This window comes from Eulemur rufifrons, chromosome 5 (assembly GCF_041146395.1).
Source record: "Eulemur rufifrons isolate Redbay chromosome 5, OSU_ERuf_1, whole genome shotgun sequence".
NCBI lineage: Eukaryota > Metazoa > Chordata > Mammalia > Primates > Lemuridae > Eulemur > Eulemur rufifrons.
The window spans coordinates 53,224,311-53,366,544 of NC_090987.1; the positions used below are offsets into that span (position 1 = coordinate 53,224,311).

Sequence of the window (142,234 nt, forward strand, 5' to 3'; positions counted from 1 at the left end):
GCACCGCGCCGTCAGCCCTGCTGCGGCCCCGGCTCTTTCCGGGGAACTGCTAGGATTCTGAACTTGGTCCTTACATCACTGGTGCTCAGAACTGCACCTGCCAAGTAGAACAGCTGTGAATATAAACTGGCCAAATACGTATGTGAATAGTTTAAAAAAAAAAAAAAAAAGGTTCAAGGAACTATAAATCTCCAGGAATCGATAGTAATCTACAGTGCTGTGTGCTAGTGTCGGTCAAGGGCAGTTTCATGGAAGATTTTAAGTTGGCTTTGGAGGTGTCACCTGATGGTCACCTGCATCGGTCATCTGTGCCATGCCTGGGCCTTGGTTTTGACTTTTTTCAGAACAGAATGAGAAACCTCTCTAGCTTCTAATCAGGGAAGTTACGACAGGGATATTTTGGGGTACTTGGACAAGTGGAACAGCACGCAGGGAGACCAGTGGGAAGGCGACAGTACCAGTCAGTATAAGGTGATGTATCAGTTATCTGTTGCTGTGTAACAAATCACTCCGAAACTCTGTGGCTTGAAATAACAGGCATTTATTATCTCACAAGTTTCTGTGGGTCAGGAATTCAGGAGCAGCCTCAGCTGGTGGTCGTGGCCGGGGCCTCTCCAAAGCTGCAGTCCAGGTGCCAGCTGCAGCTTCCGGAAGGCTGCCCTGGGGCTGGAGCCGCGTCTGAGACGGCCCCTCACACTCTGCCTGCGCGTGCACCTCTCCAGAGGGCTCCCAGTGTCCTCATGGCAGGGCAGAGCAAGCGAGGGGCAAGCAGCCACCTCCTACAGTGTGGCCCCTGGAGTCCCCAGATCACGCAGGCCAGGCCCCCATAGTGTGCAGGACACACACACGGGTGAGGGTATTGGGGACAGGCCTGCTGGGGGCAAAGCAGAGCGGGGCAGTAAAAATGAGAGGCCACAGAACTGATCTGAGACGTGTAAAAGGAATGTTTGGTTTCCAAATGGCTCCGGAGAGAACAGGCAAGAGGAAATCTTCAACAACTCAGGTTCTATATTTGGGAGACAGGATCAGTAGCACTAATCAGAAATGAGGAAAGGAAAGCAGCGTGAGGGAAGGGAACAAGTTCAGTTTTATTTACGCTGGCTGAGAGATGCAGTGGGATCTGCAAAAAAAGGGGTCCGAAAACCAGAGAGCGAGTACCTGAGCTCCAGGGGGCCTCGGGTCTCCCTCACGTACCCTTCTGCGTGGAGGGGGACTCGCAAGCCTTTGAAAGTCGGGAGGACACCCTGGCTCCCGGCCGCAGCCTGCCAGCCCGCCCTGAGTCAGCTCTCCTGCAGCCGCTGCAAACAGTGTGCGCACGACCCGGTGAGACGTCAAGGCTAGAAATCCAAATCAGCGCTGAATCCTAACTGCTCGCTAGTGAGAAACTGCGTGATAGTTTTATAGCTGATAGTTAATTCCTACTAGTGGACTAAAAAGTTCTAAAAGTTAAGAATACCCTCACTGAAATCATATGACTTCCCCAAATCATTCATATGGTCAGTGAATACATAAAGTGTGCACAGAGGACACAAAACTTCAGCACGGGCAGGCAGGGTCCCGTCGTCCCAGGGCGGGCACTTCTGGGCCACCCACGAGCTGGGCCAGCCCCACGGGGCAGTGTCTGGGTGAGACCTGAAGTCTGCAGGCCAACCGCACCGGGGACCTTGGGTAGAAACATCCCCCGCCCTCTGAAAGCAGCATCCTGTCTCTGAAAGCCAAGGGTAGCGTCCGAGGATCGGACCGCACAGGAAACGCGCTGGAGCGCAGGGGCCTTAGGATGTCTGAGAGCGCCACTCCCTCCAGCTCGGTATCTTGGACTCCGAGGAAAGGATTAACTCTGGGGAAGTTAACTTCCAAGTTAGGAAAAAAAAAAAAAAAAAAAAAACTTTCTTCCCATCAAAAAAGAAAAAGAGGCGACACCCAGGCAAACGCGCGGGTTTTCCCGCCCCTGTCCCCGGGCGCAGGCACGTGGGGACGGCGACGCGAGCGCCCCCTCCGAGAACAGCGCTGGGCACCGCTCGGGGTCACGCAAGACACAGGGGTCCTTTGGGCTTCGACCCTGGGACTTCGCCCCAGAGCGTCTCCGACACGAGGCTGCCCTTGGAGAGTTCTCCTTGGCGTGCAGGGACCCGTGGAACAAAGACTACGACACAGTGCTGTCATTAAAGTTGAACTTCACACTTTTCTTAAATTAGAAACCAAGGTTAAACTGCTTCCCTGATACTTTATCACACAACATTTGCTTCTGCGCCCACGGCGATTCCCAGCACAAAGGGCCGTGTAAATAAATACCGAATCCGTCCGCACCCAAACCAGAAGTCGCGACGCCGAACGACTTCACACTAAACAAATATTTAAAAAGTTGCTACTTTCTTAGTTTAATGATTGGCCACCTACAGAAAAAAAAAAATATTTAATTTATTTATAATAGAAAGCGTAGAAGAATAAAACCCGCCCTGCATGCAGGGGTTTTTTCCCTACTCAGTCACCAAAGGTTTGGAGCAGCTCGTGACCGCCGCGGGTACTGCCCTCGCCCTAACAAATGCGACGGGCCTCCGAAAGCAGGGGACCTCCGCGTGCCCTCGCCATCGCACAGGATTACAGGAAGCTGCCCTCCTGCCACCCTTCAAAACCCTGATTTCCAAAATCGCAAATATCCTGGTTGCCCTCTAGGAACTGCCTATGTGACAGGTGTCAGACCGTTACCTCTACCAAGTCACAGAGCTACCTTGAAAGGGGAGTAAGAGGCTGCCACTAGAGACAGCGCTGCACACAGCACCCAGGGAGATGGTGCCACTCCAAGAGGGGCAGCCCGTGGGTGTCACACCCGGGCCACCACCTCACAAGGCCCAGCAGAGGGGGCAGGGAGCCCTCGCAGCCTCCTGCTACCCGGCCGATCCTCGAGAGGGGCTTTTCCAGATAACGTTGCTTAAAGGTAGAAAAAAGGCACAACGCAGTATACACAGCATGATCCTATCCGTGTTTAATAAAAAAAGGAAAAGAAAAAAAACCACACATATACTTCCATGTGCACAGAAAATTTCAGGGAAACTTTGTTAAAAAAAAAAAAAAAGTGGGCTGGGAAAGGGAGGCCTTTATTCTTCAACAGACGCCTGTTCTTTTAACCATAAACACAGGTTGCTTTTATATTTTAAAAAAATTAATGTCGTTTTAAACAACTTTGATTTACAGATGGTGGGAAAAGACCTTTGCCCTCGTCCCTGAAATGCCCACAAAACCATTCGGAGAAAAACAGGAACAGTCCTCAGAGACGAGGCGGCGTCTGCAGCCCCAGCCCGGCAGGTGGCACAGTGCGGCGGCCGGCGGCGTAGGGACGGCGGGCGCTCCGACCCGGGCCCAGATGCCCCCGTGGCAGGTGTCCTCGGGAGAGGCTGCCCCACCTGCTCTAGGGAAAAGACATTTGGGGGCTGCCCCAGGACCCTCACAGTGAGCCCAGCGGGCGGGGCCCCCACGGGGACGCAGCTCCTTTTCAGGTCAGGGTGAGCGGCCGAGCGAGGGACGCGGAGGCCCCAAGGGGCAGAGGCCACTTCCCTTCCGGTTTCCTTCCGCAGAGAGGGGGAGGCGGCACAGGCACAAGCCGAGGCAGGGACACACCTGCCCAGGGGTCTGGGGGAAGGCAGCGCTGGCCGGGTGGGGAGGGCCATCTGAAAGGAGAGAAGGGACTGAGCAAGACCCCAAGAGCTGGCAGAAAGCAGCCGGGAGCCCCTGCCCAGGAGAACAGGCGGGGACGCGAGGACAATCCACCTAGCAACGGCCCCACGGCGGGACAGGGCAGGCTCTGCGGCCTCACCCGGGGCTGGGGCGCCCCCTCCTGGAGTCACCACGGGAGCCCCCAGGGAGGCTGTGGCCACTCCGGCGAGTCCAGCAGACTCCTCCTCTCCCGGACGGGCTGGCCACCACCGCAACGCTCGCTTCTCTCTTCTCTTTGCACACCCTTTCTTTTTTCTTTGCCTTTTATTTTCTTCCTTTTTCTTTCTCTCTTTCTCCTTTTTCTTTCTTTTCTTTCTTCTTTCGTCCTATTTTGAGTTTTTTGGTGAGGTATCTGATTAAAGATGGAGGCAGTTTAGCTCTGGTACATGAGGAAGCAGAACCTGAGGGGCCCATAACTGACTTCAGGTGACAGTGTCACACACCAGCAACACACACGTGCCACCCCCCCCCACACACACACACACGATGCCAGGCAGGCAAGCTCTACTTGTGCTCAACCCAGGGTGAGGCCAGGAGGGAGAGGCGCCGTGGTAGACCATGACCTTGGGGTCAAGGTGAAAGTCTCTAGCAAAGCTCAGCTTTAGTGACTTGGGCAAAATCAGCAAGAAGTTCTTAAAGACGCCTCGAGCCACACAGCGTGCTGCCCGAGGGGCCTGCGTGAGCACAGGTGCTGAGGACAGACGGACAGGCGGCCCCACCGTGGGGAGCTGATCCGGGCGGACAGCACAGCAGCTGGACAGGGACGAGGAGCTCCTGGCAGAGGTGGGGCCCTGAGCAAAGGGAAGCAGGACTCGCTCCCCCGTCCTACAGGTGAGGCATGAAGATGTGTCCCCGCCCACCAAGTGTCAGGTGCATGTGTGGTGGTCCAGCCACTGGTGGCTGAGGAAGCCACGGAATGTTTGGGAAGCTCAAGGAAATGCCAGAAGCGGCTTTTGCCACTAAAAGGAAGTGGCCAGTGGTGGCCACATGGCTGAGCACTGGCTTGTAGCAAGTGAAGAGATGGGCACAAAATGTTCTTCATAGGAACACGTGCACATTTTGCCCAAAATGAAAAACTGCCCCCATCAGTGCAGCCTTTGACACACTCTGGACCAGCTGGGGAACTAACCAAGGGCAGGTGACAAGGAATGTGTAAGCCACTGAGTCCTGAGGGCAGCTTGCCAGAGATGCTCACTGCCTCCATCAGCAGGTGACCACAGGTCAGGGTCCCCTGGAAATAGACCCTGCCAGGAAACAGGAAACGAGGTGGAAAGAGGATGGCCCCAGTGATTCGACCTCACCACGGAAAGCATGAGAAGCACAGGGCTGGAGACTGACGTGCAGCTGCGTCTCGCAAGCGTCCTCTCGCGCTGGCACGCCACGCACACCACGCACGCGGTTAACAAAAGCTGAAAGTCCTATACCAGGATAATGAGTGCTGTAGTTACCACTGCTCATCGCAAGGCGCTGGTGCGGCCCTCGTTAGCTTACAGCGCTTTCAGAATTCTCAATTATCCACTCAATAGCAGCCCAGCCCTGCAAGACACAGAGATGTCAGCGTAGGGTGGCATTCCGCCTCCCACCGCAGACAGCACACTGCGAGCCTGTGGCTGAAGCTGCACAGGGGAGGCAGCGCTGCGGCTGCGACCGAAACGCAGCGGGCCCTTTCTCAGCAACCTTTGCCCCAGCAGCAGGTCCTCAAGCTCAGAAGTGAAGGGGTGCGTGGACAGGCCTGCTCCAGTTCCTCCAGCACGGGCACCCCTCTTGGCATAACGCAGCACGTCCTCACCCAGGAGAGGCTGCAAGTGCCTCCCTAACCTCCCCAAACTCCAACGCCGAGGCCACCAGACGGAGGCCAGGAAGGCCTAAGATGACTCCCCCCATCCCCTGCACCTGCCTCGGGCTGCTGGCTGTGTCCAGTCACAACAAGAGAACATCTCCCCAGCTCGCTGGGGCGGGGGGGGGGGGGGGGGGGGGGGGGCGGGGCACTGATTCCTTCCTAAGCCCTCGACACAACAACCCCTAGTAAAGTGAATATGGGAAAGCCAATTTGGCCTCACTGAGTTTACCCTGATTTTCTTCTCAAAAAAGTAGTCTATGATGGTTTTGGCCTCACTGAATATTCCCTTCCTCCTATAATATATTCTTTCTTTCAGTAAACATTTAGGGCTCCTGCCCCAAGCCAAGTTCTGGAAACACAAGATGAGTACAATTCTGTCTCCACCCATGGGGGCTCCACTACACACAAGCTCTGCCTGTTAGGGCGCTGCCCTACCTCCCCTGAAGCCTAAGATGCTGCCTGTGTCTCTCAAATCTGCACCCTTCTACAAAATCGGGTAGAACGGCTCTTCTATTCGAGACTGGACTAAATGCAGCCACACGTGGTTTTCCACTCATTAGGGACTTAGGCATGGAAGGGCACTGGGAGGGGAAGTACAGCCTCAGGCATCACCCCACTGATCTCGAAAATGAAGACTCACTTCTAGACCCAAAAAGAAGTGGGGGAGAGTCAGGGAGGAGGATTGACAAGGGGAGGAGGACACATGCCCATGAAGTGAGCCAAGGTGAAAGCAAGGGCCGTGCTCTGGTGAGTGACATCACCTTGAATTTAAGGAACATCGTCCTTCTAAACATCCAAGCTCTTTTCATCAACTCTGCTGGAGGGGAGGGCAGCCTGGACTTCTTGAACAATCTGCCTCCACCCCAGTGACCCAGGCACAAAGGGAGAGCACTGGACAGCCTCCTGGGATCCACCCTTTCTCCTCTCACCTCCCCAAAGATTACTCTCAGATCCTGCCAGAGGCAAGAAGCACAGACGGCAGCCGACTCCAGGGAAGCCTTGCAGCTGGTGAGGTTCAGCCAAAGCCATTTAATGCCTATTAAATACGAAAGTACTAAAAGTCCCGAATAGCCTGCCTGACAGTGTTAACACATATTATCTTTCTGGTGTTGGGGGTCTGATGTTGGGCGTCTTATGTTTGCTTTGGTAAATGAGCCGATGATATTTGGGCTCTTTGAAGTGGTAGTTGCTTTGGCTGGGTTTACATTCCACGTTTACCTCACACTTCCCCTACTAAAAAGAGTAACCCCGTGGCTCCCTTGGCTTCCACAGACACGGTTCCCCTGAGATCAGGCCAGCCTTTCCTTACCACTGGTTTTGAATGTAACTGTGGGAACACTGTGGCATTATGAGCTCAGCACAGATGTAGAATCCCAACACTCAGCAGGACATGTGGGACTAAAAATATCACCCTCCTAATCTGGCACTTAACTAGAGCACATACAGGGCCCCTGGGACTGAGGTAAGTACCTTCTTTGCATTGGATGATATTGTGTTGGCCATTAAACTTTCCAAATAGCTGCCAAGGCTAATTCCTTTTACGGTGATGATAGCTTCTTGTGTGAGCACAGTCCTGCAGAAGAGCAAGAAGTAAAGGGGCTAACCAGTGCCAAGGGAGGGGGACTCTGCCCCACCCTCACCCGTGGCATGCAATGTGTCAATCCCAGGATGAGATGACTCACATTTCTGGGTTCTCCGGATGAGGTGTGTACACCAACCTCTCATTAACTGACACCAAATTTGTGAGTGTGATCTTTAAAAAAAGAAACAATGGTTCTTTTTAGGTTGTTTCTTCCCAAACCATCTGCCCATACTCTTCCATCCCCAAATTCATGCTTATTGGAGCCAGAACAGAAGAAACTTTCAGGCATGGGAGGTATTACCACATTAAGTCCTAGGGAAACCACGGCTTAGCTGCTCCTTCTAGCAATTGTCATCTGCCCTGTCTTTACACCCCACCCCATACCTGAGCAGAGCTCTGGCCTTCAAAGTACCTTCAAACTGTCCCATCAACAGTTGTAGAAAAGGACAAAACAGTCCTTGGTGTCCAGGTAGGTGAGCAGAAAGCTCTTCCCTGACCCTGGCAGACCCTGGAGCACTGTCTTCTGGGACTAGATGGGACAGAACCCTGAATCTACACAAAGTCTGTAAAGGTAGAGGTCTTGTCTCCTCCTGTACCACTTCCTGTAACCAGATGAACTTCCCATTTACATTTATATTTACTACTAAAACCTACTTAAAAACTGGAGCTCTAGAACAACACTGTCCAACAGAGTTTTCTGTGACAATAGCAATGTCCTGTATCTGTGCTGTCTGATGTGGTGGACACAAACACATACAGCTAATGAACACCTGAAACGTGGCTCCTGTGACTAAAGAATGGAATTTTTATTTTATTTAGTCCTAATTAATTTAAATTTAAATAGCCACATGTGGCTAGTGGCTGCCACACTGGACAATGGAGCTCTAAAATTATACCACTGTTAACCCAATCTACCCTCTTCTCAAAGAGCCAGTTCCAATAAAAGACCATTTTTAAAAAACTTTAAGTAGTCAAAAGCAAGCTAGCCTTTCAGCAGTGATAAACGCTTATGTCTTGCTCATGTAACAATCTCTCCCCAAAAGCCTCCCTGGCCTGACAGTCCCGATGAAAGTCATTAGTGGGGAATCTCCTTCCTCCTATTGAGCACAGAGTTAGCAAAGGAGTCTCGCAATGTACAGTTATTATGTTGTATACAAATAGTTAACAATATCTATTAACAAGTATACTCTGATTAGCTGTTGTAATCTTATGTGCAATATTTTTATGCTAATCACTGTTAATGAAGGGAAATGAGGTTTATAAAATAAAATCTTATGAGGTTTGTTCTTTCTTTTTTTATGCAAGAAATGTGATACCTGGAAAAGGTAAACAACATCCCCAAAGTCATCCAGTGACTGTTGCACACATCTGTCCTGCTCCAAATCCTGCTTCCTTTCCACTAGACCTCACTGCAGCACCAACTGTCCCTTTTTGCTGGCAACTGAGCTTTCTGAAAGGATCGGTAGAATTTCCCAAGTAAAGAAGGATTTTCCAGGCAGAGAGAACAGAATCCCTAAATTGTCAGGAATGGCAAAAGGGGACTGGCCAGCGGGGACCCTGACACGCTCCTATGACTTCATGCAGCAGGACTGCCTGGGACAAGGGGCCCAAGTGGAACAGGGGCCGTTGGCAAAGGTCCAGTTGGTATGCAAAGAGTTTGGCTTCACCCCACAAGTGGTTCGGAACCTCATCTCTCAGCACACATGGACTAGCTCCGATTCCTTCTCTGGAAGGTGTTCCCAGATGGGCAGAGGGTGGAGCCACAGCACAGAGGCAACATAGAGGCTGTTCCCACATCTCCTTGCAAGTTCCAATATGCTCCTGAGATGCCTTTTGGGTTGGGATGAGTAACCTCAAGGCCCAGGTGGCTCTGTCTTGTTTCCAACACTGGGCTGCACAGAAGATGCTGAGAGGATGTGGGACTTCCCTGGTGCTACTCAGCACTGTCCCTGGGCCCAGGTCACCCCCTCCCTCACCACAGCAACCCCCCGCCCCCACATCCTCAGCTTCAACCTAGACACTCCCCCGCCTACCTTGCAGGGTGCCCCATAGAGACTTCATACTCAGGATGTCCAAAACCAGACTCTCTCTCTTCTCAGACCTGAGCCCCATGACAGCCCCAAAGTCCCACCTGGTGCCCAAACCAGATGGCAGAGTCACACCTTAACCGACCCTCCCATTCCCTTTACTCCCCACATCCTGCCCTGGCAGCCTCCTGCCACCTCTCACCTGGACTACTGCCACCTGGACTGCTGGTCTCCCTGGCTTAGGTCCCAACATCCCCCTGCCCTTGCTCCACAGAGCTGCCAGGGTGACCTTCCCAGTACACAACCTGAAGACATCACCTTCCTGCAACAAACTCTCAATGGCTCCCTATTACTGCACAAAAGACTTCCAGCTCCTCTGCCTTCCGTGGTCTTGTCCCTGACCTTCTGGCCTCATCTCTCCCACACCATCTCCCCTCCCAGTCTCCAACGCCATCTGTGCACGGCTCTCTGCCTGGAGAACCTCCGCCAGCCTTTAGGTCCCCACCTCCCTGTTGGTGCATCTATGAAGCTCTCACGAGGCCGCTTCAGGGGCTCCTGTCCTCCAGGTTGTTTGTATGTCCACCCCTGGGACCAGAAGGCTGGCAAAGGCAGGACCATCTCTTAAAAGATCCTTGCACTCCCTCCCCCTAGTGCAATGCTGGGCACCTGGCAAGCACCTGATACCATCAGGGGACCAATAAATGAGCCATGATTCAAACCAGCACCGTGCGCACAGGATAGAGGTGCGCCGCATGAGGGCCCGTGAGGAAGGAGAGCTCTGAGATGGGCACTGTGGGACGAGTCTGCCCACCACAGCCCATTTCCACATTTGCTGAAAATAGGTAATATTTCATGGAGCAAACCATTGTCCTAACCCGTGCATTTTCCCCAGCACCTTCTCTGAATTTGCACAAGGGGTTCTTGGGGGGCTGGTCACCTTTTGTTGCTTGATCTGCCTGCTGGTTGGGAGGTGTGCTCACTTTGTGACAATTCATCATATGCATTTTTCTATACATTTATTGTACTTGAATAAAAAGACAAATAAAATACTGCTAAATAAATTCAGCCTTTCTATTAAAAATAAGCAATCATTTAGACCAACGGTGGGCTGGAAATAAAATTAAATGAAGGCATTATGCACCATAACCAAGAAATATTAAGCACCTTTCTCATTTTAGACCATTGCTTACATTGGTGGAACTAAGTTCCATTTTCTTTTCCACTGGATCCACAACAGAATGTTCTTGGATGTATGTCAAAGTCCTACTGGTTCCCAAAATCTAAAAAACAAAGCAAAATTAGCATATTTATGTGTTAAAAATTCCATTTCGTATCATGAAACACGGAACATCTCGTTTACTCATTAATTCACTTATTCTGCACATGCTATGGCAGGGGCCAGCCGGACAGAAGAGACAGAGCCCTGTCTTTGTGGCGCGTTCCAGCGGCCGGACAGGGGGCAAATAGGCCCGGCGACAAAAGCCCAGACCAAAAATAAGCCAGGGGAGGCTGGGGAGTCGGGAGCACTACTTTGGATGGGAGGGGCCGCCCATAGTTCGGAGTGAGCGTCCTGTCAGGCCTGCGCGGCTCTACCTGGAGGGGACGTCAGGGGTGGTCTGGGCAGGGACAGTCGTCCTCGGATCTGCGTCTTCCGCGCCCTCCCTGGTGGCCCCGAGGAAGCTGCTGCGAGCTGAGTCGCGTCCCCCCGCAGCTCATGCGCAGCCCCGACCCGCACCCCGACCCGCACCCCGGCGTGGGGCGGCTGGGACACGGGGCCTCTCGGGAGGTGACTGAGCGGAAGGGACCGTCTGGGCGGGCGCCGGGGCGAGGGCGCTCACCGCCGTCACGAGCGCGGGCAGCCCCCACTCGGTGCTGAGCAGGCGCAGGCTGTGCAGCCGGCCGCGGCCGTCCACGCGGCGCTCCAGCACGTCCACGCCCACCACGCTCGGGTTCATCGGGTTCGGGTACTTCCGCATGGCCGCCTGCGCCACCGCGTCCCACGGGTGGCTGGGGAGAGACAAGCGCCGCGCGCGGGGTGTTTCGGTGTCCACCTGCGCGCTGTCCCCGCGTCTCCACCTCCCGCTGGGCAAGGCGTCCTCCACTGCCACGCGGGCCTTTCCTCTCCCGGCCCTGCCTCCTCCGGCCCGGCCTCTCGCCCCGTCCAGAAGGAGGCAGAACCCTTTCGTGCGGGGCTTCGGGGCAGTGGCAGCTCTATCTCCGCAGCATGTCCCCACCGCCATGCTGTCCACGGGGAATGAACAGTGGGCAGCCTGCAGGGAACAAAGGCTGGACCGCCACTTCCAGCGGGGCTCCTTGTCCTACTTGGCCACCTCCACCTGGCGGCTCGACAATACCTTAACAGAACAACACACCTGCCTCAGAAGGCACGCATTCTCCCCCGCACCCCCTCCAGCCTGGAACACGGTGAGGCCCCAGAACAGTGATGGCCTGAGTGTGGCCAGCGCCAGGCCCACCTGTGATGCAGGCTCCCAACCCTGCAAGTCCCTTGAGGACGCCACCCTCCATTCTTGGCCCAGAGCTCTTGTGCTGAGGGGAACCAATATCTTTCCATGTTTGACTTCCTGCCATCAAAGGTCCCCAGCGGCCCACTGCTTTCCCGGGCTGCATGTGATGGGAGCTGAGTGAGGGGCCACCACAGGTGTCCAGCAGGGACCTGCCCCAGACTGCTGAGGAGTTGCTAACAAGTCAGCTTGTCATCCTAATTGTCCTAATCTGTGCGTCCTTCAGGATGTATTCTCCACCAGCAAGCCTCTGAGCCTCTTGCAAAGATAAATATATCTCGATAATACCATCATTTCTTCAGATGTGCCATCCAGGTTTGCAAAGCACGTGTAGACACAGCCCAGATGCAAGGCCCAGAGAGAGACACACACACACACACACACACACGTATACATGCACTTCTTACAAAATTAAACTGGGATATATGGGTTTATCATCCACTTTTTATAACTGATGAACATTCTCCTACATCATGAAGATCATTTTCAAAAATATGATTATAAATAGCTGTATAATAGGTCATCCTGTGAATATTTATAACCAGTCCCCCATGATAGGTTATTTAAATTGCTTCCAATTTTTTTTTTTTTTTTTTTTTTTTTGTTGTTGAGACAGAGTCTCACTTTGTTGCCCAGGCTAGAGTGAGTGCCGTGGCGTCAGCTTAGCTCACAGCAACCTCAGACTCCTCGGCTTAAGCGATCCTACTGCCTCAGCCTCCCGAGTAGCTGGGACTACAGGCATGCGCCACTATGCCCGGCTAATTTTTTCTATATAGATTTTTAGTTGTCCATATAATGTCTTTCTATTTTTAGTAGAGACGGGGTCTCGCTCAGGCTGGTCTCGAACTCCTGACCTTGAGCAATCCACCCGCCTCGGCCTCCCAGAGTGCTAGGATTACAGGCGTGAGCCACCGCGCCCGGCCTAAATTGCTTCCAATTTTGCAATCTAAATTAAGACAGTAGTGAACATTTGTGTACATTAGTCTTTCAACATACTTAATTTTTCCTTAAGATAAATTTCTAGGCTGGGCAGGGTGGCTCACACCTGTAATCCCAGTACTTTGGGAGGCTGAGGCGAGAGGATCCCTTGAGGCCAGGAGTTCTAGACCAGTCTGGGCAACATAGCCAGACCCCATGTCTCAAAAGAAAAATTAGCCCAGCATGGTGACATGTGCTTATAGTCCCAGGTACTTGGGAAGCTGAGGCAGGAGGATCACTTGGCCCCAGGATTCAAGGCCGCAGTGAGCTATGATCACACCACTGCACTCCAGCCTGGGCGACAGAGTAAGAGCCTGTCCCTTAAAAAAAAAAAAAAAAAAATTTAGAAATGAAATTACTAAATCAAATATCAAAGATTATGAACATACTGAAGTTTTTTGTTCCATATTTGATATCATTTTTTAGTATAATTGAGTGACCCTTAATTTACTTTTTCTTCATGAAACTCTTGTCCTGGGTGAAAAAGTTAGCTAAGGGCCCAGATGAGAACTGCGTCTCTCAGCCCCCTACCCCATGTTCTTTCCATGACGTTCGGCGGCCTCTAAACTGTCAGGGCCTGGTCTAGAATCCCCACCTCACAAAGAAATGCTTAGGTTCAGTTTTTCCAACCATGCAATCTCGCCACTAAGCCAGCTCGTCCGCTGGCTTTAACATAAGGGGTGAAGCAGCAGAGACGTGGTCCGGCAGGCCTGGCCCTCTCCTCTCTCTGGGGGTTGGGGGAGGAACCGTCAGGGACCTGTCCATCCCAGATCTAGGTAAGGAAGGGGAAGCTTGAGGAAAAGAAAAGCTGAAAGGGTCTGAAGCCTTTTCGGTTAAGTTTCTTAGACTTGTTCCCACAGAAACCATTACTTTAAGCAGAATAGGCAATACCTTCTAAAATTAAGCTTAAAAGCATCTAAATGTTGACAGACACTTAAGTTTATCTCAAATAATATTACCTTTATATAAAATCTTGCATCTTTCTGGTTGATGATTTAAACTAAATATAACCTGCTTAAAATATGCACATAATAAGTAATTCCACTAATTATAGCAGGATGACCACACAATATAGACATCAACAGAACAACAGAGGACAAGGACAAATGTCATAAGAACATCTTTAAAATGACAAGGTCTTAACTCATGGTAAAATTAAAAAAAGAAAAGAAGGTAAAATGACCAGGTCTGAGCACAGCAAATCAATGGCACACACCTGGGTTAAAGAAAATGGCCTGACACCCATCCCACTGGCAAAAATCGAAAAATCTGAGAATATTAAGTATTGGAAAGAGTCTGGGAAGTAGGAAGTCGCGAAGTGCTGGCGGACACGCAAACTGGCGCGGGCACTTGGGAGAGCAGTTTGCCTGCAGAAGTTGAAAATGGACATCCCCGACCAGCCAGGATTCTCAGCTGCCCGGTTTAGGTGCGCCAGGAATTCGTTGAAGTGAATTTTCAGAAGGAGCGGAGAATTGCCTACTCACGAGCAAGTGGCCCTCAGCCAGGCAGCTGAGAGCCTCTGGTGGAGTCTGAATCCTGTCCCCAGAGAGCAGGAGGGCTCTGCAGCCACCCACCTCGGGGGAGCGCCCCGCACACGCCTGCAGTGGGAGGGTGCATTCTGGTGCCCACGCTGCCAGGCTGTTGGGAAGATGAAGCAGGAGGAAACTGTGTGAGGTCTGCGATTTGCCTGAAGTAACCCAGCGGAGGGAGCAGCGGATGCGGGGGGAACAGAGGAAACCGACTGGGACTGGCAGCCGGGGAACTGCTGACCTGGGCAGTGGTGCCCACGTTTCTGTATTCTCCACGTTTGCATACTTCTGAAATGTCCGTAGTAAAAAGTCTTTTTAAAAAGATGTAGGCAGCTACAAACAAGATAAAGAGCAAGCTACTTACTCCCCACCACCTAGCGACTTTAGGCTTCTTGGTTCGTGGGCCACATAGCCTGGCGGCTCCAGGGTACTTTCAGGAGGTGTGTGAGGCCAAAACTGTCACGGTGCTTCTGAGACATGACTGGCCTTTTTCGCAGCATCGACATTTGCTCTGATGCTGCAAAAGCAGTGGTGTCCTCCCAGCACAAGGGCAGGCTCCAAACTGCACGCAGGGTCATCACCACTGGGCGCTGGGGAAGCAATGCCAGTTTCTCTTAAGAACTGATGAAATGGTAAAGTAATTAATTTTATTACAGCTGGACCCTTGAGTGCTCTTCTCTTTGATATTCTGTGCCAGGGAACAGGAAGTGCAAGAGAAGCGATTCTGCTGCTGAGGACCAAGTACCGGCGGCTGCCTTGGGGCACCATTGGCCTCTTGTACTTGAAAGAACAAGGAACAAACTTTGCTAATGAAGACTTGGGGATCTGGCAGACATTTTCTCAAAAATTAACAAAGTGAGTCTGTCGATTCAAGGAAAACAACTGATAGCATATGCTGCCAAAGAGAAAACTTTAGCTTTCAAATGAAAACTGTAATTTTAGAAAACTTGTACCCGCCACCAAGAGCTTGACGATTGCCCCAGACTGTAAACTCCGTGGAGGCACACATTCCAAAGGACACTACATCACACATGGGTGAAAGACACTGAAATGCAGGACAGGCCAGTGAGTTTTAATGGAAGAGCTTGTTACTGTGCTCACTATGGTTTCAGACTTTATATTGCAACTGACTTTTAAGAAGTTAACACTTGTTTTGTCATAGTAGCAAAAGAATGGTCTCAATTACTTTAAAAGACTATGAAAATACTAACTCTGACCTTTTCCAGCTACCTATCTGTGTGAGGCTGCGGTTTATCCATACACTATAGCCAGAACAATACATTGCAAAACACTGAATGCAGAAGCAGACAGGAATATCAAGCCATCCGCGCTCAAGCCAGACAGTACGGACATTAGCAAAAACAAAAAACAGTGTCAGTGTATTATTGTTAATTTCAATCAATTAATATTTTTAAATTTCTCAATTTTAATTTCTAATATGGCAAGTATTAATAGATATAACCCACATAAACAAAAACTGTTTGGGGGTCCCCAATATTTTCCAAGAGTGTAGGAAGGTCTTGAGGCTAAAGAGCTTGAGATCTGCAGCCTTAGTGGGCCCTCGAGTAAGTGGACCAGAAACATACACCAGGTGGGACTGCAGTAAGATCTGTAAGAAGGGGAAAACTTGATGCCCTTCATAAGAGAAAGGACAGGCCGGGCGTGGTGGCTCACGCCTGTAATCCTAGCACTCTGGGAGGCCGAGGCGGGTGGATCGCTCAAGGTCAGGAGTTCGAGACCAGCCTGAGCAAGAACGAGACCCCGTCTCTACTAAAAATAGAAAGAAATTATATGGACAACTAAAATATATATAGAAAAAATTAGCCGGGCATAGTGGCGCATGCCTGTAGTCCCAGCTACTCGGGAGGCTGAGGCAGTAGGATCGCTTAAGCCGAGGAGTTTGAGGTTGCTGTGAACTAAGCTGACGCCACGGCACTCACTCTAGCCTGGGCAACAAAGTGAGACTCTGTCTCAAAAAAAAAAAAAAAAAAAGAGAAAGGACAAATGGTGGCATATTCATACAGCTATTATAATCAGTCTGGATCTATGTCTATTTATGTAGATATCTACACTTATAAATCTCATCATGGACGGATCTCAAAAACATACTGTTGAGGAGAAAGAAAAACTGCCAAAGAATCTGTACAGCTGCCAATGATTTCTATTTCAGAAAAACAAATACTATTACATGAGATACGAACACACGCACATACATCAATGCAGCCTGTAACACAGACCTGCAGAAGAACACCCGAGAAACATCCCCTCGGCTGCCTGTGGGGAAAGTGCGCCCTTCGGCTCTTCCCGCCACGTTCCATTTCCCTTCCCTCCTCTTGGCTGGGACGCAAGCCTGCTTCCGACGTTGTCTCCCCCAAAGCCCTTACTGCCCTGCGATGGACACAGCCAGACCTTTCCTGGCAGCTGCGGGAATCAAAGGCGTGGACAGCCTCAAATCCTGCTGGAAATCTCCTTGGGACGGACTCTGTTATTGAAGATTTTGTCACAGGTCTGCCTGAAACTTCAGTCAATGCTGGGAGAAAAAATTTATAAGCCCTGTTCATTTTTAAATGCCCCTTTCTATATTTTGGCCCTATATTTTTAATTACTATTTAAATTATTTAAAACCCTGTCTAGGTTTCACGCACATTAGCTCAGCTGGGTTCCCTGGGGCTCCCTGCTTCTGCAGGAGTGTCTATACTGCACCTCGCTGTGCCGGATCTCGGGGCCTCTGGAGTTTCTTCTGGATATGGACACAGGAAGAAAACTGGATCAAAAGTAAGATCAAAAGTATTTGTGCCTAATTATTTCTTGCCTTTCTTTTTATTTATTTAATTTTATTTTTTAACAGGTCTTACTCTGTTGCCCAGGCTGAAGTACAGTGGCCAGATCAGAACTCACGGCAGCCTCAAACTCCTGGGCTGAAGTGATCCTCCTGCCTTGGCCTCCCAAGTAGCCGAGCCTACAGGCGTGCCACCACGCACCTGGATGATTTTTTGTTTTGTTTTGTAGCGACAGGGTCTCGCTGTGTTGCCCAAGTCTGGTCTAGAACTCCTGGCCTCAAGGGATCCTCTCTCTCAGCCTCCCAAAGTGCTGGGATTACAGGCATGAGCCACTGTGCCCGGCCGATTTCTTGCCTTTTAAGAGTAAATTTATTAATCTCCAATCAAATATTCACCTGACAGTACAACATTCAAAAGTAAAGAAAAAAAAAAAAAAAGAAAGTTCTATAATCCTCAAAGAAAAAAAAAAAAAAAAAAGAGGGATTTCAATGGACTAAACAAGGGAAAAAGGAAATAGGCCCCGCTGGAAAGCCAGGCTTCCAATTCCTCACTTTCTGTATTGTCAAACTAATACTATGCCATGGCCCAGCAGCATGTCCCTCACAACCTGTCCAGCCAGAGGCCGGGGACATTGTCCTCAGCCAGCCACATTCCACATTCGTCAAGCTTTGTTCAGGCCCTTTGTCTTTAAGTTCAAAAATCAATGACAGGAGATGAGCACCCAGGCCACAGCAGCTCAGGGGATGACGGAGATTCCTTTGGTGGAGAACTGCCCTCAATTTGAAAGGGCATCTGGTCTCCGTGTGAGATTCCTCACCCCCTACTGAGCACCTGCTAGATACAAAGTGAACGAGGTAAGGAAGTACTGATACATGCTACCACATGGGTGCACCTCAAGAAAATTATGCTAAGTGAATGAAGCCAGACACAAAACAGTACACGTTGTATGATTACGTTTCTATGAAATGTCCAGACAAGGCAAATCTATAGAAACAGAAAGCAGATTAGAGGTTGCCTGGGACTGGGGTGGGGACTGGGTGGGGACCCGGAGTGATGATGGCCAGGGCACATGACAGATCTCTACAGGATGATGGAAGTGTTCTAAGAATGGACTACAGTGATAGCTGCACAATTTACTAGAAATTTAAATTTTCTGTAAACTTACTAAAAATTACTAGATTGTACACTTAAAATGGGTGACTTTTACAGCGTATAAATTATGCTTCAATAAAGCTTAAAAAATAAATGGCAGTTGGCAGCTGCAAAAATTTTCCTAAGTATCAACTGCGACTTTTCACAACTGGCAATTCATTTATGCGTGCCCAGAGACATTTCACACACCCCTGGGGCAGACTTCAGCCTTCCAAGAGAAAACGGAGCCCCGCAGCGCAGGACGCTGCGGAACGTGCTGACTTAACTCCCCTTGGCACCTAGATGGCGCGGATGATGCCCCAGCCTGGTCTCCCAAGGAACCCCACTCGAGAAAAGCTGCAGGCTGCCCCCTAAATTTTGATCCCATCAAGTGTAAAGATTTCATGAAAAATAATTTCAGAGGTTTTGAAACCCACTTGATAAATTTTTATTACAATTTTACATTTCAAACAGGATGAAAATTCCGTTTCAGGCAGTATTTAATTTTTCCAAAAACAAAATGCTTTGCTAAGCGGGGTCAGGGGATTTAAAAATCTTTGTTTCTTTTTTTTTTTTTTTTTTTTTTTGAGACAGAGTCTCACTCTGTTGCCCAGGCTAGAGTGAGTGCCGTGGCGTCAGCCTAGCTCACAGCAACCTCAGACTCCTGAGCTCAAGGGATCCTCCTGTCTCAGCCTCCCGAGTAGCTGGGACTACAGGCATGTGCCACCATGCCCGGCTAGTTTTTTCTATATATATTTTTAGCTGTCTATATAATTTCTTTTTATTTTTAGTAGAGATGGGGTCTCGCTCTTGCTCAGGCTGGTCTCGAACTCCTGAGCTCAAACGATCCGCCCACCTTGGCCTCCCAGAGTGCTAGGATTACAGGCGTGAGCCACCGCGCCCGGCCCAAAATCTTTGTTTCTTTAAAAAATATTAAACAATGACCAGTGTTACAGATCACTGACCCAAGGGAAGACTGCATTTCGGTCAGGAGGGCACTTTTAAGCAGTTCGCGCTTTTCCAGGCTGCCGTGGAGGCCCTTCCACGCCTGCGGCGCACCCAGGCCCGAGACCCCGAGCGCCCTCTCCCCACGTAGCTTCCGCCGGACCCTCCATGAGACACCCGCACGTTACGACCACCCCAGGGGGGACCGAGCCGGCTCCGCAGGCCTCCCCGCCGCCCCGGCCCGCGCCCCCCGGTGGAGGGAGGCCCGCGCCCCGGCCCCGGCCCCGGCCCCGGCCCCGCCGCCCCGCACCCCACGCGGGGCCGCCCCGCAGCTCGGCCCCCGCCCCCGCCCGCGCGGCGCCACAGCGGAGGGCGCGGGGCCAGTCTCCGGATGCCGAGGCCGCGCCGGGGGTCCCGCCTTTCCCCGGCCGCCCCCGCCGGTGCAGACCCCACCGCAGTCCGCAGCCCGACCTCACCCGAACACGTGCTGGGAGCTCCAGATCCTCATCGCGGCCGCCCGGTCCGGTTCCGCGCCGGCCGCCGGCGCTGCGGGATGCTCGGCGGCGGGGGCGGGGCGCTCCTGGGCACCGCCCACGCGCACGTGACCCGGCCGGCTGCGGCGGCTAAAAATAGGGACGCGGGATGCTGGATGCTGGACGCGGCTCCCAGCGGACCTGGCCGCTGCGGGGCGGAGCGGGGGACCCGCTGCGGCTGCCCGGGCCGCGCTAATTCTCCCCAAGCCCTTTGCCACCACCCAGTTTCCACTGTTGGGGGCTGTGATGAAAAACAAGTCTGCCGCCCCCAAAGAAACCGCCCCGCTGGCAACAGCAGAGAAAGAGGATGGTTTGGGTATTAATCAGGTTAAAGCGGAATCCGGCGCGCCTCGCTGGCAGTGCGCCGCAGAGACTGCGGGGACCCGCGGGGACCGCAGCATTCGCAGCCAGCCGCGGGGACGCAGCCGGCGCGTGCAGGGGCCTGGACGGCGCCGCTGTCGGAGCTCAGCCAAATCCACCTGTCTGCGCAGGGCGCGGGGGATGCAGAGGCCGTTTGTGTTTGCAAACTGCCTTTATCCACAAGGAAAAATACGCTTCTCGTATCTCACGACGCGAGGTAGGTTTGCAGTTGACGCCAGGTGCTCCTGGGCGCTGGGCTCCTGCCGCCCCGGAGGCGGCACGTGGGTGCTGCCTTCCTGACGGGAGCGCTCCGGGGAGATGCTCCCAAGTCCTTGCGGAAAAAACACTGCGGAGTTGTAAAACCGGAAAAAAGCGTATTTAACTTTTAAAAACATTTAAGTATATGTCAAAAAGACAGAGAAACAATTTGCGATTACAAGTTTTGTAAAGCAAATTCGGTAAGAAAAGAAAAAGTGTCCCTCCCTTTTGCACCAGGGAAAAATCAATTTTTTTCTTTTTAGATTTGTATTTACCCTGCAAGTTCGAGTGCGAAGAAGCGAGTTGCTTGTGCCCAGAACAAGACGACCCATGCAGGACGAGAAAGCGGGAGGGCAGGACCCTTGCTAGCTCTGTGAGCCCCAGCCCCGGGAGCGGGAGCGCGGCGCCGGCACCGGCCAGAAGGCCCTCGAGGAGCCTGGCTGCACCAGCTACCACGCTGACCTTCGCCTCACCAGAACCTCCCACAGTGCGTGCTGCTCTCCCGTTTTATACAGGAGCAAGTGAGTCCGAGGAGGTTTCGAAGCTCTCTTCCCACGATCCCAGGCCGAGGCGAGAACCAGGAGTACAAGATCGCCCTTCCTGTTGTGCTCCAGTGATTCGCAGTGGTGACTGGCCCGTGGTTGGACGTTTCTTGTGTGCCCAGCACTGAGCTAGGTACTGTATTTATTGTAAAGACATAGAGCTGACACTTGTTCCAGGTCACACGATGTGGAGTTAGCTGGCCCTGAATCCACGGCCACCTCTGTCTGCCTCCAAAGCCTGGTCTTGCCATTTATTATGCCCTGAGAGCAGGAACAGCTCCAACAGTGGAATACTCCTGCATCCGGCCCCAGCTTCCTGCTGTACAAAGCGGATAATGCTCCCGATCCTACTGGTCTATGGTGAGGATTAAATGAGATCAACGTAGGGACATCACTGTTTACTGATATCTTTAGAACATCCATTCCTCTTATCACTAGCTCAGACAGGCCGGAGAACTATATTAAGAGGAGAAGACACTGCAACCACCCTCGTCCGTGGACTCTGGAATTACTCATGAGACAGATACTGACTTCCAAACCTGGAGGCTTAATGCCAGTGTGATCATAATCGTAGTATCTAGCCAGCACTGACTGAGCGCTTGCTGGGGACCAGGCACTGCTGTGCTTTGTGTGACGTTTAGCACGCACACAACCCTATAGGTGGACGCTGTGACCATCATCCCTGTTTACTGGCGAGGGGCTGGGCACAGAAGTCAAGGGGCTTGTCCAGGAGCACATGCCGGGAAGTGACGGAGCTGCAGCTGGACACCAGGCATTCGGCTGGAAGGCCGGAGCGCTCACAGCATCCCAGATTTGGCTCCGCCTACTCAACTGCTCAAATTTGAAGAGCTTTTTAATAGACCATGATAAACATTCCTCACTTTGCCTAAAGGCAGAAGGCTGTACATTGGCTTGCTAAAATATATCACAGAGTCACGATTTTAGCAGATCCCACATTTAAGACAGATATGATTTCTGACAGTTCTTTCACTGGTTTAAAATTATGTTATTCATACAGTTAGCCATTTCGTCATAGTTTTTTTTTATTTTTTTATGTACAATGTCAAATATACACAAATCCAGACTTAGATAAGGACAGAATTTATTCAATATTTATTTATGGCAATAGGGAGAATGCTCTAGTTGCAGGATCTGCAAGCATCTCAGAATCAAACAGGTAAGGCTTTTCTTTCCTGGACAGGAGTGAGCCAGGAGGGCAGAAACTTTGTTGGGAAGGAGAAACTGATGTCTGGGTGAGCAGGTGGCAAAATCAGGTGTTCCCACAGGAAATGCTTCTCCTGTGATTGGCCAGTTCTCGAAATGAGCTGTCAAGAGGGAATGTTCTGCAACTGGGTGCTTGCTCAGACTTCACCCAAGCCAAAGCTTTAGGCGAGTGTGGGGAGGACAGAAGCCTGATGACCTTTGGTCAGGTCAAGGCCGTCGCAAGGCAGTGGGTAAGTGATGGGCAGTTGTGAACACTTGCTCGGACACAAACCAGTTTGCTGTGGATCCACTGCAGGACAGACCCAGAGTGGAGACCGTCTCAGTCTACTGACACCCGGTCAACACAGCTCCATTGGGATTCAGTCAGTGTCCTGATGTCAGCAGTTGCTCCCCTGTCTCTCCAGAAGGGAGGAGATCCGCACACAGTGTGGTCAGAAATGGAAGGTCTGGTGACCTTATGACATGTCTATCACTTGATGCAGCAGAAACTGTGAGACACCTAGACTTCATTTGAATTTAGAATAGAATTGGATAGTGTCTGAAACTAATGGGATTCACTAGGGCATCTTTTGGTGCTTCCATGGTAATAGCTTTTTGGAAAGTAAATTATAGCATCCATGACCATGATCTGTTGAGGGCGTGGTAACCAGGGCCTCAGACCCCTCCAGCATAAAAATACCCTAGAGGGCAAACAAACTAAACAAACAGACATTCTGGCAAAGGGTGAAAGAAAATCTGGAATGGATGATGGTGGAATGGGATGATGACTATATATGTGGCCGTGGGACCAGTTGCAGCAACAGGGACTGTAGCTTGCTGCTTACTGCTATAGGTCAGTGTTTTGGATATTTGTTTTCTATTTCAAAAATATGGCTAACAGCTCCATTGAAGAATAAGAACCAGGACAGGGTGGACTTAAGGTGCTGGGCCAGTGAATCCGATTACTGTAACAGGTGGATTGAAGAACGCACTGCTGGTGCCCCACCCATATAGCCTCGGCATTCACCTTGACAGAAAACCTGCAGGTATTCACTGCAATGCCTGCGGACTCTTCCAGAGGATGATTTTCTGGCTGCAGGAGTACACTTACTCATGCACAAATAAAGTGAGAAGTTCTGGAGAATGAATGTTCCCAGAAGCAATCCTCAATCAATCATGGGTAGAGAATTGGCAAATTGGACCACAGTAAAATTAAAACTTTTCTCTGTGATATTCCTTTTATAAAGCCCATCTCAAAAGATTAAATATTGTATGATTCCATTTCCATAACAGTTTAGAAATGAAAACATTCTAAAATTGAAGGACAGAATAGAAATTTCATTGGGGGCAAATTTTGAGGCGGTGAAGTGGGTGCAACTATAAAAAGGACACAGGAGGGATCCTTGCAGTGTTAGAACTGTCCAGTATCCTGACCCTGGTGGTCGTACATGAGCCTAAACATGTGATAAAATCATAAACAGGTACAAACACAATTGCAGCCCCCCCCCCACCGCCACACACAAGAATACAAGTGAAACTGGGAAAAGAATTTGTGTACTGTTATTGTCAATATCTTGATTGTGATAGTAAACTATAGTTTTTCAAAATGCCATTAGAGGTGGAAATGGGCAAAATGTGTACGGATCTCTATTTCTTACAACTGCATGTGAATCCACATTTCATCAAAGATTTTAAATGCAATAAGTAGACAAAATAGAACACATAAGTAATTCCCATTATTTTACTATAAATTCTACTACTGAGATTACTACTTCAACCTTGTAACATTAAATTGCACTTTTTCCTAAATAGCAAACTCCACGTAAGCTGGAGGCTTATTTTTCAGCCTGTCTTATCATGTCCCTAAGATCATGTGGGCTCCCTGACTCTCAATGATAGGACGATGCCCTACATTTGATCCTTTCCAAACCCATAACATTCCCAAAACCAAAGGCACCAGTGTTTTTAAAGTTTTGTCATCCCTGGGATATGTGTGCCTGTGGCTGTGTGTGGATTTTACAGGATAATTCTTGGCCGTTTTTGTTTATGTCTCTACCTATAGATTGTAAGCCAGGAACTTAACCAAAGCACGTGCTCAATAAACGTGTATTGAATTGAATTGAATTTTGGTTTTTAAAAAGCACCGTCCTTTCCGATCTGCATTTCCAGTGAGTAGGTATTGAGCAGGAGGCTGAAGAGACTGTGCTGCGTGGTGAGAACTGGAAGACGTTGTGGGCGACGCGACTCTTTCCACTCCAGGTCTGGATGGGGCGGGGCTGCTGCGTCCGGTCTTTTGGCCATGCGGAAAACAGACCCAAACTAGGTAGCACCTTGGCACAGAGACACACTACGTAGTCGTGGAGCTGGGGCGGGGGTGCAGATGGGGATGAGATGGGGACCGACTTCAGTCTCATCACTCTCTGCCTTCCCCCTCCACTGTCACACCCTCAGATCTGCCGCTGGAGTCCAAGTGGCCGTCCCAGCCGGGCTCAGGCGTGGTCACTCTGTGCAGCTTCTCTGTGCCACTGCGCCCTCTCCTCGACGACCCCTCACAGACTCACCCAACGTACTGCCATCATCTCTGCCTCTCCTGCCAGGCTAAAAATACCTTTTGAGATCAAGACCTTCGTTGTTCTTCTTGGTATTTGCAGAGTCGGAAACAGTAGGCACACAGTGAGTAAATAAAGGAAAGTCACACCCTGCAGTCCTGTACCAACAGCCCCACCTTAGGCAGCAGGGGCAGTCCGCCCTTCCCGCCTGTCTCTCCTCACTCTGCACCACCGAGAGTGGTCCAGGAGCAGTTTGCTGGAAAGGTGGCAGGCCCCAGCTCAGACCCATGACACAGCATCTCGGGTGGGGCCAGGGGTCCGTGGTCTAACTGCGCTCCAGGGGATGCCGGTGCTGAAGGAGCCCCGCTGTCCCAGGCGCACCAGCCCTTCAGCGCATCTGGGCAGTGGTGCTTCCCCGACACACCTGGCCTTGTCGCCCTGTTCCCTCCAGCCGGAGCGCCCTCCTCTGTGCTGGCCCTGGAGGTGGCGGCGCAGGGCAGCAGGCACAGGGCCCAGGAGCAGCCGGGAGCTCAAAGTATCCCTAAGGCAGGACTTGGCAAGTGGTGGGAGCTGAGGCTGGGGGAGACGAGAGCCAAAGCATGAAGGGCTTCGCAGTTCACGACGGAGCCTCGATAGATCTCAGAGTTTGCGGTTCCCGTTCACAAGCCAGATCCAGGAGGCAGGCTCAGCCGGCCCTGGGAGGCCAAAGCCATGGCAATGAACATGACCCAAGCGAGGAAGGGGCTCCTTTCCGGGAGGCCTCCTGACCTCCTCTCCCCCAGCTCAGGATCAGACGTGGCCCCCGCATGCTGTGGCGCCTTCCTCTGCCATAGCACCTGCGTCCCCTTCCACAGTGGCAGCTACTTATTTTTAGTTAATGGGACCACGGTGTGGCCTGGGCATGGAGACTGTGCAAAGCTCCCAGGTGACTCCAGAGTGCAGCGAAGACTGGAGCAAGGAGCAGGCAGACAGGGGAGGTGCAGGCAGGGCGGGACACTGTCACCCCAGCACAGGGGAGACACTGGAGCCTCCCCCGGGGAAGCAGGGATGAGGCCTGCCCAAAACTACGGAGTCAGCATCCGCTGGGTTCAGAGGGAAGGAAAAGGACCCCTCTTCCCTCCTGTCACCGTCACCTGCACTTCTCCATCACCCTCCCTTTTGGGGGCCTGGCAGCTTGGATCCCTGCTTCCCTCCCTCCACGCTCCCCCGCCCCCTCGTCTCCGCCTTAACTCTGGGCAATCCAAGGCCTGTAATCCCCGGACCTTCCTAACTTTGGTTCCTCATCTCTGCCTCACTCACCCTCCCGCGCCCGGCCAGGTCTGCTGCCCGCATCGTGGTCATCTCAAACCCCATATTCCCACTGTGGGGACGTTGTTGAGGCACCCACCTCGCGCTCAGTCAGAGCCTCGGGGAGGCCCCTCCCCCTTGCTGCAGGGCCGGGCCTGAGGTCTGAGGGTCCAAGGAGCTCAGGAGCCCGCAGTTGACCCAGTGCTGGCTGACAGACACGAGGGGGTCTCCGAGACGCTGCTGGGGGCGGGGAGGGAGGGGGAGAAGTTCCTTGAGGCAAAGAGCAAGTCATAAGAGACCTTCTCTTCCATTGTTTCACCTGGGGGATGGGAGTGGCCACCTTGCTACCAGCAGGAGGACAAGGTCAACACCAAGAATGGAAGTATAACGGAATGGTCCTTAAAACTGAGCCACTTCTGTCTTCGTCAATTCGGGCTACCATAACAAAATGCCACAGACTGGGAAGCTTAAATAGCAGAAATTTATTTCTTGCTGTTCTGGAGGCTGAAAAGTCCAAGATCAAAGCTCGGGCAGATGTGGTGTCTGGTGCCGGCCGGCTTCCCGGCTCACTGCTGGCGCCTCCTCGCTGCGTCCTCACGTGGCAGAAGGGGGCAGGGAGCCCTGGGGAGCCTCTGCTATGAGGGCACCAATGCCATTGGCGAGGGCTCCCGCTCCTGACCCGATCACCTCCCAACTGCGTCCTCCTGATGCCATCACGCCGGGGGTTAGGCTTCAATATGAATGTGGGAGGCACACAAGCATTCAGTCTATATCGACTCAGCCCACCAGAACCTTAGCCAGGGCTTTGCAGTCCAGTCATAGTAAGTGTCCCTCCCCCCATGCCACCTCCGACAGGTGGCACCTGCTCTTCCACCTCGTGGCCATGTCTAATCCCCAACACTCTGTTCCCTCCTGTTCCCAGCCCCCCCCCATCCGCCTGCCCCTCCCGGACTCATCAGGTCACCTGAGCTGCTCCTGCCCAGCTCCCCCGCCCTCCCCACGCTGCAGCGGCCATCCCTGGCCCTAGCCCACACGGCTCTGTGCCACTGGAGAAGAACATGCTCCTACAGATGTTGCACGGCAGTTACAGGCGTCCCATTTCCCCCAGGTTCTGTATGGCTGACTTCACTGGTCCTTGGCCAGCTTCCTCCCAGCCGCCCACTGACGCCAGTCTCCACCACCGTCTTCCCACCTCCCCGTCCGCTCCTGGTCCTCTTGCTCTGGGTTCAGACTTTGCTGCTTGCTACATGGAGAAAACTAGGGCAAGTGGTGTGATCTCTGTTGACTTGGGGCCCTTTGGTTATGAACCATAGAGCCGTGTGTCGGTGGGTGCTGGGTAAGGGCCCAGGGTCAACGCTGGATCACCACGCAGGCACCGTCTGACCTTGAGCAAGTCGCTTAACTTCTCTAAGCCACTGTGGGCTCTCCACCTGCCAATGGTTGAATGGCCCGCAAACGGTTGTGAGCACTGGCCCGGGGGCCAGACACATAGTAAACGTCCCGTCTGTGGGAGCTGTTATCACATGTGGGTCCAGGCCATGCTCCCTCCCACCCTCCAGTCTCAGGTGACCCCCTGTGGTCCCCTCTCTCCCAGGAATTTGCTTCACTTGTCTTCTCTCCTGTCATTTTGGTTTCTCCCATCCACTGGTCATTCTGCCTCACTTCTCTCCCTTATTTATAAATATGGCCAAGTCTTTTGACTTAAAAAAAAGAACAAAAAGCTCCCCCTTGACCCTGCCCCTGTCTGTGGGTCATTGAAGGAGTCTCAGGATTTAGCTGCTTCACCCACTTGGCCCCTGCCCATCCCAAACAGACCTTGGGGTTTGTGGAAACCAGAGGAATGATCCCCAGTCACCCACTACTTAAATAGAAAAAGCTTTATCATTTTAAACTAAATGTTACATGGAACGATGCTCTTGCCGTATGCGCACCCTCTCGCAGAGTCAGATCTGGCCCAGGGTGTCTGGACAGGCTCCTGGGTAGCAGCACGGTGCACACGCCTGGACACCAGCCAAGAGAGAGCCTGGCGGGCAGGTGTGCGGGTGGCCGGGGGACCCACGCCCAGCCATCCCTTTGTTGTTGTTTCGGTGCTGTGGTTTCTGTAGAACTGGAAGATGCCATTCCCAAGGGCGACTGGCCACGTGTTGCTTGGTTAGACCACGCGCGGGATGCAGCTGTTTCTCCAGTGGCCGGGATGGTGGAGTCGGCCACTGACTCAGCCTCACGCAGCACGGAAATCTGGACCAGGTCTTGTCACTAGCAGGTGTGGGAGCTAGGAGCAAGACACCCAAGGAATGCACAGTTTGGGAGCAAAATGCCTCCTTAACCATCTCTTGTTGAAATGCCTCTTTATTTCTTTGGCTTGAGAACCACGGTCATTTGCCTGGTTGCAAAAACCCACTGTCACAAGGCGAAGGATGGACTAGACAGGCCACGCCAGCAGTGTGTGTGGTCAGCGCCAAGCCTGTGTGGAGAAGCGCCGGCAGCCTTCTTCCACTTCTCATCTAAACCTTTCTGAACGGTCCACACCTGCTTGTTCGTTTTATTTTGCTTTGTTCCGACTGCTTATTTGTCCCACAGTGAGCTCTAACGGGCTCCTGAAACTCCTCACATTAAATCAAGGCCACCGGTAACCATCAAAGTTTCCCATCCAATGTGCTGTGTAGCCCCTGTCTTTCTAGGCTGCTCTGCTGCACTTGAACTGTTGCGCACTCTCTCCCTGAAGCTTCGATGACCCTTCATTTCTCTGCCCGCTTTGCAGATTTCCCTCCCCCCATTCTCCTGTCCCCACTGCACACCCTTTCTCTGAGCAAAGTCCTTGAGTTTCATGGTCTCCATGAATTCCCAAGCCAACGTCTGTCTACCCCGAGCTCCAGACCCACACATCCAGCTACCACCAAGCTGTTCCCTGGGCACCAGCTCAACCTTGGCAGGTCCTGATCAACTTCCTTCTTAAGTGAACTCTGTTCCAGCTCTCACTGTCCACAGTAGGGGTATCACCCTGGCACCCCGAGCTGGAGAACTGGGAATAACCCCTCACCCCTCTCAGCCGGCCACTCAGCAAGTCCCCTGCAAGTTACCTCTTACACGTTGTTTTAATCCATTCCTTTGTATACATTCTTTTTTTTTCTTTTTTTTTTTTTTTTTTTTTTTTTTTTTTTTGTTGAGACACAGTCTCACTTTGTTGCCCAGGCTAGAGTGAGTGCCGTGGCGTCAGCTTAGCTCACAGCAACCTCAAACTCCTGGGCTTAAGCGATCCTACTGCCTCAGCCTCCCGAGTAGCTGGGACTACAGGCATGCGCCACTATGCCCGGCTAATTTTTTCTATATAGATTTTTAGTTGTCCATATAATGTCTTTCTATTTTTAGTAGAGACGGGGTCTCGCTCAGGCTGGTCTCGAACTCCTGACCTTGAGCGATCCACCCGCCTCGGCCTCCCAGAGTGCTAGGATTACAGGCGTGAGCCACCGCGCCCGGCCCTTTGTATACATTCTTTAAGAGGAAACAGGGGCCGGGCGCGGTGGCTCACGCCTGTAATCCTAGCACTCTGGGAGGCCGAGGTGGGCGGATCGTTTGAGCTCAGGAGTTCGAGACCAGCCTGAGCAAGAGTGAGACCCCCGTCTCTACTAAAAATAGAAAGAAATTATATGGACAACTAAAAATATATATAGAAAAAATTAGCCGGGCATGGTGGCGCATGCCTGTAGTCCCAGCTACTCGGGAGGCTGAGGCAGGAGGATCGCTTAAGCCCAGGAGTTTGAGGTTGCTGTGAGCTAGGCTGACGCCATGGCACTCACTCTAGCCAGGGCAACAAAGCGACGCTCTGTCTCAAAAAAAAAAAAAAAAAAAAAAAGAGGAAACAGGGTTTAGTCGTTTGAAGGCACGCGTTTGAAAAAGAACAAAGCTGGGTCCCAGTCCTGGCTCCCCTTCTGCGAACGGCTTAATCATTTGACACTCCAGTATCATCATTTGTGAAATGGGAATGCTGGCAGTACCTGCCCTAGGGGACAGGTGAGAATTAAACGTGTAGAGCCCTTGGCACAGCGACGGGCAGGCAGTGAAGGACGCGTGTCAGTGTTCCTAGGCTGTCACTGTTACTGCCGTCCTCTGACCCCTGGCCTCGTCCAGCCTCCTCTGGACACTGCAAGGCCTGCACGGCCTCCACTGGTCTCCGCTGCAGCCCTCAGACGGGTGCCAGCCCCAAGCAGACGATACGCCTTGTCCTTCAGGACTCCCCCTACTGGCATGCCTGCCCGCTTTCCGGGTGGCTCTCTGGGTGCTCCTTGCTCCCCCTCCCCCCACCCCCACCATGGCGCTCAGCGCATTGCTTTGTAATTACTGCACTTGTTTATGTTTCTGTCACTCCCACTAGATTAATGCTCAGTAAGGAAGCACATTTCTAGCCTCCCCCGCTTACCTTCTAGGCTTTTCTGGGGTGAGACCCAGAAATAATACCTGTTAGTGCGCAGCGGGGGCGATGATAATGCTCCCCCGGTGCGGGAGGAGCACCGTAGGCTCCCTGAGCGCCTGGAGGAGCCGCCTGAGCCTCATCCGTCCTGTGCACCCAGGATCCAACCCGGCCCCGGGCAAACAGCAGGCGTTTGAAAATTGCTTGTTCAGTGAGTCAAGGATGACTCCAAAGAAGCCATAAACTGGGAGTGGCTGTCCACTGGGTGGCGGGGCTCCACCTCGTGTGATCCCTGGCACAGCCATCTAGGCTGGGTGTTTGGAGAAGCCTGTGACCCTAGTGACCGCCTGGGGGGTCAGCTGGGACGCTTTCCAACCACTCGTCCTGCTCTTTGTCTTTGTTCACATTCTATACATTGAGATTCCATGTCAAAATTTCATTTTTATAAAACACTTTGCTGCTGAAAACACATAAATGAGTTTGAAAACTGCTGTACCAGGTGGTTTTTTAAGTTGGAGAGAAAATCAATCTCCCAGCAGGTAAGAAGTTTTGAAGAATTTTTGGAGCTGCTGTGTTCCCGTTTGCCATGGTATTTGCTTTGTTCGTTCCCCTAGGACTGCAGTGAAAACCAGGCCCTGGTGTTTGGTGGGTCCTCAGACGCAGTGAGGGTACAGGTCTTATCTACAGAGACTCTGTCAGGGCAGGCGCCAGACGGCCGCGGATTCGGAGCCCCCCACGGCCAGCACTTAGGTGCCCTAAGAACCTATTTCTAGAATGTTACTGGAATCCAAGGACATGTTCTCTAACCAAATCCACAACTACCTGGAGCCTCAAAGGGTCACGATCTACTAGCATATTCTAAAACAGAGAACATCAGTACCACCTTTTACTTTCTATGGTATGTTTCCTCTTCCCAACCCCTACATGGAATTCCTGAAGTAAGTCTGTCCGATCACATCTTAAATTTTGCTCCTAATTTCTGCTTCCAGGCACTTTAATTCTGTCCAATGTAGCTTACATAGCTATTCACTAGAAACCAACAGGCCTTCTCCTTCCCAGCATGCGAACCCCTTTCCTATCATGCCATCTGGCAATTTTATTTTATTTTATTTTATTTTTGCAAGAAGACATAATTGGGAGAAATCTAGGAACTTTGTGAGTTGAGTACGCTACTATAGCCAACACTTTCAGAAACATATTTGATCACTATCAAGGAAACTGGTGATAAGGAATATTCTAAATGTTTTACAGTTGTCATTCATGAGACTTGCATTGTTAGTCCCCTGGTATCGATGTCATAATTTATTGTTTTATTCATTACCATCTAGAGATATTAAGTGGACTTTTTATCTTTTTAGATTCCTCTACCCGAGGCACATTACCAGGAACAGCAGCGTAAATCATTGCCACCACTGAAATATACCGAATCAGCTTTACTTTACAGAAAACACGGCATCAGGGTTGTCCAGATGCGCTGTGAACCTAAGGTTCCTTTGAACTAAGTGGTGCGCGGTTGTCCTAACGATTTGTAGGCCTCTCCTGACACCTAGTGGGGAAACATATGCAGTACAACTCTGCAAGAGCTGTCCCAAGGCCTAGTCCCCAAACACGTGTGAATTATTTTTAAAAAATAATGTTTACCAAGCAGCCTCTCTGCTAGTTACTCATCTCCTGAATGGACAATAGCACGTGCATGTGTATATATATTTATACGCATATACATCAATAAAAATGTCCATTGCAGAATCTAAATAAAAATAAACTGGCAGCAGTCTAAATGGTTAGAAAACTGTGAAACCTTTGCAAGAGAATATAATGAAGCCAATTAAAGAATGGGGTGGAATTATCTGTTATTAACATTCAAATATATATGTTAAGCAAAAAATCAAGATGCATAAAGTACAATTTAATTCATGTAAAAGTAAGTTTTACATGCTTGCAAATACATGTAAAATGTATGGACAGAGAGAAAAAACTACCTAGAGGGTTATCTTTAAGAGGTGAGAATAAGAAATTGAGAGACTTTTACTTTACATTTTGTAACTGTATAATATTCTATACTGGTAACATAAATTTTGTCGTGAATTGGTTTTTTTAGAGATGGGGGTCTAGCTATGTTGCCCAGGCTAAAGTGCAGTGGCTATTCACAGCTACAGTACCACTACTGATCAGTATGGAGTTTGACCTACTCTGTTTCCAACCTGGGCTGGTTCACCCCTCCTTAGACAACCTTGCAGTTTACCACTCCCAGGAAGTCACCATATTGATGCCAGACCACCCAATGGGCAAAGCACACTACAGCTCAGAACTCCTGGGCTCAAACCATCCTCTGGCAAGCTGGGATTACAGGTGTGCACCACCATGCTTGGCTACCCTGAACTTCTTACATTAAAAACTTTATTTTTTCTTGATTATAAAACTATCATGTATTTATTATGGGATATTTGTAAAATATACATAGGCATAAAATTATTTTAAAAAATTACTTGTAATCTCAGCACCAAGAGAAATAACATCCTTTAATAGTCTTAAACTTTATTTGAATAGGCAATATATTCACATGGTTCAAAAAAGGTAAACAATACGAAAAAGTGCAAACTAAGAAGCTCAGATGGTCCACATCATCCTGCCTTCTGTAGGTGGCCACCTTTATTAGTCTCCGGCACATTCTGCCAACTATCCCCCAAGCCCCTGGAAATCACTAATCACCTTCTGTCTCCATGGATTTGCCTGTTATGGACATTTCATATAAATGGAATCATATAATAAGTGGTTTTTTGTGTTTGGTTTATTTTCCTTAATGTAATGTTTTCAAGGTTCATCCATGTTGTCGCATGTGTCAGAACTTTATTTTTTGGCCGGGCGCGGTGGCTCACGCCTGTAATCCTAGCACTCTGGGAGGCCAAGGCGGGTGGATCGCTCAAGGTCAGGAGTTCGAGACCAGCCTGAGCAAGAGCGAGACCCCGTCTCTACCAAAAATAGAAAGAAATTATATGGACAACTAAAAAATATATATATAGAAAAATTAGCCGGGCATAGTGGTGCATGCCTGTAGTCCCAGCTACTCGGGAGGCTGAGGCAGGAGGATCGCTTGAGCCCAGGAGTCTGAGGTTGCTGTGAGCTAGGCTGACGCCACGGCACTCACTCTAGCCTGGGCAACAAAGTGAGACTCTGTCTCAAAAAAAAAAAAAAAAGAACTTTATTTTTTTATGACTGAGTAATATTCCATTGTCTGTACATATACCTCATTTTGTTCATCCACCCTTTGATGGACACTCGGGCTGTTTCCACTTCGTGGCTATTGTGAGGAATGCTGCTATAAACATTGGTATACAAATAGCTTGAGTCCCTGTTTTCAATTCTTTGGGGTACCTACCTAGGAGCGGAATTGCTGGGCCATGTGGTAATTCTATGTTCAGCTTTTTGAGAAACTCCCAAATGGTTTTCCACAGCAGCTGCACCATTTACATTCCCACCAGCAGTAAATGAGGTTTCCAGTTTTTCCACATCCTCACCACTATTTGTCATTACCTGTTTTAAAATTTTTTTATTATAACCATCCTAGTAGGTGTGAAGCTGTATCTCATTATGGGTTTTTCTGGGGTTTGTTTTGTTTTGTTTTGTTTTGAGACAAGGTCTCGCTCTGTCGCCCTGGGCTAGAGTGCAGTGGCATGATCATAGCTCAGTGCAACCTCAACTTCCTGACCTCAAGTGATCCTCCCTCCTCCGTCTCCCAAAGCACTGGGACTACAGGCGTGAGCCATGGCACCCAGCCCTCCTTATGGTTTTGATGTGCATTTCCCTAATGACTCATGATGTTGAATATCTTTTCATGTGTTTATGCCCATATGTACATCCTCTTCATGAACGTGTCTATTCAAGTCCTTTGCCCATTTTTAAAATTGGGTTGTTTGACTTTTTGTTATTGAGTTATAGGAGTTCCTTATGTATTTTGGGTATAAGCCCTTAGCAGAGACATGATTTGTAAACTTTTGCTTCCATTATTTTGTTTTCCTTGAGACAGGGTCTCACTCTGTTGCCCAGGCTAGCGTGCAGTGACATCATCATAGCTCACTGCAACCTCAAACTCCTGGGCTCAAGTGATCCTCCTGCCTTGACCTCCCAGCGTGCTAGGGTTACAGGTCTGAGCCACCACTCCTGGTGCATCTTCTTCCATTCTATAGGCTGTCTTTTTACTTTCCTCACAATGTCTTTTGATGTACAAAATTTTTAAATTTTGATAAAGTTATTTATCTATTTTGTTATTGCTTGTGCTTTTGGTTCATATCTAAGAATCCAAGGTCATGAAGATTTATCTCTATATTTTCTTCTCCAGGATTTATGGCTCTCCCTCTTATATCTTGGTTGTTGATCTGAGTTAATTTTTGTATATGGTGTGAGGTAGGGCTCCAACTCATTCTTTTGCACCCAGTTCTCCCAGAAACATTTGTTGGAAAGACTATTGTTTCCCCATTGAATGCAGTTGGCACCCTTGCCAAAAATCAATTGAGATGTATGAGTTTATTCCTGGATTCTCAACTCTATTCCATTGGCCTATATGTCTACCCTTGTGCCAGTACCACATAGTTTTGACTGTAGCAAGTTTTGTAATTGAGAATTATGAGTCTTCCAACTTTGTTCATTTTTAAGGTTGTATTTGGGGCCCCTTGCAATTCTATACTAACTTTAGGATTGGCCTTTTCATTCCTGAAAAAAAAAAAAAGACTTGGAATTTTGTTCTTTTTTTTTTTTTTTTTTTTTTTTTTTTGAGACAGAGTCTCACTTTGTTGCCCAGGCTAGAGTGAGTGCCGTGGCGTCAGCCTAGCTCACAGCAACCTCAAACTCCTGGGCTCAAGCGATCCTACTGCCTCAGCCTCCCGAGTAGCTGGGACTACAGGCATGCGCCACCATGCCCGGCTAATTTTTTCTATATATATTTTAGTTGTCCATATAATTTCTTTCTATTTTTAGTAGAGACGGGGTCTCGCTCTTGCTCAGGCTGGTCTCGAACTCCTGACCTTGAGCGATCCACCCGCCTCGGCCTCCCAGAGTGCTAGGATTACAGGCATGAGCCACCACGCCCGGCCAAGACTTGGAATTTTGGTAGGAATTGCATTGAATCTGTAGATCGCTTTGGGCAGTGTTGCCATCTTAACAATATTAAGTGTTCCAATCCTTTAACATGGGATGTCCTTTTATTTATTTAGGTCTTAATTACGTTCAGTAATGTTTTGTAGTGCGCAACGTGCAAGTCTTTCACATCCTTGGTTAAATTTATTCCTAGGTATTTTATTTCTTTACATGCTATAGTAAATGGAATTGCTTTCTTAATTTCCTTATTGGATTATTCATTGCAGATATATAGAAACACACTAATTTTTGCATTTGCTCTTGTATCCTGCAACTTCGCTGAATTTATTTATTACTTTAGTAGCTTTTTGTGGATTCTTTCGGATTTCCTACATATAGGATCATGTCATTTGTGAATAGAGAAAGTTTTAATTCTTCCTTTCCAGTTTGGATGCCTAATATTTCTTTATCTTGTCTAATTGATCTGGCTAGAACTTCCAGTACCATGCTGAGTAATAGTGGTAAAAGTGGACAGCCCTGTCTTGTTCTTGATCTTAGTGGGAAAGATTTCAGTTTTTCACCCTTGAGTATGATGTTAGCTGTAGGTTTTTCACAAGTTCCCTTTATTATGTTGAGGAATTTCCTTTTTAATGCTAGCATTCATAATGTTTTTTTTAAATCATGACGTGGTGTTGGATTTTACCAAATGCTTTTTCTTTCTCAATTGAGATGATCATGTGATATTTTTCATCATTCTATTAACATAATGTATCGCATTGATTAATTTTCTTGTGTTTAACCAACCTTACATTTCTGAGATAAATCTCACTTGGTCATGAGGTATAATCCTTTAGATATGTAAGATTACACATAACCCTATATTTGGTTTGCTGGTATTTTTTTGAGGATTTTGTGTGTATATTGGTAAAGGAGATTGGTCTGTATTTTTTCTTTTGATGTCTATCTGGCTTTGGTATAAGGGTGATCGTGGCCTCACAGAATGAGTTAGAAAGCGTTCTCTCACCTCCTATTTTTGGAAGAATTTGAGAAGGATAGGGGTTAATTCTTCTTTAGATATTTGGTAGAATTCACCAGTTGAAGCCATCTGGTCCTGGGCTTTTCTTTGTTGGGAAGGTTTTGATTTCTGATTCAGTATCTCAACTTGGATAGGTCTGTTGAAATGTACTGTTTCTTTTTGAATCAGTTTAGGTAATTCGTGTGTTTCCAGGAATTTGTCCTAGGTTATCTAATTTATTAGTATACAATGATTTGTATCATTATTTTATAATCCTTTTCTTTTTAGATACAAGATCGCACTGTGTGGCCCAGGCTGGAGTGCAGTGGCTCTTCGCAGGTGCAATCATCGCACACAGCAGCCTCAAACTCCTGGGCTCAAGCAAACATCCCACCTCAGTGTCCCCGGTAGCTGCTTTGACTGCAGGCATGCACCCCCATGCCCAGCTCTAATCCTTTTTTTCTGTAAGTTCAATAGTAATGGCCCCACTTTCATTTCTAATTTTAAATATTTGCAACTTCTCCCTTTTTTCTTTCTCAGTCTAGCTAAATGTGTGTCAATTTTATTATCTTTTAAAAGAACCAACTCTTGTTTTTGTTGATTTTCTCTATTGCTGTTCCTCTCTTCTCTTTTATTTATCTCCACGCTAACCTTTATTATTTTCTTCTTTCTGCTAGCTTTGGGTTGAGTTTGCTCTTCTTTTTCTAGTTCCTCAAGGTATAAGTTATGTTATTTTTGAGATCTTTTCTCTTTTTTAAATGTAGCCATTCACAGCTGTAAGTTTCCCCCGAGCACTGCATCCATAAGTTTTGGCACATTGTGTTTTCGTTTTCATCTATCTCAAAGTATTTTCTAATTTCCCTTGTGATTTCTTCTTTCATTCACTGGTTATTAAGAGTGTGTTGTTTGATTTCTACGTTTGCAAATTTTTCAGTTTTCTTGATGTCAATTTTTAGCTTTGTTTCATTGTGATCAGAGAAGATAATTTATAAGATTTCAGTCTTTTTTAATTTATTGAGACTTGTTTTGTGGCCTTTCATATGGTCTATCCTGGAGAATGTTCCACATGCATTTGAGAAAAATGTGTATTCTGTTGTTTTTGGGAGGAATTATCCATATATGTCTCTTAAGTCTAGTAGGTATATAGTATTGTTCAAGTCCTCTATTTCTTTATTGATTTTCTGTCTAGATTTTATATCCATTATTAAAAGTGGTGTATTGAAGTTTCCAACTATTGTTGTAGAATCATCTGTTTCTACCTTCAATTCTGTCAATGTTTGCTTCATGTATTTTGGGGCTCAGTTGAGTGGTATGTATATTTTTATAATTGTTATATCTTCTTGATGAATTGACACTTTTATCAGTATGTAATGCCCTTCCGTGTCTCTTGTAAGAGTTTTGTCTTTAAGCCTTTTGCTCAATATTAGGATTGCCACCTTAGCTATTCTTTTAGTTACTATAATATTTACAGGGAATGTATTTTTCCACCCTTTATTTTTAACCTACTTGTATCTCTGGATATAAACTGAGTCTTGGCCGGGCACGGTGGCTCACACCTATAATCCTAGCACCCTGGGAGGCCGAGGTGGGAGGGTCGCTTGAGATCAGGAGTTTGAGACCAGCCTGAACAAGAGCAAGACCCCATCTCTACTAAAAAAATAGAAACAATTAGCCAGTCAGCTAAAAAAATAGAAACAAAAAATTAGCTGGGCATGGTGGCTCTCGCCTATAGTCCCAGCTATTCGGGAGGCTGAGGCAGGAGGATTTCTTGAATCCAGGAGTTTGAGGTTGCTGTGAGCTAGGCTAATGCCACGGCACTCACTCTGGCCCCAGCAACAAAGCGAGGCTCTGTGTCAAAAAAAACAAAAAACAAAAAACTGAGTCTCTTATAGACAGCATATAGCTAAATCATGTTTTTGAAAACCATTTTGCCAGTCCCTGACTCTTGATTGGAGAGTTTAATCCATTTACATGTAAGGTAATTAGTGATAAGGAAGAACTTCTGACATTTTGCCATTTGTTTTCTGTGTGTCTTTGTATTAGTCATGGTTTTCTAGAGAACAGAACTAATATAATGTGTATATACAAAATATATTTATCAAATATTCAATAATATATTAAAATACAATAATACATAGAATATATAAATACAGAGATATATGCTTATATTTATAAATATGTTACATAAAATATATAACATTATGTTTATGTATTATTTTATATCTGTTTATATTTGTAAACATAAATACATATAAATTATACAAAATTATACATTTTTATAAGTATATACAAAGAAATAAAATATATAAATATATATGATACATATATCTATGTTGTATATAATATGTATCTATATATATGAATTATATAAATAGGCAGATAATACATAAGGATACTATATTAAATATATTTCTTTTTAGCATTCATTGTATGGATGTACCACAGTTTGTTTATACATTCACCTACTGAAGGGCATCTTGGTTGCTTCCAAGTTTTGGCAATCATGACTAAAGCTGCTATAAACATGTGTGTGCAGGTTTTTGTGTGGACATAAGTTTTCATATCCTTTAGGTAAATACCAAGGTGTGTGAATGCTGGATTGTGTGTCAAGAATATGTTAGTTTGTGAGAAACTGCCTAAGTGGCTTACCCTGTTGCATTCCCATCTGCAATGAATAAGAGTTCCTGTTGCTTTATATCCTTGCCAGCGTTCTGGGTTTTGGCCATTCTAATAGGTGTGTGCTGGTATCTCATTGTTGTTTTAATTTGCATTTCTCTGATTTCACACGATGTGGAGAATCTTTTCATATGCTTATTTGTCATGAGTATATCTTCTTTGGTGAGATGTTAAAGTCTTTGGTATGTTTCTTGGGTTGTTTGTTTTCTTGTTGTCACGTGTTAAGAGTTCTTTGCATATTATGGATAACAGTCCTTTAGCAGGTATGTCTTTTTCATATATTTCTCCCAGTCTGTGGCTTGTATTTTCATTCTCTTGATAGTGTCTTTTGCAGAGAAGAAAATTTTATTTTAATGAAGTCCAATTTATCAATTATTTCATTGATTTTACCTTTGGTGTTGTATCTAAAAAGTCATCACCAAACCCATGGTCATCTATATTCTCTTCTATGATCTCTTCTAAGAGTTTTTCTTTATTTTACATTTATATCTGTGATCCATTTTGAATTTTTTGTGTGTGGCGTAAGGTCTGTGTCTAGACTTTTTTTTTTTTTTTTTTTCCGCATGCGGATGTCCAGTTGTTGCAGTGGCATTTGCACTACCTTTTCTCCACTGTTGCCTTTTCTCCTTTGTTAAAGATCACTTGATTATATTTTTGTGAGTCCATTTCAGGGCTGTCTTTTCTATTCCATTGATCCATGGATCTACTCTTTCACCAATACCACACAGTCTTGATTATAGTAGCTTTATAGTAAGTCTTGAAGTCAGGTAGATCAGTCCTCTACCTTTGTTCTTCTCCTTCAATATCATGTTGGCTATTCTGGGTCTTTTGGCTCTCCATATAAACTTTAGAATTAGATTTTCAATATTCACAAAATAACTTTCTGGGATTTTGATTGAGATTTAATTGAATGTACAGATCAAGTGGGAAGAACAAACATCTTTACAATATTCAGTCTTTCCAGCCATCAACATGGACTATCTTTCCATTTATTTAATTCTTTGATTTTATTCATAAGAGTTTTAAAATTTTCTTCATATAGATCTCATCCATATTTTCATTTTTTGGAGGTGTTAATATAAATGGTATTGTGGGTTGTTGTTGTTGTTGTTTTCAAATTCCACTTATTCATTGCGGGTATACAGGAAAGCAACTGACTTTTGGGTATTAGTCTTGTATCCTGCAACCCTGCTATAATTGCTTATTAGTTGCAGGAGCTTTTTAATTTATTCTTTCACATTTTCTATACAGACAATTATGTCATCTGCAAACAAAGACAGTTTTATTTCTTCCTTCCCAATTTGTATACCTTTTATTTCCTTTTCTTGTCTTACTGCATTTAGTAGCATATCTAGTATGGTGCTAAAAAGCAATAGTGAGAGGGAACATTCTTGTCTTGTTTTTCTTAGTAGAAAAGCTTTTAGTTTCTTACCATTAAGTATGATGTTATCTGTAGGTTTTTTGTAGATATTCTTTATCAAGTTGAGGAAGTTCTTCTCTAGTCCTTCATTTACTGAGAGTTTTTATCATAAATAGATATTAGACGCTTTTTCTTTTTCTGTACCTATTTATACAATCATTGATTTTTTCTTCTTTAACCTGTTGATATGATGGATTACATTAATTGATTTTCTTTTTTTTTTTTTTTTTTTGAGACAGAGTCTCACTTTGTTGCCCGGGCTAGAGTGAGTGCCGTGGCGTCAGTCTAGCTCACAGCAACCTCAAACTCCTGGGCTTAAGCGATCCTACTGCCTCAGCCTCCCGAGTAGCTGGGACTACAGGCATGCGCCACCATGCCCGGCTAATTTTTTGTATATATATATTTTAGTTGTCCATATAATTTTTTTCTATTTTTAGTAGAGACGGGCTCTCACTCTTGCTCAGGCTGGTCTTGAACTCCTGACCTCGAGCGATCCACCCGCCTCGGCCTCCCAGAGTGCTAGGATTACAGGCGTGAGCCACCGCGCCCGGCCAATTGATTTTCTAATGTTAAACCAGCGTTGCCTATCTGGGATAAATCCCACTTGGTTGTGGTGTATAATTCTTTTGACACATTGTTGAATTTGATTTGCTAACATTTTGTTGAAGATTTTTATGTCTATATTCATGAGATGTATAAGTCTGTTTTTTCGTTTTGTTTTTTGTAATGTCTTTGTCTGGTTTTGATATCAGGGTAATGTGAGCCTCATAGAAGGAGTTAAGTATTTACTCACTTAAATTTTCTGAAAGAATTTCTATAGAACTGGTATTATTTCTTCCTTGAATGTTTGGTAGAATTCCCTAGTTAAGCCATCCATGCCTGACGTGTTTTTTGTGGGAGGGTTTTCAGCTATAAATTCAATTTCTTTCATAGATGTAGGCCTTTTCAGGTTATCTGAAAAGTGAGCTTTGGTACTTGTATCTTACAAGGAATTTGTCCAGTTCATTTAAGTTGTCAAATTTATTGGCATCAAGTTGTACATAATATTCTATTATTATCATTTTCATATATGTAGAATCTGAAGTGATGTCCACTTCTTTCATGGTAAAGGGAAGTGGCATCATCGTAGCTCACTGCAACATCAAACTCCTGGGCTCAAGCCATCCTCCTACTGCAGCCTCCCAAGTAGCTGGGACTACAGGCGTGCACCACCATGCCTGGCTACTTTTTCCATTTTTTGTAGAGACAGGATCTTGCTCTTGCTCAGACTGGTCACAAACTCCTGACCTCAAGCTACCCTCTCACTTCAGCCTCCCAAAGTGCTAGGATTACAGGTGTGAGCCACCATGCCTGGTCTTCTCTCAGTCTTGATATAGGCAATTTGTATCATTTCTTTTTTTCCTGATCATTCTGACTATTGATCTTCTCAAAGAGCCACATTTTGGTTTCATTCGTTTTCTCTCTTTTCTAGTTTTTAACATTGATTTTTCACTCTGATCTTGTTCGTTTTCTTCTTCTTTGGTTTTATTTCATTTTCTTTATCTATTAATAGTTTCTTAAGGTAGAAGCTGAGGTCATTGATCTGAGAACGTTCTTCTTTTCTAATATAAGCATTTCATGCAAAAAAACCCCCTCTATCTAACTACTGTTTTAACTTTATCTCACAAATTTTGATGTAGTTTAATTTTCATTTAATTTAAAATACTTTCTAGCTTCTCTTTTGATTTCTTCTTTGATACATAGGTTCTTTAAAAGTATGCTATTAAGTTTCCAAGTATTTGTATTTGTGGATTTTCTTGATATATTTCTGATATTGATTTCTAATTTAATTCCATTGTGGTTAGAAAACATACTTTGTATGACTTGATTTCTCTTAATCTGTTTGTGGTCCATAATATGGTTATCTTGATAAATGCCCCACGTGAACTTGAAAATAATGTGTATTTCTGCCATTGTTGTAAGTAGTTTTCTATAAATGCCAATTAGATTTAGGTGGTTGATTGTGTTTAAGTCTTCTATGTATTTACTGATTTTCTGTTTAGTTGTTCCGTCAATTATCAAAAGAAAGATTTGAAATCTACAAATATAATAGTAGTTGCAGTTCTGTCAGTCTTTACTCCATGTATTTTAAAGTTCTGCTAATAGGAACAAAGCTGTTTAGGACTCTTATGTCTTATTGATGAATTGACCCCTTTATCATACAAAATTATTTCTTCAGCCCTGGTAATATTCTTTTCTCTTAAATTGATTTTGTCTGAAACTTCTTTGCTCTGACATCTACTTTGTTTACTCAGTTTTCTTTTGGTTAGTAAGAGGCATGGTTATCTTTTTTCTTTTACTTTTAGACTATCTGTCTTTATATTTAAAGTGGATTTCTGTATGCAGCAAATAGTTGGGTTTTGCTTTTTTAGCTATTCTGAAAATCTATGCCTTTTTAAGTGTGATGTATAGACAATTTACATTTAATGTAATTACTGCTATGGTTTTAAATCTATCACCTTGTTATTTGTTTTCTATTTGTCTAAATCTGTTGTTTGCCTGAATCTCTTTTTACCTCCTTTTTTTCCTTCTTTTGGATTAATTGAGTATTCTTTCATTATTTCATTCTATCTCCTCTGTTGACTTTTTAGCAACAACTCTTTGCTGTGCCATTTTAGTGGTTACTTCAGGCTTTTGGTATACATCTTTATTTAACTCATCACAGTACAATATTGTGATATTATACCTCTCCACATATAGTATAAGAATCTTAGAACACCATACATTTTTCCCCCTCCTGACCTTTCTGCTTTTGTTGTCATACATTTTACTTTTATGTATGTTATACAACCCACAATGCATTATTGTTATTTTTTCTTTCACAGAGTATGTTTTTAAAGATTTAAATAATAAGGAAAAAATTCTCTTTATTTACACTTTGGTTACACTCCTCAGTAGTTTCCATTCTTTTGTGTAGATCCAGCTTTCCATCTGGCATCACGTTTCCCTCTGCTTGAAGGACTTCTTTTTTATGATTTCTTTAGGGGATCTGCTGGTGATAAATTCTTTCAGCTTTTGTATGTCTTCAAGAGCCCTGTTTTGCCTTTATTTCTTAAAGATATTTTCACTGGATAAAGAATTCTAAGTTGACAATTTTTTTTAATAATTCAAAGATATTGTTCCACTGTCTTCTGGTCTTTCTTGTTTCCCACAAGCTATCACACTCATCTTTGTTCCTCTGTCCCTATGTCATCCTTCTCTGGTTGCTTTTAATATTTTTTGAAAAACACTGGTATTAAGTATTAATAATTTGGTCATACTGTGCCTTTCTATAGCTATTTTTTTCTTTGAGACAGAGTCTTGTTCTGTTGCCTGAGATAGAGAGCAGTGGCATCATCACAGCTCACTGCAACCTCAAGCTCCTGGGCTCAAGCCATTCTCCTGCCTCAGCCTCCCGAGTGGCTGTGATTACAGACATGCACCACCATGCCTGGCTAATATTTTTGTATTTTTGGTAGAGATGGGGTCTTGTTGCTCAGGATGGTCTCAAACTCCTGACCTCAAGCAATCCTCCTGCCTCAGCCTCCCAGAGTGCTAGGATCACAGGCATGAGCCACCAGGCCTGGCCATTTCTATGGCTTTCTTTGTGTTTCTTGTGCTTGTGGTTCATTACGCTGCTTGGATCTGTAGGTTTATAGTTTTCATCAAATTTTGAAAACTTCCAGCCATTATTTCTTTAAATATTTTTTGTGTCCCTCTCTCTCTGTCCTCTCCTTTGGGAACTCCAATTACATGTATGTCAGAAATAACACAGCTTACTGATGCTCTGTTAATTTTCATTTTTCAGTCCTTTTTACTATGCTTTATATTGGATAGTGTCCATTGCTATGTCTTCAAGTTCAACAATCTTTTTACCTTCAATGTAATCTGCCTTTAATATCACTCAATGTCTTTTTCATTTTAGACATTGTAATTTTCATCTCTAGATGTTCAATTGAGTTCTTAAATATTTTTGTGTGTTCCATGTCTCTCCTTAATATATACAATATTTCCTCTTGTTTCTTGCACATACATAAAATAGTCATAATAACTCTTTAAAGTGTCCTTATCTGCTAATTCTGTCACCTGTGTCACTTTTGGGTCACTTTTGATTGCTTGATATTTCTTCTCAAAATGGGTCTATGCAGACTCCTGACTTCGTCTCTTCAACTCAAGGAGACTATTGGTTCCTTCCTGGGTTCCTTCTCTATGCACCATGGCTTGGAAACTGTCTCTTGCAGTGAGCTGGGTACTGACAGGGCTCATCTTATTTGCCTCCTGTCTCTCAGGGATTGCAGTCCTTTGTTGCCTAATGTTCAGTGTCTTCAGAATCGTATTTCATATATTTTGTCTTTTTTACCTAGTTGTTTCACATCCTATTATTCCATCTTGTCTGGGAGCAGAAATTTCTCTCATTTAAAAAATATTGCTGCATATTATTACATGGTGTGAATTCTTCACAGTTTTAACCAGGTCTTGTAGATGAACATTTGGGTAATTTCCAGTAATTGTTACCACAAATGATGCTGCAAAACAGGGAACATTTATTCTAATTTATGGAATAACATGCTGCCCTGTAATTTTTTTTAAACGCTTCAGTTGTTAACCTTGTACTCACAGCATTTTATAAACATGCAGGTTTTGTCATCAAGACACATTTCCACAAATGAGGTATCTGGGCTAAAGGGTACATGCCCTCCTGCAATCCCAGTGCTTTGGGAGGCTGAGGCAGGATTGCTTATGACCAGGAGTTTGAGACCAGCCTGGGCAAAATAGCAAGACCCTGTCTCTGCACAAAAACTTTTAAAACTAGTTGGGTATGGTGGCACATGCCTGTTGCTGTACTCCTAGCTACTCACAAGGCTGAGGTGGGAGGATCCCTTGAGCCCAGGAGTTCGTGGTTGCAGTGAGCTATGATGGATAGTGCCACTGCACTCCAGCTTGGGCAACAGAGTGAGACCCGTCTCTAAAACAAACACAAACACAAACACAAACAAACAGAGAGTACCTGCCTTTGTTATTTAGGTAGGCATTGCCAAATTCCCTTTCATGGGCTTGCACCATTTTGCATACTTGCCAGTTACTTCTGAGAATGCCTGGCCAGCAGAGTGAGTTGTCAAAATTTTGGATTTTTGCCATTTTGATAGGTGAGATATTCCACTAACATTTTAATGTGTGTTCTTACAGTTTTGTGTGTGTGTATATATATGCATGAGTAAATTTCTGATGTCATCTTTTCTCCCACCCTTCTGCCTCATCTCCTGCCTTCCCTATTCATCGGATACTATTTGTATCATACATATTACTGACAGAGCTGGTAGGATATAGGGATTAAAAACTTCGTCCCAAAGTCCTCTCTGTGTTTCTCCTCCGCAGTCATGACGCACGAAACAATCTGAAGTTTCCACTACCTGGAGGACTCAATGTATTCTCTGAGAATCATTTCTCCTTGAAACGGCTCCTGATGAGCCCAGGCTAGATGGCATATTCCCAACACTTTCTGTCACCGCGTTTAGCTCAGGGGCTCGTGATTCTTCGCATTGCCCTGCTAGGGGTTCGCGACGTGTGTTTTGGTACCTCCAGAGCCTAGCACGACGCCAGTTACTGAGCAGGCGTTGAATTAAATATTTGACGAAAGACTCAAACAGTTAATGCTAAAAATACCAAAGACAGCTTCCGGCCTGCGAGGGAAGGGTCTTTAGTCTGCGACCTCAGCAGCAACGCTGCTTCCTCCTCGCGCCTCCGACCCTTCCGGCCCCGCCCTTCAGGTGCCCCGCCCCGCCCCTCAGGTGCCCCGCCCCGCCCCTCAGGTGCCCCGCCCCGCCCCTCAAGCTTCGCCCCTAAGGCCCCGCCTCCAGCCCCGCCCCCACGAATCACCCGGGCCTCGCCCCCAGCCTCGCCCACCCCCGCGCTCCTCCCTCGGCCCCGCCTCCAGCCGCGCCCCACTCGTCCTCTGCGCTCCTCCCCCTGGGCCCCGCCTCCAGCCCGGGCTGAGATGGCGGCCGGCCTGCGGGAGGTGACGCCGACGTCAGCACGCCGAGGCGGGGCGCAGAGGACGCGCGCGTGGAGAGCGTGGGCTCGCCGGTGAGGCGGGCCCGCTGTGCTGTCCCGCGGCCGCTCTCCCCGGAACCGAACCTGCTTCCCGAAGCCGCCCTCGCCGCCCGGCCGCGGCACCAGCCGCGCCTGCGCAGCGCCCCGGGCCGAGCGGGCCGAGCCGGCGGCCATGGCGCACCGCTGCCTGCTGCTGTGGGGCCGGGGCGGCTGCTGGTCCCGCGGCCTCCCGCCTCTCCTCGCTCCTGGCGGCGGCGTGGGCCCCAGCGAGCGGCTCCGCCTCCGGACGGTGAGTCCCGGTGCCCGCGCCGTGCGCCCCGTTCCTCGGGCCCGCTTCCGGCCGGGGAGAGCGGGCGTCAAGGTCACCGGCCCCCGGGCGCCCCCGGCACTTGACTGCGGGCCGCGTGCGCCGCGGGCCGGGCCGGGTCGCCGGCCTTCCTGCGCCTTCGTCCGTGGGCGCCTGGGGCGCGCTTGTGCGTTCCTGGCCCTGCGTTTCCCATTCCATGTCTGAGAACACGCATCCCCAGGAGAGTCGGATCTTTGTGCTGCGTAGAGCGACAAGCCTACGAAGGTCACTTCGCGGCTTTGGTTGCCCTCACTTTGCCCGCTGTCGTGATGTTGGAAAAGGTGGTGTGCCAGTGTCTAAGAGTCCGTAGCACAAGCGCGATGTCGAAAGTTCGCATTTTGGAGTCAGGCTCCGTTTTCCCATCTGTTGAATGGGGCCATTGCTGGCTTTTTTTTTTTTTTTTTTGAGGCAAAGTCCCGCTCTGTCACCCGGGCTAGAGTGCCCTGGTGTCAGCCTAGCTCACAGCAACCTCCAACTCCTGGGCTCAAGCATTCCTCCTGCCTCAGCCTCCCAAGAAGGTGAGACTACAGGCATGCACCACCATGCCCAGCTAATTTTTTTTTTTTATATATATTTTTAGTTGTCCAGCTAATTTCTTTCTATTTTTTTAGTGGAGACGGAGTCTCGCTCTTGCTCAGGCTGGTTTCGAACTCCTGACCTTGAGCGATCCTCCTGCCTCCCACAGTGCTAGGATTACAGGCGTGAGCCACCGCGCCCGGTCAGATACCAATAAATTTTAACTGTTATTATAAAAATGTCACCTTTTCAGAGTAAGGACTGTGTTTCTGTTGCATAACAGAACCTGTCTTCAGTAGAAGGCTATTTCTCTGTTGGTAGTAACCAACTCCATTTAGGGATACACACGGGATCTAATACATGTTCTGAACTGATGATAGTGTGTTGACAAAACCATGGCAGTGATCCCTCTCAAGTAAAGGTTTGTGTATTGATTAGTGGATATCAGCTATTTCAGTGACACAGGTACTTACTGTCAGTTCTTTAGAGTTCAGCCTTGGACTACTTTACCTAGAAGATATAGCTTGGTGGTTGAGGCCCTGGGGTCAGTCACAGGCTTGGCCTCTTACTAGCGGGATGCCCTTGAGGAAGTTGGCTCTGTCTCTGACTTAAAAGGGGGAAATAATGGTACGTGTGTTCATGATATTTGCTCTCTGCAGCTCCCTTGCCAGTCTTGGATTAATTGCTTAGCTACTGTCATCTCTTTCCTACTCTGTACTTTTTTACTTTTTTGCGTTGCACTCTTTTCCTGTCTTAACCTAGCCATGATCCCTTTTGCCACTACTGAATATTGGACTCGGGCATATAATGAGCAGGTAGGGATCTGCCTTAATGAGATTGCAATTTTTATGTCAGGAGTGTCATGTATTAATAAAAGGCCTTCCTTTCCAGTGGCACTATTGTCCCTGTAAATCGCAGTTGCTAGCTGAGATATAAGGAGGTCCTCTGCACTGACAGCTATAGCTGAATGACTGGGGAGGGGGTGGTCTGTCACATACTCCCTGGTTCTGCTCTGAAGATCTAGCTGGAGACTCCTGGGCATTACTGTGCTGCTTGTGGGGGAGTCTGATGGAACAGATTTTCCTTTAGGTTCGTGCTACTATCAAAGATCAGAGACAGGCCGGGCACAGTGGTTCACACCTGTAATCCTAACACTCTGGGAGGCCGAGGCAGGTGGATTGTTTGAGCTCAGGAGTTCCAGACCAGCCTGAGCAAGAGTGAGACCCTGTCTCTACTAGAAATAGAAAGAAATTATGTAGACAACTAAAAATATATATAGAAAAAATTAGCTGGGCATGGTGGTGCATGCCTGTAGTCCCAGCTACTCGGGAGGCTGAGGCAGGAGGATCACTTGACCCCAGGAGTTTGAGGTTGCTGTGAGCGAGGCTGAGGCCACAGCACTCTAGCCTGGGCAACAAAGTGAGACTCTGTCTCAAAAAAAAAAAAAACAACAACAACAACAACAAAGACCAGAGACAGAAGTAGACAGAAGTATTGTTCTCACAGTGAGGTTCGTGGGGAAGAGATTTTGATGTGCTGAGATATCAGTTCTCAGGTCTTATGCCCAGGATAAGACTGGTGATAAAACATCTGAAAACATAAAAGCTGATTCTCTAAAATGAGGCGCTCTAAACTTAAATTTCATAAATTGGTATCTCTTATTTATTCTTTGAATGACAGACATCCAGGGCTTGGGTAATAAGGCCAAGAGAAAAAGTTTCATTGATGGTTTCTTTATAGAAAACAACCTCACTGTTAAATGCAGTCACAAAGATTGTTACTTGCGTATTCCATGTAAACACAGTTTGAAAATAGAGCCTAAAGAGAGCTTCTTAGCGAACATTTATGGAGTGCATACAGTGTGCCCAATTCTGTACTAAACTTTATGGTGATATAAAGACTTGCTTAGATTTTGCTATGATTTGGATGTGGTTTGGGTTTGATCCCACCAAAATGCACATTGACTTGGTGCAATGCTAGGGTAGTGAGTTCTTGCTCTGGATCAGTTCTGGCCGCAGTGGGTGATTATAGAGGGAGGTTCCTCCTCCCGTTTGGTCCTCTCTCTTCCCATGTGTCCAATCCTCCTTTGTCCTTCCTCACCATGTTTTGGCCTAGCACCAAGCCCGGTGCCATGTTTCTTGTCCTTCCCAGCCTACAGAACTGTGAGCTAAATAAACCTCTTTTCTTTATAAATTACCCAGCCTCAGGTATTCTATTATAGCAGTACAAAATGGACTAAGGCATGGTGATATAAAGAATCTTTTATATTACTTCTGTGCTACTCCTTTTTCCTATACTATATAGGTTTTATACTGTTGCAGTTGTTATACCATATTGTAACTAATTTGTTTCCATGACTTTCATCCTTGCGCTTCTGAGTTTGTTTCTTATGGGTGGAAACAGGTTCTGTTTCCCCTTTGGATGCCCCACTGCTTGGCAGCATCTGGCCTGGAATAGGTGCTCAATGCATGAATGTGATTTATTGACTTGTCTAGCTTGAAATAACATTTCATCTTAATCTATATACACCCTTAATGGATTTGGTATTGGAAAAAACTCCTCACTTATGATACATTTCTTATCCATTATCCAGTAGGTATTTTATAGGTCAAGTGTTCCAGTGGTGGGGGAGGTTGTAACAACATAAGCTCCAAATTCTCTCCAATCAGCATTGTGGTCGGCCAAAAACAGTGTGTGTCAGTGTTTCTGTCCTGTTTTGCTGTGCAGAATTGTGTATTTAAAATTAAATCAGCTCTTGTTTTTGACATTTTTATTCACATACTATAAGATTCATCATTTTAAAGTGTACAATTCAGTGGTTTTTAACATATTCACAAAGTTGTGCACCCATCACCACCATCCCTAATTCCAGAACATTTTCATCTCTAAAAAGGTGGCCTATAACCATTGCAGTCACACCCCATTTCTCCCTAACTGTCCCCCCCCCCCCCCCCCCCCCGGCCCCAGGCAATACTCATCTACTGTCTGCATGGATTTGCCTGTTTTGGACATTCCATGTACAGTTGACCCTTGAACAACATCAGTGTGAAATCCACAGGTTCACTTGTACATGGATTTTTCTACTAAATATGTTGGAACATTTTTTGGAAATTTGCAGTAATTTGAAAAAAACTTGCAGATAAACCTCATAGCCTAGAACCATTGAAAAAATTAAGAAAAAGGTATGTCCTGAATGCATAAAATATATGTAGATGCAAGTCTATTTTATCATTTACTATCAAAATATACATAAATCTATTATAAAAAGTTAACATTTCTCAAAACTTATGCACAGACCATACATGGTGCCATTTGCAGTTGAGAGAAATGTAAATAAAGATGTAGCATGAAATCATAACTGCATAAATTAACTGCAGTTCATGTTGTACTACTGTAATAATTTTGTAGCCACCTCCTGTTTCTGTTGCAGTGGCCAGTATCCACTTAAAAGACTATGTTACCAAGTCATCTCTGAGTGAGCGTTTTGTCCCTCCTGTAAATTGCATATCACAGTAAAAAGGGATCTCTAGTGGCTCTTGTGTATCTTTCATTTCATTTATTGCAATAATATAGACCTTGAATTTCACCATGGGACCCATATGAAGTGCCACTAGTGATGCTGGAAGTGCTACCAAGAAGCAAAGAAAAGTTATGATATTATAAGAAATGTTGAATTGCTTGGTATGTATTGTAGCTTAAGGTCTGCAGCTGTGGGTGTCCAACATTTCAGACAGACAATTCGTCTTGTAAACAGACAACGTAAACTTACAGTATCTAAAATGCAGTACAGTACTATAAATGTATTGTCTTTTCCTTATGATTTTCTTAGCATTTTCTTTTCTCTAACTTTATTATAAGAATACAGCATAATGCAGTATATTATACAGTATATGAGAATGTAGTATATAACATATAAGATACGTGTCAGTTGATGGTTTCTGGTCAACAGTAAACTATTAGTAGTTAAATTTTGGGGGAATCAAAGGTTATACTAGGATTTTCAATTTTGTTCCTAACCCTCGAGTTGTTCTAGGGTCAACTGTAAGTGGAATTATATGTGGCCTTTCGTGTCTGGCTTCTTTCACTTAGCATAATGTTTTCAAGTTTCATCCACGCATCAGCTTTTTATTTCCTTTTATGAGTGAATAGTATTCCATTATATGGATACACCACATTTTATTTATCCATTCATCAGTAGTTGGTGGACATTTGGGTTCCCACTTTTTGGCTGTTGTGAATAGTGTTGCTGTGAACACTTGTGTACAAATTTTTGTGTGGCCAACATTTTCAGTTTTCACAGGTAGAAGTGGACTTGCTGGATCATATGGTACCTCTACATTTAACATTTTGAGAATCTGCTAAACTGCCTTCCAAAGTGGCTGCACCATTTTACATTCTTACCAGCAGTGTGCAAGGGCTCTAATTTCTCTGCATCCTCACCAACATTTGTCTGTCTTTTTGATTATAGCCACCCTGGTGGGTGTGAAGTAGTTTTGTTTGGTTTCATGATGTTTGATTTTTCTCTTCAGCCATAAAGGAGGCAAATGATGATGGATGCTAATACAGATTAACTTCACTTTAAACATTCCTATCTGTATTTAAACCTCCCCAACAATGGTGGTGAATTTTCACTTTGCAAAAGGATAGAATTATCTGAACTTTTTCACTGCCAGGTTGGGATATATCCCCTCATGTCCCTTGACATTGATTGCTTTTAATTATGCAGCTAAAAATTTAATAGGGAGCTTCTTTGGTTTATTTATATTATATTTCAGTTTACCTAGGGTATGTTTACAAACAATTCTTAAGCAATATATGTTATATAAAGCAGAGAATTTGTAATGGAAGTTGTAGAACCATGATTCTCACCAGGGTGACAGTATATCAAATATCTTTAGCACATATTGGTAGTACAAGGATTATGGGATGGGTGATGGTGGGCCATAATAACTTTCTTATCTTTTTTTTTTTTTTTTTTTTTTTTTTTTGAGACAGAGTCTTGCACCGTTGCCTGGGCTAGAGTGCCATGGAGGCATCATAGCTCACAGCAACCTGAGACTCCTGGGCTCAGGCGATCCTCCTGCCTCAGCCTCCTGAGTAGCTGGGACTACAGGCGCTCGCCACCACACCAACTAATTTTTTTTTTCTATTTTTAGTTTCCTGGCTAATTTTTTCTATTTCTAGTAGAGACAGGGTCTTGCTCTTGCTCAGGCTGGTCTCAAACTCCTGACCTCAAGCAATCCTCCTGCCTCAGCCTCCCAGAGTGCTAGGATTACAGGCATGAGCCACCGCGCCCAGCCAACTTTCTTATCATTGAACTAAGATAAAGTTAGTATTAAGTTTATAAGCAGCACAGATCTGTAATTTCAGGTAAATATCTTGTAGTATGATAGACTTTGCAGATGAGTCAGCATGAAGCAGCACATTTTCTGTGTCAGAGTTTGTCTTTTGAATGCTGCAAATTAAGTAAACATTGCCAAAGTGATTGTGTTGTTAGGTAATTATAATTGGGTTGCAATTTAAACTTATGTCTGATTTTGAAGTAATCTTGTCTTCTAGATCATAATGTGTGTCTCCTGGTTTTGTTGCTGGGATAGAGTGACGTAGTGCCAGATAACCCCAGCACGCAGTGAAAGGGAGTTGTTCTGTGCTACTTTATAACCACCTGCGGAAGGGAGAAACAGTTCATCCACTTTATGATTAGGAAATGAAACTTTTAAATTTTTTATTCTTGATGCAAACTTCATGCTTTTATTTTTATGTCATTTTACAGCTTTATCGATATGCAACAACTCAAGCAACAGCCAGGAGAAATTCTCTTTTGACAGATGTAATTGCTGCTTATCAGAGATTGTGTTCTCGACCTCCAAAAGGTAAGTCCTTAGGTGTGACTGCAGTTCCGCATTGTTGAGGAGACATGTCATCAGCAGGTGTTTATGCAGCAGGTGCATAGGTTTAGTTTCAAGTTGACCCTTAACTTCTGTCTCCTCCTTTAGCCTAGTCCCCTCCCTCCGATGTGTGATTACAGTGATGAAAATATGTCACCTTCAAATATAATACTTTTTTTGTATATTTTGTATATTTTTCCTTTTCTAATAGGATTTGAAAAATACTTTCCCAATGGAAAAAATGGAAAAAAAGCTAGTGATTCTAAAGAAGTTATGGGAGACAAAAAAGGTACTTTTAAAAAATATTATGTTTGAATTTATTGTTTTCCCCTAATATATAAAGGTGACAGTTTCCACTGAAGAGTTATTATAAGTCAGTTCTGAAACTGTAGGTTATAAGTTTGTAGTAAAATTCTCAAACCTTGTGTTTCATTTCTTCTTAATTTTCTGTTCATATTTTCTTGTCATTTTTCAAACTGGAGTGATTTAAGTTCCCCTTAGAGATAATTAACTGATCAAACTAAGCATATTTGGTAGATACCTGACACATAGTTTAGACCAGTGAGAAAAATCCTAAAAACCTAACACATGTAATTTATTTGACACATACTGTGGTTAGTGCAGTGTTTTTTAAATGGTTCCTCAGATCCTTCCTCATCTTAGGGATTCAGAGAAGGTTTCTTAGAGCTGGGCAGCTAGGGGGCTGTGTAGGCTCTGAGCCACCTGTCCCCCGTTTCACGAGGGCAGTAACATTTAGTGCATTGCCTGGCATGTGTTGGCATTTAACCAGCATCCTTTCTTTTTAGGGAAATGTAAGGAAAAATACAATTCAGCCCTTGTTTTTAAATGAACTTGTCGTATTAATAGTTGGAGAGACAGATATGTGCTCAGAGAATGCAAAGGAGTGAAAGCCAGGCCAGGGGCACGGGGGGAAGAAGCACTGGGGTGGGCTGGTTACGGCCCTGAGCTTCTGGATGGGGGCGTGGATGACATGGGCTGCCTCTGCAGAGTTTTCCCAGGGCATGCTAGGTAACCTTCAAATCTTGGTTTGGGGCGGATTAGTAATAATAGGTCCACTTTGTATCTTCTGTGTATGAGTTACTTTGTCCCTGAGTGGTTTGGGAAATCTCCAGACACCTCAGCAGTGCGCTTACGGTGTGTTTCCCTGGCCTGGGCCTCAGTCGGGGGGACACCGAGGCTTGTGCACACCTTGTCCGTCTCACACTTTCTGCTTCACTTGACAGTGGTGCAGAAGCTCCTCGTATGCAGCGCGGTGTGGTGAGCATGTCATGAAGCCACAGTGTCTTGTAGCCACAGGGGATGACCGGGTGTCTGTAGCCTCACGTCCTGCTATGAAAGAGAGGTCGCTTCCTAGTAGCTGAAGAAGTTGGAATGGTAGTTGTGGGACTTAGATAGAGAAGTGGCAAAAGAAAGGAAGATGGTCATGACTGCTCAGTTCGCTAGGGCTGCCGTTACAAAGTATCACAGGCTGAGTGGCTTAACCAGCGGAGATGTAACGTTTATGGTTCTGAAGGCTAGAGAGCCAAAATCAGGGGGACATCAGGTTGGTTCCTTCTGAGGGCCCGGAGGGAAGAATCCGTTCCAGGCCTGTAGATGGTTGTCTTCTCCCCACATCTCTTCATGTCATCTTCCGTCTGTACATGCCTGTGCCCAGATTTCCCGTTTTTATAAGGCACCAGTTATGCTGAATTAGGGCCTTCACCTTGACTTGATACCGCCACAAAGACCCTGTTTCCAAATAAGGTCACATCTTGAGGTACTGAGAGTTAGGACTTCAGCATTTGAATTTTGGGTGGACACAGTTCAGTCTGTAACAATGACTAATTTCAGATTCTTGCAAACTAGTTTTATGTGGGTGTTTTTTGTTTTTTTGTTTTTTTTTTTGCCATGATCAAAATTTTCACTTTTCCTACAGACGAAAGTTAACAATGTCTGCTTGTTGGGATTGGGGAAGGGAGCACTTACTTTTTAACTCTGAGTGGTGACTGAGGAGTTCACATCCCAACCTGCTCTATCTCTTATTTACTGTCCCCTAATACTGCAACAAATTATTTAAGCTACACTTTCTGCCTCTGTAAGATGGGTGTAATAGCAATGTACTTCTCGGGTAATCAGGCTGTGTTGTGCATATTTCATGAGATGATGCTGGTGGAGCACTTGCAAGCCTCCTCAGATATTAACACTTTGTATTAGTATTCTTTCTCCTAGTGTTTTATTTAGTAACTGGTCAGTTGCCATAATGTATTTTGCGATAAATCTTTTAGTAAACTGTATCAATGAAAACACTGCTGAGAGATATAAAACCCTGCAATGCTGTTGTGTATGCTCTTTGTTTATGGACAGAATCGAAACCAGCTGCTACCCCACGCTCTTCAGGAGGAGGAGGTAGTGGAAAACGAGGTGGCAAGAAAGACGATGCTCACTGGTGGTCCAGGTTCCAGAAGGTTTGATTCCACACAGTGTTAATTCAATGTTACGACGGTGGTCCTGGGAAGAGCTGGGAGGCGTTGGTAGTTTGGGAAGATACTACCAATTGTGAGATTTCATTCTTCACAGAAATGTCTCCCTTTCTGCTCAGGGTGACATTCCATGGGACGACAAGGATTTCAGGATGTACTTTCTCTGGACTGCTCTGTTTTGGGGAGGAATCATGTTTTACTTCCTGGTCAAGAGCTCTGGGAGAGAAATTACTTGGAAGGACTTTGTCAATAACTATCTTTCTAAAGGAGTAGTAAGTATTTTATGGGATTGGTGGCTATTGTAGTTCAAAAGGTTAGATTTGGTACATTAGACCAAAAAAGTGATAGCAAGTTAGCCTGACTTGTCCATTGTAGTTATTTTTTACATCAGATTTTTCTAATGCTGGAAAATACTGCAGCCAGTAAACCTATTTTGACCCAGTATCACCAAATCTACCCCCAAATCATTTTATTTTACTTTGTTCCAGACCTGGTTTTGTGATCCCAGCTTTTCTCAGCTCTTTTTATGTCTTTACTGCTTTTAATCTCCTGTGGGCTTGGCAGCTAATCAGAGCTGTGTAAAATAAGAGTGGCCGGGCTCTAGGGGAAGGGCTGGTAGGCGGTGGGGCTCTGAGGCCAGGCTGCATGCTGAGCAGCCTTTGTCCCTGCCTGCTGGGCCTTGGCCCCGGTAAGACCATATCTCAGCGGATTTCAGATGCTGATTGTGAGACACATGTTTTATATATTGCTAAGCAAAATGTAATAAGTTGCCAGTGAAACTATGACGTGTCATCAGTTGTAAAATGGATCCCAATTTCTGAAATGTTAAAATATGAAAAATGTGCATCTTAGAGTTGCTGAAATATAGTGATAGTGAGAGAACCAGGATTTAGGCCTGCTGTGTAACCTTGGGGAAATTCCTTAACCTCTCAATACTTGGCTTTTCATCAATGAAATAGATAAAGTAAAGATAAAATATTAATATTTACTGAGGTAGTATAAAGAATCTAGAGTATTTCTAAAGGTTGTACAGGAGGATCAGGATATAAGAAATGGTTGTTATCTACTCAGATGGCTAGCTAGCTGCTCTTGTGCTCAGAGCTGAAATTGACCTAAGTTAACCACAATTTACCATCCAAGCCTTCCCCTGGAGGTTGCAAGCCTTTAGTAGACTCCAGGGTTCCAAAATAGTGACGTCAGACAGATTGTGCCTGTACAGTGGTCGTGTAGAGGGGGAGACACATTCCTGGTGCTTCCTTACGCCACCATGTTCCTTGAATCCTCTTATCTACGCAGATTTTTTGAGACAAACATTTATCTCATGAAAGCGAGGCTAATGTATGAGTACTTCTCCAGTGTGGGAAGGAACGTGCTCGCTCAGAAGTAACTCTCGTCCATGTGGGTTGACTACAGCAGTCCTTCCAAGTGTGGGGACGGGTGCTTGAGGAGGGCTCTCCAGGCCTCCATCTCCTGAGCCACTGGCTCCCCAGCAGGTTTATGGGGGGGTAGAGCACTTCTAGTCTTTCTTCCCAGAGACTGCCTTTAAGAACAGTTACTCCCTTTCTTATAGCAAGTAAGAACACTTACTTTTAGTTTGTCATTCATACCTCCCAGAGTTGTGACAAAGCAGGTGGCAGGAAATGAGCATATCTCAAAAGATGCTTCTGAATCAGTTACAGTCCTTGGGATCAGGTGTTTAAGAGTGCTGTTAAGAATCTTATATAATTAGTTTAAAGAAAAAAACAAATGTGAACCACTCAGAGTGACAAAAGTCTTATGGTACCAAGTGTTGCTGAGGATAGAGAGCAACAGGAATGTTTTGCTGCTGAGAGCGTGACTTGGGCAGCCATTTTGGAGAGCGATTTGGCAGGGTCTAGTGCAGCTGGAGATGCGCGCGCCCTGCAGCCCAGCTCAGCGTGACTGTCCGTAGGTACGTGTCCTGGGGAAATTTATGAAGATGTGCCCAAGACATATATATAGGAATGTTCGTAATAGCATTTTTGTGACAGTGAAAAATTTGTAACAGCCTAACTATCAACAGGAGAATGGATAAATAACACGGGTGTGTTCATGAAATGGAACAGGCTGCAGCCCTGACGTGTCAGCTTGGGTAAACCCCACAAATGTAATGTTGGGAGGAAAAAGAAAGTTGTAGAAGAATATATACAAAACAAGACCATTTTTAAAGTCTGAAAACTGGCGAAGGTGAATGTATATATCCTGCAGGGTTACGTATGTGTGTAGTACAAGTATTAATATAAGAGTATGTTTTAGGCGGTTCAGCTCCTAAATGAGAGGGCATGCTTATGGGAACATGGGGTGTCCTTTGTCTGATTTTTTATTTTTTTCGTGTGTCTGAAATACATGGATTTTAAATGAGTTTAAAATAATATCTAAAGTAATTTCTGTAAATTTTTGTTTAAATGTTTAACTTTTTAAAATTCTAGGTAGACAGACTGGAAGTTGTCAACAAGCGTTTTGTTCGAGTGACTTTTACACCAGGAAAAACTCCTGTTGATGGGGTAAATAATTTTATTAATTGATGTAAATTGGTTGTAAATTGATTTTTCAGATTTAAAGCTGAAAAGAAAACAGCCCTCACGTTGCCGTAGATATATACACTGGATACGTCAGGTTTGGGCAGTACAGCAGGTGTAACATTCACTAATAGAGAGGAAGGTGTGAGTGTTGTGTATGTATTAGTGATGTGGGGATTGGGTCAGTGTTTTCTGTCTATACATTTAGGAGACAGCATGTGAAATCCTAGTTGTCAGTATTCCAGAATAGTCTATGATTTTTCAAGACTGAGAAATAGGAAAAAAATGTTAAAATCTGAATTGCTTGTTTTTTTCAAATCAGTTCAGGAAGCATCCTATCATTTCTCCCCCAACCCTTTGATAGGATATTATTTTAATTTCCATTTGTTTTCCTATTTTAAAAATAATTTGTATTTCCTGTCCAACCAATTTGTACTTCCAGGGCCCGCAGGCCCGGTCGACTGCATTGAGGACGTCATGGGGAGCGGGAGAAGTGGCGAGCTGAGGCCCCTGGCTAGTGCCCAGCTCTTCCCGTGGGACTGCCTCTGCCCTGTCCTCCCCGTCCCTCCCACCGCGTTGCTCACCGCCCCACCCCTCGGTGTTCCCCCTCCTGGGGTACAGACCTCTTTACAGGCTGCATCCCAGCTCCCTTCGGATAATTTCGTTTAACCATTTCCTAGCCATCTTGCCTGGATGGGGCAACATTTAGGAACAAACTAGAAGCGAAGGTGACCATTTGTCTCTGTTTAATAACATATCAGCAAGTATAAGAATATCTGTCGAGTCATGTGGCTCTGCTATTTCAGTCGCATTTAGGAAAGAATATTTTCTTGGTTTTCCCCCATTCTACTTTATGATGAAATATCCATTAATAACCATCCTTTTTTTCCCTCAGACTTTTAGTCCTGGGAATTAAGTTGGCACTCCCTCTCAAGAGGACAGTTTGGCAGTGTATATACCAGCAGTTTTGAAAGTACACACCACCCAGTAATTTTGCTTCTAGAAATATAGCCCAGGGAAATAATTAAGGATGATGTAAAGATGCCTGTCTGAGGATGTCCTCCAAAACATTGTTTATAAATAGCAAAAAATTTGAAATAAATCAGTGTCCCACGGTAGGCACCTGCTGAACCTGGGAGCTTCGTTCCTGAGTTGTCTGTGTCCAGGCTGAGCAGTGGTCCTGGAGGGGGCAGTGCTGTCCCTAGAGGGCAATGGTGACTTTGGAGGGGACCCTGTTTTCTAGTATTGGCATGCACAAGCATTTATGTATTGAAATTCATACCATTGTATATAAGTTATTTTCTTTTTATTTCTCCTTTACAGTTTATATTGATTTCTTTTTGAAATTATGCATGTATTTTAAGAGTATAAAGGGGATATTATAAAATCTTGAAGGCTAGGCACTAAAATGCTAATAGTGTTTATCTCTGGGTTATGGATGTTTTTTCTTATGTGGATGTTTCCTTAGTTTTCTACAGAGAACGCCTGTTACCTGATGGCTTTTTATTTTGGGCTTTCAGAAATGGAAGATTTTCAGTGTCCTGCTTACAGAGTGGCAATTTATTTATATATATGTATTTTTTTTTTTTTTTGTCACTAACACATCCCAAACGGCAATATTAATTGTTTTACTGTGCTATACAGGCGTTAGCTTCCAGTCAGTTCTACTCTTTCCTATGAATGGCTTAACTTCTCTAACCCTCAGTTTCTTCACGTTTAAAATGGGAATGATGGTAGTGTTTTTTTAGGGCTTAGTGCTTAAGTGAGATAGGGTGAGTCAGTGGTGGTTTTCAGACTTGAGTGTGCATAAAATTACCTGGAGAGCTGTTAAAACTTGAGTCCTGGGACACCCTCCTGCCCCCATAGACTGTGTCCTGAGAATCCACATTTCTGACACCTCCTGGGTGGTGCCTGTGCTGCTGGTCCTTGGTCCACACTGAACGTGCGTTGTGAGCCAGGCCTTCAGCGTGTTGCCCGGTTGATGGCTGTACTGAGTTAGGCAATGTTCAGTCACGTGTGGTTAATCTATCATTGGCTCATGCAACCACATGAATTTTGTATCTTTGTCATTGAACAACTTACCCAGAACTATTATATTGTTATATAATATAAAACTTATTCTTCATCTTTTATTTTTAGATATGTGGAGAGAAATAGCAGGGTGATGTTCCTCGCTCAGTAACACTGGCTGGTGGGAGGAATATGGGATGACATGTTGTTCTCTTATGAGTTTTATGTTGCAGACTTATTGTTTTGATAAAAAAATGAAACTTTCTAAAGATGATTGGAGGTTAAAGGAGAATTTTTGTGGTATAAAATGGGGCTCATACATGGTAAGTGCTTGGAACAGGGTCTTATAACTAGTAAAACTCCATAACTTTGAGCTGTTACTGTTGGTGTCTTCATGGTTGTGCAGAGAGAAGCGATGTGACACCGTGGTGAGCACGCTGGCTCTGGAGCCACACTGTGTGTGTTCACACCCCGGCCTCTTACTCTGTGTAACTGTGGGCAAGTGTTCTCACCTGTAAGATGGGGACAGTGAGAGTCGGGGCTTGCTAGTGCAATGTGCAGTCCTTCTCTACTGGTTGGTTGGTGAAATAGCCCCTCAGGTGTCCCTCCCTGCGGTCCTCAGGAACTGCCCGGCTCCAGTGAATGAAAAGGTAGTGCAGTTGTTCAGATTTGAACATTGTTCCTGGTGGTAGTACCTGCCATAGGATGGTGCTCAAGATCGAATGGGTTCATGTAGATACAGGGCTTGGGACATGCCTGGCACTTAGTAAATGCTCAGTAAACTTTAGCTATTGTTACTGTATCACATTAGTTTTTAGTTTGGGAATTGGCAGCTGAGAAATACCTGGGAAATGGAGAAGAGGAAAAAAATGCATATTTATTTATAAGAAGGATTATCTTTTCAAGTAGGTTTTTCATTCGTTCTTTGAGTTTATAATTTTTAGATCCACTGAGGAATATTGCTAAAGAAATGCTTATTTGCTGAGGATTGCCAAGTGTTTTCACTGAGTGAAATTTTATCACTGCATTATTAAAACCAGTCTTTTATTATTGTTTTTTGGATTTGTAAATTTTCAATATTTCTGAAGAATTCTTCAAAAGTCAAACCCTTTAGTAAATAAAACCTTTTATTTCCACTTCATTCTTAGGATATTTGTTTTTCTGTTTTTATAGCAATACGTCTGGTTTAATATTGGCAGCGTAGACACCTTTGAGCGGAATCTGGAAACTTTACAACAAGAATTGGGCATAGAAGGGGAAAACAGGGTGCCTGTTGTCTACATTGCTGAAAGTGATGGGTAAGAAGCAGTTTTTAAAACAATTATTTGAAGACTTTTCTGTGCTGTATGTGATTCATAATGGTTGACTGTTCTGTTACCAGGTGGCAGGGTTACATATTATATTTTCAAACAGGCCTTTTTCAATTTTGCCAGATTCTTAAAAACTATTAATAACTTCCTAGATTTTGCACATGACTGATTCATTTTCTGAATGTTTATATTTATCTTGATTAAGCAGTTTGGGGTATTAATGTCAAACATGTTGTCCTTTTGTAGGACTTTAGCATAAAGAACCTCTTTGTAATGGAGTTTCTTTCCACTTCGAACTGTCATTCATGTTTATGTTTCACAGAGTTTTTAAGTAATTCTTCCTCTCTCCTCAGAGCTGCTGCTTCTTATGGGTTGTCTTTAATAAGGTCACTTTAATAATGCCACTTAAAAGTCTGGGTGGATGCACCATTTATTATATTTCAGGAGTCGGTTGTCTTTGAGCTTATTTGGGAATTGTATTGCCTTTGAACGCTTGTCCATGAACTTCCAGTAGAACCCTTGCCAGTCACCCTCATTTGCAATAAATGCAGAAGGTATACCTTGCTATAGAGTTACTAACTCTATAGTTAGTAACTGGAGTGAACTATAGTTCTGGAGTGAAACTAGAAATAAATATTGGTTTTCTGTATATGTAAGGAGAGCAAAACAACTGTTAGCTAATGTGTTAATTGTACTGATGGTGTTACTCAGGTTTAGTGATTACTTGAGACAGCTAATGGTTACGTAAACCTATAATCTGTCTGGAGCGTGTTAGTCTACGTGGCCGTTGTAAGGTTTTCACCTGGGATATATCCCCTCCAGCCCCTGAAGCTGAAAGATAATTACTTAACTTGATAGGCTGGTACTGAAACATAAAAAGTTTTACTGTACCAATCTTAAAACATTTATAGTCAGTGCATGGTTTTTTTTTTTTTCCTCCAAAAATAAAAGGTGAATTTTATATGGTTCTCACTGCCTGTTGTAGCAGCATTAAAAAATTTGTAAAAGATGAAAAATTAGAAAGCAAATCCCCATCTTTTTTTTGGTTTTGATATAAACCATGTACAAAGTTTTTATCCAAATTTCTTAAGGTAAGTTAAACTAAATTGCATTATATTAACCAGTACAAGTATTTGTACGCATAGTTATGTTGAAATAAACTTTATTGAGACAAACAGACAAAAGGCCAGAGGCTTCTCCAGGCTTTAAATCACCGCTGAGCAGTTCTCTCCAAAGCAGGCACAATGTTGGAGGGCAAACCAGTCCCCTGGGCGGGTCTGTCGAAACCATACAGGTCGCACAGAGAGGCCTCTGCACCATCTGGCAGGAGTTTTAAACAGTGTATACATTACATTTGAAATTGACATGCTGTTACATTAGCAAAGATTTCATATTTGGAAGACATTTCTTCAAAATAGGTTGCATTTCAATAAGAGAACAGAAATTTCTACCTAGACTAACACTAGGATCATGTTAAAATTTTTAAGTGAGTAATTTGAAAGAAATTTTTTTGAAACTCAGATGATGATAGTAAATCACAGTTATTGAGATTGAAATGAAATATCAGTAGGCCACATACATGTTGAGAACAGGGTTTTCTTTGGTCTTTTGTGATTCTACTTCAGTGATATTAACACACTAAAATTGTCTTTATGCCTCAGATAAAAGAATATTCAGGTTTTTTAAAAATTGAAAATGTTTGCAATTATATCTGAAGTAGTTATCAAAAAATTTATCTTGCAACACATTAAAAAAGCCAAAGGTTAACAGTCTTAAATCCTTACTGTTGTGTGTCGCCCCTCCAGTTCATTTCTGCTGAGCATGTTGCCCACAGTGCTCATCATTGCCTTTCTACTGTACACCGTAAGGAGGGGGCCTGCTGGGATTGGTCGATCCGGCCGAGGGATGGGTGGACTCTTCAGTGTTGGAGAAACCACTGCCAAGGTCTTAAAGGATGAGATAGATGTGAAGTTCAAAGATGTGGCTGGCTGCGAGGAGGCCAAGCTGGAGATAATGGAATTTGTGAATTTCTTGAAAAACCCAAAGCAGTATCAAGACCTAGGAGCAAAAATCCCAAAGGTAAAATGAACTTTCAGAAGATTGACCCAATCAAAGTATTTATTGATCTCTGAAGTTATAATTTTATGAAGTTTGCTTACTTACTATAAGTAGCTGTTTTTTCCTCCCTCCTCCTTACCACTCTAGTCACCACCTAACTCAAGGGTCTAGTTTTGGGTCAGTTTTTCTATATGAATGTGTCTTCTTGAGTGTAGTATGTGTATTCCTGAAAATATTTGTGTTATGGCCTCTTGGAAGCCTTTGTTGATTCGCCTGCCTTCTCCCTCCAGTCTGCTTTCGTTGCTCCATGTCTCAGCAACTGTAGTCCCCTTAGCTCCCTGACATGTTGTGCTCTGTTGTCACCCACATTCCCTTGCTCCACAGATGTGTGTGGACCATCTCCTGTGCCTGGCACTGAGGTTCATGGCACAGGACACAGTGGAGGGGAGGGGACAGCACTCAGATCGCCTTCCCTCCTTTCAGCAAATACGCTCGCGCCTTACTGGGCTGGGGACCCCCAGGGCTGGACACAGAACAGTAAAAACACCTACGGTTTTTTCTTTTTAGTTAAAAAATGATGACATTGGTCATTAGATTTCTACTTCATGTGTGAAACTTTTAAGGAAAAAAATAAGCAAAATGAAAAAAATAAATTTAGGCTTTATTACGAAGTCTGGGAAAAATGCCTTTTAACCATACTGTTTACCTCCCACACATAGTATTTGGAAATATGGTTTAAGTAGTATGTCTACTTATAAAAAAGAGGACACCATTTGTAAGTAGTCAATGGAAAATAAACATAAACGTGAATTCCTAGAGTTAGGTTTTAAGTTGCATGTTCATCCATGCTAAAAATGTACTGACCTGTATAAGAAAATAGAAGTTGTTGGTTGGGTTTATTTGGGTTCAAAAATCAATTTTACTTGTAAAGAGTAAAAGAGTCATGTAAATAGGGAGTGTGGTATTTGTGTTTTTGTGAATTATTTAAGTAAACTACAGCGGTTTTGTTAGTATATTTCTAGCCTAAGTTACCTTTTATATACTATTATATTAAAGGTCTAAAAAACAATACTAAAATCTTTGGGTTTTATAGAGAGTTTAAAGAAAAAAAAAAGAAAAGAAAGAACTTCTAAAAATAAAAAAAAAAAAAGAAGAAGAAAAAAAAAACCAATGCTAAAATCTTATAAAATAAGGGAAGTATTTAAGATTTCACATTCTTACCAAATTTTTCGAAACAAGATTGTCCCTGATAATCCTTCTCTTCTTCTTACTAATATAAAAATGTTTTACATAGTTCAGATGTTTAAAAAATATTTAATGTATGTCAATAAGATTTAGAGACAGTGTTCTACCTTGGAATTATTTGTGGATACGCAATTTACCTTTCTGAAATTCTCATTAAATGTAATTTCTCTTTTTTGTATCTGAAGGGTGCCATTCTCACTGGTCCTCCAGGCACTGGGAAGACACTGCTAGCTAAGGCCACAGCTGGAGAAGCCAATGTTCCCTTCATTACTGTCAGTGGATCTGAGTTTTTGGAGATGTTTGTTGGTGTGGGTCCAGCTAGAGTAAGTCTTGTGATGTTCTGATGGTACAGATTTCCTGTCCCCTGGAGTGCGCTCTCACCAGCCACTGCCTTGAGCGCTCTGCCAGGGCTAAGCCTCTGGCAAGGCCTGTGACTTCCACCCTCTTCCCTGTCCCAACCAGGATTGTAGTCTGTTACCTAATGTGATTCTAACTTTTAATATATTTCAAAAAGTGGCTTTCATTTGCAGATTTTTTTTTGATAGCAGCTTTAATTGAGACATAATTCACATACCATACAATTCACCCCCTTAAAGTATACAGTTCATTAGCTTTTCATGTATTCACAGATTGGTGCAGCCCTCAGCACAATCAGTTTTACGACATTTCCATCCTGTCGAGAAGAAACTTCCTGCCCTTTAACTACCGCCGCCTATTGCTCTTACCTCACTCCCGGCCCTAAGCGAACACTAAGGCCCTAAGCGAACACTAATCTGCTTTCTGTCTGTAGATTTTCCTATTCCAGACATTTTATATAAATGAAATTATACTATGTGGTCTTTTATGCCCAGCTTCTTTCACTCAGTGTAATGTTTTCAAGTTAAATGGTAGCTCTGTGGTTAACTTTTTGAGGAACCATCAGACTGTTTTCCAAAGTAGCTGCACCATTTTACATTTCCACCAGCAGTGTGTGAGGGTTCTGCTTTTTCCGCATACTCACCAACTCTGTTATTGTCTGTCTGTTTGATTCTAGTCATCCTAGTGCATGTGAGGTGGTGTCTCATTGTGTTTGATTTGCATCTCCCTGATGGCTAGTGATGTTGAGCATCTTTTATGTGCTTGTTGACCATTTGTGTGTCTTCCTTGGGGAGATGTCTGTTCAGATCCTTTGTCCATTTTTAAATTGGGTTGTTTGTCCTTAACTCTTACAACTCAACATATTTATATATTCTGGATACTAACTCTTAATCAGAGATGATTTGCAAATATTTTCTCCCATTCTGTGGGTCGTCTTTTCATTTTCTTGACAGTGAAGCACAAGGTTTTAATTTTGATGGAGTCTGATTTATTTATATTTTCTTTTGGTGCTTGTGCTTTTGTTGTCATTTCTAATTCAAGGTTTGGCAATGGGTTCTTAGATAAATGTGTACTCCTGTGTTTTCTTCTAAGAGTTTTATAGTTTTAGCTCTTACGTTTAGGTCTATAATTCATTTTGAGTTCAATTTTTTTATATTGTATGAGATAACAGTCCATCCTCATTCTTGCATGTGAGTATTTAGTTTTCCCAGCACCGTTTGTTGAAAAGACTATTCTTTCCCCATTTAATGGTTTTGGGACTCTCGACATAGATCGATACATGGGATTATTTCTGGACTCTCAGTTCCGTCCTGTTGATCTGCATGTCTGTCCTTATGCCAGTACCACACTGTCTTGATTACTGTTGCTTTGTAGTAAATTTTGAAATCGGGATGTATGAGTGTGGTTTAAATTTTAAAGAGGGCCGGCTGCGGTGGCTTACGACTGTAATCCTAGCACCGTAGGAGGCCAAAGCAGGAGGATTGCTTGAGCTCAGGAGTTCGAAACCAGCCTGAGCAAGTGTGAGACCCTGTCTTTATCAAAAAGAAAAAAATCAGCCAGGCATTGTGGCTTGTGCCTGTTGTCCCAGCTACGTGTGAGGCAGGAGGATCACTTGAGCCCAGTAGTTGGAGGTTATAGTGAGCTATGATGACCCCACTGCACTCTACCCAGGGGGACGGAGTGAGATCCTGTCTCAACAACAACAAAATTTAAAGAAACAGTTTTTACTCTCATGTGTTTTACCAGTGTCTAAAATGTTTTTTAAAAATGCTGTAGAAATGCAAAGTTCTCTCACAGTTACTCTTGCAGACATCAGGATACAACTTAGAATCAAAAAGAAAGCACTGAGTCCTCAGCCGGTAGTGTTGCATTTCTTTCTTAGTGGCAAGTATAGTAACGCTGGATCTTACTGTTGATGGCATCTTAGGTAAGATGAACTGTAGTAGTTGGGGTATGTGGATTCCTCTGGGTTTTGGGAGGCTGCATCATAGGAAAATAAGGGAACGAGGGGGAGTTGAATGTTGATAATCGTGGACCACGGACTCAACATGGAAGAGTGGGAATTGAAAACGGGGTATGAGGTGCTTGAGTGTGTCTGAGGCTGGCCACACCATAGGAGGGGGTGGTCAGAAAGTGGATGACTTGAAGCTGGTTGTGTAGAGGGCACCTTGGCAGTGATGGCCTTGTCAGAGTGGAGCAAAAGGTGATTGAAGAGGTTGGCAGGGACCCGAGAGACCAAAAACTACATGGATGTGGAAACCCCTGAGAAAATCGTGCCTGGTGGGGCATCAGGCCTGAGGAGGACCACGGCAAGGTGGGGTAGAGGGCCTGCCACAGGGTGTGAGCCTCACCGAGCAGGGGTTTTTCCAGCAGAATTATTTTGGCAGCAGTAGTGGAATGTAAGGCGGAGCCCAGCGCCAGCTGGCCTGGAGGGGAAGACACAAACTCCTTCTACTTGAGGGCTTTGCAGGGACAGCCACACTCCAGCTCAGGCAGGGCAGGAAGGATGCACTCAGGGGCAAGCTGGAGGGGGTGGGGTCTGCTGATCACAGCTCTGGAGTTCGAATGGGAGGCTGCAGAGGGACATGAGTTATTTTAGGGGACGTGTTCAGAGCAGTGTAGGAATGGAAATCCAGAAATCCAGGTGGGAAAGGATGGCGGGGAGACTTGGACTCCTGGCGAGTGAAGTAAGGAGGCACGTCACCCGCTCTGGCAGTGAGTGGGGTGGGCTTGGGTTTTCCTTGCCTTCACAGTGGGTGTAGGTGTTGCTTCTACTCGTTAATTGTCTGAGGCATGAAATGCGAACCCTGAGACGTCTGAATTTCTCAGCTGAACACAGAGTTTACAGCTCTACTGTGTTGTCTTTTTATAGGACAAATGTGTAATGTTAGTTTGTCAATGTTACACAAATAGCAGATACCATCAGTGTTTATTATGTATACATTAGTCTATGAGATTTTAGAACATGTGCTTACCTTACATCAGTTACCCACTGCGCTACGTGTCATTTGCCACTGCTTTGCCACGCATTGCTCTTTTTAAATATGTACTGTGCAGTGTGCTGCACAAAAGGGTGGTCCTCCTATGGGACGGGAAACTTGGGGTTTATTTTTCATTCGGAGGATAAATAATACTCGTCAGGTGACTCTGTGTTTCTGTTTTCATCAAGGTCCGAGACTTATTTGCCCTCGCTCGGAAGAATGCCCCTTGCATCCTCTTCATCGATGAGATAGACGCTGTGGGGAGGAAGAGGGGAAGAGGCAACTTCGGAGGGCAGAGCGAGCAGGAGAACACCCTTAACCAGCTGCTTGTGGAGATGGATGGTGAATAGTCAAGTCTTTTGGATTTGAACTACACTTCCCGATTGTCCTTCCTATCTCCAGAACGAGAATCCTTATTCTGATATTTAGTACCCCCCCAAAAAAGAATTTTTCTAAAAGAAACAGCCCTTTTTAAAGGCTGTTTTATACCAATACAAATAATAGCAAAATAGTCTTGCCTGATAGCCTGCCATAACTTAATATTGGTGTTGAGGTGGTGTTTGTACCTGATACTGAATAAGGGAAAATTTGGATTCACAAAAGAATTGTAGTCTCAGTGTCTAAGTCATCAGTCTCTACGAAGCATAAGGAAGACCTAAGCCTAACCAAGTGTGAATTTAGTAAATTTCAAATACTTTTTTGCTAAGAGAATAGCAGTCTTCTGGTGTTCGTCAGCTTTCTTTTCATTTAGCAAAGCCAGTTCTCAGGATGTGGCGTGTCGTTCCTGCTGGAGGAGGGACGGTTGTATGTGCACAAAGGCGCAATACGGCGCTGAGTGTTGGACTGGCTCAGACGATGCAGCTAAGTGTGAAACGAGCAGGGAGAGCTCCTCCCCATTCTGCGATGGTAGCCCACACTCAGTGCTGCGTCCACATTGGAGTGCCACGTTTGGGGGAAATCAGCCCCTGAGCCCTTTCCGTGCCAGGGTCTGAGGGCAAAGGGTCTGGGGCCACGGCATTGACATTGAGAAATGGCTGTTGAAACTGAGCAGTCTTGAGTCTGGGGAAGAGGTGGGGCTGGAGGTCAATACCTGCTTTCAGATAGGCCGTTCGTTTCCTGCGCCCAGGGAGGCGGACACGTCATTTGCCATCAATCTGATTTTAAACATTTTTAAAATTGACAACGTCTTCTAAATTTCTACTTAACTAAGTTAAAATCTTTGGTTATTTGTCTTTAGGAAATTGATTCTTAGAAGTTTAATGTATGATTGTTGAGGACAAGATGAATAGTAAGAAAAATAGTTCAAGTGTGTGCCTTCCAAACCACTGGATAGTGAATAGAAAAACATGTTCAGTGTAGAAGTATATTTCTAGTGCTCAGGTGCACTGCTGCCTTCTGCCTCATGTCGTTTAATAATGGCCGTATTTCTGTTACTGTCTTTTCAGGTTTTAACACCACGACGAACGTCGTCATTTTGGCGGGCACCAACAGACCGGATATCCTGGACCCCGCGCTGCTGAGGCCGGGGCGCTTTGACAGGCAGATCTTTATCGGTGAGGTGATGTTCACTGGGTTCAGCCCAGTTCCCATGGCTGTGGGTGCGACTGTTTCACTATGATTTTTTTCCCCTAAAAATAATTTCTAAAGGACCACCAGACATAAAAGGAAGAGCCTCTATTTTCAAAGTTCACCTCCGACCACTAAAACTGGACAGTAGCCTGGAGAAGGAGAAACTGGCAAGAAAACTGGCATCTTTAACTCCAGGGTTTTCAGGTGAGTGGAAAATACCGCCGTGCTGTTTATAAGTACTGTTAAATCACTGGCAGTTACCAGGTACCAGTTCACTTTGTTACTCTCTCTCGAGGGCTTCCTAAGTGTGTATTTTGTACTTTTTTATCGTGGGAAATTTCAGACATACACAGAATTTGAGGAAATAGTGTGGTGAACCCCTCTGCACCCCTCACCTAGTTTCAGGAACAACTACTAATTCATAGCTGACCTTACTTACACCCCACCCGCTTCCCTCTGCCTCTGGAGTGTTTTGTGACAGGTTCCTGACAGCATATTATTTTATCTATAAATATTGTAGGGCTATTCCCAAGTGTTTTTTTTTAAAAGTTCTATTGCGATAAAATCAAGATACCTTAAAAATCACCTGTATAGGCCGGGCGCGGTGGCTCACGCCTGTAATCCTGGCACTCTGGGAGGCCGAGGCGGGTGGATCGCTCGAGGTCAGGAGTTCGAGACCAGCCTGAGCAAGAGTGAGACCCCGTCTCTACTAAAAATAGAAAGAAATTATATGGACAACTAAAATATATATATATATACAAAAAAATTAGCCGGGCATGGTGGTGCATGCCTGTAGTCCCAGCTACTCGGGAGGCTGAGGCAGTAGGATCGCTTAAGCCCAGGAGTCTGAGGTTGCTGTGAGCTAGACTGACGCCACGGCACTCACTCTAGCCCGGGCAACAGAGTGAGACTCTGTCTCAAAAAAAAAAAAAAAATCACCTGTATACAGCTCAGTGACTTTTAGTATATTACAGAGTTGTACACCATCCACTGTGATCTAATTTTAAAATGTCACCCCAAAGAATCCATTAGCAGCCACTCCCTCTATTTCCAGCCCAAGTCAACCCCTAATCTACTTTCTATCTCTATAGGTTTCCTAATCTGGACGTTTTATATCAATGGAATTGCATAACATGTGGTCTTTTGTGCCTGTTCACTTAGCAGAATGTTTTCAGGGTTGATGCATATCGTAGCAGACATCAGAACTTCATTCCTTTTTATGGCCAGGTCATATTCTGTTTTTTGGATATTCTGCATCTTATTTATCCATTCATCAGTTGATGGATATTTGGGTTATTTCCATCTTTTGGCTATTACGAATAATGCCATGAACATTGGTGTGCAGATTTGTGTGTGGACATATGTTTTTATTTCTCTTGGTTATATACCTAGGAGTGGCATTGCTGGGTCATATGGTCACTCTGTGTGTAACTTTTGAGGAAATGCCAGACTGTTTTCCAAAGTACCTGCACCATTTTACATTCCCACCAGCAGTGTTGTGTTTCTCCATATCCTCACCAACACAGTTATTGTCTATTTTCTTTTTCTTTTTTTTTTTTTTTAAGAGACGGAGTTTCCCTCTGTTGCCTAGGCTGGAGTGCGATCATAGCTCACTGCAGCCTTGAACTCCTGGGCTCAAGTGATCCTCCCACCTCAGCCTCCTGAGCAGGCGGGACTATAGATGTGTGCCACCATGCCCAGCTAATTAAAAAATATATATATTTTTTTATTTTTTAGAGATGGGGTCTCCCGAAGTACTGGAATTACTGGCATGAGCCACCATGCCCAGTCACGAGTATTTTTAATGTAAAATATGATCCTCTGTTTCTCAGTCCCTATCTCCCTCCTTATAAACTCAAAATGAAATAAAAAGGAGCAGTTGAGAAGTATGAGAAGGTTATACAATGGTATGGTCAGTATGGTCAGAAGATGGTCATCTTAAATATCCCAGGAGTCCGATCTTTTTACTTGTTTCTTTGGACTTTGAAATTTATAATGTTTTAATATTTGTTTATTGAGTGCATATAGTGTGCTTGTGCTATAGCTTATTTGCGTTCCATATACTTAATCTGAAAAGTTAAAGAGTCTTATGGATCTAAAAAGCATTTGGCAAGCTTTTAAACTATATTAAAAATTAGTTGTTTTATTGCATGTGCTAAGTTGCTAAGTGATTTTTTTTTTTTTTAAGAGTACTTCTCAGCAGAACATGTGCTAGGTGGTTTTAATGCTTAGGTTTAACATTATGTGTCAGCATATCTCCTAGTAGCCACAGAAGCCATTTTCACTACAGAGATGATGGAGCTAGGCTAGTTAATGGGCATTTTTAAATGCTGTCTTAGTTTGCTATTATATGAGCCATATTGTCCATTAAGGTAAATAGTTGTCTGTAATTATCCATTTACTACCAATACTTTCATCTCGGTTTAGAGGGTCAGAATTGTACCAGGCTAGTACCAAGTGTGACAGTGGTTTAGGGTTATCATGAATCAAACTGAGTTACATTTACATAAACCCCTGATCCAGTTACTGCTGATTGAAAAATTGACTATGGATTTGGTCTTTTATAACGTGTGACTAATCAGTTTGAGCATATTTTGATGGGTAAGCTGTTCTGCATGTTCATTTTGCAGGAGCTGATGTTGCTAATGTCTGTAATGAAGCTGCTTTGATTGCTGCGAGACACCTGTCAGATTCCATAAATCAGAAACACTTTGAACAAGCAATTGAGCGAGTGATTGGTGGTAAGGCAACTGAATGTAACTCAAGTCAAAAGGCTGATAAAATGAATTTGAGGCCAGGGATTTTTCTGTTTTGGCAAAATCTAGAAGCAAAGAAAGCGTATCTGCCCACCATGCCCGTTTGGGTCGTGCCCTGTGCTCTCTTGGTGTCACGGGCCCCTTCCCCTGCTGTCTGCCTGGAGGTTGGAGGCATTCGTGAGTCTGAGATGGCTGCTGACCATGGTTCACTTGCATAGGCAGCAGGCAGTGACCTCACCCCTGAATCATACCAGTCAAGATTTTATAAAAGTTCACAACCTTCCTGTTTCCAAAAATCTCATCACATGAATTAAATGTGCTCTCTGCTAGATACAGGTAATGGGTATAAAACAACTATAACAGCCGTTCAGCCAGGAAGTGCTTATTCTGGGCAGTGCAGTGGGGATGCACACAGCACGTTTTCCTTGCATCCTGTAGAGCTTATGATCTAATCCCTCTGAAACCAACTAGCAATTCAAGTACTTGGGCATTCAAGGGAGGGAAAAAGCACTGGCAGGCAGAGCTCCACGGAAGAGGAGGGACATACACTAGCTCAGCAGAAAAGCGAGTATGCTGTGAGCATGGCCTGAACCGGAAGAGAGTTTGACGGTGATGGTGTTACACCCTGAGTTTAGGGAGGGAAAGTAAACTGGTCAGATGCACGTTTCTAGGGGAAGTAAGGTAAAGTTCAAAAAAGTTAAATCTAGATTTGGGAAAACCTTGAATGTTAAGCTCAAGGGCTTCTTAAATTTTGTCCTGTGACTGTTACTGAACTAAGGTGGGTTTTTCCTGAGCCACTGAGTGACAATGATCGGTGGTATTTTAGGAAAGTGTATCTGGCTTTGAAGAGGAGGGACGCATCTGGAGGCAGGGAACCCGTGGTCATCAGCGTAAGCTAGCGGGCATAGCATGGGGAGTCCCAGTGGGCAAAGTGAGCACAGACTCAAAGGCCATGGGGAGAATGGGGCGCGCCTAGGGCCAGCTGGTTGGGCAGAGAATGAGATGGGCTGAATTTGAGCCTGGGCAGATGTCCACGTGGAACTCTGGTACAGGGCTGGTCCCAGGGTGTGCTGGGTGCAGTGGTACAGGTGGGTGAGGATGCTCAGGGAGCAGGTTCCCCCTGGGGAGGAAGGGGGGAGATCCGCATAGGAAACATTGCCCGGTACCCACATTTTATAGCAGAGAGGGGAAAAATCAGTCAGCAAAGCCACCAAAGCTCAACGCCGCGGGCACTGAAGGTGTGTCAGCCAATAAGGCAAGGAAGGGGTACCAATAAAGGGGACCAAGCAGGTTGGAGGAGCCAGGAGGCGATGAGGGGCCGTCCGCAGGGCAAGTGAGGAGGGCTTCAAAGGAAGAGGACCACTGGGTTTGCTCGTGAGGCTGTTGGGAGTGACTTTTGACACGACAGTTTGAGCTGAGTGGAGAGCACAAAGCCAGATCAGTGGGCCTTCTAGCGAGGCTGCAGGGGCCAGTATAGCACTGTGTGTTGCCTGGGTTAGGCACCAAGTGAACAGCTAATTCCTGAATGAATGAATTAATAGACCACTTACTCTATAAATTTCATGTTGGGGAAAAAACCCTCCCTAAGACGATAGAGTTGTAGATGGAATTAAAATAATTCACTGAAGAGACAGGTAAAAACTGTGTGTTTGTGCCTCTTTTTTAGGTCAGGGAGAAGCAGTCAGTGAGAGGGAAAGAGGACGGGCAGCCGGCACTCTGGGGCTGCCCGAGGTAGACAGCAGCTGAGCTGCCAGCAGTTGTTTGTAATGAGCTAGCGTACTGAGAAAATGACAGATTCTGTGATAAACTGGGGAAAGTTCTTTGTTTTTTCAGGTAAGCCAGAGGTGTTCGTCTTTAGGAAACAGAGAGCTTGTTCACTCCCCTTTCTCACTGCTGACCTGGCAGCTCCATGGCATGTGCTTGTCTTGGGTTGTGTCTTTGGGAACGTAGCTTTTTTCCAGTCTTCCAGTTTGCCTAGTATGTTATCAGTTGAGAAATTGTCTCAGATGAATTACCTGGACCGCAGCAAAGCTGCTGCTGTCACGGTGGGATGGTTCGTGTTAGCACACAGGGTGCGGTCAGTTTCTACAGTGTAGAGGTATGAAATGAGGGGCGGAGCCCACCTTTACCCAGGCCAGAGAAACTCGTGCTCAGCTTGGAGGTCCTTCAGCTCTGCCGTCGACAGGTGGGCTCCAGCACGGGGTCTTCTGGCCCCTGGGTCTCCAGGGTTTCTACCCTCTTGAGTCAGTTTTCTTCTGCTGCTGCTTTGGCTGACCGTATGAGCCCTCAGGCCGGTGGTCGGGGTGTGGGTGTCCGGCACTGGCCTGCCGGCGCGGAGGAGGCATCTCCAGAGCCTTAGCCCAGAGCTTTCTCTGGCTCTGGTCTGCCTTCCGTCGGGAACAGACAGCGGTTGGCCTCTCACGGCAGGCGTAGTTATCTACCCAGTTTTTGATAATTCTGAATACCTAGGCTAAGCAATGAAGACCTTTCCAGAGTTCTTTGTTTTCTATGAATTTTTATGCTTTAAATTGACCTAAATGCTGAGTTTTATTTTACATTTCTATTTGTTTCCCAAAACAGGATATGGCTTAAAAGAGCGGGAGAGTTAGGATAAAAGAGGGAGTGGGGGAGTGCATTTTCACTGTAGTTGGGTATATTTTGAACTAGACCTTTTGCTTTTATTCTGACCTTGATTGGGAATTTCTCAGTTGTCATAGGCAGCTCAGTCTTTAAATCACGTTTCAGATAAGGCCATATATAGCACTGTATAACTGCCTTTTAATGTCAGTGTCACTAAAACAGTGGTCTGGGTTTTTTTGTTATTATTTCGGTAGGCTTAGAGAAAAAAACTCAGGTTCTGCAGCCCGAGGAGAAGAAGACTGTGGCGTACCATGAAGCAGGTCATGCAGTTGCCGGCTGGTATCTGGAACATGCAGACCCACTCTTAAAGGTGAAACAGTTTGTGTGAGACAGTCGGCGAGCCAGGTCTTTATGTGAGCAGTTACTTGGGAAGAAAGTTGCGCTCCCACAAAGGAGAAATATAAAAGACGTTTAAAGGAATTTAGCAAAAACTTCGGGTAATGACAGTTGAATGAAGTGATTGCACAAACCCTCCTGCAGATAAATTATAAAATTTGGACAGAAAGTTATTTAAAGGGACCAAAAAGTGTCCAAAGGCAGACCAAAGCTGGAGGAGAGTTTATTTTTTCAAAGCAGTAGCTGCAGTGGGTTGAAACTGGGAGTTCGTGGCTTTCTTGCCTGGGGATTTTCTGTAACCTCCACACTATAGTGGTGGAAGACGTTGGTCTTGCCATCTTGAGGTGGCAGAGGAGATAGTTCAGAATTTGAAGAATACTGGAAATTTAGAAGGAAAATCCCAGAAGCAAGAAAACTACAGAGGGGTGAGACCCAAATCTGGGTAGAAACTGGCCAAATCCCTGGCTGACCGATAAACTACACATGCACAGGGGCAGCCCCAGAGAGCCCGGCGACACTGTACACAGAGACCAAAGAGAAATCAATCTCTGAAAGACAGGGGTGAACCAAGTGAGGTTTTTAGTTTGCTGCTTTTGCAACTCATTCATTCCCCAGACCTAGTCGCAGAGACGACAGAAGGCAGCTGCTTAGCTGTCTTGCAGTGTCAGAGGACAGCCGGGACTTGAGGGGCATCCCCTGGGGCAAGGCAGCCACAGAGAAGATCATGTTAGAGCATACATAAGACACTAAAGAATCTGCAAAGAAGCCACTGGAACTAATAAGTGAAGTTAGCAAGGTTGTGAAATTCAAGGCCAAAATACAAAGACCAGTTGTATTTTGGTTATTAGCAATGAACAATTGGAAAATGAAATTTTAAAAATTTAATTTTACTTTCAGTAGCATCGAAAGACATGAAATATGAAGGGATAACTTTAAGAAAATATTTGTAGGAACTGCATGTTGAAATAAATAAGACTTAAGTAAACATCATAGAGATAGACTGTGTTCATGGCATGTTACATCAGTTCTCCCCAAATTGATAGTTTCAGGGCAATCTCTTATAATCATGGCAGAACATTATTGTAGAAATTGAGAAGCTGAATCTACAGTTTACATGGAAATACAGATAAACAAGAACAGCCAAAACGGTTACATTGCAGGGGTTACTCTGCCCGATATTAAGACATTGTACACGGCTGCAGTGATGAGACTGTGGTGCTGGAGACAGGACTGGCACGTAGATCAGTGGGAGGGAACAGAGTCCAGAAAGAGACCCATACAATTTGGGTAATTGATTTTCAACAGGGATACCAGGGTAATTCAAGGGGGAAGTATTGTCTCATCAACACATGGTTCTGCCAATTCAGTATTCATATGGAAAAAAGTGACTGTTAACCCTTACATGCAAAAAATTAATTTGAAATAGATCATAAAAGCTAAAACTATAAAACTTCTAGAAGAAAATACAGATGCAAATCCTTATGGCCTTGAGTATGCAAAACTTTCCTTTTTTTTATTTGAGACATGGTCTTGCACTGCTGCCCAGGCTGGAGTGCAGTGGCACAGTCATAGCTCACTGTAGCCTCTAATTCCTGGGCTTGGGCAATCCTCCCACGTCAACCTCCTGAGTAGCTGGAACTACAGACCCATGCCACCATGCCTAACTAATTTTTAAATTTTTTGTAGTGACAGTGTCTCACTATGTTGCCCAGGCTGGTGTCCAACTCCTGGCCTCAAGCGATCCTCCTGCCTCAGCCTCCCAAAGTGCTGGAATTACAGGTGTGAGCCACCATGCCCAGCCTCACAGAAATTTCTTGAGACATAACGAAGATGAATCATGAAAGAAAAAGTTGATAAATGGGATTTCATCAAAATTTAAAACTTTGTGCTTTTGAAAGACAGTTAAGAAAATGAAAAGGCAAGCCACACGGTCTGAAAATATTTGCAATACGTATATAGGACAAACACCATATTGGAATGATTAAAATGAAATAGTCTTAAGTTCATATCGTCACTTAAATTTTAAGTGAGGATGTGGAGCAGTTTGAACGCTCACATATTGCTGATGGGAATGTAAAATCATACAACCATTTTGGAAAACAGTTTGACAGTTTCTTATAAAGCTAATAAGCAAACACTTCCATGTGACCAAACAAACCCATTCTTAGGTACTTACCCAAGAGAAACTAACACATGTCCACACAAAGGCTGTTACTGTTTTATTTATAATATCAATAAACTGAAGACATGTAATCCCAGCACTTTGGGAGGCCAAGGCGGGGGAGGATCGCTTGAGGCCAGGAATTGGAGGCTGCACAGCAGTATGGATGAATCTCAAAAACAGGGAAGAAAACTGCAGGCAGTAAAGTACCTACTGTATGATTCCATTTATGTGCAGTTCTGGAAACTATAAACTAATCTGTAGGGATAGAAAGCATATCTGTTGGTGCGAGGAAACTTTCTGGGCATGACAGGGATATTTTGTATCTTTATTGTGGTTTGAGATTATGTTTGTCAAAACTCATTGAACTTGACACTTAAAATGGGTACATTTTGCTATATATAAATCATCCCTCAATAAAGTTGATTTTTTTTTAAAAAATTAAAGGAATTTACTCAATTGGAAAAAGAAGCTGAGAATGAAAGTGAAGGTGCTGAGCATCCTGGCCTGCCCTACCCTTCAGCCACATAGGAGGGTGTGGCCGCGTCTGGCGTCTGTCCAGTCGCTCACCAGGGGTCCTTTTGTCAAGACTGAATACTCTCAATTGAGGTTTACAAAAAGACAGATGCTTCTAGAAGTCTAAGGTGAAGTTATCCTAGGAGAAAAGAAAATATCCCTCTTAAACAGTTGCTGCTGCTGGATGTTATTGATGGATGGCCCAGCCATTGTGCTTGTTTTTAATCGATGAGTTCATCTGTCTATAGATAGGTGTTTTGATCAAGTCTTCATTGGTTAGAAGGCTCTTTAGCTTTTTTTTTTTTTTTTTTTTGAGACAGAGTCTCGCTTTGTTGCCTGGGCTAGAGTGAGTGCCGTGGCATCAGCCTAGCTCACAGCAACCTCAAACTCCTGGGCTCAAGCGATCCTACTGCCTCGGCCTCCCGAGTAGCTGGGACTACAGGCATGAGCCACTGTGCCCGGCTAATTTTTTCTATATATATCTTTAGTTGGCCAGATAATTTCTTTCTATTTTTAGTAGAGACGGGGTCTCGCTCTTGCTCAGGCTGGTCTCGAACTCCTGACCTTGAGCGATCCACCCGCCTCGGCCTCCCAGAGTGCTAGGATTACAGGCGTGAGCCACCGCGCCTGACCTCTTTAGCATTTTGTATGTTTTCTGTTTGCCAGGTATCCATCATCCCACGTGGCAAAGGATTAGGTTATGCTCAGTATTTACCGAAAGAACAGTACCTGTACACCAAAGAGCAGCTCTTGGACAGGATGTGCATGACTTTAGGCGGGCGAGTCTCCGAAGAAATCTTCTTTGGAAGAATTACCACTGGTGCTCAGGATGACTTGAGAAAAGTAACTCAGAGTGCGTACGCCCAGGTAAGAGCCTGAAATCATTTCTTCCTCATTCTTTCCACCTTCGCATGAGAAGTTGACATTCACGATTGGCTCTGAAACAGTGCTTTTGTGTTTGACTGTTTTAGGCTAGGCTTATTTGTTAAAACCGTTTTGAAGTGGTCAAAACTTATGACAAGAAACCCTTTTTTGTAGTACAGTATTTAAAGTTTATTTCCTAAGAGTATGTAAAGCATATATGTGGAATTTAAGGTTTAATTGTAAACCTGTGTGACCCACAGTGGGGGCCCTGCCCAGGCTTTGTCACAGTCTGTTCCTTCCCACTGGCAGCAGCCGTGCTCTTGACTTCAGTTATGGTCATGGCCTTGTTTTCTGTAAGTTTTATCCCTGGTGCCTACATCACCAAACATTAGTTTGCTGTTTTTGAACTCGATATAAATGACTTCCTTTGGGAACTTCTGTTACTCACATGTCAGCTCTGCCTGTCTTCTGTGCTGCTAACTCAAATCCTTTTGAACTGGGCACAGTGGCTCACGCCTGTAATCCTAGCACTTTGGGACCCAAGGCGGGAGAATCACTTGAGGCCAGGAGTTCAAGACCAGCCTGAGCAAAAGCGAGACCCCATCTCTACAAAAAAGTAGAAAAATTAGCTGGGAATGGCGGTGCACACCTATAGTCCCAGCTACTCGGGAGGCTGAGGCAGGAAGATGGCCTGAGGCCAGGAGTTTGAGGTTGCTGTGAGCTATGATTGCGCCACTGCACTCTAATCCAGGCGACATGATTTGCTCTTCTTTCTTTCTAGTTTAATCTTCATTTTAAAAATAATTTTAGTTCTATGTATAATTTATTTCTAATACCTCATCTAAGTTTTTCTAATTCTGATTTATGTAGATCTTTCATGTTATCTGTCATTTTCCTGATTTCTTTTAGCCTGTTTTGAAATAGTAGATTGCAGCTTTCTTACTTGTTATATGGCCATGTCTTTTAATCTCGCTTTTCTTATTGTGGGATGTGATTCTGCTTATTTCTTTCAGAGTTCCCTTCTCTGTCTTCATGAAGTATTAGAGAATGTGGTTTCCTCCCTTCTGGGTTCTCCTGGCTCTGTTTGGGACCTTTTCTTTTCTAGTCAGTTTGGGTTTTACTTGCAGAAGCAGCTTCCTAATGTGCTGGTCAGTTTTGGGGGCTCACGGAGTCCCAGCTGGGTCATCCTCTTCATACTGTCCCCTGGGCCCCATGGACTCTGAACAGGAAAATGCAGATGCCTCTTCCAGTCCCCCGGCTCTCAGCTCAGCACGCCGCTCTTTCCAGGGAGAACCTGTTGGCAGTGCGGGCTTCTTACCTCCTCAGATGCTGCTTGCCTCTCCTGTGCTCTCCCTCACACAGATAGTAACATCTCGCAGTTCTTAAAGGCGTGGGAATTTGGCCCTACCTGTGGGTTACTTAGTTTTGTGGTAGATGTTTTCTGTGGCTTCTGGCTCTGTTCTAGTGGAGGAGTCTAAAGCACATGGTGGGTGCCATTGCTCCCGCCACCTACACAGAGCGCCCTCATGCACTTAGCTCATGCAGGCCACCACGTAGAGGGTAATCGTATGTAACCACTGCTAATCATGTTTTTCAGATTGTTCAGTTTGGCATGAATGAAAAGGTTGGGCAAATCTCCTTTGACCTCCCACGCCAGGGGGACATGGTACTGGAGAAACCTTACAGTGAAGCCACCGCGAGACTAATAGATGACGAAGTACGGATACTTATTAATGATGCTTATAAAAGAACAGTAGCTCTGCTCACAGAAAAGAAAGCTGATGTGGAGAAGGTAGGTGCCAATTGTAGGAATAATTCTCTACAGTTTTGCAAAGAGTTAAGTGATAAATTAACTGTTTGGCTTGGTGTATAGAGTTCAGAATCCCCTTCCTCTGGCTAAGCCTTCGCTTCCTTCAGTCTGGCGTCTCACTGTCTGCTCTGTCTGCGTGAGGCAGTGGGACTATGGTGGAGAGCAAGAGTGGACGTGCCCCGGTTCCTGTGGCTCTCAGTCAGGGACACGGGCGAGCGAGTAACGAAGTCTGTCAGTAACTGCAGAGCGAGCGGTTAAATTAGCTCCTCCTTCCAGGTACTTACCAGTCCTCCTAAATAGGAAGCACACTTGCCTGGTTGGAATTTACCATTGTTTATCACCTCCAGCATAAATGGGAATAAATTGATAGTGAAAGATGAAAGGGCAAATAAAAGAATCAGCCAAACTGACAGGAAACTGGCACATGAAAATTACCTTTGGCTTGACTGTGAACTTCCATGAATAAACGTGCTTTGTGTTTCGTCGTTGTACCTCGTTTGATAGCACCTACAAAACGAAGGGACCCTTTCTGACCTCACTAGATTTCTTGCATCTAGTAACCTCCTACTTAATCAGAATCCATGTAATCAAAATTAGAAAATTTTGATCTCTGAACATTGCACACTCTAATGAGAAAAACACAACGAAAAAGCCTTTTATGAGGGATTGACATGCGTAAAAGCATATTCTTAGATACACTGTTCGATCAGCAAGTCTTCAGAGAAACTGACTATGAGCCCTGCACTGGGTGATTCCAGAAGAATCCGTGCTATCAGTTGACTGAAGTGTGAGTGAAACCGGAGAGAGCGCCAGTGACAAGCAGTGCTGGTGAACACGCAGGAGGGCTCTGAGGAAGGCGAGGTCGGCGTGGCCAGAGTGGCCTGAGAAGGCTTCATGGAAGACGTGCGGAAGGAAATCGGGTCGCAGTGAGCAGGAGAGGGGAGAGGAGCGTGGCGGGAACGAGCAGGTGGAGAGGCGGTTGGAGGCGGCCTGAGCCTGCTCATGTCGCACGTGGTGGAGCACCAGGGCCGTCCTGGGCTAGGGAGAAAGTTGAGGTGCATAGCTTTAGAAATAGGAGTGACCTTAAAAATGATCTAACCCAGCCCCTTCGTTTTATAGGAGTCCTTAAAAAATCTTGAGCGGAAATGATTAAAAGTTCATGATTTCAAAAGAGCGTGGCATCAGCGTGGCACGACTGGGATGGGAAGGCTAGACCAGACCAGTGCGGAGGCCTGGGCGGGCGCTTTGCAACGTGCCTCAGATGGTGCCTTCTGGGGGTGGCTGAGAAAATAAGAAGGGAAAGAAGATGTGGAAACCCAGGACTTAATGATTAAATACAGAGAACAAAAGAGAAGAAAGCCCTCGCGTAGCTCCAAGGTGTCTGCCCGGGCTCTGTGAAGGCCGGCGATGTCGACAGTGTTGGAGAGTCAGGGCTGGAGAGTCAGGGCATGCTTGCTTGGGACAGACGGTCCAGCGGGTCCAGGAGGTTGAAGCCAGATAACTGGAGTACACCCTTCGTATTCACAGTGCGTGTACCGACAGTGTGCAACGAAGAGGGTTTGTTGAAAGGAAAATCGGGTTAATACGCTGAGGATCTTGAAACACTGGACAGCGTTCTGAAGTACTTTCTGGTCCATCAGAGAAAATGAAACATGCTAAGAGGAATGTAGAGCCAGCCAGGAGATAGGGAATCTTTCACGAGCAGGAGGTGCTGGATGGAGCCTTTGCTTCTGAAACCAGGACCTTCGAAAGTCTGGGCCTGTGCTGTGGATCGAGGATTTGGACAAGCGGATGTCTAGGCCCAGCTTCAGGGTAAGGGTTCCTGGTCAGCGTCACCTAACACCTTGTGTGTACTGGGGACCACCTGAGGTTTACTGACTTTAAAACCCTTCGACCTCATCTCATGAAGCAGCTAAATTATTATCCTATTAAAACAGTTTCAGATGAAGAAACTATTACATAGAGAGGTTAAGTAACTTTGCTTAAGGTCATACAGTGGTTAACTGGCAGAGCCGGGAGGACCCAGATGTCCTGTCTGTAGAGCCCTTGCCATTAACCCCCTGAGGCTGTGCTGTCCTGCGTGGCAGCCACGTGGCTGCTGAGCACATGGAGTCCAGTCTGCATGGAGAAATGCTGTGCATAACATACACACTGGTGTTTGGAGAGTTAGTGTGAAAAAAGGAATGTAAAATATTTCAGTAATGTCACATGTCATACTGATCATACTTTTGATATATTGAGTTAAATAAGATATATTACTGAAATTTACGTGGTCACCCACTACTGTGTTAAATGTGTGTGTGTGTGTGTGTGTGTGTGTGTATGCAAATTGAGAATTAAAGATGGGCTAAGAGGGAATCCTAAAGCTTTTATTTTCCCACATCTTGTACATGCAAACAGTCTATTTAAAAATCAGTCAGCATTATAGTGTTCTGGTTTCTTAAAGAATCCTTGTCTCTTAGGGATATAGACAAAAATATGTATGGACAAAGTGATATGACATCTGAGATTTTCTTAAAAATAATCTAGGGAGTTGAGACAAAAATGGCTGTGAGGTGATCGCTGTAGTGGTTACGCGGGCTGGTTATCCATTCTTCCTACTTCTGTACCTCTGTGAAAGACTCCAGATTAAAATTTGTAAACATTGAAAAGACAGAAGAAAATCGTTTCATTATTTTATATCTTTACAAACATAGCATTTATTGTAAACTATATATAGGTTAAATTTCTAAGTAAGGAGTTAGCTAAGGAACTAAGTCTGTTTTATGAGATTAGTTTATAACTGAAATGCTTCGTTTCTTTACGCTGGTCAGATGGTCTCACAGACACGGCTCCCTCTGTCCTGCCGTCACTCACCTCCATATGCACAACTGGGCCCATGTCCCTTTTTCTGTAGCCTCTGAGCATGTCTGGGGCTGAATTTGTGGGTCAGCCGCGGCACATGACTGGCACTTCAAGGCACATGTTTCCATGTTGGCCTTCCTGGCTTCCTTCTGTGTCTCTGCCCTTGTTTGTCTTTAGTTTTTTTCAACTAACTGTTTAAATTTACTGGCCACCCTATTTCCACCTTTTCCTCCAATCTGCCCCCATTTTTATTACTTTATTTTGTATCCTTCAAGAATTTCTTTATGTATATATAAGCACAGTTAAAAGAGAAACTGGAGACAAAATCAATTTTAACAGTTTCTTTGAACAAAGAAAGACTCGCGCCTCAGGCAGCACTCAAACCCAGAGCGCTCGAGCACGAGCAGCTTTATTAGCACAGGGGTGGAGTGAAGAAACCGCGGTCGTGCGGGGCTTGTGGGGATAGTCTGGTGGTGGCGAGAAGTCTGGTGTGAGATGATTCCGCCGTCGAGCAGAGGGTACTTACACAGACCTAGACGGTGCAGCACCCCGCACGGCCAGGCTGTGCTGGCCTGTTCCCAGGCCGCAGACCTGTGCAGCGTGTTACTGAACTGAGTGCTGTTGGCGGTTGTAACACAGTGGTATCTCAGCATAGAAAAGGTGCAGTAAAAATACGGTATTAGGCTGGGTAGGATGGCTCATGCCTGTAATCCTAGCACTCTGGGAGGCCGAGGTGGGAGGATGGCTTGAGGCCAGAAATTTGAGACCAGCTTGGGCAATAGCAAGACCCTGTCTCTACAAAAAGGTTTTGTAAAAAATTAGTCATGTGTGGTGCATGCCTGTAGTCCCAGCTACTCAGGAGGCTGAGGCGGGAGGATCACTTGAGCCCAGGAGTTGGAGGCTACAGTGAGCTATGATGACACCACTGCACTCCAGCCTGGGCAACAGAGTGAGACCCTATCTAAAAAAACAAAAACAAAAACCGGTATTATAATCTTATGGGACCACCGTTGTGTGTGTGGTCCGTAGCTGACAGTGTGCAACACATAATTACTTGCTTGGCTACTGCTCGGCGTTTGCCTGCCTCGAATATGGTCCCATGGAAGGCCTCAAGTTATATTACCAATAGGCTAGTTTGCTGTCTGTGACTGGCTGAAGCTTGGCTTAAAATTAACTAGTTATAAGGGATGACTCTAAGTTAAGTGCCAGTTTGCTTGTGTAAGGTTTCTAGGTGCAGAAATAACCCCAGGCTAATGGACTCCTGCTCATTTTGCTTTAACAGAACATTAAAAGATATATTCTTCCCAGCTCTTACAAGCAAATATAACATGTCATACACATTGTGCATCTTGGCTTTTTTCATTGAAATATGTATCTCCGAGATGTATTAAACAGCCTATGCATGGCCGGGCGCGGTGGCTCACGCCTGTAATCCTAGCACTCTGGGAGGCCGAGGCGGGTGGATCGCTCAAGGTCAGAAGTTCGAGACCAGCCTGAGCAAGAGTGAGACCCCGTCTCTACTAAAAATAGAAAGAAATTATATGGACAACTAAAATATATATACAAAAAATTAGCCGGGCATGGTGGCGCATGCCTGTAGTCCCAGCTACTTTGGAGGCTGAGGCAGTAGGATCACTTAAGTCTAGGAGTTTGAGGTTGCTGTGAGCTAGACTGATGCCACGGCACTCACTCTATCCCGGGCAACAAAGCGAGACTCTGTCTCAAAAAAAAAAAAAAAAAAAAAAAACAGCCTATGCAGGCGAGTGAGCTTTCGCTGCGTAGACATAGCGGCGTGTGTCTAGGCACTCCCTTACTGGTGGCCATTTGTTGTTTCCAGTAATTTGCACATCTTACTCTTAAGTCCTTTTTTTGGAATGGGGTCACCTATAAATGAGAACACTATTACCTTTGAATAGACTTTGCTAAGTAACAGTATTTAATGGCAATTGTTTTTATTTCAGGTCGCTCTTCTATTATTAGAAAAAGAAGTATTAGATAAGAATGATATGGTTGAACTTTTGGGCCCCAGACCATTTGCAGAAAAATCTACTTATGAAGAATTTGTGGAAGGTACGGGCAGCTTGGACGAGGACACCTCGCTTCCTGAAGGCCTTAAGGACTGGAACAAAGAGCGGGAAAAGGAGAAAGAGGAGCCCCCGGGGGAGAAAGTCGCCAACTAGATCCAAGGAGGGAGGCTGTTTTAGTCTATCCTCTGTGGGTTCCGTTTGCACATATTTCCTGGCTTTCAGAAGAGTGAGAGCGTTGCCAAGTAGATTTTAGCCAAGTACTGGCCCAGCTGAAGTGATGGGGAGAGGAGTCCTTAACCCTCAGCATCAGAAGTCACAGAGGGATGACCAGGCACTTTGAGGGCTTCGAGGGGTCCCACAGCCTCGCCGGGCTCCCAGATGGCAGCTGGAACAGTCGAGCCCAGCATCACCGAGGCCGGTCCCTGTGGCACCATCCTGAGGCCTGGCCGGGCGTGTACCAGGATAGTTCAGGGAGAGTGGGTGCTCGACGGCGTGGGGGAAGGTATTTTTCTCTTTTCGTCACCCAGTCCTTACTACTGTTTCTCTTCAGTTTCCTGCAAATGGGCTGTGAAATTAAATTGGAGTCTTGGAGTCTTGATAAAAATATTTTAATTTGACTTAATATTTTAAAATTTGAACCAGATCACTTGTTGCTGTCTTAATGGAATGGTTTTCTACAGAGAGCTGTAACATTTAAAAATATGAATGTATTATGTAAATATGGCTTCTTTACATGAAAAATAAAATGTAAACACTGTGCTTTTTTTTCCTGAACACAGGAAGGGTCACTTTATGTTGCAGGTACTTTTAGAAAACATAATGGTAAGAAATGAAGTGTTCTTACTTTATAGAGTGGACTCCATCAAGTCTCACTCTTACAGGTTCTCGTCGGCTCCCACGGAGGGTTGGTATAGGTTTGTACGTCCTGCGATGACGTGCTGAGCTGTGGACAGAAAGTGTGTTGGTCCTGAGAGTCATCAGGAGATTCCGTGGTGACCGCATCAGTTCAGGTCCTCATGAGGCGGGTTGGGACCAGATTTTGGTCACACCTCCTGGCTCTAGAAGTCAATGCATAACCGTAGTGGGCCTGGCAGGCTGTGCGGCATCACCTGGATCTCAAAGAAGGGACAGTGGTTCTAAGCTAGGGACTCCCCTGGGCTCTGGATCTCCTGTGACGTCTCAGGAGTGGTTGAGTGGTAAACTGTCCCATTCTCTGTGAGAGGAGTTACTGTGCATGTGGTTCCAGAAAGGCCGGAACCTGCAATGTGGCAAACCAAATCAACATCCTTAGGAGATTTGCTGAGCCTTCAACTGTCATTACATTTGGACATGGAAGTACCAGGCATTTTTGCATTTTTGAATATTTACTTTCTGAGCAGCCTCCTCTAATGTTATTCCAACTTGCCTTGTGTATTGTTGATGTTATGGGATTGGTGACTGTATATTTAAGGCACAATCCAGTGGCATCCCTGGAGGGGCCTGGGTCACGCGCCCATCCCGTGGCCACCCTTCCGCAGGCCCGAGGCACCTGCCCGCGCCGGGGCAGCCACAGAAGCAGCTGTTGGGACTCCACAGATGGCACGTTGGCAGGAGGACAGGTGCCACCTCAGCTCCACCCTCCACCCGTATCTCCCTTGTGCCCAGTGACCCGGAGTGACACACTGACCACCTCCTTCCCTCACAGGACGCTTGCGGGAGGCAGCTCCGCGAACATTTGGTTCCAGACTGCAAGGCCCAGTCGTAGGGTTTTTAGTGGCCTTTTCCCACGGGCAGTAGACGATTAGGAGGTGCTGTCTACCCCTTGCTCGCTCACCATGGCAGGAGGTGCCCCCGGCCTGCATCCTGGTGGCCTTGGCTGTGAGGTGAGGGAGGGGGCCACCGCGGGTCAGGCTTGATTCAACAAGGTAAGTGACAAGCTGCCCACGAGACAGATGGCACCCACCTCCCCCGTTTCTCATGAGGTAAGCTTTAGACTGCGCCAGTGTGGTCTCAAATGGCTCCTCAGCCCTGCCCAGGTGGCCGGTCTGTCTGTACAAGGAGGGGCCAGGTAGAGCCTGTTCTCCAAAGTCAAACCAAGCTTACTTCCAGGGTAGATGAGGATGGTGAGCTGGACAGATTTATTTTTACTCTAGTCTCACAAAATAGATTTCTGCAAAATGACATCTGTGTTCACCTCAAGGCACTGTGTTTAGTGGTGAACTTTGCATCTTGCAGAAGGCTGAGGCTTTATATAAAATAGTTACGGAATGTAAGGCTGGGGATCGCAGAGCATGGCCAGTTGGTCGCGCTGTGGGTAACCCTAACCCTCAGTAGCTCCAAACAACAAAGGTTCCCTGGGCTCTGGGTCGCCGTCCTACACAGGTCAGAGGGGCCCTGCTCAGCACGGTTACTCAGGACGTGGAGGGATCTGGACCCGAGGGCTGGGCGCTGCCCTCGAGGGAAGCAGAGCAGGAGGTGGGCACTAGCATGCAACACTACCACCTGGAGGTGACATGCCACACTTGTTCTTGGGGCTGGAGCAAAGTCACATGTTCACAGAAGTAAACCAGAAATACTGGTGAACAGCAACGTTTACACCAATTACTAGCAAAGCTAACCTGGTTGTGCCCTGCAGAGTTTGACTTTGAAAAACCTTCCGCAGAAGTTGTGGCTGGTAGAAACCAAGTAGTGGCTTACAACAGAAAAGGCCTTTCCACCCTCCACTGCCGGCACCCCTGGCTTTGCCAGAAAGGCTGGACTGCATGTCCTGTGGCTTCTCCGGCAAGAAGGCGGGGTGCCCCCAGCCCAGGGCCTGACTCGGCCAGATGAAAGATTCTGTGGAAGGACCAAATGGTGGCTGCAAACGGGGAAGAAGGGCTTTCACTAGTGCTTTCGCCACTTCCAAGCCCTGGTAGATCTTGGCTGCCCTCCTTAAAGCCTCCAGTTCAAGAGGAGCCCTTTCCTCTGTTCCTTTAGCAATGGGGGGGCGGGCAGGCGAGCGGGCTGTTCCGCCCAGGGAGAGACCAGTGACCAGAGCAGCCATTGTAACTATGCAGAGTAACTTATCTGTCAAATAAGCACATGGTGGAAGAGACAAAGGGACAAGTTTAGTATTTTATTATGAATTGTTTCAAAGTTCCATACTGCATATTCAAATAAGGCAACACTGCACAGCTTCAGGTTTCATCACAAAGGATGAAAAAAGACTAACTTCCCTGCTAATTCTCAGATGTGACTGAACACATAATGCAAGGTGAGGTTTATTTCTTTAGCCTTGCATGGCCCCTTAGTTATTTCGTTCAAGTCCTCTAGTAGAGAATCTGTGTAGTCTGATCTTCTGATGGGTTAGAACTCCTACCATTTTAAAGTATTTTCTTTATTCCAGATGACTGTTAATACCACTGTGTTGCATTTGTCAGGGGCCTAGACCCACGCGTGTGGACCAGTGCACCATTCAGAGGCCATCAGGGGAAGATGCACCAGGGTTAGACAAAGAACATGTGCATTTTAGCGTCTGAGCTAGTGAAGCCCCTCTATTCGTTGATCTCCTCTTCGTCATCCTCAAAAGCCTCCTCCCCGTCGTTGACGGTGGCGTCCTGGTACTGCTGGTACTCGGACACCAGGTCGTTCATGTTGCTCTCGGCCTCGGTGAACTCCATCTCGTCCATGCCCTCGCCCGTGAACCAGTGCAGGAAGGCCTTGCGCCGGAACATGGCCGAGAACTGCTCCGAGATGCGCTTGAACAGCTCCTGGATGGCCGTGCTGTTGCCGATGAAGGTGGCCGCCATCTTCAGGCCGCGCGGCGGGATGTCGCACACGGCCACCTTGACGTTGTTGGGGATCCACTCCACGAAGTAGCTGCTGTTCTTGTTCTGGATGGCCAGCATCTGCTCGTCCACCTCCTTCATGGACATGGGGCCGCGGAAGACGGTGGCCACGGTCAGGTAGCGGCCGTGGCGCGGGTCGCAGGCGGCCATCATGTTCTTGGCGTCGAACATCTGCTGCGTGAGCTCGGGCACCGTGAGCGCGCGGTACTGCTGGCTGCCCCGGCTGGTCAGCGGCGCGAAGCCCGGCATGAAGAAGTGCAGGCGCGGGAAGGGCACCATGTTCACGGCCAGCTTGCGCAGGTCGGCGTTGAGCTGGCCCGGGAAGCGCAGCGAGGTGGTGACCCCGCTCATGGTGGCCGACACCAGGTGGTTGAGGTCCCCGTAGGTCGGCGTGGTCAGCTTGAGCGTGCGGAAGCAGATGTCGTAGAGCGCCTCGTTGTCGATGCAGTAGGTCTCGTCCGTGTTCTCCACCAGCTGGTGCACGGACAGGGTGGCGTTGTAGGGCTCCACCACCGTGTCCGACACCTTGGGCGAGGGCATGACGCTGAAGGTGTTCATGATGCGGTCGGGGTACTCCTCGCGGATCTTGCTGATGAGCAGGGTGCCCATGCCGGACCCCGTGCCGCCGCCCAGCGAGTGCGTCAGCTGGAAGCCCTGCAGGCAGTCGCAGTGCTCGCACTCCTTCCGCACCACGTCCAGGACCGCGTCCACCAGCTCCGCGCCCTCCGTGTAGTGGCCCTTCGCCCAGTTGTTCCCTGCGCCCGTCTGGCCTGCAACAGAGCAAGGTCCCGTGCAGTTTAAATACGCCCGTACAGGGAGAACTGCTCGTGACTGTCAATACTTACAGGTGGAAAAGGCGTGCTTGAAACCCTTAGATAATGCAGCACTGGCCAAGCTCAGGGGGCCAGGGAAACAGGCACCCCCAACATTGCTGTGGCGGATGGCTTAGAACAACTTCTTCAGACAAGTAAAAACACCCACCAGCTTTAGAGATGTATAAACATTTTGACCTGGCCGTTCCATTCTTATTCTTAAATAGGTAATTCTTGTGCATGGTAAAATTCAAAGGGGACAAAAGGTATACATTAAAAAATAAGTCACCTTCCCCACTCCTTGGAGCTTTCTGAATTTTGTACCATGTTTACAAGTATTTTCTTTTCAGGAGTCATACTTTTTCATGTTAGTGGAGCCCCTCATGTATCACCCAGAATTACTGTTGCAGAATGTTCTGAGAACCAGCTATTTATTCTGCTCCTGTAATTAAATACTCAGCACAGAAACTGATTCCTGCCCCGAAGTTGTTTCCAGTTGAGCTGTAGAAAGGAGCTTAACACGCCTGAAAGATTTCTGTATTTTATCCAGAGTTTAAGTAACTAGAAAGAGACCTTCTAGTTAATGTCTTCTGCACAATGGTGCATTTTTGCCAGGCTTATTTATACTTTACATTACAGAAGAAAATTTTAATCAGAAAGATTGGCTCTTACATTTAAAATCCTGTTTTTCAGTTGTTTCATTACAAAATTGAAGAGCTATCACTAGAGAAAGCATTGTTTCCAAGCTGTAACAATTATACAGGTCTGTGAATGAACAGATAGATGCACTTTAAAACAGCGGGGCTTATTTTAGTTTTTGCTTTTCTGGACACTGCAAAATTCCTGTAATGCAAAGGCCTTCACACATTATTGCTGTGAACATTCATTTTTAAGCTGACATCTAATTTTTTCTTCATAAATTCAAACAGTTGCAAATAATATAAATTTAATTTCTGAGAACAGTATAAATTGGTTTTAAAGACAAAACTCTTATCATTGTTTTTAAACTCCTACGATTACAAGGTGTTAAAAAATGTTATGTATTTTTTCAATGAGTTCATTTATCCAAGGGTGAGTATTCAACACTGCCAGAACAGGACACACCTTGGCGTCAATTCTATTCCTCTTTTTCATTTTTACCTGTCTACTGAGAAATACTGTCTACATATATTTGTACACAGAATGAATTAGTTTCTACAATGTCATTCAGTTCTTTGATCTTCAGAGTTATATGCCAAAAATCAAGTAGTGATCATCAAAAAAATATATTTTTAATCATCTGTCAGCTAACAACTCAATTTTGTGAAAAGCCAAATTGGAAACAAACTGACTTGCAAAATATGTCACTTCATTTTACATTAGTCATTCTTTTCTCGTTGCTGGAAGTACACCAAAAAGGCTTTACCAAGACTGACTGCCAGCACTTTGGGAGGCTGAGGCAGGAGGATCACGCCAGCCGAGGAGTTTGAGACCAGCCTGAGCAACATAATGAGAAACGAGACCCCGTCTCTATAAAAAATTTAAAAATTAGCCGGGCATGGTGGCCTATGCCCACAGTCCCAGCTACTCAGGAGGCTGAGGCCGGGGGATCAACTGAGCCCAGGAGTTGGAGGTTACAGCGAGCTGTGATTGTGACTGTGCCACTGTAGTCCAGCCTGCCTGAGAGAGCAAGACCTTATCTCAAGAAAATAAAAAATAAAAAGACTTAACTAAATGCACTCTCATTCTTTCACTTTAAACCAATTTGTTTATTCCTAACACACTTAGAATGAGTTGGGAAAATTGAAACATTAATTCTAATACAACTTTGTCCATTTAATTTTTAATGCAATGTTTTAAATATATTTTCGTTAAATTTTAGGTGGCAGATTTAGCTTATTCAAATTATAAAAACTTGCATTGCATTATACAAACCTCTCCTCACTTCACAAATGTGAGCAACTTGACTTTAGTGTACACACAGCTGGCGGCAGCAATTCACGACCACCACCCGGAAAGCAGCTTCTCTGCTCCAGCGTGGCGGGTCCATCCCTGTGCTTCGCACACCCCTGGTGGGGACTGAGCTATGAAGCAACGAAGCCACCAAAATTGCCTCTGACAGCCGCCACGTGTTCCATCAGGTAAGTGAGCTGCCTGGTCCCCTTAGGGTCTGACTAGGAGCTGAAGGCTCCCGTGCCCTGGGGCGGGGCCCGCTGCCCCTGAGTCCGCTGGCCACCCCACAATGGCCCTACACTTGGGGTGAACATTCATCCGTGCTGAACACAGGGGGTGTCCACTGGGAGTCTGTAAAGCAAGAAAACCCAAATCCTGTGATTCTTCGTTAAGTTTAAAATGTATTGAACTATCGGGAACTCGCATCACATACAGGGCGTGGTCTCTTACATGTGCAAAGTCCTACAAATCAATCAGGAAAACAGCAGCCATTAGAAAAATGGGCAAAGGATACAAATAGTTCACAGGAAATTCAAAATACCTAAATATTTTAAATAATGCTCAGCCTTCCTCATGAGAGAAATGCAAATTAAAACAAGGAGGTTCTCTTTTCCCCGTATGAAACCAGCAGAGATCAGGAAGCTCAGGACCTGCGCTGGTGAGGGTTTGGGGTCCCTCCACACCAGAGCTGCCGCAGGATGGAGAGCAGCAGTCTCTAAGGAGAACGCCTGAGCAACCTCTCCCACAAGTCCCTGTCCCAGCAATTATACTGCCATACGTTTTTCTAAGTAGACTCACTTATGTGCAAGATGACATAAATATAAACATTTACTGAGGGGCAGTTTGTAATAGTAAAGAAAAAACAAAACAACCCAAATATCTGTTAACAGAAGGCTGATTAAATCCACAGTGGCACCTGTGCGAAGGAGCGCTGGCAGCCGTCAGCGACACCAGGCAACCTGGTTCTGATGTGGAAAGATTTTCAAACTACACTGCTGAGGGCAGGAAAAACCCAGCGCACTACACGGTGGCCGCGGCTGGCTACCGAACGTGCGTCTGCTGCTGTGCATGAACGCATCTGAGAGGACGCACACGGCCCACTGCGGTCCCTCTGGGAAGGCCTGGATGTGAGCACCCACCGGTGGGAGGGAGATCAACTTGTCCCTTGTGCCCTTTGTCCCTTCTGACTCTTGTACCATGGAAATGCTTTACCTAGCTAGCTAACAAAATGCAAACAATTTTAACTTAGCACATTTCAAAATGCAATTAAGAACACGTCTCTGAAGGATGGAGTCACAGGGGAGTTCAGTTTCAACATTATATATTGCTTATAAAATTTTAACCAAGACATACTTTATGATAATCAAGGGAAAATTAAAATATGAAAACATGCCTTTAAGGAAATTCTTTAAAATGTCATTAGTAAGTGGGAATTATTAAATATGGCACACAAGGGAATTACAGCGACTGTCTTGGAAGATGTCTAGGATAATGAACTTTTCAAAAGGCTGCAAAACATTATGTGTAGCACGATCTCAGTTCCCAAAAACACCCTCAGTGCTATACGTGCGCGCGCACACAGAAAACGGCCAGCAGGACGCACCGCGCCATCTCCACCCCTAGAGAAGAAAATCTCAGGGGCCGTCAGTAGCAGGGTGACAGTTTCCCTTCCTATACTGTATACACAATACCATACACGATATTTGTGTGTTGTTTGCAAAAAGCATGTGCAAGCAGTTTAACTCTGAAAACACTAAACACATTGAAATACTAAATACCGAAGTTTCCAGAGAGCAGAACTAGCCACCTGAGGCTGACGGCGGCGGGCCTGCACGTGTCTGCAGCCTTGGGCTCCCTGCGTCTGCGTCTTAGCCCCGGTTACAAGTGAGCTCGGACACTCCTGTTGTCTTTGTCCCATGTGGTTTGTCCGAGGCACCAAGGCCATTGGCATGGCAGGCCCCGAGGCTCCACGGGGCCCCGAGCTGGGCACACACCTGCTCCATGCTTGCAGCACACCTCGTGGGCACTGGCCACGTCGGCCCTCTCAGGTAGCCATTTCCTTGTTCTGTTTTTCATAAGCCCTACACATTGCCCAGGATGTGACTGTCGTCTCTCATGAGACAGAGTTTCTTTCTTCCTGCCCAGCTGTGGGTGCCACACAGTGAAATACGCCTATCCACCTTTTCTTAGATTTGAAGATGGTCATTGCCCCTTCTAAGCCCCCACCCACTTCTGCGCACCCCCTCCCCACCCAATCCAGGAGGCAGCAGCCTGGCCAGACCACAACAAAGGCATTGGGAAGAGCAAACTCAGGAGGCCGGGCGCGGTGGCTCACACCTGTAATCCTAGCACTCTGGGAGGCCGAGGCAGGAGGATCGCTCGAGGTCAGGAGTTCGAGAGCAGTATGAGCAAGAGCGAGACCCCGTCTCTACTAAAAATAGAAAGAAATGATCTGGACAGCTAAAAAATATATATATAGAAAAAATTAGCCGGGCATGGTGGCACATGCCTGTAGTCCCAGCTACTCAGGAGGCTGAGGCAGGAGGATCGCTTGAGCCCAGGAGTTTGAGGTTGCTGTGAGCTAGGCTGATGCCACGGCACTCACTCTAGCCTGGGCAACAGAGTGAGACTCTGTCTCAAAAAAAAAAAAAAAAAAAAAAAACTCAGGGCTAGTCTTGTACTAGTCTTGTACTCAGGGCTCTCCTTGTCCTCAGAGCTCAATGTATAACTATTGCCCTTTCCAAAAGGAAAGACCGTGAGTGCTGCTGTCCAGAGGCCAGGAACTGTTTCAGGAACGCAGCAGAAACCAACTGACACTAGTAGGTGGCTCTAGGCAGACACAAAACCCCACTCGGTGCGAGCCGTGAGGGTGCAGAGACGCCGACTTGACTGAGCGGCTTCCGCAGCTCTCACGGCAAGATCCGCCACGAGGTTTGCTCTGCTCTTGACAAAAGTAGGAAGCTGGTGACTTCTGAAAATATTTTGCTGTTGTCTCATAGCAACAGATGTTCCCAGTTAAATATTTGGGGGTCATGAGTTGAACATCTATAATGATACGTTGTGACATTAATCAGCGACTCCAGATTGTTAACATGAGGCTGCAACGTTTTGGCCACCAGGCTGCAGGCTGCAGCCGCCCCCAGGGCGTCCTCAGAGGCCCCCTCTGGCTCCCCTGCAGCGCCACTAGGTGAGGGGGTAAGTGTTAAGGCTCTAAGTGCTCCCTGCCTCCTCTTTAGCCCCGAATCTGGAAGAAAAAGTTACAAATACAGAAAGAGCTTTAAGGAAAGTTGACCTTCCTGGGCTTCATTTTTTCCCCACAAAACTCTCCAACAATCTAACCTCCATAGACAGTTTCGCCTCCTTTACTGCAGCTGTTTAGCCAAACAATGCAGTATGTTTATACATTCTGGATACTTCTCCATTCTCCATAACAAAATAAGCATATTCACTTAAACAATGCAAAATTCTTAACTAAAAAGTGTCAATTTTTTAAAATTGCAATTAAAGATGATATTTCACGTCAGTACAACCTATTAAAAATTTAAAATATTCTGAATCAAAAATAGGATGGGCCAGGCACAGTAGCTCATGCCTGTAATCCCAGCACTTTGGGAGACCGAGGCAGGAGAATGGCTTGAGGCCAGGAGTTTGAGACCAGCCTGGGAAACAGAGCGAGACCTTATCTCAAAAAAAATATATATATAGAGAGAGAGAGATGCATGTTCGACAAGCAAAGATGCAAGAGGCAATTCTGGAGACAGCTTAAGTGCCAAATGTCATTTCTAACATTTTTGAAGGCTTACAGGGACAATTAGATCACTAAATGGGCAGCACAGGTCTGACCTAATTTGCTCTCAATCTTTTTGATCCCATTTATGGATAGCTAGAAAGACCTTATTACCCTCTCCCAATTTTCAGTTCAAATAAATTAAACCAAAGAAAACTTCCACAATTGCTGAAGCTGCTGCTACGAGAAACTAGCTTCTCACAACTTCAATAATTTGTGATGATCGAATTTCATAAAGACCAGTTCATGGCTTTGATTCTCTCTGAAACCCTGCCAGGGTCCCAGCCGCTCGGAGCTGCGGCTGCTTGGTGCCAACAGCCTCAGCTGTTGAGAGAGGCTGACTCTGTGCACCCATCCGGGCTGGGTGAGGCCCTGAGCTCTGGCCAGGCCGAGGATGCAGCGGACGCTAAGCCAGGCCACACGGCCACAGCCTCCTGTAAACCTTCCCCACGAAAGCTGGAGGCAGTGTCATGGCTGCTTCCGCGACCACGCCTCTAAGACACCTGCCATTTTTCTTATGAAAAATTTAAGGTATGCAAAAGAATATGAAAAATAATATAATGAATTATCAACATACTTACCACCCATTTTAAGAAATAAGACATCCCAATGTTACATGAAGCCTAATGTAACAAGTTTGAGTTTGAACATCTTAAACAATGTAGAATGGAGTACTTTTTCCCTATTTTCTTTCAAAAAGTAGTAAGGGGTGTATGTGTGTTTCAGCTAACCCCCCTTTCCTGGGGGAACAGTGTTTACCAAGTGGGGTCTTCAGGTTTCTCTACGTGTGAGTGCTGTGTTATGTGTGTGCAGTTTCTCTTTTTACACTGACAATTTATACACAGAATGGCCAAATTCAGAATTGTTTTTACATTTCCTGTAAAGCAGTGCTTAAGCACCTAATCTGTCATACAAGAAGCATTCAGTTGCTACATTTCTTTACAAGCTTAATTTCAGGCAACAGCATCGCAAAAACTGTACTGCTAGAGACAGTAATCCGACTGCAAGGGCTATGGCAAAACAAGTATAAAGGGCATAAGTCTGCTCACTCTTTGACCCAGGAATTTTACTTTGGAGACTCTATTATGAAATCAGAGTCAGAAACCTTAGTTCACATAAATTCATTACAATAATCTTTATAAGAGAAAAAACTGGAAAGAAACTACTTCCTGATTACTGGCCCTTGTAAAGTTAAATAATTAATTATACATTATATAATTATTAAAAGTTACAGATTTTAGAAACTACATATCAACACGGAATATGGTTTATGATATGGTTCAGTGGAAAAAAGATACAAAATGATGTAGCAATTACAACTAATGAAAATCAGCCAAAAGAAGTAAAGGTGAAAATATACCTCAGTGCTAACAACGATTACACTAAGAGCATTATCGAATCACCTTTTTACCTCTAGTTTTTAATTTCTTAATAATTGAGAAATAATAATGAGTTTTTGCTGAAAAAAAGCAAAGTAAAAATTAAAAATAAACACAATACATTTAGAATGGAGGAGGATCTCCCTTTTTTTTTTTTTTTTTTTTTGAGACAGAGTCTCACTCTGTTGCCCGGGCTAGAGTGAGTGCCGTGGCGTCAGCCTAGCTCACAGCAACCTCAAACTCCTGGGCTCAAGCGATCCTCCTGTCTCAGCCTCCCGAGTAGCTGGGACTACAGGCATGCACCACCATGCCTGGCTAATTTTTTCTATATATGTTTTTAGTTGTCCAGCTAATTTCTTTGTATTTTTTTTAGTAGAGACGGGGTCTCACTCTTGCAAGGCTGGTCTCGAACTCATGAGCTCAAACGATCCGCCTGCCTTGGCCTCCCAGAGTGCCAGGATTACAGGTGTGAGCCACCGCGCCCAGCCGGGATCTCCCTTTTCAAAAGAACAACATATTTCCTATTAGTGAGACAATGACAACCATGTCACCTGCTGTGCTTCCTTTTTTGGATTTAGTTGCCAGAAACCCAGACAGAGCTAAAATCAATTCTCAGCCACAACAGAGTTAACACTCACAGCTGACTTTGTGTTTTAAACTGCCACATTTATGCCTGTCTTACTATTAATATACGTTGTTTCATATCCTTCTTCAAAGGAGGAAAGGTATGTATTTTACATAAAGAAAATTTTTAAATCTTTTTTACATATAAAAATTCACAAATTTGTTTGTAATGTGCACATGTCTCAGGAAGGACACCCACAAAACTGGCCAACGGCACGTGGCCTCCTGGGAAGGAACCAGGGAGTGAGAAGGGGGGCAATGACCTTTTTACTGGACAGCCCTTTGAACTGTGCACCGTGCGTACATATTGCCTAGCAAAAAAGAAGTACACTTTAAAAAAATGTATTAATTTGAAATATATTAACTTTGGTAAAGTTTACTGAGACTATGGTAGACTCAGTCAACTATAATTCAGATTCAGAAAACCTTAGCTGGCCTCTCAGATCCTCACCAGAGACCCACTGAACCTTGCAGGGAAGAGGCTGAGCAGCATTCTACAAGCAGGTGAAGGAAACAGAATTACAGAGGTCTGTGACCCCAAGATGCTTGGGCGCCTGCATTTCATAGGCTGCAAAGCTGAAGGCACCGGGAGAAGGTAACTGCTGCAGCTGACAGCCGCAAGGCTGCAGTCAGCCTCCTGTTTCCTCCTCGCAGTTGAGGCTCTTGCTTCCCGGCTACGTGCCAATGCCCAGGAAGACGCTCAGGCTGCTGAGAGTCTACATCCACTCAGTAAGTGAGCTATTCAGTGCTGATCTGTACAAAGTAGGGGTCATCCTCTTCTCTCCTCAGGATACAGAACATTCACGTTATCCAAGTCAAGTCTTTATCACAGGGTGCTGAAGCACAGTCCCTCTGAATTGACAAAGACTGATACCAACTGGTGGTAAGGACCCCTTGGAGGGTATGCAAATGAGCGTGGCTCTTTTGGAGGCCAAGCTGCAATCTCTGTGTGCAAGCATTTCTGCAGGATGGATTCCCTGAACCAAAACTCTTAGTCAAAATTCTTGATTTGCTCAATCTACTAAATTGTTCTCCAAACAATGTATATAAAACTTTTATTTTCCCAAACACCTTCACCAATACTAGCTCTTAGCAGTTTATTAAATACTGGCCAATGTGGTGGGAGAAAAATATTAACTGCCTCCCACCCCTAGTCACTAGTAAATTTTGTCCCTAGGTATTTATAGCCTTTATTCCTAGTGGGAATAGGACATTTTTCCCAATATAACTTTATAATTGATTATTGCTTTTAAGGTGATTCATTTGTCCTAGTTTGCCTGGGACTTTGCCAGTTTTAGCACTCCAAGTCCAATATCCTGGGGAAAGCTTCCCCTAGTTCCAGGCAAATTAGAATGATTGGTCACCCTATAGCAAAACTATTAATTTCTGAATATTTTAATCTGTGTGTGGCTGCCTTACAGAAATCCTACAAGCACTATCATTTTTCAGCTGATACCCTATCTGGAAACTCCAAGACAATCATTCCCTTTATTTATTTATTTATTTTTTTTTTTTTTTTTTTTTTTTTTTTGTTGAGACAGAGTCTCACTTTGTTGCCCAGGCTAGAGTGAGTGCCATGGCGTCAGCTTAGCTCACAGCAACCTCAGACTCCTCGGCTTAAGCGATCCTACTGCCTCAGCCTCCCAAGTAGCTGGGACTACAGGCATGCGCCACTATGCCCGGCTAATTTTTTCTATATAGATTTTTAGTTGTCCATATAATGTCTTTCTATTTTTAGTAGAGACGGGGTCTCGCTCAGGCTGGTCTCGAACTCCTGACCTTGAGCAATCCACCCGCCTCGGCCTCCCAGAGTGCTAGGATTACAGGCGTGAGCCACCACGCCCGGCCTCTTTATTTATTTATTTATTTATTTATTTTTGAGACAGAGTCTCACTCTCTTGCCTCTGGGTTAGAGTGCCATGCCGTCAGCCTAGCTCACAGCAACCTCAAACTCCTGGGCTCAAGCAATCCTCCTGCCTCAACCTCCCAGGTAGCTGGGACTACAGGCACGCACCACCATGCCCGGCTAATTTTTTCTATTTTTAGTTGTTTGGCTAATTTCTTTCTATTTTTGGCTAATTTTTTTCTATTATAGTAGAGATGGGGGTCTCACTCTTGCTCAGGCTGGTCTCGAACTCCTGAGCTCAAGCAATCTTCCCGCCTCGGCCTCCCAGAGTGCTAGGATTACAGGCGTGAGCCACCGCGCCCGGCCTCATTCCCTCTATTAACAACAATCTTGTTGTTCCTTTACATGATTTGCATCTCTTTTCTTTCTCTAGTTTTTGTGTACTGGCTAAAGCCTTCCGAACATGAAATAACGGTAGAGACAATAGACATTTTTTTCTTATACCTACTTTTTGGGAGAATAATTCTAATGTTTCACCAAGCATATGATGTTGCTATGGGTTTCTGGTAGCTAATCTGTAAATAAAAGAAGTTTCTTTCTATTTCCTGTTTACATGGAGCTGTTTTTGTTCTCCAGAAATCAAGGATACATACCGAATTTTACCAATTTTTTTTTTTTGGCATTTATTAGAATGTTGTCTGCCTTACTCAATTAGCATACTTCTTAATGTCAAACCATCCTTGCATTCCCCGGGATGGTGCTAATATTTGCCAAGCACTTATTGTGTATTAGATATTCCAAATACTTATTTGTATAACTCTTACATCTCACCAAGAGGTAGACAGTCCCACTTACAGATGAGGAAATTAAATCACAAATAAGTTAAATAGCAAGTCCAAGCAGGGTCACACGTGAGTGGAAGGGCCAGGACTCAAACCCAAGGAGTGTGGCAGCACAGCCAGAGTCTTAACCGTTACATTATGTGCCTCTCAGTTTTACCTGGTCATGATGTGCTATTTTTAAAAAACACAACTACATTTGATGTTCTAAATATTTTATTTTATTTATTTTGTATTTTATTTTATATTTATTTTAGATTTATGCATGTACATTTTAAGTAAGCTTTCACTTATATATTTTATATAAGCTTTCACTTATATATTTATATAAAAAATATATTTATAATATATAAATATATTTTAAATATATAAATTTATATATTTGTATTTTATTTTATATTTATGCATCTATATTTTAAGTAAGCTTTCACTTGTATGTTCTAGTAGAAGCTACCTAAGCTCATAGGAAATGTTGGAAAATTTTCCATCATTTTCTCCCTGGAATGGTTTAGATAACAGGATTGTCTATTATCCTCAATTAAACTATCTCTACTTGGTGACTTTTGAGGAAGGGGTTGGAATGTAGATGTGTGATGATGTATTTGATTCCTATTGCTTTTGTAAGCCAGCAGTCAGCCTGATAATTCTCACATTTCCTTGAAGGACACTCTACCTTTCATGGGTGCTGGAAATATGTTTGTTGACTGATTGAGGTATTTCTGTTGTTAAGTAGTAATTTTTCCTTCTTTCTTACTCAATAGTTAAGTGGTAATTTTTGAAAAATAATGTAAAATTGAAATGTGGTATCTCACATTTCAGATGAGAAATGAGAAACATCCAAATCTGACACAGACTGGGAGCGCTACCTGGTAACACTAATAATACCACATCACCTAATTTTATGATTTTCTTTAGGAGTCTGCAGATATATAGGTTCCACCATTATTTTTTAGGTGGAGGTAGGGAGGAAAAAAGGATTTACTCAATTCTGATAAAACAAAACTCAGATGGTGTTGGCCTTTAGAAAGAAGACAGTGCAACTGTCCATAGATGATGGAAAAAGAAATACAGGTATAGCCGGGCATGGTGGCGCGCAGCTGTAGTCCCGCCTGCTTGGGAGGCTGAGGCAGGAGGATCACTTGAGTCCAGGAAGTTCAAGATTGCAGTGAGCTATGATTGTGCCACTGCACACCAGCCTGGGCAACAGAGTGAGACCCTGTCTCTAAAAATAAATTTAAAAAATATATAGGTATAAACACATTGAAGGCCGGGCGCGGTGGCTCACGCCTGTAATCCTAGCACTCTGGGAGGCCGAGGTGGGCGGATCGTTTGAGCTCAGGAGTTCGAGACCAGCCTGAGCAACAGCGAGACCCCACCTCTACTAAAAATAGAAAGAAATTATATGGACAGCTAAAAATATATATAGAAAAAATTAGCCGGGCATGGTGGCGCATGCCTGTAGTCCCAGCTACTCGGGAGGCTGAGACAGGAGGATCGCTTGAGCTCAGGAGTTTGAGGTTGCTGTGAGCTAGGCTGATGCCACGGCACTCACTCTAGCCTGGGCAACAGAGTGAGACTCTGTCTCAAAAAAAAAAAAAAAAAACAAAACACAACACATTGAAGTTAAAAAATTACCAATGTAGGAACCAAAACAAATGGTGAAATAACTTCATAATGAGAGGGAGAAAGAAGTTAATGTCTACAATTTTTTCTTGTTTTTGTTTTTCAATCAAGAACTGTTAGTATAAGAATTTCATGTAGAGATATGGAGGTTACTTCCCTAAAGAAAAAGTCAAGACTTAAAAAAACCACTTCCTGTGATGGGCCCAGCTGCGGTGGAGGCACAGGCTGGGGACTGCTGATTTCCATTCAAAGGTTTTCCATGCTATATGATGTTTCTAATCTTACACATAAACTCATTTGATTTTCTTTTTAAAGAAGAAATAGGAGAGCTGCAACCTACCGAAGATGAAATTGTCAGGCCGGAAGAGCTGTCCGAAAGGCCCGGACCGCACACTGTCCATGGTGCCAGGCTCCAGGTCCACCAGGGCAGCCCTGGGCACGTATTTCTGAGCTGGAGGAGAAAAAAGCCCACAAACAAGAGTACATGTCAAGTTTCTAATCAACTTGCCTCTAGCAAGTCCCACCAGCTAGAGCTGCCTGGAATGGATGAATTGGGGTCTTTTCAGAGCGGGGACCATGACTTTCTCAGAATCACAGAAACTTAACTCTGGGACAAGGAAGCAGCCGGGCATGAGGACAGAGGAGTTTCCAGGAAGCAGCGCTGTGAGAAGTCAGGGCTCCTGACTTCCTGCCTGCTGTATTTTCCCATTCACCCTGACACCTCTTTCCTGTTGGGAAGTTTTACTTTTTTAGCTCCATGGAAATAAACTATTTGTTACAGCAAATTGCCAGGTTGCCATGACATTCTCTGCTTTTGACACCTCCCCCATGCACACACGTACATAGGCCCAAGCTGCAGTCTGAACCTGGGTACAGCTGCCGTCCCACTGGCTCTATTTCCCCAAAGCTGCTCCTTTATTTATGAGCAAGAGCTTATTTATGAGCAAGAGTGCTCCTGTGTGGCATTCCACTTGCAAGGACTTCCATGCCAGTTGGGCAGGAAATTGTTCTCGATGAGGATGGGGTTCACACGATTCCAGATAGGAACTGCTCTACAACTCCTGTCCTGCTATGCACACACTCAGATCCAAGAAAGGATGTAACCAAGCTGGGCAGAGGGGTTAACAGGAAGTGCAATGCATACTGGAATTTTCCTCAGTGCCATCCATACATTTCATCTTCTATGGCCTAGCGTTGCAGACCTTTCGTCATTGCTGCTTAAACGAATAAAACCCACTGATTCATGAATTCTGCTTTTCCCAGCTCTTGTGTGGACAAGTAGGAGGTAACTCCAACAAGTGACTAAGGAGAGTCTCTCTGTGGACACAGGTCCCGTGCCTGTGCCAGGGTAGCACCTGCCATTTGCCGGGTGTTCTTTCAGTGTCTTAGTTTCTTGTTGTTTTGTGAAGGGCGTGCACCACTGTCATAATAAAAACCGCTGAAGTGATGTGCACATGTAGTCACAATATACGCAGATACCCAGGCCAGGAGCCATGTTATCCCCAGACTTGAATAAACCACAGCTTGGAATTTTTAGTAAACTCCACTAGTTAAGCAGAATTGTCTGTAGTTTCAGCTTTTAGTGAGGGTAGGGTCTCTTTGGAGGTCTGCGAAGGACTAGAAAGTCATTTAAGAGAATGTTTTTCACATTTTTAGCCAAGAATCCCCAATAACAGATATATTTTAACTGAAAAAAATCTTTGTTTTTCTCAAGGACTCTTGAGAAACACTCTAACTTATTCTATTCAGTGTTTCGCTCCATTCTTAAGCATGGAAAGAGAAGCCTGGTCAGGACCGACCCACGAAGCCGATCTCACAGCAGGCTTGAGCGGTCTTGTTCGGGCGCTCAGACCCGCCCAATCCAGCTGTTTGAGCAAACTGGCCGCGGCCTTCCCGCCCGGGGAGCGAGGGAGTGGCCGGCCCGGCGGGGTGGGGGAGGCGGCGCCGAGCGCCCACGCGGGTCGCGACCTGGAAGGGCGGGGGCGGCGGGGTCCGGCGGGGGGGCGCCGCGCTACTCACAGGATGACTCATTGTAGTAGACGTTGATTCTCTCCAGTTGCAGCGCCGAGTCACCCACGTAGCCTCCGGCAGGGTCGATGCCATGTTCGTCGCTGATCACTTCCCAAAACTTGGGAAAGCGAGGAGGGGGACAGAGAGTGAGAACCCGAGCTCGGGGGGGGGGGGGGCCCCACGCGTTTCCCCGGGCCGGCCGGGCGGGGCCGAATTCCAGGAGCGCCCGAGCCGCCCGCGGCTGCTCCCGGTGGGCGTGGGGGTGGGGAACGAGGGGCAGCGGGTCCCGGCACGCCCTCCCCCGGCCCGCGCGGAGCCGGCCTGGGCCCCGAGGTCCGCGGGGCGCCCAGCGGGTGCGCGCCCCGGCGGAGGTGGTGCGGGCAGAGCCCGGGCCCGCGCCGCCCACCCGCGGGAAGCCCAGGCCCGCGCCGCCCACCTTGGTGCCGATCTGGTTCCCGCACTGGCCCGCCTGGATGTGCACGATCTCCCTCATGGCGCGCGCGGCTCTGCGCTCGGGCACTGGCTCTCGGGACGGCGGCGGCGACTGCGGGCCCGCGGCGCTCCGGGGCACTGGACCCGGCCGCCCCCGCCCCGCGCCGCCCCGCCCGGCCAATGGCTGCCGGCCGCGCCCCGCCGCGCCCCGCCCGCCGGCGCCGCCCCCGCCGCCCGCCGGAGGGAGAGGGGACCGCGCCGCCGGGGACCCTACCCCGGGGCAGCCGGGAAAGGAGCGGGGGCGGGGCGGGACGGCGGGCACTGCAGGTGGGAGGCAAGGGGAGGACACGCTCCCCCGCCGCCCACTTGGCCGCCCCTGTCGCTGCCCCAGCAGAGGGACGCTCGAGCCCCGGCCCCAGAGTCGGGGCCGCGGGGCCGGCCCAGCGGGCTCGGGTCGGCGTTGGAGCGCTCCGGGTGTCTCCGACCCCGGGCGACTTAAGCCCAGGCACGCGTCCTGAGGTCCTCGCCCCCCGCCCCCCGCCCCCGGGGTCCGGAGATGCAGGCGCAGTCCAGCCCGACGGGGCTGAGCTCCGGTGGCTGCGGGGCGGGTCCGACAGCGCGCAACCCCGCGCAGTGGGCCACGCAGCCGCCGGTCCGAGACAGCGCGGGAAGGGCTTGGGCCCCGGGGGGAGCGCAGGGCTGGGCTCCGCCAGCCCCTCGGTCCTCACTCCGCGCGGGGTGCGGGGCGGGGGCCGGCGCGGTCAGTCTTTGTCTGGGTGGGTGCGGTGCTCTCCGCGCTGGCTCTCCGCGAGGCGGGGGCTGCGGGCCTGTCTTCTCTCGTAAGTCGGGGCCACCGAAACACACGCGGGATCTCCTGCGGAATGCACCGTGCCCTCCCGGGACTGGACACAATTCTGCTGCGCAAAGCAGGAGTCCGTATTTCCTCTGTGAGATGGCTCCCAGGTCCCTCGCTGGCCTTGACCCCGCTCTGAACCCCAGCCTTCCCTCCTGACGTGTGTTGCACACCCCATTCTGGGAGCCGTGCCCGTCAGCCCCTCGGCGGGTCACGTCCTAACTTGCCAGCCTTGGACGTGGGGCTCTCTAGGTTCTGGGCCCCCACTGCCACAGGGGCTGCTCACTGTCCCCCCCTCTCCTCCCGCACACCTAGCGCTCTCTGAGTCACCTCTCACTCGCAGGCTCGTGGGGCAAATACCTAATGCACGACAGGCGAAAGTTAAGGTTTTTTCTGGGCACGGACTGTGTCCTTGGGGAGCAGGAGTCCCTCTTCAGGCCAATTTGTGTGGCAGAAAGGAATGACCACTGATGGCGAGTCAGGGTGACTTGGGTTTTAATTCTGGTTCTGTATTCAGTGAGCTCTGGGCTAACTCGTTTAAATTCTCTGGGCTCATCTGTAAGATGAAAGGGTTACCCTAGGGGACCATGGAGAGCCTCCCAGGCTCTGGAGTCCAGCGACTGTCTGGCACCTGCATCTGAAGAAGCATCCTCAGGTGAGCACCTGGAGACATCCTCCTGCATGGCTCCAGGCCACTGGAAGTGCCCCCAGATGAGGAAGCAACAATGTTCTGTAATTGGCACCAGCAGTTTCTTTTTAGCTGTATGAAAACTTTGGGAAAGTCCTAATGTGTGTGTGTTTGGAAGGGGACAGAGAACATTAAAACATTTTCCTTCTGGAGTTTTGCAAATGTTTCCAAACTTAGGGATTTTTTTTTTTTTTTTTTGCCCTTATGCCCCACCCACCCCTCCACCCAGTCCTCCTCTGCCTGCTGTGGGTCCCGACACCTCTCCACGGAGAGACATGCCCAGGGAAGCAAGTGAGGAGGCCACAGCCCAGCCCCTGCTCTCCTCTTCCAGACTTTGGGACTGTGATCACCCAGACACCCTCTCCTGAGTGTTCACCACCCTTATTTAGGCTGTTTGTTTCCGCTGTTCAGTGTAATTATTGACTCCAAGTAAATGCTACCTTCACCCGTCTGTCCCGGGCTGGGTTTAGTGCGGGCAACCGGTGAAGGGAGTCTGTGGGTCCCTGGAAGGGCCCTTCCTGCAGCTTTGCTCTCTCACTGCCCAGGAAATCCAGCCACCAAGCAGCTTAAAGGAAAGTGTGTACGTTAGGAGCATCGATGGTTTGCTGAAATTGCCACCTTTTCAATGCTAGACCTTGAGCTAGGATTTGAGTCAAGGTGTCTGATCAAGCCAGAAAGTAGGTGTTCATGTGGCTTCAGGAACTTGTCACCTGGCTTCAACAAGGGATAAGCTGACCTACTGGGGTTTCTGAAGGCCACTCCCTTGTGGCCATCACCTGAGCCTACCATCCGCACCGAAACCAGAGAGAGTGGGGAGGGCTGTATGCCAGATGCTTTCCGAATCATCAGAGCAACCCTCCAAGATGGGGATTCTTGCAGATGAGAAAACTGAGGCTCAGAGCAGGACCATCCCCTTGCTGGCAAGTATGGTGAGAGGCTTCCACTGGGGGTCTGAGGCCCACCCCTAAGACTGAGGGGCCAGAGTGAGGACGCACACAGGGAAGTCGGTAAGACCATGTGTCTGCATATATAAGTTACAAGTGAAGCTTACACGAAGCCATAGAGGAAACATTCTATCCTCCTACCTCAAAAAATATACCTTGGCTGGGCGAGGTGGCTCATGCCTGTAATCCTAGCACTCTGGACAACTAAAAATATATATAGAAAAAATTAGCCAGGCCTGGTGTCGCATACCTGTAGTCCCAGCTATTCGGGAGGCAGAGGCAGGAGGATCGCTTGAGCCCAGGAGTTTGAGGTTGCTGTGAGCTAGGCTGATGCCACGGCACTCTAACCTGGGTGACAGAGCGAGACTCTGTCTCAAAAAAAAAAAAAAAAAAATACACCTTGTTATCTGGAAAACGAGGTTCCAGTTTAGGATGCTCAGGCTCCTTGGCGATTGCTTCAGGACATGGCAGAGGGGTCCTGGCCTCTAGCCTCCATCCCTGACTTTAGAATACCCCCTACTCCCCACCTCCAGCTCACCTGGGCCCCTTGCCTGGGTCTAAGGTGGCGATGGAGCTCTGCTCAGGCCACAGCCTTGGTGCTCAGGGCAAGCCTCGGTCCCCACGCCCTCCCGTGTGCTTGCTCTCTAGCTCCCAGCCCCTGGTCTTGCCCTCTCCTGTTCATCACGCTCTTACTCCTCCTAAGAATGAGGCTTCTGTTCCAGGTGCAGCCCCATGTCTGTAGAAAGCACTCCGGACTTACCCCCCAGGTTTGAGTACCGGTGTTTACAAACACCTGTGCTGCACCGAGGCCAGGCGGGAGACACCAGGGTCCCATCCTCTCCAAGTGTTGCAAGAAGCCCGGCGGGAGGGGATACAGAGGGGCCAATCAGGCTCTTGAACTGGGCTGGCGATGGCCATGGGTGGCATTATTTTCAACTAAAACCCCAGATTTTCACAAATGAGCGACACGAGACCATTGTGTTTTTATGTGATTTTACTCTTGGTGGACAGAGGATGGGGTTTCTTCAGAAAGAAGCGGACGCTCGCCTGCAGATTGCAGGAGAGGCAGATGCAGGACAGGAAGTGCAGAGCAGGCAGTGCCGTGGGAGGGCCGGGACCGTCCTCTCCGGCCCCGGGTGTTGCCGCCTGGACTCCAAGGACTGTACCAAGCTTGCGGCTCTGTCGTCTGGCTAGAGTAAGCAGGCTCCAGCCCGCGGCAGCAAGCCAGGCAAGCTGGCGTCAGCTCTCAGTTAAGCTTGGCTTAAGCTCTTCTGCTATCCGGTGACTCCAATGCCTCATTGTCCAAACCTACTCTCTGGAAGTTCTCCTGAAAAGCGATCCAAGGTCCTACTAATCTGGCTAGTGGGCACCCTGGCCATTGTCAATGGTGCATGAATGGAACTGTGACCCTTTATACTCTTGGGTCGCCCTGCCTGAGGGGTCCTGGTTACAAACGGAGGCACCAGAATTTAGAAAGGTAGCCTGCAGACCTGGGAAATCGGGAGTGTGCTTAGGAGCACTTTCTTGGGTTCTAATTCTTTTGGAAAGTAATATTTCATATAGAGTATCTAAAAAAAAATTTGACCAACCGGAGTACCATGCTCACGGGCCAAGTGGATGAGAGGAGCGTGTGTGCGGCAGAGCCTGGGGGCTCTGGGACGGGGCTGGCGGCACAGCGCCCGGCGCCCTGGGGAACAGCAAAGCTCGGGCCTGAGGGCTGCTGCCTGGGCCAGACTGCCGGGTGTGCCTGGCTCTGGGCTCGCACGCTTGTGACCAGACAGTGACTTGCCTCGTGCCCTTCTGACGCTCATCTGTAGTGTGATCGCAGGTCGCCTGCTGAGGTGTGCCAGTCAGACTAGCTGGCCGTGCTGGGGCCTGCTGGGAACCGGCGGCTCTGCAGTCTGTCCAGCCGCCAAAAAGACAGGAGGGGACTTTGGGCAGGCTCTGCCCAAATCTACAGGGCCCCAGGTACGTGTACAGATGGAGGCCCACACAGCATATAAGTGCATTTAAAGTTGCTATGTAATATTTATATTATACTCTATATTCATGCTTTGACAAATAAGTACTTTTACAGCAACTCTGGGAGGCCGGTTTGAACTTAGAATTTTCTGCTGAGAGGGACGAATTGGAGAGCCGGCCCCAGCTCTGGACCTGACCCTCTTATCTTTGCCCTGCAGCCCTGCTCTGCACCGGGGCCCTGTGTGAACAGTGGACCTCTGGCCATGCATGTCCAGCAGGCACCCTCCCTGAAACGCTGGGGTGGGCAAGCTGGTGGCGAGGCCCAGGGGAGGCCTACACTCGCCTCCCTCACAGACGCACTCCGTGGGGGCCCGCTGGGGAGCTGGGCACAGGGGCCTGGCCGAGTGGAAGGGGCTGTGCTGCTGAGCGAGGGCTGGGGCTTGGGGAGATGTGCCAGGCGTTGGGTGGAGATGTGAGTGGTGCTCGCTCCCGGGAAATTTTGTCGTGCATCCTTAAAAACCACTGATTTATGAACTCTCTTTCATGCAGCACACATCCATCAGGTGTCTACAGTACACCACGAATTGTTCTGGCTCTATGTATATAAAGATGGTGGAGCTGGACATGCCTGGAACGGGTGTCCCTGAGTGCCGTGGACAGGGTTGGGCATGGAGTTTCCACTGAGCTCCCAAGAGGGACAGCGCCTTCCAGGAGAGGGAGACACGGACCTGTTCCACTTTGGGCAACGCATGAGGTTGTGGAGAGACGGCTCCATGAAAGTGATAAGAGCAGTGGCTAAAATGTTAGCAAGTTCTGTGAACCATGTCTGTGGACTCATCTGACAGTGCACCTGGAAGCCGAGTCACGGGGGAGCCCGAGCTCCCTGCAGCTCTTTTCCCGGGGCCTCCACCGGGTGATTGTGAGAGACACCGGGGCCAGGTGGGGACCAGAGCACCCCCTCCTGGAGTGGGCATGCAAGTGCGGGTCCCTGCCTCGGGGACACCTGCGCTCATGGCAGGGGCAGGGCCAGGCCACTCCCCACAGGTACCAGGATGACTGCCCTGGGAGGGAGGAGCCAGAAGGCTGGGAAAGCCCCTGGCCCAGGCTCAGCCTGACCGTGAATGGGACAGGACCAGGAGAATCTGATGCCCCCCAACCCGCAGCATGAGGCTACCACCGAACACCAAGCAAGAACATGGAGAAAGACCCCCTCTGTGGCACAGCCGCGCAGGGACAGGAAGGCTGAGAATGGAGCAGGGACAGGAGGAAACCCTTGGCAGGCGCCCCGCAGTGGAATGTTATTCTGCTGTAGGGAGCAGGGAAGCCCTGATGCAGGCCACAGTAGGATGAGCCCTGCAGACAGTGTGCCGATGAGGGAGGCCAGGCACAAAAGGCCACATGTTGTATAAATCCATTTCTCTGGAATGTCTGGAGAGGACAGAAAGTAGACTAGTGGTTGTCGGGGTCTGGGGAGGATGGGGAGGGCTGCAGGTGATGGCTAAGGGGAGTGAGGTTTCTTTTCAGGTGATGGAAATGTTCTCAAATTGATTGTGGTGATGGATGTACAAATCTGTGATATACTAAAAACCATTGAATTGAACACTTTAAATGGGTGAGTTATGTGGACAGTGAATTATATATCAGTGAAGCTCTTATGGGAAAACAACAGCCATCTGACAGCCCACAGTCCACGGGAAGCACAAGGTCACAGCTGGAGGGATTTGTGCCCTGAGGGTAGCTGCAGCAACAACCAAACCCAGGACCAGCTCTGCCACTGCCCAAGTTAACTCTGACTGTCACGCTAAAGTCCCGCCAGGATGAGAGGCACTCCCATTTACAGGCATCAATATCATCTACCCTGGTCTTTACTGTTATTCTCTACAAAAGTTATTGGAAAAGGCAAGAAAAAACTCAACCAATTGTTAAGAGATGAAGCAATCAGTAGAACCAGACCCAGGCTTGGCCCAGATGTTGGAACTATCCAATGAAGACTGTAAAATAACTGTGACTAACACGTTGAGGATCTAGTGGAAAGGATGGACACCATGATTGAACAGATGGGGAGACTGCGGCTGAGATGGGATCTATGCAAAGCATGGGAGAGATTTCGGGAAGAGAACAGTGGACGTGTGGAGGATGGGGGACGTGGAGGTGCCCGTCGTCCCTCAGTGTCCGTGGCGGATTTGTTCCAGCGCCTCTCTTGGATACCAAAATCCAGATGCTCAAGTCCCTGATATAAAATGGCATAATATTTGCTTATAACCTACACACACATCCTCCTGTATACTTTAAATTGTGTACATTTTGGTGCAAAAGTAACTGTGGTTTTGGACCGTGAATTTTAAATCATTATAACTAGGCTCAAACACATCTTTATTAATCAAAATAGGAACGATTACAATCAACACATTTTTGCCAATGAGAAATAAGTTTGTTTATTCCTGTAGCATAAAAATCCATGCTTTGGGATTCCATGAACGCTTGGAAAGCATGTTCTGCATCCTGCTGGTTATGGAAGTGTTTTCCCTGTAAAAAGTTGTCAAGATGCTTAAAGAAGTGGTACTCGGTTGGCGAGAGGTCAGGTGAATATGGCAGATGAGGCAAAACTTCGTAGCCCAATTTGCTCAACTTTTGAAGCATTGGTTGTGCGACCAGTCAGGTGTTGTCGTGGAGAAGAACTGGGCCCTTTCAGTTAACCAATGCCGGCTGCAGGCATTGCAGTTTTCAGTGCATCTCATCAATTTGCCAAGCATAGTTCTCGGATGTAACGGTGTCACCAGGATTCAGAAAGCTGAGTGGATCAGACCGGCAGCAGACCCCCAAACAGTGCCCATGACCTTTGTTGGTGCAAGTCTGGCTTTGGGGAGTGCGTTGGAGCTTCTTCTCGGTCAAACACTGAGCTGGTTGTCACCAGTTGTCAGATAAAATCCACTTTTCGTGGCGCATCAAAATCTGATCAAGAAATAGCTCATTGTTGTGTACAATAAGAGAAGATGACACTTCAAAATGACAATTTTTTTGATTTTCAGTCAGCTCAAGAGGCGCCCACTCCTTCACCTTTCCAATTTGCTACAAATGCTGAACAACCATAGAATGGTTGACACTGAGTTCTTTGGCAACTTCTCATGTAGCTGTAAGAGGATCAGCTTCGATAATTGCTCTCAATTGGTCCTTGTCAACTTCCCATGGCCGGCCACTGCGCGCTCCTTCCTCATCTACAAGGGTTTTGTCTCCTTTGCTTTGCTTTTTGTCTAACATCATTTACATAATCTAAAATAAATATAATATAAACAGCAAGTAATAAGTTATTAGCAAAAAAAAATAAAGCAAGAAATGTGCATTAAAATGATATATAACGTAACCATATTTATTTAAGAATGTATTCCAGTATCAAATGGCAAATTTCAACAATACTAAAACCACAATTACTTTTGCACCAACCTAATAATACCTAATACAATGTAAATGCTATGTAAATAGTTGTTATACTGTATTATTTAGGGAATAAGGCCAAAGAAAGTCTGTACATGTCAGTACAGACACTTAAAAATATATATATTTTTGGTGGGGCGTGGTGGCTCATGCCTGTAGCCCTAGTACTCTGGGAGGCTGAGGTGGGAGGATCGCTCGAGGCCAGGAGTTTCACACCAGCCTGAGCAAGAGTGAGACTCAGTCTCTGCAGTTAGCTGGGTGTGGTGGCTTAGGCCTGTCATCTCAGCTACTCGGGAGGCTGAGGCAGGCGCATCCTTTGACACTGACACAGAGATGCAAACGTGGCAAAAACATTAATTATAGGTGAATCTGGGTGAAGGGTAGAGTTGTTCATTTTATTATTGTATTATTTTTTCCACTTCGTATAGGTTTGAGGATTTCTTACAGTGTTGGGGAGGGATGAAGGATGATGACTCAGCCCAACGAGTGGAAGACAGAGACAGCCGGGCAGCAAGAGGATGGTGCTGGGCTTCCTCCCTTCACCGTGGACCGAGAGGGGATGAGCTGGCACAGTACCACGCGGCTTCGGGACCGTGGCCGGGAGGGACGGCTGGGCCGGGCAGGGCTCCCACAGGCTGGCCGTCTTCAGTCACTGCTCGGCTCCTCGCGCCGTCTCTGCCGAAGTGAGAAGAGGAGGGAGGTGTGACTCCCTCTTGGTTCTAGGGCTCCGATGCCCCTGTCATTGTTTGCCCAGCGCGTGCGGCCCCCTCGCAGCCCTCACTCAACTCACCGCCAAGACCGAGCGTGCAGGCCGCGCGGGCTGGGGGCGGCGGGACTGCCCCACCGCAAGGCTGATGGGGAGCGGGGGCTGCGCCCGCCGAGCCGAGTCTCGGGGAGCACGTCGGGGCTGGAGCGCACACGAGGTCCCCGACGGGGCGCGCCTACCCGCGCTCCCCCGCGGCTGGTTTTGTGTGCGGTTGCAAATGATTAAAGAGCCTGTTTATATATTTTTCCTAGACAAGAGAGCAAGAGTCCAGACAGAAAATATTTGTGTTTTTATGGAATTGCTAAGTCCCTACAGCGATGGGGAAGTCCGGGCGGTGGTTTTGTTCTGCATGGGAAGCGGGTTGTGCCGGCATCCTGGGAGTTCCGGGTTTAGGTGAAGCTGGTTTTCTCCTTGGCCAGCAGACAAGACCAGATGCTCTTTAACCCCCCCCCCCCCCAGCTCTGGTGTCCTGTGACTAATCAACACCTGCCCCAGTTTAAATCAAACGAAACCAGTTGGTATAACGGACTGCCTCCCACACGCCAGAGGCCAATTGTCCCAGTTTGTCTCTTTTATCTGTGTTTTTGGTTAACTTATACTTTACTCACCAATTCTATCTTAAAAGATTTGATATCAATGAATTTATTTTACTTCGTCTTTTTAAAAGCATGTATATATTTTTAATTGACAAATGAAAATTGCATATTTATTGCGTACAGCAGATTGTTTCTAGAAAGGTGTACATCGTGGAATGGCTAAATCGAGCTAATTCATATATACATCACCTCACTATTTTTTGTGGTGAGAACACTTAAAATCTACCCTCAGCGATTTTCAAGAACACAATACATTGTTATTAGCTACGGTCGCCAAGTTGTACATTAGACCTCTTGAGCTTGCTGTTCCTGTCGCCTGAGGTTTTGTATCTTTTGCCCAACATCTCCCTAACCCCCCATTCATCTCTTTCTAAGAAAGCCGTGAGCATATATCCATCCATGAAGTACACAATGAAGAATAAATATTCATGTAAGAGTTGAGCGTTACAAATCAAATTTATAACACATGTGACCTGACACCTACCTGGTGACAAGGGCATTGTTGGCACTTTGGATAGCAATTAGGTGTCTGGGGCAGCATGTGTCCTGCCTAACTGAGCAAGTGGCTCTTACCAACCAGACCTACCTCTCCCGTCTTCAGCAAGCAAGTAGGAAGGGCCGTGAGTGAGCTGGCAGAACCCTGGGTTAGTCCCAGATGAACCCCAACTCTCGGTGTGACTCTGAGCCTGTGTCTTCCTTGGCAATTCCAGGAGGCTGAATTACAGGGATGTGAGGAGGCCAGCTGCCCTGGGCTTCCTCAGCACCTCCTGGCCACCCAGCATGCTCGTGGAACACCCCGCCTCCACTTTCCCGGCCCCTCACAAGGGGCGAGGGTCTGAGGGCTGAAGCAGGAGCGTGGAGGAGAGGAGAGAAGTTTGGGGTGAGGCCGAGGCCCACACAGGAAGGAGCCCAGAGGGAACCGCCCGGAATCTCCCAGTCAGGGGACCCGGGCGAGGGAAAGGGAGGCAAGGGGAGCTGCCTGCACGCCAGGATTTTTTAACCATCTGCAGCTGTGCAACTATCAGGACGAGACTTAGGGTTTATATTTTTAAAAATAATGTTTTTATTGTTGGTGAGTTTGTAACCAGCTCTACGAACAAGTTGCAGTGAGCCCTGTCTGATTTTCCCAGTCCTCTCCCTCCCACGTCTCAGGTCTGCAGGCCAGTAGGGCACGACAGCCAGAACCTGACACTTCCGGCTGACTGCTTGACCCTGCTGAGCTGTTTCCTAGAAATGGTGGATTTTGTGCACCACACGGAGCTGACACTCTGGAGGCCCCTGGGCAGACTTCCTGACGCCAAGACTCTATCCCGCACCTGCCCCAGTGCCGCTGCCCCTCCTTACAGAGCCCCTACCTACGTTAGTCGGGGAGACAGACTTGAGGCCTATTCTCTGCTCTCCTGACAGACGTCTTTCCTATTAAAAATCCCTTTCTTCCCTGGCAGCCCTCATAGCTGCAAAAACTGGCTCTTGGTGCAGTGAGTAGCTGGACCTAGCCTGAACCACCCCCTGCGGTTTGATAAACGTTTTCCAAGGTGAAAAATTCTGACATCTGTTGTACAGCAAGGTAAATATACTTAACACTACTGAACTCTACACTTAGAAATGATTAAGATGAGGCAGGAGGATTGCTTGAGGCCAGGAGTTCAAGACCAGCCTGGGCAACATTATGAGACACCATCTCCACAAAAAAATAAGAAAAATCAGTTGAGTGTGGTGGTGTGCACATGTAGTCCCAGGTACTTGGGGAGGCTGTGGCAAGAGGATTGCCTGAGCCCAGGAGTTTGAGGCTGTAGTGAGCTATGATCACGCCTCTGCACTCCAGCCTGGGTAATATAGTGAGACCCTGTCTCCAAAAAAAAAGACTGTGGTAAAAAGCATACAACATAAAATTTACCATCTTAACCATTTTTCTTTCTTTCTCTCTCTTTCTTTCCTTTTTTTCTTTTTTTTGAGACAGAGTCTTGCTCTATTGCCTAGGCTAGAGTGCCGTGTTGTCAGCCTAGCTCACAGCAACCTCAAACTCCTGGGCTCAAGCAATCCACCTGCCTCAGCCTCCCAAGTAGCTAGGACTACAGGCACACGCTACCACACGCAGCTCATTTTTTCTATTTGTAGTAGAGACGGGGTCTCACTCTTGTTCAGGCTGGTCTTGAACTCCTGACCTGAAGTGATCCTCCCACCTCGGCCTCCCAAAGTGCAGGATTACAGGAGTGTGCCACCACAATTTTTAAAAGGGAAAGCGGGGAGCTTTCCCAACAGTTGAGCTTCAAAACAATTGGAAAAGACTGGAAAGCAACAAAAGACAAAATCTAACCCTCAAAATACCCATTAATTAATTAATATTTTGCTACATTCCCTGCCAGTCTTTTATTCTACAATTAGTTTTCTTAAACATAATTGAATTCATGTTGCATATATGCTTTAAAACAGTTTACTTTGTAAATATAATTTCATATTAATATAGTGCTTCATAGAAACCATTTTAATGGCTGTGCATAATTTTATAGTGTGTTTTAATTATCCCCTTATGTTTGGACATTTGGATTGTTTCTAATTTTCCACTCTTACTGCTACTACTATAATGCTTCAACAATCATCTTTGTGCATGAAATAGTTTTTGAGTTTAGGACTGAGGATTGGGTCCTGGAGTGGAATTACTGAGTCGAATGGTGTGGTCAAAAGGATTTAGACACATGTTAACAGTCCTCTTCCCAGAAAGGAGGTGGCAGTCTGGGTGGAGGAGGGAGCTCAGCAAAGCCTAGAAGGAGACTTCGGATCCTCCTATCCAGGCCGTGCCCGGAATCCCAGCAAGGGAGGCAAGGGCCTCCACTGGGCGCTTGGGGAAGGGCGTGGTCTGCGTGAATGGGGGCATCAGGCCTGCCCTGATCAAGCGGAGGGAAAAGAGGAGTGCGGGTGGCCCCCGGAGACCTGGGATGTCATGGAGGAAGACGAGAGTGGAAGGAGAAGCTGGGCACATGCCAGCGCTGCCTGGGACCCTGGCCTGTTAAACTGCCCTGGTGACAGAAACCGAGAACAAATACAGCTCCGTGCTCTGCCGGCCACACTGCTCACGCCCTACTTACGGGGACTGTCCCTGACAGTCTCATTTGCAGAGTGTTCTCTGTCCCCTTCATTGTGACTTCTGGGATGTCCTGTCCTCAGGTGTCAGAGCACGCAACCGTCTTGCTACTCAGGGGGTAGCTGGGATGGGCGCATTGTGCAGCTCTGCAGTCGGGCGAGCGCGTTGAACTCCAGCTGCACCTCCCGGGCAGACGGGGCTCGAACTCCAGTGTCAGCACTGTCCAGCAGGTTTTGTGCCACCTGTGTGACAATCTTTTCTTTCTGACATCTGGCATACAGCAGGCACCCAACACACCTGGCCCACTGTGTACCACACACCTGTACCTCTCAGTCCTGAAGTTGTTTTGTTGAGGGCCATTGGGCTACAAAAAATTAAGGTTATATTAAGTAGAATATAAATTGATCTAAGTGATTATTTGATTTGGAAGGTAGTTGTTTTGTGGGATTTGTTGAGATAGAATCACAGCAATCACCCTTTATTTACACTCAAACAAGCATATACCGAGTTGATGTAAAAAAACATAAAATAAATGTTCCACTCTATATTTTAGTTAAAGAAGAGAAAAGAGAGGGTGGAGGAGGAGAAAGGGGAAGAAACAGACACAGAGGGGGCAGGACACAAGCCTACAGGGGACTGAGAACCACAGAGCTCTCAGGGCCTCTGTGGGGGCAGCGCATGCTTGTCTCTCTCCTGCCCCCTGCCCCCTGCCCTCTGCCCTCTGCCCTGCTAGATGGGCTCACAGGCAGGGTCTGGAGTTCAAAAGCCTTCCTGGCAAGATGCTCCAAGTTCAGGGCCGTGTCCTGGTTCTGTGGCAGGATATACTATTTTGAGTGTTTAATGACGATTCATTGATTTATTCACTCTTTTCTTGCACAAATATTGAGTGGTTACTACGACACCATGCTACATAATGGCTATAATCCTTATGAATCTTCAGTAACACTTGAAGCAAATAAAAATTAGTATAAAAATTTATAATATAATATATAATTCATATGTAATATCATATATTATTACATATATTAGTATAATAATTTATTAATTTGTTCCAGGTACAAATAGTGATTGCCGACATTCTTACTGTCACATGAGTTGGGACATTTTTCATGTCGATGCTGAGAAAGCCAGCGCTGGGAGGGAAGCAGGGGCTGCCCGCAGGTGTGAGATCAGGTTGTGGGAGACACCTGGGAAGGAGAATTGCAACGTGACCTGTTCCTACCTGCGGACCCTACGCCCCAGGACAGCAGGGCGCTCAGGCCACGGCTCCCCTGCCGCATCTTCCGCTGGGCTGGGCGGCCCCGCCTGGGACCAGACTCCAGCCCTCGGGGCAGAGGCCCGGGCGAGCTGGGGACGAGCTGGGCACAGGTCCCGGACGCAGGCCCTCCCGGCGCCCCCCAGCCTCCCGGCCCTGCTGGAGGAACCTGTTTGGTGATACAGCCTTCCTTGAAGCCAGAATTTGCGCCCGTTGATTAGTCATCTTCCTCTTTGCTTTGCGACGGCATTCATGGAAAAGACTTCATTTAATTTGACCCTGCTCCGAATCTTGACTTTTGGTTCCAGAGAATTTTGTTTTCCTGGGATTTGGATCCCCCTTGGTGCTCCCTGTGAGCCTTCCCGGACCCGGAGTCTCCCCCGACGGTGGGCCACTTCTCCACATCCGCCACCCACGCCCTGGGCCCCGACGGCCACCTTGTCCCCTGCCTGTGCCCTGACAACGTGTCCATCCCCCTCAGGGACTTTGCAGCGCGGCTGTAAGAGACGCTCTGGCCACTTCCCTCGCCTCCTCCTGGCTCCTGACCTGGGACATCCCTGGGTATTTTGAACCTGTCTATCTTTTTTGAGCCCTTGCTCTCAACACCTGAACTGTCACATAATGAACAGGTGCCAGCAAAGCTGTTTAGCTGTGCTGCACTTCCTCAATTACAAGCACAAATGGAACGTTTGTTTTTTAGGTATTAATACTTTCCCCTGTGCACCGGATTAAATCAAATTAGCCTGCAGGCCAGAATGAGCTGACATGCTACGTCTGGCCCAGGCTCCAGCTGGCAGGACACTGTCCTACAGCCGCGTCAGAGCGACCTCTCCGCGTTCCCCGGGTGTCTGGACCGACCACCCCGCCGCCGGGCACCTTGCCCCAGAGCGCCATGAGTTTCACGTGCGTGAACCCTGGATTCGTAGTCCCGGTGCGCTGCTTATAAGGTCCTTCAGGTTCAAGAGTAGCCTTCCCGCGTGTGTCCCCGATACCGAGCGCATCACTTCGCACGCCAATGCGCTTAGTGATGATCGTGATGGAGAAGGCGGAAGGGCTCTCCTTTCCTGAGAGGAGGACCCGCTCTGTTCTGACGGGAATGAGAAACATTTCACAATGCCTACCTAAACAAAGCGGTTTCCTCCAGGCTTCACTCAGAGTTAAAATAAATTTAGACAGCATTTTAAAATAGAGTCGGAGTGGCTAACAACTGATCATGGCCGGCCAGGTATTTGCCTGTTCCCACTCAGTGCCCGCTGGTCTGGCTAGGACCGAGTTTCGTGTCTAGTCTCGTCCTGAGAGCTGCTTGGCGGGGAGGTGGGTGGCTGGGTCCGGTGGCCCTTCCGTGCTGGGCACTTTCTCTGCCTAACAGGCTTGCTGGGAAAGCAGCTGTGCTCATGTATGTAAAAATGCCTTGAAACCCGCAAACTGTTAAACAAAGTCATGTGAGATTCTTACTGTCTCTATTTGGAGAGCCTAGCTCAGTCCCCGCGGTCCCAGTTGCTCTCAGGAATTCCAGGGGCGGCTCCCTGGGCTCTCAGCGGCCAGTGATTTGGAAAACATCTCTCCCCCCAGCCCCAACACCTCCCACCCCTCACTTCTTTAACATTCCCTGCCAAGTGGGGTCTGTGACTAACTCCCGGGACACGCTCCACGGCCCACTCCGTGAGCCAAGGGGGAGACAAAGTGATGGCGGTGCCCAAGCACCCTGTGTGGTCCTGAGGCTCAGGACTGTCCCCTTGGAGGCGGGCATCCTTCACGTTCCTCCAGATGAGGAGACCTAGCAACCCGAGCTGAGCCACACAGGTGGACCCCAGCCTCCTGAACACGAAACAGGGCCGTGGAGTGTGTGTCCGTCCCCGGCAGCAGGATGCTGAGGCCGCAGTAGGGTTGGTCAGAAACGGGTCAAACAGGAGGACTCCCCTTGTCCGATGCTCAGTCCAGGGAGGGGGATTCTGCCCGGGAGGGCTGGGATCACCACGCTGTCTTTGTTGGATGAGATTTCCTCCACTCCCCGTCCCCCTCCCCTGCCAGAGCCACCCCCTTCTGGCTTCTGCTCAGCAGAACAGCTGGAACAGTGGCACCTCAAGGGCTCGCCGACTATTTTTATGTGACCATCTGCCATCTAGGCCAAGCCTGGCAGGCAGTGACAGGCCAGAGGAATGCCACAGCAGGTGGGCGACGCCTGGACAGCTGAGGGCGACCCACCCTGCTTTCGACAGCTGTTCCAGGGATGCCGGAAACGTGGCATGATGACATGAGAGTCAGAACGTCTTCTCCGTATTGTCCCTTGGGGCTGTGCGGGGACCTTGCTTCTTTCTGCACCTCAACGACGTGCTGAGTTCTGGGTGCAGGGCTGGGCGGGGAGCACAGGGTGTGGGCCCCACACGGCCACCGGTCCCTCCAGGTGTCACGGGACACAGCGTGGATGCTCTGCAGGGCAAATGCATCCAAGGAAGCCTGAGTCGTGCTTCGTGGTGCGGCCCTGCAGTCCCTGTGGCTGCGCCTGGCGCGGGCCGGGAGGCCCTTCCACCCAGGCCGTGGAGGCCCGAGCGCCCCCGGGCAGCAGCGCAGGCTCCAGAGCTGTGGTCGCCGGACGCTTGCTTCCTTCACAGTTGCCTGGGAGGGAGGAAGCATTAAAAAAAAAAATCAACAAATAAAAATTCCCTTTTCTTTATAGAAAATCCTAAACATACACAGATTAGAGACTAGAATAATGAAACCCTGTGTATCCATCACCCAACTTCACGTAGAAGCCTAAACAGATCTTAACAATGAGGCTGTTTCTTAAAAAGAAGCAAAGGGAAAAAAGGGTGTGTTTGTGTCCGATTTATAGTAAATGTTTTCATTTGCCCTTTTGAGGAAGAAATGGGAAAATAAATAGGTCAGACATTTTGAAGATAATCTGTTGAATTTCTCTTACCCCTTCCTTTCTCATTAGTGTGAAAATTGAAGGGTGGTTAAGGCCAGGCACAGTGGCACATGCCTGCAGTCCCAGCTACCCCGGAAGCTGAGGCAGGAGGATCGCTTGAGCCCAGGGGTTGGAGGCTGCTGTGAGCTATGATCACGTCACTGCACTCCAGCCAGGGTGACAGAGCAAGATCCTGTCCCTTAAAAACAAAAAAAGTTACTTCATGTGTGGATCCCTCCTAGATGCCCGGCTGCATCCAGGATCCCAGGATCTATTAAACAATACCTGCCAGAGCTGGGGGCCAGAGGCAGACGGCCAAGGAACCCTGGGTTCGGCCTTAGCTCTATCAGTGGCCCGGGAAGACTTGTTAGGCGCTTAAATTCCAGGCTCCTAGGCTCCCTCACATGTAGAATGATTATAATAATGTTGATCTTAACATTTATTTTATTATGAAAATCAAACACAATTATCTTCAAATACTTAAAAATTTAAGGGAGTTATTTTAAATCTGCCTCAACCAACAGGGGTCAGACACTCTCTTTTGGGCCCCTAAAATTGCTCTCCTTCTAGAAGGAGAGGTTGGAAAATTAAGCCTAGGGTTCCGGTTGCAAACGACCGTTTGCCAGTCCGATGCTCTTGGGCCCGCCTTGGAAGCAGAAGTTTCCCTCGCGCCTCCTGACGTCACGCAGGGCCACAGAGTGCTGGGGACAGCGGTGCCACCTCAGACCCCACAATGCGTGTGGGGGAGCAGTCGGTGCAGGAGCGGGTCGTGTCCATGGGCAGCCCCTGGCTGCAGCCCTCCTGACGGCTCGAGAGTGCCAGCCCCCGCGCTGAACCCCGTTCTGCCTGAACGGCCACAGCGACGGCTCCTCCCGCCTGGGACCCTGCCTGAAGTGGGGGCCGCTGCGAGGGGGACCCGCCTCCCCCGAGCCTCTGCTTCTCCATGCTTCTGCCGGGCTGCGGTCTGTGTTGAAGGAGGGAAGGACGTGCCATCCCCAGATACGCCGGGTCGGTAGGCTGATCATTTCGAGTAGAAAACATTGCAGAAACTGTAGTTTCAGAAAGGGCGAGCTGACCTGTCCCTTCCCGCGTGCGGCAAGCCGTGGGGACTCCTCTGGGAGGGGCGCCGTCCCCACACCAGGGGGAGAAAACGGCCCAGAGACTGGGAACCGGGCGCTCAATGGACCTGAATGAACACACTTAACGAGGTGACCCCAGATTCCGCCTGTGCCACACCCCGTACATCTCCTAGTGACTCCCCTAGAAAATGTGCTGCCCCAGTCAGATTTTCTTTGTCCTGTCATTTCCCGTCAAATTTATCATGCGTTGTCTAAAAAGTATAAAAGCATCTGGCTTTGGCCACTTCTTGGGACTTCACTGTCTTGTGAAGAGTGAAATACGCGTACGACTAATAAGACGTGTGTGCTTTCTTCTCCGTCATCTGCCTGCCGTCCACTGGGTTTCTAGATCCAGTGGAAGAGCCCACTGAGAGCTAAAGCGGGGTTTAGGTGGTCTCTGGCTGCCCCGCCGTGTGCTGGTTCCGTGCTCCTGGGCCCTCGTGCAGCAGGGGGCACGGATGCTGCTGGGTCAGCCTGGGTCACGTGGCACACGGGCAGTCTCACCCAGACACTGGAATAGGCGACCCGCTGCTCCCCAGGGCAGGGTGTGCTCTCCTCACCTCAACAACAGGAAGGGACGCTTTGCAGGAAGAAGCGAGGCATGCCACTCTGCACAGGTCCGCGGGGACTTACAGACAAGGCACCTAGAATAAGTGGGGGACCCAGGGATCTGAGGACTGTGACTGCTGAACGACCCTGCACCAAACCCACCCCAAAACGCAATAACTTGGAACGACTTGGACAAGCATTTATTTTCTTGCTCCTGGGGCTGCTGCTGGGCTGGTAGCTGTGTTTGGGACTGTAGGTCACTGGGCATGGCTCCAGGCAGAGGTCAGGGTCATACCTGTTCCCATGTCCCACTTTGGGGCCCTGGCTGAGGGGGCAGCGGCTGCCGGGGCATACTCTTGTCGTGACCATGAGTCCCCGAGCCCTGGCCAGAGCATGCACAGGGAAGGCTCAGGTGGTGTCTGCTGATATTCCAAGCCCAACATCCTGGGCAGGGAAGCACCCTGCCCCCAGCACCCCTGGAGGGAGGAAGAGCCCAGCGCACCCCAGGAGCTCCAGGGATGCGGCTGCTCTAAGAGCAGCAGAGAGGAAGCTGTTCCTCACATGTGATGACCTAATCTGAGTGTTTGCTTTTATTAATGATTTTTCTCATGGTTGTGACCTACTTTAGATATTGTCTGTTTTTGTTATTTTTCACAGCTATCGGGAAGTACATGTATATTTATAATACCATTATTTAATAAAACCTTACTTTTTGTGTTCGTATTAAAACTTTCAGCCTGTTTTAACATCTATTATCTTATTTGATCTTTATAACACTGTGGGTGGAATGGAAAAATAACATTATACCCATTTTACAGATAAGGAAATTAAACCTCAGAGATACTAAGTTACTCCCCCGAGGTCACACAGCTAGCAAAATAGCAGAACAGGAACTGGAACCTAGACATTGTATGAATCTTCAGAAAATATCTATGTCCAGAGAACACAGTTGATATTTTAAAAATTTCAACAACTAGTACAGGAAATGACTAATATAGCAATCGCTCAATAAAAAATACAAAGTTATTTCTTTTTATTTCTAGCTCAATAAAACTATATATTATAAAACTGCTAATCAAATGATATGCTATAGCTATCAGATAATTTTAATAATTTCCAATGTTTTTTTTTATTTTTAGGAAATGTTGGTGTGATCTCCTGTATGACTTCTGGTTAAATGATGCTGTTGTCTGAGTCAAGATTTCTGACACGGGAAATGCTCCCAAGTCTCCCGCTGACTTGCCAACTACGTTGATAGGCATTAGGTGATTTGCCTGGAGAACTGCTCTGATATTGATCATGGCATCATTAGTTCTACAAAACTAATAGCAATTCCACTCAGAAGACTTCTAGACTTTATAATACTGCCCGAGATTTTATTCAATGTCTCTGGTGGGCTTTTTGTTTTATTTTTAGAGAAAGGGTCTGGCTCTGTTACCTAGGCTGGAGTATAGTGGCATGATCAGAGCTCACGGTAACCTTGAACTCCTGGACTTGAGCAATCTTCCCACCTCAGCTTCCCAAAGTGCTGGAATTACAGGCATAAGCCACCGTGTACAGCCCTCAATATCGCTTTTATTAATCAGCCATGAAAACAGTTTATTGGAATACTATAATTACTTGCCTTCATCTAATTTTTGTTCATTTATAAGCCATGGAACTTCATATACATCAATTGGCAAAGTTTAAATTTGAAATAATTTAAAACTTTATTATATTTTCACTTCTTTTATCAAATCACAAATGCATTTTAATGTAATTGATTAGATATAATCAATAAAAAAAGTTTTCTGGAATTGAAATTTGATTGTTTATATCCAAATGGTATTTCACATACCTCCATTTCTACAGTGTCTTCTGCTCAGTTTATTTTACATGTTCAATCACTTTTACAATTTATGGAATTAATCCATCATCTTTAATTACTGAACATTTTCTCTCTCATAAAACTAAGGGAAGGGCCGGGTGAGGTAGCTCACGCCTGTAATCAATCCTAGCACTCTGGGAAGCCGAGGCAGGAGGATCGCTTGAGCTCAGGAGTTTAAGACCAGCCTGAGCAAGAGCAAGAGAGACCACATCTCTATTTAAAAAAATAGAAAAAATTAGCTGGTGGCATGCACCTATAGTCCCAGCTACTCAGGAGGCTGAAGTGGAAGGATCACTTGAGCCCAGCAGTTTGAGGTTGCAGTGAGTTATGATGATGCCACTGCACTCTAGCCTGGGCAACAGAGTGAGACTCTGTCCCCAAAAAAGAAAAAACCAGAATTAACTACCACAAGCAGCAGCACCGTGATAGCTGGGGGGTGGCTGTGGGAAAACTGCAGTTTTTTCTCTCTGTTCTCACTCAGTGCAGAAAACTTCACCTCTGGTCACCAATATGTGTGGGGACTTCTCCCCACAGACAGCCAGGTCTCCTCTAATCCAAGTCAATTCTGACACTGCCTCCTTGGAGATGGCATCAGACCCCAGGGGGTGGGGGTGAGGGCTCAGTCCTGGGTTGTGGCGGATGTCCCCCAGTTTGACTAATTTGCTGGAGGGGCTCATGGAACTCGGGGAAACACTTTACTTACACTTACCCATTGGTTATGCAGGATATCACAAAGGATGCCAAAGAAGAGGCACGTGTCTCACGTGTGGGGGAAGTGTCGTGGAGCTTCCGCGCCCTCCCAGGGCCCGCCACCTCCAGGAGCTGCCCCGTGTTCAGCCGTCTGGCAGCTCCGGGACGTCTATGGAGGCTTCGTTACCCTGGCATGGTTGGTTAAACCACTGGCCCACCCTCAGCCCCTCTCCTCTGCTTAGAGGTTGGGGTGAGGCTGAAAGTCTCAACTCTCTGATCACAGGGCAGCCTCCCCCAGCCTGAGCCCAGCCAGGAATCCCGCACGAGTCTCCTCATTACAACAACAGACGCTCCCATCACCCAGGAGATCCCACGGGACTTCGGAGCCCTGGGTCGGCCGCTCCCATCACTCGGGAAATTGCAACAGTCTTGGGAGCTTTGTGTCTGCCACTGGAGGCAGAGGCCAAATGTATATTTCTTATTATTAATACATCATAACACTCTGGCCTGGCAGAATGTTCCCGTCTGAGCAGCAGTGGTCAGAAGACGCTGCTGGGGGGACGCAGCAGTGACCTCCACAGACTGGCCACTGCGGGTCACAGCCAGAGGTCGTCTCAGGGGAGGCCTGGGTGGCACACGACCCCAGTGGTTGGAGCATGTCACCCAATGCCTTGGGACCTGAGCCCCCAGATCATCTGGTGTGAACCCCCGGGGCATGCAGAGAAGACCACTCAGTGGATGGAGGCTCGGATAAAAGCCAGTGCGCTGACAGGTTTTAAAAGCTATACTTATTTAAAGTGTTGTGGGTTTTTTTTTTTTTTTTTGGCCACAATACAACAAAATCTTAGGGAAGAAAGAGCCACCGTCCTGGCCCACTGGGTATGTGGGCTGAGTGGCCTGGATGCCAGAGCTGGGGGGCAGGCAGGTGGCCATGAAGGAGTCCCTGGGACTATGCCTTCTCAGGTGTGACCAAAGAAAGAGCTGGCCAAGGTGCACCGAGTGCTTGCGATTGTTCATCTGAGGGCAGTTCCAAAGATAACTGTAGCAAAGAATAGGAGTCCCAAAGGAGGTGGCAGAAAGGAGGGAATGCTGCCCCAAGTTGTCCTTCCATACAATTGATTTGTAACAGAGGAGTGGAGCAGGAGACAGGAGACCCTTGCGTGGGACAGCCCACCACAGTGGAGGCTCCTTCCTGTGCCCAGAGCTTGCAAGGCCCACCCCCTGAAGAAAGGCCGTGTCCTCACAGGTCTGGGGCACTGAGGAAGCTGCCGGTCAGCAGCCCTGGGTCCCCGGCACCGGCCGGCAGCAGGAGACGTCCCACCTTGCTTCTCCGCGTGGGAGGAAGAGCATACGGTACGGCCCCAGGAGAGGAGAAGGGAGGATCCCAGGTGCAGAATCCTGGCTGATGCCACGTCGCTGAGTCGGGGCTGGGCCGCCTGGGCAGCAGACACCTTCTACAGGTGGCAGGAGAAGCACAAACTGGTCAGCTGGCAAAAGTTACCATGTTTACATTTAAAAATCCGTTCCAAGAAAATTTGTCTGGACATGGAATTCCTAGACCACCTTGGTTAGGTCCTGGTTTTACAGATGAGGAAAGAGTCTTGGGCAGGGAAGTCTGTCCACAGCAGGGTGACTGCAGCCAGAGTCTGTCTCTGCCACGAGGTGACAGCTTTTAGATTTTTTTTTTTTTTTTTTTTTGAGACAGAGTCTCACTCTATCACCCAGGCAGGAGAGGAGTGCGGTGGCAACATCACAGCTCACAGCAATCTCAAACTCCTGGGCTCAAGGGATCGTCCCACCTCAGCTTCCCAAGTAGCTGAGGCTACAGGTGTGCACCACCACATCCAGCTTTTTTTTTTTTTTTGAGACAGAGTCTCACTCTGTTGCCCGGGCTAGAGTGCCGTGGCATCAGCCTAGCTCACAGCAACCTCAAACTCCCTGGCTCAAGTGATCCTCCTGCCTCAGCCTCCCGAGTAGCTGGGACTACAGGCATGTGCCACCATGCCTGGCTGATTTTTTCTATATATTTTTAGTTTTCCAGCTAATTTCTTCCTATTTTTCTTTTAGTAGAGACGGGGTCTTGCTCTTGCTCAGGCTGGTCTCCAATTCCTGAGCTCAAACGATCCTCCTGCCTCAGCCTCCCAGAGTGCTAGGATTATAGGCGTGAGCCACCGCGCCCAGCCTAATTTTTCTATTTTTTGTAGAGACAGGATCTTGCTATGTTGCCCAGACTAGTTTTGAACTTCTGGCCTCAAGCAATTCTCCTGCCTCAGCCTCCCAAAGTGCTGGGATTACAGGCGTGAGCCACCGCGCCCAGCCTAATTTTTCTATTTTTTGTAGAGACAGGATCTTGCTATGTTGCCCAGACTAGTTTTGAACTTCTGGCCTCAAGCGATCCTCCTGCCTCAGCCTCCCAAAGTGCTGGGATTACAGGCGTGAGCCACCACGCCCGGCCTAGAATCTTTCATTCTAACATCTTCAGTTCATGCCAGGCCTGCATGCTGTCCCCTACTCCTTGAATCTGGTCCACTGATCGTGTGATGGAGACACTGGGACACTTGTGTGTGTGTGGGAGCCCACGTGGGGCTACCTGGGTTTGTGCACTGGGGAGAGAGGGCACAGGAGTGACACCAAGGTGCACACAGCACTGGCGGGAGCACGGACCCCGGGCTTGTGAGAACTACTTCCTTTTTTCTGAATTATAATTCATGAGCATGGCCCCATCGAGGACACCCAGCCCCTGGAAGGGACACCGCCACCCCAGTGGACTCTGCTGATGGCTTAGCTATGGTGGCATCCAAACCCCAGAGTCTGCACTGGCTGAAGCTGGGACAAGCGCTGTGGTGGGGCCAAGCCAACACGCATGCCCCCTCTCCCACGTGGGGACTCGCCCATGTCGGAGCTAGAGCTATCCAGCTAAAGGCAGGATGCAGAGAAACCAAGATTAGAACACAAAAGGGTCACGTTTGGAATGCATGTCGCCTAATCTGAACCAGAGACAAGAGACAGCTGCACCTGCTGAGATGGGGTGGGCTCTAATTCTGCCAGTTTCCTCCTGGGTCCAAGCCTGGCCAAATGCCGTCTGAAGCATTGATGACAGCAACACCAGCCTTTGCTGCCCCCTCCCCACAGACCCCACCTCCCCTGAGGATTCTGTGCAGGGGCTGCTCTGTCCCGGTCACCCCATAAATCACAGGCGCAGGAGAGGAGGCGGCCGCAGCTCACTCAGAAGTACCCACAGGCCAAGTGTGCCCTGCGGAGCTCATCCCGGTCCAGCGGAGGCACGGCCAGACCCGCTCTCCTGCTCAACCTCCCCACGGACAGGCGGACAGGGGAGGGCCGCATGCAGGGGGGGTAGCAGCTGAGTCGACGGGATCAGGCGCTGGAGCGAAAATTCCTTTTTTGGAAGCCAGGCAGTCACTTCCCAGGACGGCAGAATCCTTGGGAAGTGACGCAAGCCCAGAGCTAGCGAGAGGCAGGAGCTGCCCGCTCCCCTGCCCCTCCCGCTCCCGCCCTGGGTGGGCAGGGCCCAGCGCCAGCTCCTTATATAGCAAAGGTTTTGAAATCGTGGGACAGCCCGGGATGCCGCTGAGCAATCTCTGTGACGCTCCCTCTACCAACGGCGGCACTCAGACGGCTGAAGCAGAGGGGAGGGGAGAATGATAAAAGCACCTGGATTTTTGAGATGTTGGAAGAAAAAAGAGGCGGTGTTTCGAGGAATGCCACCTCCATCCCTTTGCCTCTCCTGCGGAGGGTTGTGGGTCCCGACCTGCACCAGGGCTGGAAGCTGTACCTGTCACAGCCGAAAGTCCAGGCCGGAGGTCTGAGCAATGGCCAGGAAGAGGGGCTGGCAGGGTTGGGGGATGTGGGGGGTGTTTTCTTCTTCTCCTGGGGTTCCAGGACACCCTGCTGTGCCTTTCACTGGCCCCAGCTGGTGGCTAGGGAAGGAAAAGGGCTTCCGAGTCAACACTTCTTAAAAGGCAAAAATTTGTGTCCCCCTTACGCTGAGAGCTGCACCCAATGTCCCTCTGGGGGCCCGTTTTCCCCCAGGCCATGCGCTTGGGGCTCATCCTTCCCTGTCTCCAGGCCCAGCCGCGTGCCCACCCTGGCAGAGTGTCCTGGCTGCAGTGACTACGGGAGGGGGCATCCAACAAGGACCAGGTGCAGCCCAGAGCATCCTGGGGAGGGTCCTCCCCAGGGTCCCCCCCAAAGCTGAAGCCAACTTGGAGGAAAGCAGAGCCAAGAGGTGGGGGCGACAGAGTCCTGACAGCTTGTCCGTGGCCACAGGCTTCCCTCAGCTCGGCGCGGGAGGCAGGGCCCCACCCTGGCCAGGGACAGCAGCAGGGGCTGAAGGTGTGGCTCCGCCGTACCAGGCATCACAGCTGGGTTTCAAGCAGTTTGGGTCTGTTTGTTTGTTTTTTAAGAAAAAGGCTGAAAGTGTGCCTGAAGACCTCCAAAATTTTGGGCCCTTCAGCTTCAGGGCCCCTTTGGGCTCATGAAAGACCCACATTAAAAAACACAATAACATTTGACAGCTCAGTATTTTTAAGTATAATGAAGACTTAAAAGTGATTATAGCTGTTAGCAGAATATTTCTGGCTGAGATTTGCTTCTATATGAAAGTACTGTTTGCTTTGTAAAGAGACGAAAGACACAGGGAAGTATCACGTCGGAAGAGTACCCTGGGATGGGTTTATGCAGGCGGGGAGGCACCGAACAGGCCCCACCCCGCGGCCTGCGGAGGCCCCGCCACGCCGCCCCCGCTCCAGCCGCCCGCCCCACGACCCCCCCCCCCCCCCCCGACGCCATCAAGCCCTCTCCTTCACCTGGAGGCCACTCCTGAGCGGGGTGACCAGCAGCCTACAAGTGCATGTGGTTAAGAACATTAAAGCATCTTCAAAACTGTCACTCGAGAGAGCATTTGGGTCAAGAAGCAGGCTGCGCCCTCTGCAGCCTGCAGCCCTTTCCGTAGGAGAACCAGCCCCAGGGGTGTGACGCAACGGAGGGCCGCTCTTCCGCGTCCCCCAGCACTCGGAGCATGGATGTGCCCATGTAGATGAGAAACTGTCCGGTCACCTGGGCAGTGTAGGACAGGAACCGCAGCAGGCTCCTGCAACAGAGGGGGATGGAGGCGTGTCAGGCTTGGATCCTGGGAGCGCGCCCTCCCCTGGCACACACGCCACCTTGCCGACGCTCAGGGAGCGGCGCTCACGCCCGGGAGCGTGGCAGTCCGAGGAGCCCCACTCTCAGGGCACGCACGTCGCCGGGGCTGGGTGGGAGTTGGTCTCTGCGAGCTCCCCGGGACCCTGGGCCGCCTGGCTCCCACGATCCAATATGGCCTGACTGCTCCGTGCCTAGAAAGCTCTGCTTGGGCAGCCCCTGCTCCTGGGAGCGTGTGCGGGGTCCTGTCCTGCCTTGGTACGTGCGGGAACTTGTTACCGACATCAACCAGGTCAGGCGCAGAAGTCAGGCGGAAGGAAAGTCTCAGCAAAAACGGAACCGTGATCCCATGATCCGGTTTATCGAAGGCAGCTGGGATATTCCAACTGGGTGTTCCCGAAGTTACAGGGAGGGACAACTTTGCCCTGTCCTGGCCTCTCGGTTCTAAGGCTGAGTCTGGCATTAGTGTTATGGTGGACTAAAAAACAAATTTACAAAAGCTTTAACTCAAGTTCTCTTTCTCTACTCCGCCCATGGCGAAAGGATTTCATCTCGGCGTTAGGGTCCCTCACTTGGAAAGGTGGCTCAGCGGGGGCAGGGGCTGTCCCATGGCGCGTGCGCCCCACAGGCCCGGGGAGGCGAGGTCCCCGCGCTGCAGTGATAAGATTAGTAACAAGAAACTGGATTTTTCCGTCAAGAATGATTTTGCCTAGGTGAGATCTGGAGTGAAGTTTGCTTTTTTCATTATGCTTTTCTAAGTCGTTGTAACTCTCTTGTCTCACATTGAAAAATCAAAGAATAAAGCCATTTTCTCCCATCTCAGCAAAACGGAGCAGCCCTCCTGGGAGTTAAGCTTTCAACACTATGACAAGGACCAGAGTCTGGGACTCGGTGTTGATGGCTCTGGCTGTGAAACTGAGGTCACGGAGAAGCCACACGCCTCAGCTGACCCAGGTGGTGGCCGGGAGAGCTCCGCGAGGACAGTAGGCTGGTCTCCAAAGCCTTTCCCCTTCTGCTGCTCAGGGCAGGCCAGAGCGCAGGCCTCACCCGCACAGCAGAGAGAGGGAACCATCGCCGGCGAGGAGAAACGGGCAGGCCCTGCCCCGGCTGTGTGGGCAGCAGTTGTGAAGTTCTTGCACCCGCCCCAAAGACCTCTGTGCTGCGGTCAATCTGTCTCTTTCTACCCACTCCCTCCACAGAGAGTTAGTTCTTTAGAGATTAACAGTGAAGGTACTGGGGGAGGAGAAACGGGTGTATTTAGAGCCTAGACAATCGTAAAGAACTTGGAAGCAACCTTCTCATTTTAAATATGGTGCAACTGAGGCTCAGAGAAGTTAAGTAACCTGTGACAGCTCACACACCTGGTGACCCAGAGAAGGGCTCAGCGGCAGGGGTGCAACCCTGGCTATGGAGTAAGAACACCCAGGGAGGGTTCCTTTGGGCATATGGAATTTGTTCAAATAGGTCCGCGGCGTGCATTGGGAATCTGTCTTCTAAAGGGCCTCTCTCCTGTGACGCTATGCAGCCAGCCTGGCCCCGGCCTTTGGGCTGCCGGGGCCCTGGCGTGAGGGAGAGGAGGAGCGTGCCTGGGCCACATTGCAGGCAAGACTAAAGTTAACAGTGATACAGAAGATACATGCAGAAGAGTATTTGTCAAGATTTAGGTGGCTGCTCTGCGCCAACCGGGCCAGAATCTGCACGGCTCCAGTTTGAGGTGCCACTGCTCAGAATTAAGGTTGCTCTAGTTCTTAAAACAAATTTGGTTCTTCTTTATCTTTATTGTTTAGCTTTTGTTTTCATTTAGTATTTGATGGTCTTTGGAGGAAAAAAAAGTTCTGTTTTGGCTTAAGACTTCCTGTTTTGTGAAAACAGTGGTCAGCCTCTCTCCTACCCACTCCCTCCACAGAGAATTAGTTCTTTAGAGATCAACAGTGAATTTACTAGAGGAGGAGAGTAGGTGTATTTAGAGCCTAGACAATCATAAAGAACTTGGAAGCAACCTTCTTATTTTAAATATGATGAAACCGAGGCTCAGAGAAGTCAAGTAACCTGTGAAAGGTCACACAGCTTATGCCTGTGGCTTAAGACCAGGTGAATTAGAATGCTCCTAATGACAACAGCAACAGGCCTGTGGGGGCTCCCAGAGCTGGGCCTGGTACTACAGAGGAATGAGGTGGGGACATGCCACCTGTGCTGGCCCCTGTGCAGCTCCCACACCCCAAGGGTGGCCCCTGGAGTAGGTACCTCAGCAGAGCCTTGAGCCCGGTGCACCTGATGTCATAGGACACGGAGTACATCTCATACATCGTGGCTCTCACGTTGAGGCAGCCGATGAAGTCCTTGGGGTTCAGCTTGTATAAATCAAAGGTGACCCTTGCAATCCCCGATTTCTTTGGCTGCCGGCAAGCTGGGACATACCTACTACCCTACAGTAATGAAGGGAAGAACAGACTTTAGCAGCATTCCGAACCATGACATTCAAACTTCAGAATTCTGGTTTTATGCTAGCTTCAGTTTCTCCTGAATGTCCACTTAAAATCTGCTATCGATGAAGCTGCTAATTATTTGAGAATGTTTTCAGCAAACCAATATGCTTATACTGTTATGTCCAAATACAAACCAAGTAGCCTTCCCTAATCTGCTTTCAGGGTAGTGACTCAGGATGAATCTGATTTGGCTTCAGGGCCAGGGTTTTAGGGTCCCACTGCTCAGTGTGTGGTTGTGCCCCTGACGGATGCTGCGGACACTCACTCCAGCTGGAGGCCGCCCGTGGTCCCCTGGTGACATGGGCCTCTCCTCTCATGGCCATAACACAATCACGGTTATGGAAATGCAGGCAGCATTATTCCATTTCGTAAGCAGCCACTGGGCAGAAAGTGCCAGAATCACGTGGCTCACGTAAGGGGTGGGGCCGCCCCTGCGTCCTGGCAGCTGTCTGTCTGCAGTGCCCCTGTGCGCCCGCCTGGAACACCGGCGGGCCTTTCTGGCTGGGTGGAGGGAGTCAGAGAGCTCTATAGCGCCCTAGGTTCAAACACCACCGTAACAGAATCTTCCCCACGGAAAGCGTTTAAAAAAAAATAATGAGAACAAAGCTGCCCCAAGGTACAAATGCTGGGCTCAGGAGCTGTTCTCTCTAAGGGGTCTCTGCCACACAGACCTGGGGTGCAGAGGATTTGAGTTTAGACAACTGACTGGAGGTGGGAGCAGCTGAAGCTGTGAACGAGGAGCCCATTAATGCCGGGGTCTCAATCGTTTGCAGTCAGAGCACAGATCCCCCCAAAGCACCCGCCCTTCCTGCCGCCCACCGCGCAGGGCGCAACCGAGGGGGGATGCCGGCCGGGGCACAAGGGGTCCTGCCGCCTCTCAAGGGGTGCCACCTACCCCTTAGCTAGGAAACATGACTTTAAAAGATCAAGATTATGGACGCCAAGGGGTTTTGACCTATAAACCTGCCACACTTCTTTTTCCTGGCCTCACATTCCTTTCTGACTTTTGAAAGTTTTTATCTTGCTCTCCTTAAATGTCTTCCTTAGTCTAGGTCTTAAATCAAAATTCAGACGCCCTTCCACAGCTAATCCCCGCGCGGCCTAACACGTGGGTGCGCGGATTTCTACACTCACTACCTCCGCAGGACGGTTCCGCCCCGCCCGCCTCCTGCAGGCGCCGCCTCGTCCCGGCCAGGCCCTGGGCTGGAGGAGCCTCGAGCCTCCCTTGAGCCTGTGACCCAGATCAATGGCCTCTCAGCACCGCCCTGGACGCAGCAATGGGAACTTACACACGTGTGACATGGTCTCCGGCTCCTCCATACTCACCGATGTCTCGTTTATAAAAACAAACAAGGAAACAAACAAAAAGTGCCCTTCCCATCTGGATTAGCTTCCTGCTGCCACAGATCACGAGAAACCGAGTGGCTCAAAACCACCCGTACTGATGCCCTCATGGTCCTGCCGTCGGGAGGCCAAAGCGAGCGGGCAGGGCTCGGCCTCGCCTCACACCGCGCCTCCGTCTCTGCCTCTGGCCTTGCGCTCACCCTCCTGCCCCCCAGCCTGCAAGGACCCCTGAGGCCTGCTCCAGCCGAAATCTGAGTTTGGACGGGGTCTTCTCTTGACTTACACGGACCTCCCCGGATCATCTGGGACAACACCCCCATCTCAAGAGCCTGACTTAATCACATCCACCCTTTGGGGATCAGGACGTGGGCATCTTTGGGGGCCATTCAGGCCACGTACCTACCTCACAGCAGACAGCCCAAGACTGTCTCTTAGAAGATGTATCTAATTCAGCCCACGGGGCACGGTCTCCTCTCCTGCTTTAAGATTTTATTTAATGTTATGCTTTTTATAATTGGTCTGTAGAGTCTTTTCCAGTCAAAACAATTACGGCATGTATGCAGGAGTGTATGTGTGATATATGGAAGATGAAGGAACAATGAGACAGCAAAACCAAACATTGCCCAGCCCCGGGAGACCCCCGGGCCTCTCCTCAGCCCACCCCCCGCTCCTGTCCAGAGGGGCCGTCTCAGCCGAGCACTCCCCTCACTCTTCTCTGTGTTTAGCACACGTGTACCTTAGACATTGTATTGCTAAGTCTGCATATTTTTGAATTATCCATAAATGGTTTAACGTGGAGGTTCTCCAAGTGTGGTCTCCTATCGGCGGATGGAGAGGGCACACGATGTTCCCAGTCAACAGTAGGACGCCATGTGCCCTTTCTGTCCTCATGAGGAGCGGTGCTTCCCACTGCAGATTTGGGAGACCTGCCCAACTCGGTGAGCCAATAGTTTCTAAACGACCCATGCCCAGTGTGACGAATCACCCCTGGGAAAAAGATCCATTCAAAGTGCAGGACACACCCACGGACTGGACGTAGAGGAGGCGGCTCTGGGTCGCACATCTCTTCAGACTCCGCGCTGCGCTGACCGCCCTGCAGCCAGCACGCGTGAGCTCGGGCGCGGCGTCGGAGCAGAGCGAGCTCGGTCACCCGAGAAGACTCAGCGTCCTCCTCCCTTCCCAGCTGCGCACCGGTGTCCAGCCAGACTTTCCTCGTGCTTCCGTCAGAACAACAATTACAACACATTCAATACAGAAGCAGGCCAGGCGCGGTGGCTCACGCCTGTAATCCCAGCACTCTGGGAGGCCGAGGCGGGAGGATCGCTCGAGCTCAGGAGTTCGAGACCAGCCTGAGCAAGAGCGAGACCCCGTCTCTACTAAAAATAGAAAGAAATTATCTGGACAACTAAAAATATATAGAAAAAATTAGCCGGGCCTGGTGGCACATGTCTGCAGTCCCAGCTACTGGGGAGGCTGAGGCAGGAGGATCGCTGAAGCCCAGGAGTTTGAGGTTGCTGTGAGCTAGGCTGACGCCACGGCACTCACTCTAGCCCGGGCAACAGAGCGAGACTCTGTCTCAAAAAAAAAAAAAAAAAAAAAAAACAGAAGCAGATACGAAAACTCAGCTGTCTTCCATTAAGCTAGACATTAAAGAGATTTGCAAAAACGTAAAAAAAGTCACTCCTCACTCAATCTTTGTGTTTTGGAAAATAGTCATTTTTCATAAAAATATGTGATTTAAGTTAACCTGTATTGGGTTATTATATTTAATGAATAATACATATTTTTAAATTTCTCGATTTTAATTTCTTTTTTAAAAAGTCTACTCATTAGTAACTTCTAAACAATTTTAATTTCTAATGTTGGGAATATCTACATCTATAGCTTATAGTTTCTCAGCCTTGACACCACTGCCATTGGGGCTGGACACCTTTCCTGGGGGGCTGTCCACGCTGCGAAGTGGCTACCAGCGACTCGGGCCTCCACCCCCACCTAGCAGTAACAGCCAAAAAATGTACCCCAAGGGGCAACATCTCCCCATCTGGGAACCTCTGCTAGATATCTACAGAGTCTATTGACACAACCCACATAAACAAAAGCTATTTGGGGTCTTCATTAAGTTTGAAGAGTGTAAATGGGTCCTGAGATCAAGAATTTTGAGGACCACTTGTTTGATGTGTTATCCTGTGATCTTTTCACTCAGCAAAGCCGATGAGGTTTATCCACACGACGCCTGTATTTGTGCTTCCTGCGTTTTCACGCCGAAGAGCAGTCCATTCAGTGACGGTGTGACAGTCTATTCACGTGCATTTATGCAGAAGTGCGCTGCCGGGCGTGTGTGTCGTCTCCTGCCATGGGATGGGGTCTGTTTCGGCCGTTTGCTCTCACCGGGCCGTGGTTGACACGCCCCTCCCGGCTGACGTGTGCCTGCTCTGCTGGCTGCACGGGCCCAGCAGCTCTGGGCACGGGGCTGGGCAGGGACTCACTGAGCAAAGAGATCCAGCGAGTAAACTGACGGTCCTCTCCAGATCCCTGCAAACTAACTCCGCGCTTGGGTGTTTTGGACTCGGCAGTGCCCAGAGCCTCACGAGGGCAGCTTATGGCCACAGATTCTCGGGAGAGGCCCTCACGATGCCGAGTCAGCCTGAGACTGGGCCTCCTGTCCTCCCAGCATCTGTCAAAGCTGCAGCCTGGTCACCGAGGCCGGTGGACACCCACAGGCGGAGGCCCCTGGCGAGCTGCCAGCCTCAGGCTTTGCTGTCCTCTCTGGATTCTGACTCCACAAAAATTTTGGCCTCTGAGGATTTCCCTTTCTTGAAGGTCAGTTAGATATGTAAAAAGATGTTTTAGTATTGTGCTTTACATTTTTAGCTGTTTTATAGTGAGAGGGTTTTTAAGATATATAATCTGTTTCCCCAGAAACTTCATTCTATCTTCATCCTTCCTCTTCATCCTATCTCTTTACTTTTCCAAATCTCTGCATTCACACAGACACACACGCACACACCTCCCTAACCTTGTTGGCTCTATCAGCTTGTCTGGCTTCCAAGAATAGGGACAGTGAATATTCACCAGGTCGATTCTGTGCTTTTCATAGGGTCTGTACCTACTCACTGGCCAAAGTCTGTTCCTCAGAATTATTTGCTTTCAATCACACAGCCCAAGTTCACAGAGATACTAAGACTCCTCGGATACTTGTAAGAATCCCTTTGGGGGTAGTGGATCCAGGTGTCAGGAGAATGCAAAGTGTATGTTTAGAAAGTGGGCAAGGCACCACCAAAGTAGGGCACGTGTTTTCACAGGTAAAAAGCCCGCCCAGTAGCCGTTTGGATGACCATGATTTTGCTTACCGGAGTCCACTTCTGTCCTTTTTCCAAGATCATGAAATGTGTGTTGTCTCCTAGGGTCTGGAAGAACTCTTCCGTGTCCACCACGGTGCCATCTTCCTCCAGTACCAGAGTGACCAGTCCAGCAGTGATGACCAGGACATCCAGAGTCTAGGTTTGCAATGCGTTAGAGAAATGGAATGAAGCATGACAGTTCCACTGGGCTGTCCAACAGCATGTACTGTTATAGTTTTTAGAAGTGTTGGTTGATTCTGATAAAATTTCAATGGTAAAAATATACCCTGATTGGTGTCTATGACTCAGTCTTTGGAAAAAGGGGATTTTCCCCCCCCTTGTTTTTGTTGTTGTTTTGAGACAGTATCTCACTCTGTCGCCCAGGCTAGAGTGCAGTGGCATCAGCCTAGCTCACCGCAGCCTCGAACTCTTGGGCTCAAGCGATCCTCCTGCCTCAGCCTCCTGAGTAGCTGGGACTATAGGTATGTACCGTGACACCCGGCTAATTTTTCTATTTTTAGTAGAGACAGGGTCTCACTCTTGCTCAGGTTGGTCTTGAACTCCTGAGCTCAAATGATCCTCCTGTCTCGGCCTTCCAAGTAGCTGGGACTACAGGTGCATGCTACCATGCTGGGCCAGGAAGTTAAGATTTTCAATGAATCTGTCTTCTTAAAAGACATGAGGTAAGTGATTACATATAATTTCTAAGATTACCTACTTTTCTAGATGGATAAAAAGAAAAATCCTGCATGTATGACATTTCAGAGCCGGAGCCTCGGGTAGTGTATTTGAACATCTCTCCTGCTTCCGAGATGGCATGTTGGATGCTCATTCCCCATTTCCACAGGTGTCTGTGTCTGAGCTATGCTTCTGAGGGTCTAGGCCACTGGTTTAGATTGAGGACTATTCTATGCCAGCGTCATAACCCAAAATAGACTTCTGGAGTCTGCGCTTCCCCACATTCCCCTTTGTCAAAGAAGCAAAGCTACATTATCCACTGGGGGCTACTCTTGAGGGTTTTGCCTCTGTACCTAAATCTTTTATGGTACAGAGATGCAATACTGCTTTCTTTTATCATTTATACCTACCCTTTGCCCAGGTAGAAATGGCTCCCTCAGACTCTCTGGGGCCAAGAGAAGGTCTGATGAGTTTAACATGCTGTTTTTCTTTTTCTTCTCTGTTTAAAACAGCTTTATTGAGACATAATTGATGAGTCATACAATTTGCCCCTTGTCAATCATACAATTCAATGGTTTATGGCATGTTCTCAGAGTTGGGCAACCACCAGCACAATCAGTTTTAGAGCATTTTCATCCCCAAAGAAAGAAACCTCATCATTAGTCATTCCCCATCTTTCTCCCCAACCCAACCCTCCTGGTGACATGCTTTTTTTCGTTTTGTTGTTTGTTTTGTTTTGTTTTGTTTTAAGAGATAGGGTCTTGCTCTATTGCCCAGGCTGGTCTTGAACTCCTGGGCTCAAGCCATCCTTCTGCCTCAGCCTCCCAAATAGCTGGAACTGCAGATATGAGCCACCATGTCTGCCCTAATTCTTTAAAAACAATTTTTTTAGAGATGGGGTCTCGCTCTGTTGCCCAGGCTGGGACATGCTGTTTTTCTTCATTCTTCTGCCTTTGCATGGGCTTCCTACCCAAGACCGCTGCCCTGGACGAGCTCAGGGTGCCTGTGTGAGCGGGTGGAGAGGTGCCAGGCGTGTACCTTGTGGAGGAGCTCCTCCAGGCTGCTGGCCATCACCCCGCGCCGGCTGCTCCTGTCGTGGTTGGAGACTCGGAAGGGGCGGGCTGGATGCATGAGAGGGGTGAGCAGGACTCGCTTGGTCTGGGAGCCCATAAATGTCAGGGGCCTGAAAATGGGGGCAAAAAGTAAGGAAAAAGAATCTTTAAGGAGAGGTTTGAAGTACACAGAAATAATGAAATTTTAACATTTGCACCTAAAAGAAAGAAACTTGGTGGTTGGGGGTTATTAAAAATTATATATACACACATGTGCATATATTTCCAAGACACAAACAAGTAATACATCAAATTAAAAACACAACCATCTTTATTCCTATTTTACCAGAACATTCAAAGTCCTTGAAAACCTGTTTGGATAGGAATAGTAAGGGCATCAAACACAAAAAAGAAGTAAGAACTATATTCTGCAAATATGGATAGGTTCTAGAGATAAAAAAAATCCGAAAGAATGATTTCTAGTGGCCACAAAGTAGTTAAGCAGAGTCAGAGAATTAGGCGCACACACAGTTCCATGTTTGTATAATACAGAAAGACCAAGGCAGGTATTAACTTAAAAGCCAGATATTGGTCACTGTAGCAACCAAGTTTTCGAAATCAACTGAGGATAAACTGAGATCCACAGACTCACTATAACCGTGGCTGGAATAAGGAGAAGGAAAAGAACTTTAGGGCCAATGTCACATGACACCTTGGAGTAAGTTCCACATTTACCAAAGAATTAATTCAAACATTCATTATAAAAAAGCACTAGCATGAAAAAGAAAACAACTGTAGCAAAACCAAATCAAGACAATTATTTGAGAAAAAAATCTCCAGCTCTTGATTAAATTTTAGTTACCTAGCAACTAAAAAAGTAACAAAATGGGGATAAATAAGAAACAGCTGATAAATTACAGTTGTTTAACAAGTTCACATGTTGCTTTATAAATATTAGCTCACTTAATTCTCAGGAAACCCTTTGATATAGTCCTAGTTTTCTCAATTCACAGGTGAGGGAGGTCGGGCCGGAGAGCTGGGGTTCAGCCCGGGCTGTCGTCGGCCTCAGGGAGGCGCTAAGCGACTGGAGAGTAAGCAGAGCTGCGCGCTGGGAAACAGACGAAGCTTTTGATAGCAATTACAGACGCCCCAAACTGCCTGACACACTACCTCATGCTTTTAAACCAAAAAGCAGGAGGTTATTTAAAAATAAGTCCATTCTTACAGCATAATGTTTAGAGGCAAAAAGATAAAAAACAGAACTCCAGGGGAGACAGATGGCCTTGCTGCTGTCACTGGAAGGTGGCCCAGTTTAGCAATGTGTAAGAGCTTTTGCCGAGGACCACAGACTTTTCACGTTCACGAATGGGTCCATAAAGAAATGATCCCGTACAGTATGAACAGGTGTGAGTGTGGCTGCAGGACCCGCCTAGTGCTGGGCGCTGTGACGATGCTTTCCAGGGGCCCTCATGTACCCCCCCGACACACACACACACACACACACACTGCAGGTGCTCAAATACCGGTTGACCCCTGGACAAATGCCTCACAGGCACATTCAGGAGAATGAAACAAACAGCGTTATTTTCAGGACGACCGGGTAGAAGATACAAAGTGAGCACATCACTGCTTTCTGACCCGGACAGAGTTTGTCTGGATAACTCTGCCTGTCGCCTGTGATTTAGCACTTTATCGCACACACACATTGTCATTTATCTATGCTTTATTTTCCCAACCAGACTGGAACTTCCTTATGGACAAGGGCTTCTTTGTTATATTTCGTATAACACCCAGCTTAGTATTAGGCACACACATTTTAAATAGCGTGGTGTCTAACTTGAAACTCTACAAAAGGACTTGAGTGAAAATCCAATGACTTACCGGGGAATCTGCTATATAAAAAACTGATAGTGTAGTAACAAACTGGAGCTCAAAATTTGTCAGGTTAAGTTTATGTTACCAGCTTGATCAGCCAGCGTCAAGAGCTTCCCCATACCAGTGAGTGTTTGCGCCTCACCTTGCCAACAAGTGGGGCTCCCGGAACCAGACCTAGATTGCCAGCAAGAATTTGGTCTAAGTGAATCTGGCCAGCGTCACATCAGTGCCTTGTAACTGCTCACGTCTGAGCACTTGCCATGGCCAGTAATGTGCTAACTCTTTAAATTAATACCAATATTAGTTTAACATTAATTAACAAATTATCTTTATACCATTAAAAGGAAAGTATTACTCCATCTCACAGATGGGAAAACTGAAGCTCAGAGAGGTTTCTCAAGCCTGCCCAGTTAACAAGGGAAAGATATGGAACACAATCCCAGGTCTGTCCAAAGCTAAGTTTTTGTTTTTGTTTTTAAGTGGAGGGAGTAGGTTGTTTTGTTACACATTCTCTGAACTTCAAATATCAACCAATAGACATCAACCCAGAGCACTGGCAGAAGAGCTTCTCTGTGGTTGAAAGTACAGCAGCATTTTGAGTTTACACCCTCAACTCCTTTCCCTTTTCGGTAGACAAAGTTGCTAAATGATCTGTTTCCAGTGAGGCAATGCCAATGGGAACATGCTGGGTCAGGGGTCCCCAACCTGGGCCACCCATCAGAATGGTCTGGGAGTCTTGGCCAGAGACCCACCGAGGAAATCAGAGCCCGGAGCCTGCTGGGCAGTGCACCAATGCAGCCATGGGGCTGGCA

The 142,234-nt window shown here is 47.2% G+C and overlaps 4 protein-coding genes across 10 annotated transcripts in view; 1 reads left to right on the plus strand and 3 right to left on the minus strand.

Annotated features, from left to right (window-relative positions):
* Nucleotides 1–5,193: 5,193 nt before the first annotated feature.
* Nucleotides 5,194–19,553, minus strand: PRELID3A (PRELI domain containing 3A). The gene is made up of 6 exons (XM_069468298.1): nt 19,522–19,553; nt 10,999–11,167; nt 10,351–10,440; nt 7,234–7,304; nt 7,022–7,124; nt 5,194–5,247 (listed from the first exon to the last, which is right to left on the minus strand). Exons 1-6 carry the CDS (start codon nt 19,551–19,553, stop codon nt 5,194–5,196), a joined length of 519 nt encoding a protein of 172 aa, XP_069324399.1.
* A 26,897-nt stretch (nt 19,554–46,450) lies between these two features.
* On the plus strand, nt 46,451–86,464 carry AFG3L2 (AFG3 like matrix AAA peptidase subunit 2). The gene is made up of 17 exons (XM_069468564.1): nt 46,451–46,724; nt 53,071–53,170; nt 53,397–53,474; nt 55,550–55,650; nt 55,785–55,937; nt 58,113–58,187; nt 61,386–61,510; nt 63,328–63,601; nt 65,011–65,148; nt 68,352–68,505; nt 69,609–69,716; nt 69,811–69,936; nt 72,363–72,473; nt 75,323–75,438; nt 78,808–79,008; nt 80,603–80,797; nt 85,621–86,464. The coding sequence occupies exons 1-17, from the start codon at nt 46,608–46,610 to the stop codon at nt 85,837–85,839; spliced, it is 2,391 nt and encodes a 796-aa protein (XP_069324665.1). The 5' UTR covers nt 46,451–46,607; the 3' UTR covers nt 85,840–86,464.
* Nucleotides 86,465–88,710: 2,246 nt separating this feature from the next.
* On the minus strand, nt 88,711–104,890 carry TUBB6 (tubulin beta 6 class V). 7 transcript variants are annotated; one of them, XM_069468300.1, is made up of 5 exons: nt 104,781–104,888; nt 104,354–104,462; nt 102,675–102,785; nt 90,237–90,262; nt 88,711–90,164 (listed from the first exon to the last, which is right to left on the minus strand). In XM_069468300.1, the coding sequence occupies exons 1-5, from the start codon at nt 104,835–104,837 to the stop codon at nt 89,199–89,201; spliced, it is 1,269 nt and encodes a 422-aa protein (XP_069324401.1). In that variant the 5' UTR covers nt 104,838–104,888; the 3' UTR covers nt 88,711–89,198. The 7 variants fall into 7 exon arrangements, with proteins under 7 accessions (XP_069324401.1, XP_069324405.1, XP_069324403.1 ...); XM_069468304.1 differs by having other exon boundaries at nt 88,711–89,893; nt 90,140–90,262; XM_069468302.1 differs by lacking the exon at nt 90,237–90,262 and having other exon boundaries at nt 88,711–90,144; nt 102,701–102,785.
* Nucleotides 104,891–130,412: 25,522 nt separating this feature from the next.
* The window catches only part of CIDEA (cell death inducing DFFA like effector a), a 17,006-nt gene continuing 5,184 nt past the window's right edge, over nt 130,413–142,234 (minus strand). The window contains exons 2-5 of the mRNA XM_069467852.1: nt 139,534–139,678; nt 137,827–137,973; nt 132,891–133,072; nt 130,413–130,596 (exon numbers count right to left, since the gene is read on the minus strand). Of these exons, the coding sequence (XP_069323953.1) occupies nt 130,413–130,596; nt 132,891–133,072; nt 137,827–137,973; nt 139,534–139,678 (658 nt within the window). The remainder of the gene's footprint in view (nt 130,597–132,890; nt 133,073–137,826; nt 137,974–139,533; nt 139,679–142,234) is intronic.

Coding starts and splice junctions, on each gene's coding strand:
- PRELID3A (XM_069468298.1), bottom strand. CDS start 19,553: ATGAGGATCTGGAGCTCCCAGCACGTGTTCGG. Junction 7,305..10,350: donor TGGAACTTAGTTCCACCAAT/GTAAGCAATGGT, acceptor CTTTTTTTAAAG/ATCACACTCACAAATTTGGT. Junction 5,248..7,021: donor TATCATCCAATGCAAAGAAG/GTACTTACCTCA, acceptor TGTGTCTTGCAG/GGCTGGGCTGCTATTGAGTG.
- AFG3L2 (XM_069468564.1), top strand. CDS start 46,608: ATGGCGCACCGCTGCCTGCTGCTGTGGGGCCGGGGCGGCTGCTGGTCC. Junction 46,725..53,070: donor AGCGGCTCCGCCTCCGGACG/GTGAGTCCCGGT, acceptor GTCATTTTACAG/CTTTATCGATATGCAACAAC. Junction 75,439..78,807: donor ATGCAGACCCACTCTTAAAG/GTGAAACAGTTT, acceptor TCTGTTTGCCAG/GTATCCATCATCCCACGTGG.
- TUBB6 (XM_069468306.1), bottom strand. CDS start 104,837: ATGAGGGAGATCGTGCACATCCAGGCGGGCCAGTGCGGGAACCAGATC. Junction 102,786..104,353: donor CTACTACAATGAGTCATCCT/GTGAGTAGCGCG, acceptor TTTCTCCTCCAG/CTCAGAAATACGTGCCCAGG. Junction 90,263..102,674: donor GCCTGACAATTTCATCTTCG/GTAGGTTGCAGC, acceptor GCTCTGTTGCAG/GCCAGACGGGCGCAGGGAAC.